The following is a 144,179-nucleotide window of genomic DNA, read 5'->3' as shown; positions in this document are numbered from 1 at the left end:
GGTAACTATATCTTAATTCATCGCAACAGCGCTATATAGCACTTCAACCACAATTTCAATATGTCAATAATGATACAGTATTCTATAAAAACACAGTCATTATTACAAATATTTGGGTTTTAAAACTGTCAAATACTAATAACAAAAAAACAAAAAAACATTCCATTATTTTTTTAATTTTCAAGGTTACCGAAAATATCAACAAGGATATAAGTTATTTAGATCGAAGACGATCCTTTATTTAGTGGAAAAAGTCATCATTGAATTCCAGATAGAAATATCAGAAACTATAACGAATCGCAATGCTCTTTTGGATTATTTGAAAGTAAGATTCTATGACGGATTCAAGTAAGTAATTTCTCGTCCACTGGGCGAAAAGTCAAATTTCCAATACATTTGAAATCCCAAAAAATTCCTAAAAATGTCTGGAAATTCCAGATTTTTGGAACTTTATGAACATATGGAAATATCAAATTTTCCAAAATTGTAAACCTCATTGTGTGACATTTTCTAAATTTCCAAAATTTGAAATATCAAATTTCCTGGTCTTTTTTTATGTTTTAAAATTCATCTTTTTGGGGATTTCTTGAGGAATGGAAATATCAAATTTTCCAAAATTGGAAAGCTCATTGTGTGACATTTTCTAAATTTCCAAAATTTAAAATATCAAATTTCCAAAATTTAAAATATCAAATTTCCTGGTGTTTTTTGAATGTAAAAAGTTCATCTTTCGCTATATTTTTGGATCTTGCAAATATGACATTTAAAATCTTAAAAACTTGATAAGATCATTTTCACAATATCGTTAAAATTATGAAAAGGTCATATTTCGAAAGATTGAAACACACAAGAATGTCACATTTGCGAATTTCCCAAAATTTTAAAGGTCATATTTTGAAGGATTGAAACACAAAAAAGTAACATTCACGAAATTCCCAATATTTTGAAAGAAACGATTTTCCCGATTTCATACGGTCATTTTAAAAGAAATCAAGATCTCAAAAAAAATTTTTCTAGTGGGCACAAGCAGATGAGAACGAACAAAAAGCCTTTCTTTTAAGTCAACTTTCATTTTTCAAACAAGGATAAACATAAACTGTCGATCATAATTAATAAAAATATGTTATCAAAAATAAACTCATAAAGGATGGAAAATTTATTAAAAGCCAACTATTTTTGGGAAAGTCTCAGAATATGCTTATTCGAAGTTTCAAATCAAGCTCAAGTAAGGCTAGCGATATTTTGTACGAAATCCTGAAATTGATTTTTCAATATACTTTCCTCTATCTAGTGCACATAAATATTTTTGAACAAGAAAACTTCCAAAGTTGTACATAAATAAAAACGAAATAAAGCAAACAAAAGAAATGTAAGTTTCAAAAAATCATGAAGATGGAGGTAATATTATGTTATAATAAAGTTAGCCCCCTGGTTTAGTTAGAAAAAAATCTTACAAATATACAAAAAAATAAGTTTTCGTTTTTAGTTTCTAAAAATATATAACATAAGAATATTAAGAGCCCAAGATGTGCAAAATCAAATTCCTGCAAAGATTTGTTCCCTTTAGATATCATTTTATCTTAATGTTCTTGGCGCACAGCCCATTCAGTATCCTTTGGAAGTTCATTAGGTTTACCTCTTCCGCTGATGAGGCCAACTTTACGTTTCACCATCTGTCTCTTTGAATTGGCAGACATGTTATCCCTGGTAAACTCATCCACCGTTCAAAAATTGTATCACAAGACACAGATCTCCATCTCAAAGGTCGAACGCTGAAAGTGCCATCCGGCTCGTCTTCCTCTGATGACATGAAGTCCATCACCATTACTGTTGTTGCCTTCTTTTTGTGGGAATCTTTAAATGGTCCACGAGCCAAGGCTTCCTTGCGTTTGTTCAACTTCTGAATAAACAAGAAAAATTTGATGGTGATAATTTGCTTGACATTTATCAGATTTCTATTTGTATCCTTGAAATAGAATGCAAAATCAAAAACTACTACTAGTACCAAAATCAGAGATAACAGTATGATTTCATGATTTCATAATGTATTAATAAATCTGTGTATGGTGTTGTTTTGGTAAATACAAACAGGAATTGTGTTTAATAGCTAAAAGTACAATAGTAAATAAGATTTGATACCCCTGGATAACCTTAAAAATGATATTGTTGATATAATTTATTGAATAGCACGAATCATTGAAACTTACTGAGGTCTTTCTCCCGTTCAATTTTGCTGCATTCCGATTTTCATCGTTTCTCTTGGAAGCGTAGTATTTTACCGAATTGTAGTATGTTGAGATAGCAGCTGATAGAAAAAGAAAAGACAATTCATTGTTACTTAACAAAATAAATCTAATTTCAAAATCACTTCACATCAATAATAGGATCATTTGATTAGTTGTTTAGTAAAACGATTGTAGATATATAGTAGTGGTTTGAGTTTGTGACACTCTGACTCTCTCGTGGGATACTCTGAAATATATGCTGATGACAGCTTGAAAGCTCCAAAGCTCATAAATTGACTTTTATACAGGTTTTTAACAGTAAACAAAAGTGTATTGATGATCTCCTGTTGTTTTTGTAAACAAAACGATTGTGAAGAAGTTTTCAAATCAGATTAACCTTTGCAAGATGAAATTTTGCAAAAATAGAATGCGGAAGATTGTAATGTAAATCCACCGTATATTTTTTTCAATTACATTGTCAATTGAGAAGCCAGTCAAAACTCTCCATTTGTGGCAAAATTTAATCTCACAAAATTTAATCTGATTAAAACAAATTCACAATTGGACGTCTTCATTTAAAATAGAAACACTCAATTTCATTCAAGAGACACTCTTTTCTTCTTACAGTTTTACTTTTCAGTTTCATTTAAAGCCTTTGACATTCAAAAAAGTAAATTATTTTCACTTTTTTAAATATGCTTTTGGGACAAAGTCACTTTTGCTTTTTGTTATGATCTATGACCCTTGGAACTCCTCCATAATGAATGTTCAGATTGATTTTTCGCACTGATGCATTTCTAAAAATATCACGCATACTCACCATTAGCTTCATCATCATTCAGTGAAGTATCAAGCCCAACCATATCTGATTTCAGTTCCTTAACTATGTCTTTGTTTGATCCACTAAGTACACTGAAAAAGGCATAGACAAAAGAGCAGGTATATATCTTGTATATTTTGAAAAAGGGATAACAAACAATAATACCTTACAAAGGGCTTTGTACTTTAAAGAAAATAAAATATGTTTATGATATTATTATAATTTTCTTCTCATAATTTAACAATGGAAAAACATCTAATAAATAAAGAAGATTGGCCATCCCTTTTCAAAGTAGCAATCATTTTAAAATGTTTCACATACCTTGCATTAAAATCAAATTCTTTTCCTTTCGTCTTCAAAGTGATATAGCAAGATTTCACATTTGCCTGAAAAAGAGTTAGTGTGATATAACTTAGTGCTATACCATCAGGTTGCCTAATCCTGACCACCCTTATCTAATCCTGACCCCCCTCTAAAACAAACAATGTACCCAAATTTTGGTTTAATAATCCTTTTTATACGACAGCATGGGGGAAAACAAAATGATCATTGTCTACCTGTATGACGTGTTTTGACCCTTTTTTGCTAATTCCATAAAATTACCAATATTTCTACTTTGTATCCATTCCTTTGGTTTGTTTATATATTACTTATAATGGATCGGCTCAGATTAGTCTTGTTTATGATTACGTAATCAAGTTTGTGGAGTAAAGACCAACATTTTCTGCACATTTGAGGGGGGTCAGGAACCTTAACAAGAGAAAGTGATCATAGACCAAAAACCAGAATTTGCCTCACATAGTAACCAATATCCAAAATAATATTTACTTACTTTAGTACATTTGCGGACTTCTACTTTTTTTTTCTTCCTCGACTGTTCCATTTCTTTCATTTTTTCCACTAGATCTTCTTTCATATTGGAAAATTTCTCTTCCATCTTTTCATACTTCCGTTCCAAGCTTTCGTACTTCTTTTCCATTGTGTCCATACGCAGGATTAGTTTAAACTGCTTGGTGCTCATCCGGTCTATGTCATAATCATTGAAGCCTGTGAAAACAAAACATAGTCATAGATTACTTACTCGCCTAGCATTTATTTAGATATTTTTTTACGAGGAAGATTTTGTAAAGGGGCAGCATCCAATAATCAGACCCATAAAAAGGCCTAAAATGGCCTGTACTGTAAGACCCAATAAATTAAATGTACTAGTTTTACCAACAAAACATCAAATTTGTAAAAACACAACGTGAAAAAGAGAAACTTTCACGCCAACGGGGGGCTTATTAGTTCACTTTGTTTACCAAAATACTTAAGTGCAATACACTTTTGAATCCTTAATTCAATGCCTGTTGTTACTCACATGCTATTCCTTGTGATGACCAAGATTGTGTTTCCGTATCCCCTGTGTGTCTAGGTACAATAGGCATTTCAGGAATGATAGGAGGAGCTAAAAATAAGAATTTTTAAAAGTTAAAATATTAAAAAAAGGAATACACAATAAGTTTTTAAATTTGGGAAAGGAACATTCAAAAATTATGTTTGTAATTATTTTTTTCAATCAATTTTAAGACCCCTACTCCTTTTTTGTTGGTGTTCATTTAAGAGAACCCCTGTCCTTTATAATTCTATGCCAAAAATTCTAGGTACCTCCCTTCCACTCACACTGAATTTTGTTTCTACCTAGTAAAGGAGAAATCAAAAATATGTTCCGTTCACGTCAGCCGATCGACCAACTTGGCAGACATAGATTCCTAGTCAGACAAGTCTGAATTTTTCATCAAGCGAGCAAATAATTATTAAAAACTATCCTTTGAAACCATTTTCCAGCCAAAAAAACTTGACTAAATTTACTACCCTTACCAACCGACTAAGAAGATTTTTGACTCAAGTAGAACATAATTCGATTGCTGCCAAACTACAGAAACCTTTCTAAAAAACTTTTCAAGTTTAAAAAAATATCTCACATTTGCATTGTTTTGAAGTTGGCGTACTTGCAGGATCTTTGTGTTTTTGCTGCTTCTTGTGCAGTGGGGTGGTGGAACCAGATAATAAGATAGATCGTTTTCTCTTCTTGTTTCTTATCTTGTTTCTTTGCCTTTGTGACATGGATACTCCATCTTCATCGTCGTGGCTGGTTGGATTGACTATATCATTATCATTATTACCAGAAAGTGAATTCTGCACTTGCCCGTTCTCAGAAGATGAATCATCACCAAATAAATCATCAACATCACTAGGCATCATTGTGTCAGTCCTACAAAAACGTAAAATTGAAAGATTTTAAGCACCAGAGCAGTTCAAAAGCATGTCACAATATTGTAATTATATGTAATATCTCTTCTTAAAAAGGATACCATGATTATAATAATAATCAGGTGGACCCTTTAAAAAGCAGAATTTAATGAAACTTATTTAAAAATAAAAAAATTGTTACTTGAAGTAATGTCTTTCCAAATAGAAAATTTCAGGTTATTATAATTATAGATCTTCACTTTACTACCAAAGCAAAGGGTCGAAAGTAAAAAGGACTTGAAACATGCAGTTCAAGCATTTTAATATGTTTCATCAGTCACAGGGAGAATGAGACCTAGTGTTTGAGGGGTTTGACTTTTGCCTGAAGGCAGGTTGACATGTTAAGCCTAAACTCATATGTAATAATACCATTTATCATTAAAATCAAAATCAAGTAAATAATACTCCCCGTTTTTCCAGCAAAACGCATTGAATTGATGTAGAGATTGATTCTGAAGTCCTTCAAATTCTTAATGCTGGCATAACAGGAATGGAATCTTCGAGTAATCTTTTTTTAATACAGAGCTAATTATAATGTTTCTTTGGGACAACCATAATCTTCTACCTGTACAGCCGCTGTACCCTGTTGTCAGCGGTTTTCATAATCATAAAAAGTGCGCCAATTTGTTGTGCATGGTACGTAAAATGACAGACTGGTCCACTATTTTATTTGAAAAAAAAAATACATTTCTAAAAAATACTAAGGACTTATTCTTCATTATTTATCTCTAAATATTGTTATTTTTGTAAAATATTATTAAAATTGTTTTGAATTTTAAAGTTTGTGTAAATACAAAATAATATAAGTAGTCTGGAAATTTGATGTTTCCGTCACCTACAAATTTACGCTATTTTCCCCGATCGAAAGCGCTGGCTGGAATAATACTTTGCATAAAGTTGATTTTATGTCCGCCGAACTACATAGCGTGTTTTCAAATTGGAGATAAGCATTAGGTAACCTATGCAAACCAGTTCCCAACCAGACGGTGAAAACTAGTTTCAATCAGCAATTCCGCCCCTTCAATTTTTTTCGTTCTTTCTAGTCCGTGGTAATTTTCCGGGGGTCAGGATTCGATTATCAGTTAGGGTCAGGGTTGCTAGTAACGGCTTGTCACTGTGCCGGGTGCATACTCGGCGCCTTTGGCCCCGCAGGGTTGCTAGTAACGGCTCGAATTTCAGTCAGGTTTAAAAAGGGGTACTTTTATCCATATTATAATAACATTACCCCCGTCTTTTGCCAGTTTGGTATAATATGTTATGAATTGCGTGGTTCTGCTGTGCGACGATAGCTCAAGCGGTAAGGCGTCGGGTTTGGAAACCATGGTTGCTTGCATTTGGTGGTTCGAACCGAGGTGTGGGAGTAAAGTTTCAGGATTAACAAAATAGCTTCAAATAGTCAAATTCAGAAAAAACTAAGTCCAGAAATCAGAAAAAACAGAGTCAGTGATAGGAAATAGAGAAAAAGAGGAGAAGGGCGGAATTGGTGATTGAAACTAGATCTTTCCCAACCAGACAGCGCCTGCAAATAATCACTGTAAAATTTAAGTATTATGGATCACTCTCCTGCTTCTTCTGTTCCTGATTTGCATTCCAGTTCTAATGAAACTTCAATCTCTTCTAGTGAGCAAAGGTATTGACATTTTTTTGCATACTTTAGCTAATATTTCAACTCCTATCCATCCTATATCTGTATATTATGAATCCTATCCTTTTTTTATTGTGTTCAGCAGGATTACAGATTATACTAATTTAGGATTTCTCAAAATTAACAGACAGTTACCCGGAATAAAAAAAAATAGGAGTGACAGAAATAAATAAGAAGGTCATTCCTACTACCTCTACCGTGAGATTGGGTAACTTGCATCCAGTGGAGGCTAACATGCATAATAGCCCTCAAATGAAAGACCTGGCTGGTCTTTAAAATACAACTATGCATGTTAGCCTCCACTGATGCAAGTTACCCAATCTCACGGTATATCACGGTGGTATGGCACAAGTATTTTCGAGAATAGAAAAATCTTTTGATATGGAAAATGTCAATTTAATTTGCTATATGTTGTACCAAAATTTTAGAAATTTATTTTTTTCTTTTTGTTTCAGGAATCGAAAATGTCCAAAATGTCATAATTCTTATGCTTCGCGTTACTTACAAAGACACATCAAAATTTGCAAGGGAAGGATTGACAAGGAACATGATCAATCACTTTTTTCTGAGGATGAAAACTCTGTAACTGATGAAAACGATACCAATCAAAATAATATATCAGCTACTGTTGACTTACAAGTTGATAACGACCAAACTGCAACAGAAAGCAGTCCAGAGTCCAGTATTCCAAATGATTTAAGTTCAGAAGAAAGATGTGATTTGGATGAAAGCTTGCTAGAAATGTCTAGAATAATTATGGAAGAGGAAGATGACTTTGCTCATGATCTTGATAGCTCTATAATACAGCTCGATTATAAAAAAACAGTTGGTATAGTTACATGGATTTGTTTATTCATATCTCTTTGGCAGTACTATTTTAACATAACTGACACAGCTATAGAAATATTGATAAAGTTCTTATATCATCTTTTCAAGATATTGGAAAACTGTTTCAATCTTGAAGGTGCCATCGCTGCTACGTTTCCTCCAAGTCTTTATCTCTTCAACAGATTGCATAAGAAAGATAAGAAAGATGGCTTCAAAACTTATGTGGTTTGCATAAAATGTTTTGCGTTATATGACTTGGATAAATGCAGCCGAAATTTAATGGGTGAACGTATTTCCAAACAGTGCACCAATGTAGCATATCCAAATCATACACAAAAAGCAAGAAGGGTCAAGTGTGGCCAAGACTTACTAGAAAAAGTAACTTATGGAAATATCACTAAGTTGATCCCCTATAAAACCTACTGCTACAAACCATTGAAGTTGAGTCTTCAGCGACTCTTTTCCAGAGCTGGTTTTCGTGAGCAGTGTTTATCATGGAAGACACGAGTGTCAGACCCAAACATCATGACTGATATATACGATGGGAAAGTATGGAAGGAATTTGAGAATAAGCATAACTTTTTCCAAGATGATGGAGTTCAATTGGGTTTTATGGTAAATTGTGATTGGTTTTGTCCCTACAAGTTTGTCAAAACATGCAGTGTTGGAGCAATTTATGCTGTAATTACAAACCTCCCCAGGAGCATCCGCTTTAAAAAGGAAAATGTTATCCTTATTGGTTTAATTCCAAACATGGAGCATGAACCCTCTACAAATAGTTTCTTGAAGCCCTTTGTAGATGAGATGCTGGAATCATGGAATGAAGGATTTATTATCAATGATATAGTGGTCAAATGTGCTGTAATGTGTGTTGGATGTGACATGCCAGCATCAAGAAAACTCTGTGGATTCTTGGGTAAGTTTTATTTCGTCAACCAATGATTATTTTCTTTCACTGCACTAGAAAAATCTTTTTGTCAGTTGAAATGAAGATTATTATTGTTATTATATGTGACATGCCTCTTTCAAGGGCTTGTGAATGGCATATTTTTTAAAGAATTAGATTAGATAAGAGTTTCTGCATAATAGTAAAATAGAAGGCCAGATAATTCTTATTTCTATGTTAGCAGGTTTATTCCAGGTAGTGTCACTTTTCTAGAAGACCTAATTTTACCAAATCCTGTCAGAAGGGACAAAATGCTATGCTAATTCACTGGACTCACTTTTGAAAACTAACATTTTGATTTAATTTTTAGGTAAGAATGCAAACAAAGCCTGCAACAAGTGTGAAAAAGTCTTCCCAGGTGACTTTTATTTTGACCATTGATCACTTTACAAACATTAAATATATTATGCCAAACTTACATCTCTGCAATCTTTTCAAGATAGATTTTTTAATGATTTTTTCATGAGCCCTATTGCTTTTTTGTACGGTATACTTAAATAGGAATTTTTATTTAATCATTCTCTTTTCACAGCTGAATATAGTGGGAATACATGAAACTTAAAGTACTGTGAAGCAAGTTCCACTCTTTTTCTTTATCATGGTATAACTGCTCCTTCATGTAAAGCACTCTCAAAGTTTTTAAGTTTAACTTAAAACTGATTGTAATCTTTTCAATGTATACGAATAATAAAATTAAGATTGTTTATACAAACTTGATGTTTGATTTTTGAATGAACTTCATCAGAGGATCTTGGAACTTGGATCATAGTTGAGGAAAAGAAAATCCTGTTTTATATCTATGGATACTATTAGGGGTCGATGAAACTTTTCCAGGAAATATTTTAATCAAAACAAAAGATGGACGTGGGAAATGTTGAACCTTTTTCAGGGATTTAAATTATACTATTTTGCTAAGAGACTCATCTTTGGTAAAATAAATTATGTCTAAAAGGTTCCTTCACTTCTGTTTAGACATCAAAAGGAATAGCCCAATGTTTAATCGTTTTTTTTTTCAGGCCCGTGCACAAATAAAGATTACAGTGGCTTTGAAATTGACCCAAGAAGTACTGACCCAAAGAAGAATTGGATAAAACGCACAAATGCAAGGCACAGAGCACAGATGAGGCATACCGAACAATCCCCGACTATTACCGAAAAGCGGCGTCGAGAGAGTTTATATGGGACACGATTTACGGTTTTTTCTGAGCTTCCCTATTTCGATGCCATTTCTATGACAATAATAGATCCAATGCACAATTTGTTTCTTGGTACTTCGAAAAAAATGATAGAAATTTGGAAGGAAAAAAATTACCTAAACAAAAATAATGTTATCAAAATACAAAAGGAAGTTGACAACTTTGTTTGTTCGAATGACGTTGGAAAGTTACCAAGTAAGATTGAAGATTTTAATTTCAATTCGTTTACCGCAGACGAGCTCAAAAACTGGACATTAATATTTTCTAATTTTTGTTTGATGGAAATATTGCCAAAAAAAGACTTCGAATGCTGGAAAATTTTTGTTGAAGCATCCTTGTTGTTGTGTAACCAGGCACTGCCTGTTGCTGACATAGACAAAATCAATTCTCTTTTGTTCAAATTTTGCAAGTCATTCGAATCAATATATGGTAAAAATCGTGTTACACCAAACATGCATATGCATTGTCATCTGGCAGACTGTATCGTTGATTTTGGTCCAGTGTATAGCTTTTGGTTGTTCAGTTTTGAAAGATACAATGGCATTTTAGGATCACAGCCTTCAAATAATAGAGGTATAGAAAGTCAGTTGATGAGGCGTTTTGATTCAAATTTAGATGCATTGTGTCTGCCTTACCCGGACGTATTAAGTGAACAATTTTTACCCATAATGACAAAATTTTTCCCCGAAAAAGATTCAAGAGGTTCCATACAGCATGGATCCGATATGTCCATTGAACGCATTCTTTTGACATCGAAAAATACCAATGTCAAATTGGTTGATTGGTCTTCTTCAATTAATGTTGTAGAAAAACGTAAGCTTGTTGTTCATCATCTTAGCGAATCGGAAATTCGACATCTTACTGCAATGTACAACCATATATACCCGGAACAAAATGTATACGTTCATAGAGCTTGTTGGAAAACAAGCGAAGTTGTGGTTGATAATGTGTGTTTTGGATCTGACACGTCTCGTACACTACGCTCTTCACATATTATGGCTTTTTGGTGTGGAAAAGACGGAAAAGTGTGTGATTTGATGGATGATACCCCTAGACCAGGAAAAATTCTTTATTTTATAAAACACGTTGCAAGTATTAATGGTCGCTTCAAGACCCACTTTCTTTCAAGAATCGATTGGTATTTGCCAACAAATAATGAATTGAAAAATAAGTATGGAGTACCTGTCATGTTATTTCGCGACTCTCTATTTGAATTGGGACATTCGGCTGCATTCATGCCAGTACAAAGAATTTTCTCTAAATTTGTATATACAAAAACAACCATTAATAGTGCAAACTATATTGTGGTTATTCCTCGGTATCGGCATTTAAATATTTAATTTTTTTATATATTTCATAGTGTGATACGGCAAGTTATAAGATTGAGATTAATCAAAACATTTCTATTTAAAAAAACTCAAACTATGCTTGAAAAATTCTCAATTTAAAGTCCCATTTTTAGCGTGTTTTCTAAATTTTTAAAAATGTGTTTAGACTTATATCTTGATGCATATTTAACCTTAAGTTTAAGAAGAACCCTTCAACCATTATTTATTTATCGAGGTTTTTAGTTTTGTGATATGTCTCTATAATTGTATGCAAAACTTGTTTATATACACATTTTTGTAGGACCTTATTTTGGTTTTCTTTTCTTTTTTTAATTTCGGTAATTTCGGAAAGGTTGAAAAATTCTTTGAGGCTTTCTTTTCAAAAACCATAAGAAGTGCTTTATGGACAACTCCAAAAAATAATTTTTTATTGTCTGACAAATTTTTGTTTTATTACCTTGTGTTGTGTGTGATCTTGTTTTCAAAAAATAGTCTACGTAAAGTCAATGTCTTCCTATGTGCTGGGTTAAAATAGCAACATAACCAATGTAATTTTTTAGTAGTTTCTAACCATTGGAAAGAGAGATGAATATTTTTTCCCTAGTTGTATAATTAGTTCTTTACTATTTCATATTGCATCACTTTATCTAGAAATGTTATGGTTTTTTAAATTACTCGTTTGTAAATTTTACATTTTAGGGTCATAGAATTCAAGAGGTTTAACACTCGATTGAGTTATTTTGTAAAGACAAGCATTTTGGAAAACTTTTTTTCAATGCTGGAAATTTCGGATCCTTAGACTTTTTAAAATCATGGAAAGTTTGTATTTTTTTCTCTTTAAAGATTTTGGAAAATTCATCTTTCAGCTCTTTTTCAATGTTGGAAATTTCAGATCTTTAAACATTTTAAGATGATGGAAAAGTTCGTTTTTTATTTTTAGAAATTTCGGAAAAGTCATCTTTCAGCTCTTTTTCAATGTTGGAAATTCCGGATCATTAGACTTTTTAAAATCATGGAAAGTTCATCTTTTTTCCCTTTAAAAATTTTGGAAAATTCATCTTTCAGGTCTTTTTCAATGTTGGAAATTTCAGATCTTAGGACATTTTAAAGCCATGGAAAGTTCGTATTTTTTCTCTTCAAAACTTTTGGAAAACTCATCTTTCAGCTCTTTTTCAATGCTGGAAATTTCAAATTTCCAAATCTCTGAAAAGATTACAAAATTTCAAATTTCAAATCTAGAAATATCGGTAAATATCAATTTTCTGAACTTTCAAAAAACTGAAAGCTCAGATTTTGAAATATTTGGAAACATGACTTTAAAAAAAAAAAAATCCAGGAAATATGAACTTTTCGAAATTTGGAATTGTAGGAAAGATGGCTTTTCACCCAGTGGTCAGTCTCAACTTTTCCGTCTTTCATGACATGACGACAACATCTTTCTCCTTAATAAGCTCTCTATCTAACTAACTCAAAACTAAATTATACTTAGACTTCGCGTTCCGAAGAAATAATTATTCTTTAGACTGGAATGGGTTTACCTTAAGACGAGAAATTTTCACGGGTACAAGTTTTCGCGAATTTCGCGAATTTTAGTCGATTTCGCAAAATTAAATACCCGCGAAATGTTTCTAGGAGTCGCATTCGCGAAAATTTATACCCGCGAAATGCAATTTTTTCATTTACTCTTAAACTTTTAGAAAGATTATCGCTTTTTCCAAGTTGCAGACAAAAAAAAGATTAATTTTTTTTCCGATTCGCGAAGATAAATACCCGCGAAATTTTCTGTTTGCATCCATTCGCGAAAATTAATACCCACAAAATGCAATTTTTTTTACCTCGCGAAAATAAATCTCCGCGAAAATTTCTCGCCTACTGGTGTTCAGTCACGTTCTTTGCATCCCGGTGTTGTTTGAAAATGTGGATTTTATGTGCCATAAAACTTTTTTTAAGCATATGCAGTGTCTCAGTTTACAAAATTTCCCAAATTACAAGACATATGCATATTGTGTCAATTTCACCATTAAAAGCCTAGCATTAGATCATTCGAGGCTAAAAAATCATTTTTCTAAGCTTGATGAAGCTCATGAAAATTTACACTATCATTTTACAAAAACTTTTACACTATCATTAAAGCAAAATTACATACATCAAAAGAGAACCTTAAATCTAACCAATGGATTTTACGAAACACGAAATGAAGAATATTATGCCAAATTGTTAAGTTATTTTCCTTGAAAGTCATCTTTTTTGCAAAAATTAGTGTGATTTTCAATGTGGCATCGCCCTTTTTTTTCAGATTATAAGCAGAATACTGTGCAAATAGGATCGGTTTAATTAAAACTTTACCTATTCTTTTTTAATTTTTAGATCATTCGTGCAAATTACCAGGATGTAAGGATGTTCTTGACGGAACATGAAGACATGCAGGACTGTCTGTTCAGTCAATAAAGCTCAAAGAGTTCTATTCAAAACAATTGGGGGACATGTTTTAACAGGTTTGTAGTATTTGATATATATCTACAATATTAATTTGTGTCGCTTCTCATTAGGGAGAAACATTTACCATAAAATGGCAAGTCTCAAAATATTCATTTCATTCTTTCATACAAAGGATGGGATAATGCACCTTTACTTCATTTTGTTTATGGCATTTTCGGTACTGCATTCCGTAACTCATACTATTTGTTTAATCAACGACACCTACATCCAACACACTTTGTACCAAGTTGCTAGTCAATGTCAAAGATAATTCTATTCTGTGTTTACATTAAATACTTAGCTGGCGAGTCTTGTTCTTTTGCCTTTCTTTGCTTTTCTTTTTTGCAGTGGCTCTAAAGTTAAGATAGCTTTTCATTTCATATTTTCAGAATTCAATTTACTTTATACACTTACACATAACTTTGTCATTCAAATTTATACTCAAATTTTCACTTCATAGACAAGTTTTATATTTCAGTTTGAACCTCGTTATAATGTATCGTTTATCAATAAATGAATACACTGCACAGTGTTATAAACACAGCTACCGCCTTACTGACTCCTTGTACGATCATCACTGACCCCACAAACATGCATACACATACGCAAACTCGAAGTCCCAGACTTGTTACTGGCATACTCAGTCACCTTTAGAAAACACAACAGAGCCGACCAGCAGCTTCCGAACAAATATCAGACAATACAAGAAAATACATAGCCTGGGAATCCAAGCGCTAAACTTTGTTCAGTCTAGTTTATGATACTTTTGCTGCTTGTTCAACGCTTGGCGCAGGTAACTCGCCTGCAGGGACGTTTTTTCCCTGCAATGCAGGTTCGAGCTGATTGGCCAGCTTCTGGCGTATTACTTAGCAGTACTTCCGCGCGCATTTTGATAATTTCGCTGCGTGTGCATAATTTATTGAAAAAGCTGAGTCTACAGAAAAAAGGATAACAAATGAATATGAAAACATAGATTTATTTAGAAACAAAATGGCTGTTGGCTTGATGTCTAAATACCTGTGGTGGCTGAAGTTTCGATGTGGTTTTTAGTAGTTTTGAAAGTCTTTAGAGCTTGTGAAAGAGTATTTATGGTAAGTTGATTATGTGTGTTTGCCTGAATTGAATTGAAATGAATTGAAAATATTTTCGCTGCAACACAGCAGGATAACCCTTACAAAAAGAAATAGATTTTTCTAATACAATGGGGAACCTATACTGAAAAATTGTTACAGAACTAAAGAAAAAATGAATAAACGATTATCATAATATTAATAGTGACAACAAAATAATGAATATAAGAAATATTTTTACTTTTATTTTATGACAATTTCTTTAAGTAGTTTTATCTATGAAGTTCTTCCTGTTACACCACCCACCCCCTCCCACCCTGGGAAAACACACTAAGTTCACGCACGCACGCACACACGCACACGCACACAGGTCTGAGGATGACTTAGTTTTGATTAAGTGTGCTTAAAATTCATTCGCTTAAAATTTTGAAAAACATTTATCTACCGCATAATGACTGAAATTACTGCTCAGGCGTCAAAAGAAAGATTTTTGAGAGTTGAATAGCGGGAAATTTATTCAACTAAGGGTACTTGGAGAGAAGATGGCAACATTCGATCAAATTTACAATAGAACCTCTGTCAAATCCTGACCTTCTTACCATCAACATATCTGAAGAAAACAGTCATATCCAAATGACTAGTAAGCCCCATGACTAAAACTAAAAGCATAAATTGAATGGTAATGATTCATGTAGTAATACACTTTGTTGATGGCAGAAAAGCCATCTTTAATGAACTTAATGATTGAGTTTTAATTATGTTTAATTTGTAATCCCGGGTGTATATAAGTTCTTTTGTTTAGTGTCTTTTCATTTCATTGCGTCTCGTGAGGCTTCTTTGTTTTGCATTGCGTCACATTCCCTTGCGTCTAGATAATTGCCCCTCATGGGAAATTAGATTGGGTTTATATTTTGTAACTATTTTGTTTGTAAACTAGTTCGACACAGAGAGAGTAAGAGAGCGTTTTTGTGTGTTGTGCTAGTAGAAGCAAAATACTGTCGTTTTTACAAGAACTTGAGAACTTGACTTTACATTTTTCGTTGTCTATTTTCTGTTTGGATTTCTAGTTTTCTACTTAAGTTCTTAATATTTCGACCAGTCATTAATAAAACCTTTTCACAGCCACAAAGGTAAAAATAATTGCTGATTTTTTTTTGAGACTTTTGTTCATTTTTGATTTTGATTTTTGATTTTTTCTAATCTCTCTCGTGTGTGTGTCGAACTCCTCTTGCGAGTGCTTGAGTGAATAACGGTAGGGTTTAGAACCCTCGTTGGATTTTTTTGCGCGCAACTTGTTCAGGTAACAAGAATTTTTTGAGGGAGAGGCTAATGACTTAATTCAGTGTTGTCTGTACTTAAGTGATGGTTATAATCATGCTAAGTCTCTATTGAAGAAAAAATACGGTGATCCCCACCGAATTATGACTTTTTTCAAAAAGGAACTAGATCGTTGGGAAGCTATTAAACCAGGAGACTCCTCTGCCTTTGGTAAATTTTATTCATTTTTACTTAAGTGTGGTTCCGTCATTGAGAAAAAACTTTGGAATAGTTTTGATACAGCTGATAATCTTTGCATAATAACCAGTAAACTTCCACTGCATTGTCGTGATAAATGGAATAGAAAGGTGATAAACATTCGAACTGAGTCTGATCGTGAGCCCTGTTTTAAGGATGTGCTTTTGTTCGTGGAAAATGAAATGATAGTTGCAAGTGATCCACTTTTCTCAAGGGAAGCTTTTAAAGATCGGTTTTATGATGATTCTAGAGTTGGTCGTAGTGATTTCAAACCAAAACGATTACACGATAGAAAGGATGGTACAAAGGGTTATAAGACGTTTCTTTGTTCGGCTTGTGACGTAGACCATGATATTGAAGTTTGTCCAATCTTTAAAGGGAAAACAATGGAGGAAAAGTTTCGATTTATATTGAAGGAAAAACTTTGTTTCGGATGTCTTGAAAAAGGTCATCTTGCTTCAAGTTGTAAAAATCGAAGAACTTGTCTGGTTTGTAATAAAAAGCATCCAACTATTACTCATGGAATGAGATTTCGTCATCCTCCACGTCTACTTCCTAAAGACTCGAAGAAAGACAGCTCTGAATTTAAAGAACCTGATGTCAGACCTTGTCCTAAAAAGCCTGAAGTTTCAAATCCACCTGTTAGTTGTATTTTGAATAAGGATTCTGAAAGAAACATTAGTATGTGTGTTGTTCCAGTTATATTACGTCATGAATTGTCTAAATCTGGCATAGTTACATTTGCTGTGCTTGACAATTGTTCACAAGCTTCTTTCATTTCTGAAGATATTTTATCAATGTTGTCGATACCAACTGAACGTACTGATTTGACTGTTGACACAATCACTTCCTGTAAGACTGAAGCTTGTCATGTTGTATCTGGACTGAAAGTGAAAGGATTGCATGCTGGTGATGGAAGTTGGACATCTCTACCAAAACTTTTTAGTAAATCTTACATTCCAGTTGATCAAAGTGAGATTCCTACATCTAAGTCTATTCAAGCTTGGCCCTATTTGAAATCTATAGAGCCTGAATTTCCAAACACTGCTTCTTTGAAAATAGGAATTTTGGTTGGAGGAAATTGTCCTAAAGCTATTGAGCCTGTGAAAACAATTGCTAGCCAAGATGATGGTCCCTTTGCTTACAAGACAAAGTTAGGCTGGTGTGTCGTAGGACCAATTTGTTCTCCTAGATCTAAGTCTGTAGCATGTTGTAGAATTTCGGTGAATTCTAATGGTAGATCCAATCATCTGTTGGTTGAAGAGCCAAGAGTTAAGGATTCTGGAATTGAGACTATTCTTAAGAACCTATTTTCTATTGAAACTGTGCCTGAAACTCGCATGTCTGATTTTGAGGTATTTTCACAAGATGATCTGCATCTCCTTGAAATAGTTGAGTCTTCAGAGTTCATTGATGGTCATTATCATGTTCCACTACCATTTAGAAATAAGAATCAGTTCTTCCCTGACAATTTTCCACAAGCTTTGAAAAGAATGGATTCGTTGAAAAGAAAATTCCAATCTTCTGCTCAGTTTCACTCTGATTATGTTAGTTTTATGAAGAATATCATCGAGAAAGGTTATGCTCAAGAGGTTACGTCATCATATCCTGAGGGTCAGAATTGGTACATTCCACATCATGGTGTATACCACCCTACGAAGAATAAAATTAGAGTTGTTTTTTATTGTTGTTCGTCATACAAAGGTTTCTGTATGAACAAAGAGCTTGTGCAAGGTCCTGATCTAGCTAACCATTTGATTGGAGTTTTGATGAGATTTCGCCAGGAACATGTTGCTTTCACAGCTGATATTGAATCCATGTTTTTCCAAATCAAAATTCCTGAAAGTCAACGTCGGTTTCATCAATTTTTGTGGTGGAGGGATGGTGACTATTCCAAGCCACCTGTCACTTATGAGATGAATGCTCATTTGCAAGGAAGTACTTCGTCACCAAGTTGTAGTAACTTTGCCTTGAAAAGAACAGCTTCTGCTGGTGAGATTGAATTTGGTTCTAAGGCTGCTGATACACTTAGAAAAAATTTCTATGTAGATGATTTACTCAAGTCTACTGATTCTGTTGAGTCTGCTAAGTCGCCTATATCTGACGTGTCAAGATTGTGTGATTCTGGAGGTTTCCATTTGACAAAGTTTTCATCAAATTGTCCAGAAGTATTGGAGCCTGTTCCAGTGATTAAAAGGAAAGATGAGAAGTGTTCCTCAGTTCAACGTGTTTTAGGTGTTTTATGGTCTTTGAAAAAAGACATCTTTCAGTTTGAAGCACCTGATAAAATCTTTGCAAAAACACGTCGTGGTATGCTTTCTGCTTTGAATTCGTTTTATGACCCATTAGGTCTTATCTCTCCGTTTATCTTGAAAGGTAGATTAATATTTCAAAGTGTTTGTCAACTTCCAATCGGTTGGGATGACCCTGTGCCGAAGGAATATCTTGTTCGATGGGAGAAATGGATTGAATCTTTATCTGATTTGAAATCTTTGAAAATTGATCGTTGTTTTAAACCTAAAGAATTTCGGTTGTAGAAATTAGTCTCCATCATTTTTCAGACGCTTGTGATTATGGCTACGGTGGTTGCCATTATCTTAGATTCATAAATTCTGACAATTCTGTCCATTGTTGTTTGATCATGGGTAAATCACGTGTTGTACCTGCAAAGAGTAATTATACTACTCCTCGTCTTGAATTGATTGCTGCTATTCTCTCGTCTCAGATTGCTAAATTCATTGCAAAAGAATTAGATTTTGAAATTGCTTACGAATTGTTTTGGTGTGATAATACCTGTACATTGGGTTACGTTCGAAATTCTAGTAAAAGGTTTAAGAAGTTTGTATCGAATAGAGTGTCGCTTATCACTAAATCATCTGATTCGTCTCAGTGGAAATACGTTGATTCTGTTGATAATCCAGCAGATCATGCATCTAGAGGCTTGAAAGTTAAATGAGATGATAAAAAGCTGTCTGAGTGGTTCAATGGTCCAAGTTTCTTATGGAAAAATCCTCTGAGAACTGAAGATTTTTCGTCTGATATTGTATCTGAAAATGATCCTGAATTAGTCAGTCCAAAAGCAACAAAGGTTTTGCTCGTAAAAAATGATTTTGTTGACATAATAAGTTACTTTGAGAAACATTTTTCTTGTTTTTTGAGGATGAAAAAAGTTATGTCCTTTATTCTTCTGTTCATTGAAAAGTGTCGAAAAAAGAATCGTAAACGTTATAGAAAAACAAGATCTACACCTGAATTTAAGTTTGACAGTCTTCTGTCAGTTGACGTTTTATCCAGAGCAACAACATGGATTTTTAAACTTCTTCAAGAAAAATATTTTTCTTCTTTGTCTGATTCTAAACTTGTTTCGTTGAATGCCTTTTGTGATAAGGTTGGTTTATTTCGTGTAGGTGGTCGTTTGAGGAGGTCTGTACTACGTGATTCTATCAAGTATCCTGTAATCATCCCTCAAGATTCAGAAGTTGCAAAGTCAATCGTCAGATTCTATCATGAGAAAGTTTTCCATTCTGGAAGGAATGCAACAATGAACGAGTCAAGTCTGTTATCTGGAAATGTTTTCTATGTCGTAAGCTAAGAGGTAAATTTGGTACTCAAATTATGGCAGATCTACCTATTGAACGAACTCTTGAAGCACCTCCATTCAGTTTTTGTGGTGTTGATTTGTTTGGTCCCTTCCTTGTAAAGGAACGTCGAGCGATGGTTAAGCGTTGGGGTGTGATGTATACGTGTTTGTCGAGTCGAAGTGTTCATCTTGAGTCTGTCTTTTCTATGGATACTGATTCATTTATTCTGTGTTTGAGACGTTTTATTTGTAGAAGAGGTTCTATCAGGATGATAAGAAGTGATAATGGTACGAATTTTGTTGGTTGTCAAAGTGAGTTGAAAGAATTGTTTCGGAGTCTTGATCATAGTAAAATCAAATCGTTTTTGAGAGATGAGTTCAATGCTGATTACATCGTTTGGAAAGGAATCCCCCATATTCGAGCCATTTTGGTGGTGTTTGGGAGCGTCAAATTCGTAGTGCTCGTAATGTTTTGAATGGTATTCTGTTGACACATAGCCAATCGTACAATGATGAGTCTTTCAGGACATTGCTGTGTGAGGTTGAATGTATTTTGAATTCTCGACCTTTGACTGTGGAGAATATCTCCGATCCTTTGAGTTTGAAGCCGATAACTCCAATGATGCTGTTGACTGGAAAGTCCAAGATTGTGTTACCACCACCTGGTGCCTTCAGTGATTCATCAGCTGGATATTCACGTAGACAATGGAAACGTGTTCAACATGCTGTCAACGAATTTTGGACTCGTTGGCAAAAGGAATTTTTAACAAAACTCCAAGAACGATGATGATGACTTCAAGATGCGCGAGCGAGGCGAGCAAAAACATTAAAATTAAAGCTCAGTAAGCTCAGTATTTACTGAAAATGACGTGTTTTAGTTTTTTTGACCGATAGATTTTATGTCTTGTTCTACACGTCTGAATTTACAGGTATCGATACCGGATTCGCAGGAAATATTTGCTGTACTGTATTACCGTTTTACCGTTAGATTTAAGTGTAAAACTCCGGTATCGGCAGATGGCTCCAGTCCCGTTTTCCCGTTAAATTTTCGTGCAAATCCCGAAAACCTGTTTCTAAAAAGGCGTAATCCCATTATCTCAGATACCCAAAATTATCAAGAAACCGTATTTAACTTACTCAAGCTCCGTAAATATCGTAGAAAAGTTCTTAAGATTGAGAGTTCTTATATCAGATAGCTACTAGGTAATGTAAACAAAGTTATCTTTGAAAGCAGCCAATGATAGCTTCATGAAAAAATTTTAATCGTTCTAGTTTTTTGTGTGTGATGATGATAGAAACATGCCCCCCCAAAAAAAAGACAATTGAATCCAATAGCAACTCCAATCAGATTCGAGCTTGACACGTGACTTCTATTCAGACCCTGTTTTTCGACATATGCCCCCCCATCGCCTTTTTGAACCATGCCCCCCCCCCAAAAAAAAAAAAAAAGACGTCTTCACCAAAAAAAAATTTTTCTCAAAATTTTTTAAAATAATTCAAAACTCTTGAAAAAAAGAACATTGCCCCCACACATATCCAAATAAAAAAATTCGAGGCTTGCCTGCACAAATTTTGTTGATTTTTACGCGAGACATGAGCAAATGACGTCACAGACTGTACTTCCTTATTAACAAATAACATTTTTAGTAATTATGTTACAAACTTGTTAAAATATTCTTCGCAATCATTCATTCCAATATATCATAATTACCACTCTATTCAGACCCTGCTTTTTCGACATAAGTATGCCCCAACATCGTCTTTTTGAACCATGCCCCCCTAATTACGTACAATATTTACGACATTGCTATATCAATGTTTTAATTATTTTCTAATTTATGTATTTTATGTGTGAACCGTATATGGAAAAACCATTGTAATTAAAAATTCAAAAATTTCTATAAAAACCGATAATTTTTCTAACAAAATCACTCAATGCCGAAAAAATAGAAGACCTGAATGGATTAAAACATTTTTCTGTAAATTCCAAGATATTTGAATTTGTTTTACGTTTTAAAGTTGAATGGCTTCGCAAAGTTCCACACCAACAACGTTTTCCGCCACATTTCACCAATTGATTGGAGGAGAGAATATTCTTGTGAGAAGAATAAGATGTATATTATGCAGAACTTTGGAAACAGACACATGTAAATGTTTAGCCATAAAACTCTTTAACCTTCAAGGTCAAGAAATAACACATAGTTGTCCTTTTGATTTTGGTCCGAGTGACAATCTTACTTCCGTTTGTGTAGATTGTCATTTGGATGTCGAACGATGATGATGCAATGTACTTGTAATGTAATTTTATGTAATATTTAGTCATTTGTGTAAAAAACCTGAGATATTTTGTAGTAATTATTGTTGTAAGTCTTTTTTAGCTTTTTTATAGCTATATATGTATTGTTTTATAATTGTAATCAGTCATATAATTAAAAGGAGTAATATGAATGAGTAAGAAAAACCCAAAGGGCTCAAACATACCACTTACATTTGAGAAACAGAAAGGGGAAAATGGACAATCAGAATGTAATTTTCGAAGCAGAATTCGACGGATTTGCTCAAAGATTCATGATGGAATTTTCTACCGAAAAATCGGGTTATCAATCTGGGGAATCTGCAAACCAATTTAACCAACTAATGAATGAGGCTTTTGGTACCATAAAAGATTCCGATAATAAGATCATCAAAAACCTGGTTAAACAACTGGATTTCCAATCGGTTTCTGACGAAGAGTCAGAAAGGGTTATACCCGCTTCAATGGAGAATATTGTAATCAGAGTTGGTAACCCAAAATGTAATATGAATTGGGGTCGCATCCTGTACTACTACAAGTTCGTGGAACAAATTATGAACGGACCTTTCCAGATTATGAGTGATCATTCCAAAGATGTTTTATTCCGAACCTCTACCAAATGTTTGGAAAAAATATTGGTCGAAAATCATGATTGGATTAACGCAAATGGTGGTTGGAAAAAACAGTTGACTAGTTTGATTGAGGCAAAGTCAAAAAGCAATTTTATTTCAGGACGAGCTTTTTTCAAGTGTTTATTGGGGGTGTAATTATAACGTCATTGTTTTATATTTGTAAAGATAAATTATTATGAAATAAATAAAGCTGAAATATCAAAATATAAATTAAAAAAAATACATATTTTTAAGTTTTTTAATTACATAGTTAAGGAATTTCTTATCCGAATAACAAAGATGATAATTAAGGATAATATAGGTTATTAATTTTTTATCTGACTTTTCGCCATCTATTTGCGTGATTTTCTTGAATGTTCAAAGAAAGCTGTTGTGATAGTTTCTTTTCGGGATGATATTCGAAATAGTTCTTAATCAGCTTAGCCAATGTGTACGTGTAAGGATCCTTGTCGTCAAGAGTCACATTGAGAGATTTGAAATAATCTCGGACACTTATAATTACATGTTCCTCTCCTGGGGTGCTTATCTTGTAATTATCTAAATAATAGGGGTCATCAACCATACCAGAATATTGTATATTATTAATAATTGGATCATCATAGCGGTGAATTAAATTACTGGGAAACAACTCTTGAATCAGCATTTTCGAAACACTTGTGATTGTTCTCGCCACTCTTTCATTATTGAAATCTGTTGATGTCATGGGTTTTTCCACTGTTTTTAGTCTTTTCCCTTCCCTTTTATAGAGTTTTTTGTATGTCCTTCTGTGGATTCCCTTTTTCATTCTAACCATTTCTAAATTCCTTTTGGGTTCAAATTCAGCAACGAGACCTGAGTGCTCAAAATAGTCACAGGCTTTTGCTTTAAGGTAATTATTCCTGTAATTTTTCGTAATTGTTGACCACTCTTTGACTGACAAGTCGTACTCGTCATGCACTTCGATAAGATCGGCTGATTTAACCAATTTATCCAATGCTACATAGTTTTCTACGAAGTTTACCACACCGTTGTCATTCGAAAGTAGAATGTTGTCACTCTCTTCTTTGTTTTTAAATTTATGCGATTCATAAGGTAATAATTTAATATAGTTAATTTCTAAATAAGATTTTAAAACGGTTTTCCAATCAGTGTTATACGAGGTATTTTTTGAATGTTTTGGTACAACGTTTTTAAAGAGATAGATGCGAAACGAATTACGTGATAACCACATTCGTCTGTACCAAAGTCTTGATGTATGCCATTATATCCAATGACCTTTGGGTAAAGACAACATTCACTACTCGAACTACGATCCCAAATCAAATTTGAAAGTTCCAAGACCGCTTTCCTCCGATCAAAATGTTGCCAAAATTGTTTTCTGTTCGTTCAAACTCGCTATCAGCGTTAACATAACCAAAAGTTCTCAATGTATTCACAATTCCATACGAATTGAATGTATAAAAAACGTTTCTTACATCAGATTCGAATGCTATTAGGAACCAATGTTCACCACTTTCTAAGTCTGACGTGGAAGTGTTCGCGATGAAAAAATAGAGCTTTCCTTGTTGTTTAAAATTTGTGCACCAATTTTTGACGTTTTCCTTGTTTTCAAAGAGCAAATTTGTTCCAGTGTCAAAGTGGGAAACACCCAAAAACGGTTTGTATTCTAACAACCAAGATTTATGATTCTCTTGTATCAAATCAATAACTCGTGACAGTTTAAAAAGATCCATTTTATTTGATTGATAAAAAATGGAAAGATTACAAGCATATATAGATGAAAATTTTAAAGAAAAAATTACAATTGTTCAACCATACTTTCTTGCCTCTTCAGTTTCATTTTTGGTTCTTCTTCAGTTTTTTCCTTTTCAGAGTTCTGGGTTCTTACATTGTTCTTGAGCATGTCAATGAAGGAACTTTCTCTTTTGAAACATTCCTGATGCCTCGCATTCTTTCTTGTTTCTTGGATATACTTTTTCACATGATTTGAGACTAGCATTACCAAAGTGGTCAAAAGAGTACCACCTATTTGTAATAGTAAGTCACATATTTCACCATCCACTTCATCTAGATTTTCTTTTGAAACCTTTTTGTTGTTTTCCTGGGCTTTTAATACGTACCAAGCCCCATGTTGATTTTCCATGATGATTCGATCACCTTCTTCAATGTATTCTTCAAATGATTCAATTGTTTTTTTTGTCATCTGATTTATCGAATAGACTTGGAATGATTTTAAAGTTTTTAGTTTTTCTTATTATCCTCATTACATTCATCTACATGGACGTCTTCGGTATAGTCACTTAACTCTTTGTACATGTCCATATGTGGAAGAATAGCAACAAAAGAACACTTCAAGTTTTGGAGCAACTCAAATAGAAACTGGATCGTGACTATAGGCATAGTGTTATTTTGATTAGGCTCATTTTTTGTTGACGATCAATAAAATCCTTGTATTTTGTATCCATTTCTTTGTTTCCCAGCGTGAAAACTTTACCACTGTCCTCTTCTTCATTTCATCTTTGGAATGAAAAACATCTTTGGAATGAAAAACGTGGAAGCTTCGGTTTTCACATTTTCCATTCAAATCATTGAGTTTATTGTTTTTTTGTGTATTCATCAAAAAATGTTTCTCATACTCTTCTCTACACATCTCTACGACCACGATGTCAGTGTCCTTAGATTCAATTATTTCATATTTTCTTTTTTGAAACAATCTTCTATTATTTGTTGATGCGAAGGAAGCTTTTTAAACACCTTTCTGAAGACATTGTTTTCTGGGTCGGCGTCCTTAACCAGTTCAGTCTTTTTCACTTCAAGTGCTCCCGTCAAGCTGTTGTAACTTGCGACTATTCCATCTTTCACGTAGTTATCTTTGAAGGTTGGGAGCTTGATGAGTGAAGCAAAAGGTCTGACATTTTTTATTCCTTTTAGTTAATTGGTCCTTCCACTTTGAAAACGTTTTATAGAATGAATGATTTACTAAAATTTTACCAGTTTAAAATGTGTAATAATTAAAAAAAACATTTATTCATGACGTAATCAACAATGAGTTCACTAACGCCGAACCAACGTTATGAGATTGCAATCTCAAACTACAAAATTCCCAATCGATTGGTTTGTCTGCTGTTCATTTCGGTTCCAATGTTTTACCTGGAAAAACTAGCTTTACCACGAGACAAATGAGACGTCTGAAGACCATCCTGACGCCAAATGAATTTCATCATTTCACTGGTCGCTTCCAGGGAAGAAAATTAAATTCGGAAGGTCTTCCAAAGCTGTTTGGACGCGGGTTGAAGAAAAAGAAAAAATCAACAAAAAGAGAAGGATAAAAACAAAAAGAAGAAAAACATAAAAAAGCAAAAAAAAGATTAATGCTTAATTTGTATTTTTTTATTGAGTAAAAAAATATACAATATGTTTAAAATGGAAGTAAAGTTGATAATTTCCTCCCAACACTGATCCGATGACTCCTCGCCCTTCAGCTTTCAAATAGGCTCTTATTATCTTCCGAGTGCCTTCCTCACCATACAACTTTTTCATTTTTGCTATAACTGTTTTAGCTTGACGTTTTACGGACGATTTTGTCACAGCTCCGCGTCCACCAAATCTTACTTTAATCATTCTGGCGACGGAATCCATCATTCTTGAGTTTGCGATTTGTTGAATTGTTTTATTTCCGGTTTTTCTTGCCAAAAACGAGCGCCCTTAAGTATGGACGGGGCGTTTTTAGCAGCAAATCTTGCCAACCTTTTAAAGCAATTCCTAAACCACGCCCTTGGGTTGGTGGGACCGTCTTCTTTTAACACTTGTCGTGTTGTAAATCCCACGACCTTTATGATAGGTCCTCGAACGTGTTCTTCTTTTACCTCTGCGAGAATTTTTCCATAAAGAGTTTTTAGGCATTGAGTTTCTTCTTCTCCCTTTTGTAGGCTGCCATTATTTTATTGGTTTTAAACCAGTCTACGTGTTCAATATTCCGTCGAGAATGAATGAGGTATTCAAGTGCGGGAGGATTTAAATCTTAAAAATATTTATTTCCTTTAAAAATATATATTACAAAAGATTTGATGAAATATCAACTTGAGAAAATTCATGTCCAAAGTTCCGTTGGTATTTTTCCCTTTGAACGTATTTACCGCGGTAGGCACTAGTCATGATCATAACGGATTGGTGTGCCTTATCTTATTCAATTTCATAAACTCGGTTTTACTTTCACCTTGATTGTCGTAAACCTCAGAAGTGGCACCGTTCAAGATACCGTAAGTGGGTTTTTGATCTGACATTGATTGGTGTTCGCGACCCAAAAACCACCTTTTCTGTTGACGATGGAGCATTTCCAAGTCCACTTCCTCATCGAAATCGATTGTAGATTGTAGAAGTTCCTTCTCTAATCCCCGTGTTTGCTTGTTCGGATCCCTGAAACTGCATTTTCTTAACAAACCTCAAGAAAGAGTTATCCATCCAACTGTCTCTGGATGATTTGTGATCATAGTTTGTTCGACTTTTGATCTGCCAACCAGTATAGATAGGTACATTGCTGGTGTTTGGTAATTCTAGGTTTTGGATTTCTGTAGAGTTAGCTTCGATAGTTCTGTGTGAATGGTTGTGAACCATGAATTGGGCAACCTCAACTGATTTTCCTCCTGCGAACAATTGGTTATATTTCTCAAAAGCGGAAGTGGTAAGTGTTGCCACTTCGTATCGAGCTTGGACTTTATTAGCTCCTATTTTTTCTAATTTAAACCGGTAGACGTTCGGGGCAGTACCATTAGCAAGTTCGGTATAATCTTCAAAAAATTCCTTGTGGTCTTCGTCGCGACCCAAAGTCATTTTTACGCGCATTCCGTGCCTGGATGGTAAAAGGGGAGTTTGGAAAATTGCATTCATGATAGATCCGTGCATGGTGTATTTTTTACCAACCTTCAACTCATCACCAAATTCTTTACACTTTTTGAGAAGACTTCCTTCGGGGAAAGAAATTTTTTTATCGACGGCTCTTGGCCTGTAAATCGAACTCGCTTTTCCGGGTATGTAATCATTGTGAGTGGTAGCGTCCTTTGTAAAATTGTGCTCATAGGTCCACTCTTTACAAATATGCATGTCACTTTCCAATTCTTTTTCCACGTATAATTTGTCATATTTTCTTTGAATGTCATAGGGACTTATGTGGGTGGTTTTGTCTTGTTTAATGTTGATGATTTTATTGTCCACAATCTCGCCGGGATGAATCAACGAACACTCAAGATTTCTATTCAAGAGGTCCATGATTGCACCAGGTTTTACAACCAATATGTCGTCGTCGGGAACCACAATCCAAGCATCCCCGTTTTTTTTTTTGTGCTGTAACCTTGAACGTGAAGCGAGCAGTGTTCAACAAGACGTATTTTTCTCCACCCAACAAATCGTAAACGATTTCATTGTTTGTGAGCTCGGTTGCTTTTGCCGTAGTTTCTCTGGTCTTAACATTTATGAAATCGTCACCTTCGGCGATTTTCCAAATCTGTGCAGAACTTGTGTCTTGTACGAAATCATTCAACACTTTGGCTATCTTTGCATTTTGAACGCTCGTGTTTATGGCGGTCTGAGTTATTTTTCTCTTCACGCCTGCCACCACGTTTTGATTAGACCCTAAGTTACTCATAGTTTTAATATCAATTTTTCAAACTCGTCTCATGTCTTTACTCATTCTTTTAGTTGAAAGAAATGATGGGACAAATAGAATTCAATGGTTTTTTAATTTTTTTTTATTACAAGTAAGTGAAATGTTAAACTACAAAATGTTTCTAGCACAAAAGGACAAACAAAAAATCATCTAAACCGTATTTCTCTCGGATCTTTCTGCTGGTAGTTTTTGTGAGATTTTTTGTGAATTTTTCTAGTGTATTCTTTTTCATCTTCTTCATCATTTTCTTCACTGTAAGAATTATCACTATCATAGTTTTCACTATCTTTGTCACTTTCATATTCACTACAAGATTCTTCATCACTACCACCGTCAACTTGATCATAATTTCTGCCCTCGTATTCGTCGCTATCATCATTGTCTTCTGGATTCTGATCTTTTGATTCGTAACGCCTTTCTTTAGGTCTGTTAGAAGTTCTTAGGCTGTGGCTTGACGGTTGAGCAAAAGATATTTTCTTTCCACTCTTTTGATGATTGTTCATACCATGATTAGGATTAGTGCTTATTACTTGGCGTATATCTTTATCATTCGAACGTCTATCGAATCGTATCTATCGATCGATATCTTTATCATTCGAATTCGTCTATCGAAATTCTATTTTTTCGATTCAAATTTTTTCAAATCTTGCTCTTCTTTCTCTTGCTCGTTCTGTTTACGTTTCTTTTTGGTTTTTAAATTTAAATTTGTTTTTAAATACTGCTCGTTTTACGTCTTGAGACTGCTGCGAAGCCTGAATGCGATTATGATTTGCTTTATCTTTACTGAGTTCGTTGATTGTCTTGTGATTGTTTTCGATGATCTCCAGAGCCTGACTTAACTGTTTCCTGGTTCTTTCAAACTCCAGTGAATGTTGACTCTTGAGCTTAACTATTTCGCTTTTCATGGCCTGGACCTGACCGGTAGAATAGTCTTGTTTGTTCAAATCGTCAAAACGTTGTCTCATTCGCGTTTTGTTTACGTTGAAACAAGACATTTCAAACCCGGGCCTACCATATGGATTGTAAGACATAATAGAAAAGTGCTCCTTGCGACCACCAACGCCTATATTATAAAGAAAATAAAGTATTTTGGTTTACCATGCTATTTTTATATCACAGTGGACAACTTGTTGGTGATATAAAATTTGACTTTAACACTAACACTTTCGGGAATGTATTTTCCAGGAAAAGAATCGTTGGCGCGTTGTCTGATTTTTATTGGCTGGAATTTACTGTTCACAAAGAAGAACTTATAGTTTTTTAAGTCATGAATTCTTCTGACGGTTATCGGAAAGCTCTTGAGAGCACCACTGTGATTATCGTTCGGATCTACCACTGACGTAAAAGTTTGAACGAAATGTTTTTTAGCCTTTTGGTCCAAATTAAGTACATTTTTTAAATTTATGATGCATAATACTTTCTTGGAAAAAGCACCATCAAAGTTTGTCTTTTCGTTTGCCTCAAAATCTAGGTCAGACAACACATAAACTACGTCGTCGTTTTCAAGATTTTCGATGGACAAAGACATGGAGATGTCTTCAACGTGTAATCGCATTTCAAAAGGCTTTTCGTCTGCCACAGGTGACGCGAAATAATCTTTGATGGATTTTGACAGGTTGCCGGAGATGCTTCTGAAGTTTACATTGAAAGCCTCGTTGCCCTTGTTGATTGACATCCACATGCGAAACAAGCGTTTGTAAAAGTCAGCATTTTCGTCCAAAGTTTCGCTCACGATGTTGGGAACTTCGTCTTTGCTGTCCAACCCATAGACACTTGTGAGTCTTCGCTCGGTTTTGTAAAGGTTGTGAATCGAAATCATCAAGTTGAGCTTCTTTAAATTTTTTGTCCCAGAAGCATTCAACTGTTCATTCTATGAAAATGGTTGTGGACTATTTAGAAAACACCTTTATTAACTCCGTATCCAGGTGACTCCTTTGGCTTGAAATTTTACTGCCATGTTGATCTTTCGTAGACGCGCTGAGAATTCGATATCAAGAAAATGTGGTGTTTCATTATCAAATCTATCAACAGTAAATTGAATGCTTTTATCGAAAGTGTTTAATTTTTGATGAATTCGATCGACGTCATTTGGTTTCACAAGGAGAAGCGTATCGTCTACATAGCGTCCGTAGAACTTAATCAATCCTTCATTTACAAGTGACACAACAATAGACTTTTCAAGTTCGGTCATGATAATATTGGCAAGAAGAGGACCCATCGAACTGCCCATACTTACACCGTCAGTCTGCTCGTAGAGTTGACCATTACAGGAGAAAACGGTTTTCGTGCAGGTGTCTTTAATTAGTTTTTTGAGAGTTGATCTTTTAAGGGTGGTAACTATCTCTTCATCTTTGTAAACCCGGTCGAGAATGATTTTTAAGGTGCGTTGAAGGGGGACGTTTGTAAAAAGCGATACGACATCAAACGATACTAGCACATAGCCTTGTTAAAAAAGTTCATTAGGTATGTTTCGAATCCTTGTTGTTGTTTCAAAAGAATCTTTCAAGGTAAATTCATTGATTGTCAATGGATTGAGAAGATTTGCAAGATACTTCCCAACATTGTAATGAGTCGATCCGGTCGTATCAATGATGGGTCGAAATTTTGGGATTCGTTGGTAAGTTTTGTGTGTTTTAGGTAATCCGTGTGCGCGGGCCGGTTTAGCGTGTTTTGGTCTCATGGTTTTGTAGTCATCATCAGAAAGTTCATCACGACCGTTGAGAGTTTTTAAATATCGCTGTATTGCTTTCAGACGTGTATAGGTAGGATCAGTATCAATCTTTTTGAATTTCTTGGAATCAGAAAATAAAGAGTCCATAGACTTTTCGTAGTCAGCTATGTCGATTAGGACAACTACATTACCTTTGTCTGTTTGAGGATTGCGACATTGCGACGTAGTTCTTTTACGATTTTGATAGATTTTAGATCAACTCTCAAAAAACTAATTAAAGACACCTGCACGAAAACCGTTTTCTCCTGTAATGGTCAACTCTACGAGCAGACTGACGGTGTAAGTATGGGCAGTTCGATGGGTCCTCTTCTTGCCAATATTATCATGACCGAACTTGAAAAGTCTATTGTTGTGCCACTTGTAAATGAAGGATTGATTAAGTTCTACGGACGCTATGTAGACGATACGCTTCTCCTTGTGAAACCAAATGACGTCGATCGAATTCATCAAAAATTAAACACTTTCGATAAAAGCATTCAATTTACTGTTGATAGATTTGATAATGAAACACCACATTTTCTTGATATCGAAATTTCTCCTGATGGTCTGTCTGTCTACCGAAAAGATACAAACACTGGACAGTATATCAATTTTCAAAGTCACACCCCATGGAGATACAAAACCTCATGGATACGGAGTATAATCACAACGGCAAATCGTTTATGTTCTGATAATAAACTTCCACACGAACTTACTCTAATTAAGATGTTCGCATCTTGGAATGGTTTCCCACAACACGTGTGCAAAAGTTTGATTTTCCGAACTCTCTCCAAAAACACTGTATCAAAGGAACCTGATACAGATCGTGAAACTGAAACCACCATTTGGATCAAGACCACCTATCATGGGACCCAATGTGAACAACTTCTTGACAGACTTGAAAAGAAGCTGAAAAGGTCAGTACAGCCCGACAAGAAAATAAAGTTTAAAGTGATATATTCTACAAACAAGTTATCATTTTTTACAAATATGAAAGATAAAACACCAAGTCTTTTAAAATCAAGTGTCGTCTACCACTTTACTTGTCCTGGGTGTAGTGCCGACTATATTGGTAAAACAGATAGAAATCTTCACGAGCGTTGTGTGGAGCATGCCACCTCTAATAAGAATAAGTCAAGTAATACTGCAATTTATGATCATCTGACCAATTGCCAAGAAATGCGTTACATGACCAATCTTCTACATCATGGACTTGGTGAATTGACAAATTCTGAAACGAGAGACTACTACCTAAACTGCGTAGAGAACAATACAAAGATCATTGATTCAGCCTCAAATTGGAACATTCTTCTTATAAAAGAAGCATTATACATTAAAAGAAAATCACCTATTTTGAACCACGGCCTCAAAGCCTCAAGAGATTTATATCTTTTTTCCTAGGTTTTGTCTAATTTTTGTCTCTTGAGTCGTTTCTATCGTCTTGCCTCCTATTCAGGCCTCTTTGTTTTAGCCTTTCTTTCTCCATTGGGATTTTGACTAATTATGTTCTCATGTCTTATATTTTTCTATTGTTTACTATTCACCACATTTTATTGATTAATTGTTTTATCCTCTAGTGAACATTTTCTAATTTTAATTGTTTTAATTAGCAAGATTTTTACATACAGGGTGTCCCTAATAAAAGTATCGAGTTTGAACATGCGATTGAGTAGAAAAGTTTGTGTGTGTTATCGCTAAAATATAATAACGTTCTCCATCACATAGGCTCATTACAAAAGGTAGTTACAACGTATAACTATGGAGAGCCGTTTGTAGAAAAATTCACACGATCATTTCTTCGATAAATATGTAACATTATCGCTCGGTAAATTCAATTTTCATTCTGTAAATTCAACATTATCATTCTGTAAATTCAATTATCATTCTATAAATTCGATTATCGTTCGGTAAATTCAATTTTCGTTCGGTAAATTCAATTTTCGTTCGGTAGATTCAATTTTCGTTCGGTAGATTCAATTTTCGTTCGGTAGATTCAATTTTCGTTCGGTAAATTCAATTTTCGTTCGGTAAATTCAATTTTCGTTCGGTAAATTCAATTTTGGTTCGGTAAATTCAATTTTCGTTCGGTAAATCGACTTTTTTCATTTTTTCACTAATTTGTTTTATTTTGAAATAGTCTGGTCTGGTCTGTGTCTGGTGTCTGGTGTCTGGTGTCTGGTGTCTGGTGTCTGGTGTCTGGTGTCTGTCTCTGGTCTGGTCTGTGGAATACCCATGGCTTGATCAGTCAAAGACCTGAGATCAGATCGTCATTGCTCTCTGCCCACCACGCTGAAATTCTAAATCAGGCGGTCGTAAAAATGGTAGATTTTAATCGGATAGCTAAATCGATAAAAAAATCGACGGCTAATCGATATAAATCAATCTTTCCCAAAAGTAGTGTCACCTGGTGGGATTCGAACCCATGTCGAATCTTCAAATTTTTAGAAAGTAAAAGAATAGGAATGTCACTGCGCCACCAAACATTGCGAACCTAACAAATTATTTTCTTATTAAAATAAGGGTTTGAAGATGACTAGGGCCCGACACTTGGAAACGAAACCGAAACAAAAGTAAACAAACCAGGAAAATGGTACCGAGCTCGAAAATTACTTTTTGATGAATATCGAGATTGCTCACGCGCGGAAAATTTCGTGCGCGTAAGCGCACAGGCGAGCGCAGCGTTTTGTTAGGGATAGGCACCAGAAGCCGTGTGCTCATCCCTAACATGCACCCAGACGGCGGTGCACCTTCCCGGTGGTGCACCCGTGTGTGTGGTCTTCTTGGGAGCAATGGCGATCATAACAGTTAGCCTAACTCGTCACTCGGACTTTTTTATATATACACCATATTTCACTTTATAAATTTGCTCAAATTACAGATGATGAAACGACCCGGTGGCCCAGTCGATAGGGCGTTGGTTTTCAAATCACTGACAAGAATACTTTGGTGGTTCGAATCCCACTATGGTCCAAAAATTTCAAAAAAATTTCTAAGTCCGTGAGCAATCTCGTTATTTATCACCATGTCGAAAATTAAAATCGAAAGTAGGAAAGTGAAAGTAAACAGACTGACAGACGTTAGCAGGATAAAAATGGATGGAGAAATCAAAGATTCCAGGAGCAAACGTTCATCCTATTATCATAAGCTACCAGCTGAAGCAAAAAGCAGGTATGATGCCAAGCTTCTTGCAATGCAGCTTGTGTATGATCCACTTGTGATTGGAAAAACGTACTACCCGTTGACTGACCATTTTGAGCAAATGGCCAAATTTGAGTTATGCTGATATATATATATGCATATCTCATTAACCACCCCAGCACATATAGCCATCAGCAGTTGAAGGCATACAAAGGACTTGATGGGTATAAATATGTAATTGCAAAAATTGTCAACAATGTCCTCGTCAAACCAATGAAACTTAAAGATGGAAACTACCATTTGGTCATGGCAAAGGTACGCCATGGTCAAAGTATGTTTAGCAAGACCCCAGCTCGGGCATGGGTGTATTTGAATCCTGATGGCGAGGTTTGTTATGCCCATTGTACTTGCATGGCTGGACTTGGTGAAGCATGCTCACATATTGCAGCAATCTTATTTTTGCTTTACATGTCCACAAATCATAGAGAGCGGATGTCATCTAACTCGTGCACATCACTAGAATGCCCTTGGCTGCCAGATTCTGCTGTCAAAGAAGTTGAGTGTCTACCAATATCAAAAATTGATTTCAGTGACCCTAAGAAACGAACTGAAAGTGATACTACTGCCACAAAAGTGAAAGAAAAAAACCCCTTTTCAAGTGTACCGAAGCCTACAAAAGATGAGCAAAATGCCTTTCTTTATATTGCTTGTTGGTAACAGTGCCGTTCTTTTGTCTTTCATTGGTTCCTGAATATAGTGATGACTATGTACCCTTTTCAGGTTGCTACAGAACATGGCAATAAATTTGAAAAGGATGCAAAAGATACCTTACTTGTATACTTAAGCTCACAGCATCAGAATTGTGTGATCAAGGATTGCGGATTTTATCGATCAAAAGACTATCCATTTCTGGGTGCTTCTCCAGATGGAATAATGGAGTGTTCTTGTTGTAGTGTTGGCTATGTAATTGAGGTAAAATGTCCCCATAAATGTACAAAATCTGATATGATAGACCTTTTTTTAAAGAGGCCACTCTGTTGAATAATTATGTACTCCAGCAGAAAAACAATGATACAGCCATGCATAATTACTGTACATGCATATTGTAATAATTAATGCATTGTTTATCTGCTGGAGTACATAATTATTCAACAGGGTAGCCTCTTTAAAAAAAGGTCTATTCACCTTGCAGCCACAGATAATGATTTTTGTATGGAAAAAGAGAAAGGAACTGAAAATAAATATAAGCTTAAACATGATCACCCCTATTATTATCAAGTACAGTTACAAATGTTAATCACAGGAATACCTAGAAGCTACTTTTATTGTTTACTCGCCCACTGTATCTCTGATTCAAGAAATTTTTTATAGATCCTGATTTTCTTAATGAGAAAGTACCCATCTCCAAACAGTTTTATGTGAATGTTATTTTGCCAGAATTAACCAGCAAATGGTATTCAAGGAAATCTACAAAAATTCCAGAATTTACAGTTGAAAACACTTCCTCAAGTGTTGAAAATTACTCAAAGATTGTTTGTGTTGTACATGTAATGGGGAAATGAATGAAGATGTAATTGTTTGTGGAGACAAATCATGTGTTGTTAAACTGTATCATTTAAAATGTGTTGGTTTGGAATCTGCCCCTAAAAAGAAGTGGTTTTGTCCCTATTGCAGTAAAAAGAAAACACGAAAATCTAAAACAAATTGAACTTTTATATTTTAACATACTCTTTACAATAGCATAACTACATAAATATTTTATATATAATTAAATAAATAAGTAATTAATAATAAATTATTCCGTATTCTTCAAGGAAAATTGATTCTAGTCTTTTTTCACATATTTTCTAAGGAAAATTGACCCAATATATTTTTGAGATTTATTTATGTATTTTATTTAGAAAATTTAGGTCTTAATTAAGTGATGAAATTATTCCGTATTCTTCAAGGAAAATTGACCCAATATATTTTTGAGATTTATTTATGTATTTTATGAAGAAAATTTAGGTCTAAGTGTTGAAAATATTCCGTATTCTTCAAGGAAAATTGATTTTAGTCTTTTTTCACGTATTTTCCAAGGGAAATTGACCCAATATATTTTTTAGATTTATTTATGTATTTTATGAAGAAAATTTAGGTCTTAAGTGTTTGAAATTATTCCGTATTCTTCAAGGAAAATTGATTTTAGTCTTTTTTCACGTATTTTCCAAGGGAAATTGACCCAATATATTTTTAGATTTATTTATGTATTTTATGAAGAAAATTTAGGTCTTAAGTGTTGAAATTATTCCGTATTCTTCAAGGAAAATTGATTTTAGTATTTTTTAACTTATTTTCCAAGAAGAAAAAAAAATTGACCCAATATACTTTGAGAGCTATTTGTGTATTTTATGAAGAAAATTTAGGTCTTAAGTGTTGAAATTATTCCGTATTCTTCAAGGAAAATTGATTTTAGTCTTTTTTCACGTATGTTCCAAGGGAAATTGACCCAATATATTTTTTGAGATTTATTTATGTATTTTATGAAGAAAATTTAGGTCTAAGTGTTAGAAATTATTCTGTATTCTTCAAGGAAAATTGATTTTAGTATTTAGGTATAAATGTTAGATATTATTCCGTATTCAAGGAAAATTGATTTTAGTCTTTTTTACGTTACGTATTTTCTAAGGAAAAAATTGACCCAATATACTGTTGAGAGCTATTTGTGTATTTTATGAGGAAAATTTAGGTCTTAAGTGTTGAAATTATTCCGTATTCTTCAAGGAAAATTGATTTTAGTCTTTATCACGTATGTTCCAAGGGAAATCGACCCAATATATTTTTGAGATTTATTTATGTATTTTATGAAGAAAATTTAGGTCTAAGTGTTAGAAATTATTCCGTATTCTTCAAGGAAAAATTGATTTTTTAGTATTAGGTCTAAGTGTTAGAAATTATTCCGTATTCTTCAAGGAAAATTGATTTTAGTCTTTTTTACGTTACGTTAAGTATTTTCCAAGGAAAAAATTGACCCAATATACTGTTGAGAGCTGTTGTGTATTTTATGAGGAAAATTTAGGTCTTAAGTGTTGAAATTATTCCGTATTCTTCAAGGAAAATTGATTTTAGTCTTTTTTCACATGTTTCAAGGGAAATCGACCCAATATTTTTGAGATTTATTTATGTATTTTATAAAGAAAATTTAGGTCTAAGTGTTAGAAATTATTCCGTATTCTTCAAGGAAAATTGATTTTAGTCTTTTTTACGTTACGTTACGACCCAATATATTTTTGAGATTTATTTATGTATTTTATGAAGAAAATTTAGGTCTAAGTGTTAGAGATTATTCCGTATTCTTCAAGGAAAATTGATTTTAGTCTTTTTTCACGTATTTTCCAAGGGAAATTGACCCAATTTTTTTCACACTGCTCTTATCATTTCTGGCGTGAAAAAATTTGTGTATTTTTCGTGGAACAATTATTATTTATTGATGAAGTATATCAATTATATTTATTTTAATAATACTGTTAATAGAGCTTTAATATCTTTGAAAATCAATTAAATGTATAATTTGTTATAACTGAAATTTAAATTATGAAGAATTAGAATGTTAAAAAACATTACAACCAATAAAATAACAAAAATCAATCTCAAACAAAGTTACCGAACTTTATTTTTTAAAGCAACCGTTTCTTGAAACACATATTAAAACAAGTCAACAATAACAGTTTTCAATCTTTTGGAATAATGCTAGGGCAGACATTGCACAATGCGCTGCACACAAGGACGATGTCTGTTATTTGACTGTAGTTATTCACATCATTCATAACAGTGTTGATGGCTAAAACCCTTTGCAAATAAGTATACTTATTTCTCAGTAGACCAATCACTCTTTCAACATGAATTCTCACCCTGGAAATTGATCTCGAGGTATCCACTTCTTTCATACTCAATTGTGATTTACCTTTTGTGAAAGCAGGGATGACAATTTCAGCACAGTAAAGGGCAGCTGATTCCTGTAACGTGAACCCTCTATCAGCAAGAACTACATCTCCTGGTTCAAGTTTGGATATCAATCCACTGTTTTCTGTTAGCTTCCTAGGCTCTGAAATAAAAGACACATCTCCTGGTTCAAGTTTGGATAGCAATCCACTGTTTTCTGTTAGATAAACATCTGAAACTCTTCCTCCCCAAGGCTCTGAAATAAAAGACACAGTCCCTTGTGGTGTTATTCCGATCAAAACTATGATGGTGTTGTGTTTCTTATATTGGGAATATGTTGATGCCCGAGCAACAATTTCGGAAGGCTTTTCAATGAATATTTCGAAGCAATCGATGATAACTGCGCACTTTCTGAATGATTCACGGAAACATGTCGGCATAGTTTTATACAGCTCATCTCGTTCAGGCCAACGAACCAAAAAACTCATGCGCCTACCCATTGTCCCAATCCAGCGCTTAAAAATTCTACTAACTGTAGATTGATGGACTCTAAATCTTAGGGGGGGCGTACGGGGTTTCTGATTTCCGAAATTCCGAGCATTTTTGACCTGATTTCCGATATTCCGCAAAAATATTTCGCTAATTCCGATACCGAATTTTTTTTGTAGATGATTTTCACTTAAAGAAAAACTTTGCTATTGCCGCGCATAAAATTAGGGAAGAAACTGTGGGAAATAATATTTTTGCCACATACAGTACAACTATTATACCAACCTCGTGTCCCGTGTATCTCAAGCGTTATTTTTTGTTACTAATGGACACTGGAGAATACCCTGGAACTCGCTACGTCATAAAATGATTTGACCAATGTCAATTGTCTTTATTCAATTGATATTGATTTGACGTNCCCATTTTTTAGAAATAGGGTTTTCAAGTTGGTATTGATACCAATTTAGGGGGTGGTGGTGTCTAATACTTTCAAATCTCGAAAAGTCAGGTTTTTGGGCCCTGGGTTGGTATCCTGGACCTTGACCCCCCCCTGAAAAGTGTGCATATAATGGGGGTAAGCAAAAACTGTTCCGACAAAAAACTGGCATGTAAAAAAGACAGTAAACCCAGAGTTCCAATAGTGCAGTTGAAGTGGGCAGGTAAGGGAATTCTGGCTTTATATTTTTGATTGAGCAAAAATTTTCAATTCTTCACTTTTGAAAACAATAATTGAGAAAAGAAATTTGGGATTCAGGACAATGTCAATGAAAAGAAAAACCTACCCATAGCCAGCAGCAACCATCAAACTTCACTCACCACCATCTTTCTGGCATTTGTCATTTCAGCTCTACTCTTCCTTGCATCATTGAAAAATCCATAAAATTTTTCAGAGAATCTGAGTGAAACGACAGCAGCCTACAGATAGAGTTCAGCGATTTCTCACCTCATGGTTGATCACCGGAATGATATTCTATCTTCGCTCGAATGCTGGGCGCTTTGGAAAGCAAATGAGCTGTGTTAAAGATTTTACCCGCGCGTTGCAGACTGTTTAGAAATTTGGGGCATGAGTTCTAGATTGCTTTGAACCTCGTGGTCCTTGATGTCGCTACCAATTTCAAAGTTATTCAGCAAGAAGTCCATAGAGAAGACTGGAGCCGAAGTTTATTGAGTCTAATGGGCCACGGACCCGTTTTCTTTTTTTATTGTAGTTTTGTAAAACGATGGCAAGCCATTGCGGCCATAATATCATAATTTTCTATTTTGCAAACAAAACAATCAAATAATAAAATATAAAATTAAAAATAAAATAAAAAAAATTAAAATCATCATTAAAAGAAAAAAAAAAGACGAGTGAAAAAAATTTTTTTTTTCTTTGAAACTGATGGGCCACCATACTATTGCCTTTAGTTTTGAAACTGAATGCCTTCGTATCTCTAAAAGTTATTCTCCATTATGTAAAATGATGAAAAAAATCAAAAATTGATCTCCTCTGTTGATGCTTTTTGACCAAAAAGTTATGTTTTTGAACGAATTTCTGCCTAATGGTCCAGGGGAATTTCAGGCTTAATTTAGGGAACCCAAAATTTGCGTACACATGAAATTTTTTGATTGAAATGTGTTCGTTAGGTCCTTAGGAGTGAAAAACCATCGAGTGACACTTTTCACACCTTGGGCATTTTCCATAATGGTGGAAATTTCAAAATGGCGGATTTTGTATTTTTTTGAAATTTTGATGTCTCTGAACATGGACATATTATATACCGTTGGAAAGGGTTTTTCATGCTGAACAACTTTTTTGCTTACAAAAAGTCATAAAATGTACTCAATGTGAGTAAAAGTACAAAAGGTGTTAAAATGATGTCATCATCACCACCAAAAATTTGACATTTGCTTCAAATTATTGAAAAGGATTTTTCATTACTCACGAAAAAGTCTAAAAATCTAATAAGTAATGTGCAATGTACGAGTAAACAGTGATAGAAGGTATCAAAATAAAGTCATCACTGTCCAAAGCATTTACATTTGCTCCATTATATTGATGAATGTCTATATACCATTGAAAAGTATTTTCATGCTGATGTTGGTGCACCATAAAAAAGCACTGATTCGACTGTAGCACGAAAAAGGTTGTGTTTAATCTTGCCATGAAGGTTAGATTCAGTAGTAATTACTTAATCATTTTGAGATTCTCACATTAACATGCCAGTGGAGGCTTTGTGACTGCCAAGGCAGTTGAATTTTTCTACATTTTACATTACAAGAGTATATCCATGTATCCGAAGTTCTTCGGCGTACAACTGAAACGTTTTTGGCGCATTGGCGTAAGGGTACTTACAAAGATTGTTTGATTTTCAGTTGGCGTAAAGTAATAATTCCAGCTCTGCGTGAATGACTCCATAATCCATCGATTTTTAGCTTCTGTTTGGCTAAATTTGCTTTCGCTCGCTTGCGCTCGCGTCAATTTATTAATTATGTTGGCGCATGCGCCTCTTTTCCCATCTTGCACCCTTATTGAAAAATTGAATGTTGGTACAAAAGAAATTTTGCTTGGCGTGAGGCTTGCTGCACGGAAAAATATCTTCGGCGCGGGATTTCATGGAATCCATACTGGAGTAGAACAGACCACTTTTTTCCAGCAGACTTTTTTCTTTAGTTTGCTAAGAACAGATCGCCATATCCAGCTGGAATGTGCCTTCAGAACAGATATTTTGAAGTCCCTCTTTCTGCTCTCTTCGCACTTCGCTTCGGTGGTGGATGCTTTCGATATCATCTAGTCATCATTACCACATGGTCATGATGAAATTTGGTTCAGAAAAAATTCAATCTCAATTTTGGCACTTAATGGGCCATTCCAGAAAATTTTTGTTACCCCCGCCCCGTCGGACGACGTGCATCTTTTAATTTTTTCTAGCCTCAGAAATAATTTTTTTTTTCCAGTGGTGGTCGGAAATTCTGATAAAAATCCATGTACTTTTGTAAAATGCATCGGAAATTCCACTCTTTTTTGCCTTTTTTAATTCAATTGCCTTGGAAATTCATACATTTTCTTCTCTCGCCTTGGAAATTTCGAATTTTGGTGAAAACTTTTGCCCTCGGAAATCCTGTGTCGTCCGCCCCCCTGTTACAGACAAATTCTGGAATGGCCCAATGTACTGTAACTGTAAATTTAGAATAAAAGTAGCATACCACATACTGATATTGTCAGAGTTGAGTGTTTAAAAAAAATAAAAAAATTTGTTGAGTGTAAAAGCGATATTTTTGCTCCATCTTGTTTACTGTTCTTTATGTCTAGAAGTTATTGTTTGAAGTCACATCACCTTGTGGGCGGGGACGCCCCCCTCCGCCAATTTGCATCCCTTCCATTCATTGTCGTCCCTGCCCTTGCGGCTCTTACGTCGAATTTTTAAGAATCCTGAAAATTTTTGCAGTCCTCAAATTTAATTGTCTGGGATTATTCCCGGGAGGACCCTATTCCCCCCCTGCCTCCTTGCCTTGTGCGTGACGTTTGAGAGACTTGAGGGTGTAAGCAGCTGTAAAAGGGTAAAATTTAAAAAATGCCTGGAGAAACAAACTAGGGTTGATGGATGCTGGGTAATGTGCGTGCGTGCCGGACCTCCGAACCCTTACTTAGAGAGACTGATTTTTTTCCTGAAAAGGTGACCTTAGAAAGACAAAATTGCCTTCTTAGTTAGACGAGAGACATTTTCATGAAAATTTCTTTGATTTTTTTCTATTTTTTGAATCGAGTTTGCGAAAAGACGACCCTTAGAGAGACGATTGTTTGCTTTTGTTGTTTTGACTTTGGAGAGTTAAAATCCCAACCCTTAAGGCACGCACCAGGCTAGGCACGCACATACCCAGTGTCCATTTTTGCCTCAGGTACGGGAAAAATAGACCCTTGTGTATGATTCACACATACCCTAGCGCGGGGGTCACTTAGAGCTTTTTGATAAACTGGATGGCGCTGATAACTTCACTGGACTCAGCACCATCAAAATCATCAGAAAGCAAAGTTCAGTCTCGGAGGTAGACTCTAGTCTACACATACCCCGACACCCATTATTGTGCCTGAGTACCCCCAGGGATTATTACAAATAAATAATGATATGTTGGCCGAGTAATACAATCTAAAAAAAGTCACACATTATTTTATTCTAGGACAATTGCACCCCTGGACTGTTAACTCTAGTACAATTACTCTTTCCTCGGAAGATAACTCAGGCAATTACAATTTCCCCAGCTAGAACAATAGCTCCCACTCAGACAGTTGCCTTCTGCCCAGAAAAGAATCAAAAACCTATACAGTGATCAAGTGACCCCAACAAAAAAATTCTACTGAATTGGGCTCTTCCAGAAAATGTTCGTACACCCCGGGTGGAGGATATATTGTCCGGGGTAGCAAAAATTCGGAGAGAGTTACATCGGATCACCCAAAGTACCTTCATGTTTTTATTTTATTTTCTTATCTCTGATCCTGTCTTTCTCTTTTCTGACTGTCTGAGTTTCTGAGACTTAGTTTCTCATTTCTGACTGAGTTTTCATACCTGTCAATCATTTGTCCATCAATTTCGACCAACCTATTATTCGCACCGAGTGGGATTCGAACCACCACCAAAGAAAGACCTTCAGATTCGAGGCCAGCGCTCTATCCATTAAGCCATCGCCGCACAGCAGAACCACGCAATTCATAACATATTACTTTTTTAACCTGACTGAAATTCGAGCCGTTACTAGCAACCCTGCGGGGCCCAAGGTGCCGAGTATGCACCCGGCACAGTGACAAGCCGTTACTAGCAACCCTGACCCTACCTAACTGTTAGTTAATCAATTCCAAACAACAAAACCCCCGGAAAGGTGACTATCAGCGATCCGTGGATAAAAAAATAAAAAAATGAAAAATAAAAAAATGAAGGTAACTTTGGGTGATCCGATATAACTCTCTCCCAAAAATTCGTCAAAATTTGCCTTGTCCGGGGGTAATTTTGCTCTGTCCGGGGGTAATTTCGAGTGTCCGTCGGGGGGGGGGGGGGGGGGGGGGGGTCAGCTGATGCTTGTCCGGGGGGTGAAATCCGTTGTCCGGGGGTGAAAAGTCATTTTGTCCGGGGGGAGGATACCTGTTCAATCCAGTGTGAAATTATTTTTCTCATAAGAAGAGAGTATTTTGACCTTGTAGAGAGTATAACTTTGGATACACAGTGATACAATAATTATAAATCATCTGAACCAGTATGAAGGTCTAAAATAGATTTAAAATCAACCAAAAGAAAATACAAAATGGTCTACTCGTAAGATTAATTTTCATTTCAATTAAATTATATTAGAAATCTATCAAAACAATAATAATGCACATCAATATAATACAAAAAGTATCTTCATTTCGAAGATACGAAAAACGACCGACCACAAATTGGTACTGGCGATTGTAAACAATGCTTTGAAGTTTCCCATTTACTGATTGGTTGCGATGTTAGATACCCTACAAAAGCTGGCTAAAAAATTCAAGACCAAAAAGATTACAAAAGCTACAAAAATTTCTGATCGAGACAAAAATTTACAAAATAATTCTGAAGTAACATCAAATCTAATAAAAGACTAATTTTTATAAAATTTATAGCATGGATTCACACTGATAACCAGAAAATTGGCTGAGAAATTCTATAACATTATGTACACAATATTCAAGCTGAGTTGATTTCTCTACTGCACCAGGAACTAATTCTGTTGCCAAAAACGATACGTGTTGTAAGCCTGCCAACGTGGGGATGTCTTTAAGACTGGTATACCATACGTCACTGAGAAGAAGCCTCAAAATCACCGCCTCGTACCATTTTAATCTCAACATAAGAAAGGGTACGACATTATTTTCCAAGTATCTCATTGATGACGTTCTTACTAGCCGTAATGAGCCGGTACCTCTGCATTAAATTCTTGGCTCTCATGTGGCGTGAATCGATTTCATCTGTATGGTTGATGGGAAACCAACCACGCGTGTCATCGCGTAACAACATCCCCTCTGCCCAACCTGCTCAAACAAGAAATTATACAAAACACTCTCGCTTAAATTCGAACTCCTATTATTTGAATCTTTTTATAATTCGAACTTGTTTCCAGTTCCCATCATGGACTAAACCCTCTTAAAACACTTTCTATAATTCAAATCTCTCTGTAATTCGAGCAAATAAGATTCCCCGATCTAGTTCGAATTAGCGAGTCAACTGTAATCATTTTACAATAATGCATCCTTAAATAGCTTCAAGTATCCGGAATTTGGAGGCTCGATCTCACAAAAATATACCAGGGAGTATAATTGACTCAAGAAATGCAATGTTTAGAACGAAAATCTTTGACCCTTGTATTATGGTGTGCATGCATTTAATTTACTGATAAAAAAATCTGATGACAAACTTACCGTCGGGCAATTTTCGTAAGACGCTGATGACGTCGCCTTCCATAAGGGTTAACTCGTCCGGTTGCTGAGCAACGTATTGATGTATAGCTTGTACTTGCGGACAATCTGAAAGAAAAAAAAATTGGATTTTCTGGACATTGTTCAATTTTTCCCAACATCATTTAAGAAAAACAAGGAACATCCTAATCTAAACTCTGAACAACTGTCCAAATTATGAAGGAAAGATAATATTTTCAAGACTTACCCCATTCTTCGTATATGGATTCGCCCTCAACGGTGGGCGTGTTGCTTTTGGGCGGACTTAACGCCTCCATCCAACGTGTCTTATCCGTTCTAAGGAAATGAAATAATTAGTAATATTAAGTCTTGATTTAATAAAATGTATGAGGGATTACTAAGTGGTTCCTCAAAACTAGCGTTAATGTTGAAATCAGAGGATTGAACCCAGGTCCCTTCGATAGATAATCTTCTATCGTCATAATTAATTATATCAATGTTGCCCAGTTGCACTTAAGAAAACATAAGAACACGTTAAGAACATTTTTAGGCTTAAAACTAAAAAAGGCTTCAAAAACTTTGGGCGCCATTATAAAAAAACAAAAACGTGTAATCAATTACAATCCGGTTATCCGGTTATATTCAAGCGAGTAAGAGAACGCAGAGGCGTAGCGACGAGTTTTCGTTTAGGAGGGGGCGAGATTGGAAAGTTTTGATCTTTTTTAGAAATTTTTGCTTAAAGGAGGCCTTAAAAAGGTTAAAGGTAGCCAGAAAAAGGTCACAAAATTTTACATTCTATTGGGAAAACTTTGACCTTTTTGATCAATTTTTATGTTCAGGCCACCATGCCCCCCCCCGGTGGATACGCCCCTGATAGATTGAAACGAACAAAAGAAACTTACTCAGTGGAGAGGAAGAAATGATAATCCACTGTTTTGCCATTGGCATTCTCCAATAAGATCAATGTGAAAGCATACTTCAAAGGATTGACATTCATCGTAGCCAGGGTACCCATCTTTGGTGGTTCAGGGTCAGGGATGTTTTTCATAATTTCACACCTCAGTGATGAACGTTGGCACACGTCAATAACCTACGAGAGTGAAGAAAAAGTTAAAACTTAGCAAACAGGTTGACATCCAATGCAGTTCTAGCGCGTAGAAACCGAACTTCAAGTAATTAAAGGTTTGGGTTAGAGAAAATACGGTCGACTCTCTCTAATTCGATATTTTCTTCTTCAGATTAGAGAAACATGCGAATTACAGGAAGTATTTAAAACCAGCTAAAGGGATCGACGATTTAGTTCAAATTATAGAAAAATTCGAATCATAGAAGTTTTAGCTAAACCGAGATTGTTACCTGAAACCCTTTGGGAGGCTAGAAAAATTCGACTTATGGGTTTCCCATTTCCCATCTCCCATCCTGTCGATTGCACAGAAGAAACACGAAAAAGGAAAGTTTAAGAGGAAAAGATCTGAAAAGTTTCTCAAAACATCATTCAATAAAACTTCTTTTGAAATTTCAAAACAGAGCCGGACATAAATTGAACCCGACAATTCTGTAATGAAATAAGTTCTGATAAATTAAGAATGTAAAAATCTTTCCTTCGAACTCTTATATTCTCTCAGCGGGATATCAAGTATGGAATGTACAAGGATAATCGAATTTGCCGGAAAATGAATTCAAATCCGCGATTACATAAATGGTTATACAGAGCATATTATTAACATCTTTTTTGCAAACCTTTCCGCCCTTTCCGTCCTCTTATTTCGAAACCAGAAGATTAGAATAATCTCTTACAATTCAACACACCAGATTAGTTGCAAGTTGCTCTAAGCAAGATAGTACGAAATTTTTTTTCAAGGTCAAATTTCAATTCTGCCAGACTACTCTCGGGTACCTGATAAGCGGGGGTATGGAATAAACGGGGTGGGTGGAAAAATTCTCAAAACTTATTAAGCTGGGGGGAGGGGGTGGAATAAAAATGCCCTGGTGAAAATTTTAGAAAAGGAGGCTAATAAAATACAGCAGGGAAAAAAGAGGGAACTTTCAAAAACATTTTCTTCAAAAATTAATGAGCAGGGGGGATGTCCTTGGTGAAAAAATTTCGAAAAATTAATTAGCGGGGGGACGTTTAGTAGGTACCCGAGAGTAAAAGCCAAAACCAAATAAAAAAAAATTCTTTTATCTTTAAAAAGCAAACCTTATATTTGTCTTCTCCTTTCATTTTGGTGACCAAAACAATATCAGTGAACAGGAAAATATAGATGGGTTTGAATTTGCCTTTGAAGATCTGTCGTAGTTGATTCTTGAATTGTGAAAAACGACCTTCTTCGTGTAAACACATCAAATCACCTTTCTTTACCAGCCATCGTGATGTTGAGATCAATGGGATGGGCTGAAAAGAGAAACATTTCAAATTATAAGAGGTGAAACTTCACAGGTTCCTTGAATTAGCGGATAATTGATTTTCGACAAGATCCCCTCCAACAGGAAAGACTGACAGATAAAGGCAAAAAAAAAACTTTTTAAACTTTTTGCAAGATTGATAGGTGAGAATGAAAGGAAGGATATTTTGAGAATGGGCTTTTCCAGAAATAAAATTGAATATCCGCTTGTCTGCTTGCGCTGTGATTGCTACTCCATCGTGGGTAGGACCCATTCCGATGCATCGGAGGGCCTATCTATCTATCAACCATTTTAACCCATAATTGGTATCATATGAGATCGGTCCTGTATTGTAGACCGATGCGGCCCTCTTCTTTAACCCTGCCCGAATAAAGACCAGTCTTCTTAATTGAAAATCAAAAACCTTTAATAATTTGAAGTTACGGGATGGGATTCAAAGCGAATTCTTGTTCGCATTACTATTATGTTATTCTTTAGAATCTCAATCGGCTAATATTCTCAGCGGTTCATTGAGAGATGTAAAAATACAGCATAAGGTCCGTGGAAAAAACAGAGGACTGTAGGACGTTATACATCTCGAAAATGAATTAAAAAGGTGGGAGGAGGTGAAAGGATTTTCTCTAGCATAATAAAAACGAAATTACGATGAATTATGATATCAACTGACGGATAGGATACGTATAACAAAACACACTAATCAACTCGTTAGGACCAAAATCACTTGGCCGTGAAGTCAATATTTTCCACTTCTTTTTTCTTTTTTAGAAAAACTATTTTATTCTTGTCTGCCCTTCATCCAGACCTCAAAATAATAATTGAATAATTGAATTGACAAAATGTAGCAGCATTGGGTTAACCTTTCTAGTCTCGCTTTAATACCCAATAATTTTTTAGGCCAATCTAATAAGGTTATGGAACATCGTTCCTACAAATCGGCGTTTTTTTATAGGAAATTCGTGTATTTAGGTTGTATTTTGATCCTAACCTAAGCAACACCGTAAATAAGTATTTTAGGATGATTTCTCCCGACAAGGTAAGAATGTCCATGCTGAAATGGAAAAACACTATTTGACATAGTCTAGCAAGCTAGACGACTAATTTATACATAGTAGAAATAAAGCAAAAAGTAATGAATGGAACAATTTTAGTCGTCTAGAAACCTTTGTGCAATAACTCCAAACAAAAGAAAAGTGTCAATATTGCAATTATAACTTTTTCCTGCTCAAAATAATTCTTGAGAAAAAAAATATGCGTGGATTTGTGTATTGAAAGTCTTTCATTTGAGTTGATTTCGTTTTGAGAGTTTGTTGTTGCTTGATAAATTGTTTTCTCGCTACGCAAGTTTCTGCGTAGCTAGCCCCTGTATCTATAAGGCTGGAACACCGGATTCTTCCAGTCGTTTATACGAGCTAAATCCCGTATCATTATTATTATTAGTATTGACATTATTAGTATTACACGCATTATAAACGACTCCAGTCTATATTTGACACTTGTCTCCCCTTAAAATTTTCATTTATAGACCATTTTGGACCACTGTGCAAAATTTCACGATTTTGTCACGATTTGCACAATTGTTATCCTAACTGACTACACTACAAGGAAAAAATAAGTGAAAAATTCCCTAGTTGCTAAACGAGGGTCAAAGCATTTCATTAGAGCTCGTGTTTTGTTTTATGAAGAAATATTTTCTCAGAAACGAATGTCAATATTGAAATTTCTTTTTCATAACATGCTATATGATATAATTCTTTGCCGACTCCACCGTGAACCGAGCTTAAGAATTGTGTTTTTTTCTTTAAAGTCACCTATATTTAGAAGATTTTAGTCCCTTATTCCCTTCTTCTCTTTCACTAATTATTCCGTGCAATGAAAATGATACAATCGCACTGTGAGAAGATAATTCATCATTCTCTAAATTATCACAACAAGGCCGCACGGGCTAAAGGTTAAATAGAACTTCAAGAAACTAGCCCCTGCTAGGGGTTGCTTTTATTTCATTTCACGTCTTTTTGTGGAAATTCGAGAGAAATAGATAAATTGAATTTCCCATAATAAAATAATATAAATAATAAGAAAATAAAAAAACTTCTCCGTAGGTGTTCACAAGACGGCATTAAAGCGTTGTTAATGTATTTGATGTGGAGGAGAGTCGTGAATAATTAACGACCGAACTACATAAAGACATAAAAACATCGCGTTCAATAAAATATAAGCGACTCGCTCGTTGTGTTGGCAAATGAAGAATCGCATATTCACTCGCAAGACATATTCAGTGAAAACATAATTGGGAAGGGAATCTCTCTCTCTCGTGTGTATGAAGTGATATCGAAAGAAGTGTCAAAGGGAAAAAGAATGGAAGAGCACAACTTATTAGAGACTCAACAAAAATTAGCCAATGAAATTGGTATCACTGTGGTCAAACTCAGAAGATGCAGCAAAACGGATGACTTAGGTAATTTTCAGTACAAACTAATGTTCAATTGATCATAAGAAGCTCTCACGTTGAGTTATGTAATGCCAGAAAGAGTGCACATTTTTTTATAAGTTGCTAAGGGTCAAGCCCTGAAAAAAATGGCTAAAAATTTAAGCAACTTGGCCTTAGCAACCTAGCCCTTAAAATGAGCATGAACCGGGAAAGCAACCGAAAATACCTAAAAAAAGAGGCATTCTTTTAGCAACTCCAGCCCTGAGCCGAAAATTGGGGTTGCTTATAAAAAGAAAAATGTGCATGTAGTTTTAATGTATAATGACTAGACTAAAATCCTTCGAATCTCGCTCTACCTTTCAAGATGTTCATCATAGAAATAAAATAGAAATTCAACAAAAAATCTACATAGTAAAGCATAGAAGGGCCTTCGAACGGCGTTAAGACAGATCAAACAGAATTTTTAGCAAGAGAGGAGTGCTAACTTCTCAAAATAAACGCAGTTCTTTTTTTATAAGAACCAGGAAAATTTGACGAGGCTCGGCTGTTCGTATTTTTTTGGAACTTTGTTCTCACCCTGTTCTTATTTTTATATCAAACAGAATGTTCTGTGGGCTTTATACCAAATTTCAACTTTCACAATTATATTGCTTAACATTGCTCAATAATTCCAGGCTAAGACTTTTTCTTAGATTGTTGTTATGAAGAGTGTAAGACCTAAGAAGTTATAGGGCGGCAAACATTACGTAAACAGAATTTCACTATTGTGTTGTTTTAGAGTTTACATTAGCACAAGACGAGAACGGTGTTTATGTCAAAGAAATCGAATTGAACACTGAAACCCAAAGAGAAGGTCTCTTGAAATCAGGTATAGAAGTTTATATTCTTTTAAGGCGAGGCCGATTTAATTTGTTGTTTTACGGGCCAAGCTACCCAAAAAAGAGGGTCGGTCGTTCGGCGAAAAAATCAAAATAAAAGTAGAATTTGACCTATGAAATTTACTACATCAGCTACTAAATCTAAAAAATAGAAAGAAACAAAAAGGTCGAATTCATGGATAAAATGAGAAATTGAAAATAAAATTCTCAAAACCTTGGAAAAACTACCAAAATTTGGGTCCTATATATAAGTCTATATAAATGTACTACCAAAATCAATTTTATTTTTATTTCGTTTTTTAGAAATTCAGGGTCGGTCGGGCCCGTAAAACAACTAATCAAATTGGTCTATAAAGAACCAACAATAATAAAGAAAAACGGTCTATTAATTTCCCTATGTTTAGTAGAAGAGTGTTATGAAATAAACTTTTTCCTAGAAGGGGGCACTGACCTTGGCGAGCGTCGTAGAGGGCGGGACATGAAAAATGGAACCCTTTGCGAAAAGGTACCCACCCAGTATCGTTTTTGCCTAGTTGCATCTACCTCGAATAAAGCAGTGAACAACCTCATTAACAGAAGACACCACTCATTTATGATCTCAAGAATACCTTTTTTCTCTGATTAGGAGACCGATTACTATGGGTGAACAGAAAACACGTGGAAAAATTTTCCATTGATGAGGTGCTACGAATCATCGACGCTTCACCGAATGGAAGTAACATCGTTATCACTAGGTGGAACGCTCAACAGAAGAAAATAGAGAAACAAGGTAAAAAACTCCTCTCTTACCCAAAACTCAAACCCAGTCCTTTAGTTAGCCTTTTTTATAATTCTGATAGCGCTCGCCAAATTGTATCATTTCTGCACCACCAAGATAAAAAAGTTGTGCAACTGGATGCAAGTGGCTCTGGTGGCCCAGAATTAAGTCAACAACTAGTTTGATATAAGTCAAACGTGACGTTTTTTCTAAAAAGGTCATGGAAGTCTGAAGGTTGGTCTAAAATGCAACATCAACGTAACGGAAATAGGCCGAGCTCCGGGAAGAGGTTATTTTCCATTCTCTATGTTCTCCAAGTAAGAGTTAAATAATCTTCCATCGAAGAAAAAATGGCAGACGTTATCCCAAGTTTTAGACCAGTTTTCCTTAAAAAACAATCCTTTCTCCTTCCAGACAAGAACATTGAGAGTGAGCAAGAAACACAAATGATCCCGAACCTCATCAATACCGAAGAACCGTACATGTTTGAAGTTACTTATCTCACCACATGATCAAGCACGCATGCGTAGTTGAATAAATGTTTACACTACTCCGACACAACTGTGGTTATTTGGTTGTCAACTACAACGTAGAAACGTTATTTTCCAACCCTCGATGTTCCTCACTGTAACGTGATTTAGACGTATGAACGTTTTTTGGAGGTAAATTTCCTAGCTAACCATCATAAGATTGAAGACTTAATCCAAAAATGGGCAGATATGGTGCGAAAGCTTGATCGGATTATTCATTGCTTTCGCTGACTCTACATAGACATTTCGTTCAAGAAAAGAAAATGACGGGATTGAAATGGAAAAGAGCATGTGTATGTACTATACATCAAGAATTGTAAATAGAGAATGTACAAAGAAAATACTTATCTTTACTTACTTAGAATATCTGAAAGACTGAAAGATCTGTATATAAAACCTATAATGATCCCCATATAAATAATACGAGTGCTGCGATAATAAAGCAGTGTAGGCAAAAAGAACAACAAAATATACCTTTGTTTTCCAGATCAGGTTCTTTTGGATGAAATACATTTCTTCAGTTCGAACCATTTGACGAGCTCCTTCGTTCGATTCTTTCACCACTGCGTTAAGAGCTTTCAATGCAGTATCTGTTTTCTCGAACTCTTCACTAGCTGGCGTACAGCGTCTACAGATCGCCTATAAATATGTGAAAATTGAGATTAAAGAATCTACATTTACATTCAGTCAGTCGTCTCTTCCCCACCTTCAAGGAGTAAGAAGTGCTCCGCAATAGAAAGTACTTTATTAACTTGTTTTGCTTGGTCCAGAGATTATGGTTTTTGAGCGTGAAGGCCGGTGTCCACTTTCGCACGAAGCGCGCGAAACTTTCGCACGTTATTTGCAACGTCATTGGTTGATTGAAAAAAGAAGCAATTCCATTGGTCAAAATTGACGTAGCGGCTGAAAAAAGTTGAACTTCCTTCAACTTTTTTTGTTGAACTTCCTTCAACTTTTTTTCTGTTCGCGCGAAACTTTTTTATGACGTAATCTTTTCTTCAGGCAAAAACGGTTAAGAAAAAATCTTTCGCGCGCTTCGCACAAAAGTGGACAACGGCCTTGAGGAAAAGAAGTGGTAAACTTACATCAACGAGTAATGGTAGCCTTGTGATCCTTTGCATTGGAAGAGTGAGGAAGGATTGCAAAGAGAGTCCTTGAGTGATCGGATCCTTCTCCAGTTCTGAAAGCTTGTTCACAAACGCCGGACTCGTATCACTGAAAAATAATCGTATATAATATAAATTCAGGGGTTTGAAAGATTCCAAAACAAACAAAGGTTTAAGAATTACGAAAGGCTTCTTTGTTTCAAAATTCATAGTAAATTTCATTTCAAGGTACAGTATCTTTAGCCTCAACGGCCTTGAAAAAAATTCGTCCTCTTTTGAGTTAAAGGAAAGAATGTAACTTACAGTAGATGTTGGAAAGTGCGATCTTGGAAAACTTGATTGGAACAATACTTGACATAACATGTTAGATGGTTCGATGCCTTGAAAAAGAAAACATTACGTCAATATTATAGCTGTCATAGATGCACCATGTCTCTGTCGTGTCACAATAGCGCTTGGTACACGCAAAGATTATCCTACTCTAAGAATGAATCTTATCTTGAAAAAGGACCCACAGCATCTTATTAGCGGGATTTTTCAACAAAATTAATATTTTTCTCTACGCGTGAGATAAGTATCAACAACTGGTCATTTGTCTTTATACCGTCGTATAAAGCAAGTTTAGCCTGAATCAAGCTAGTTTCTGCTAATTTTTCTAAAGTCTTATTAATGGTAGGGACAGGGGGGGACCGAGTCAGTGTACTGGCCCATAGGGTACTAACTTGATTTTTTGATTTTTTTTCCATTAGACCACCACCCTTTTTATAGTACACTGGTCTAACTTTCTTCCATGGCCGGGGCTTTGACATCATCCTTTTAGTACACTGTACTGACTTTCTTCCACGGCCGGGGCTTTGACATCATCCTTTTTAGTACACTGTACTGACTTTCTTCCACGGCCGGGGCTTTGACACCATCCTTTTTAGTACACTGTAGTGACTTTCTTCCACGGCCGGGGCTTTGACACCATCCTTTTTAGTACACTGTACTGACTTTTCTCCATGACCGGACGTTTGAAACCACCCTTTTAGTACACTGTATTAACTCAATTAAACCTAAAAAATACACCACCCCACAAGCTATGAGTCAGTACACAGACTTGGTACCCTTTTGGTAGGGAAGAAGAAGAACGGATAAAGATTGAAAAATTTTTTGAAATTGAAAACCAACTCACGTAATCAAGTAAAATATCACTGATTGAATCCATCAATATACTCGATTGTTGTCGTTTCCGTAAATCCTTCAAAAACCTAAAATCGAAAAAGAAAAACTAAAATTAATAACGCTGAGAGAGGATGAGTCAGCCAGATCCAAAAGAGCCTTGAATAGGAGCAAAAGCGTAGACTCTTGTCTAGACTCTCGGGGGGGGGGGGGGGGGGGGACAAAAAAGGATAGCAGATTTGTATGACACTGTAATTAAAAGAGGAGCGAGAGTGTGGGTTCATTGAAGGAATTATATTTGAATACCATTTTTCAGAACCGTTTTTGGTAGCACCTGTAGAAAAAGATTAGATGCGGGTTTGGGAAGGGAAGTAAATAAAATACGTTTGTGTAAAATATTGATAGGTCCACTATACAAGCTATCCTACCTCTCGCTGACTCCTTTGATAGCTGATAATCCAGAGAATAAGAAATGGTATTGTTGTCGATCAAGAAGTTGTGGTAGTTCATCACCTTCGTGTGAAGGGTGGTTGGGATTGGGTAATAAGTCTCTATTCAACATGAAATGTGAAATGAGAATGTCCAAACTCTTGAGGTATGATGCTTCTGATGTAATGACTTCAAACATCGCCTGGAGGAAATGAGAAATCGAACCGTTTAAAAGCTGTTTATGAGTTCGGAAGTATATGGCACCCAGTTGAAGCAACTTTTTAAAGATTTCTCCAACTCTGACTCTTCTAAGTCTCGATCTCAAGAGCGCTATTTTGAAAGAGAAATCATTTCACAGAAAGGGACATATAACGAGGATTCAAAGAGAATAAGTAGTAAACAAATTTCAGCGAGAGAGTTTTCTCGGGATGTGCCTCGAAGTATATTATGAGTGAAGACCAGGTGTTAAAAATAAGGTACCTCTTGTCTTTTACGATCGTCCGGACTTATGTTATCAAGAAAACCACTATTTCGGACAGAGGGTAGTTCCGACCACAAGATTCTCATGGTGCTTCCTTTATGCATGAGATCTTCAGTGAGTTGTTTGAGGTGGTTGATGGCCACTTCGTCGTCCTTCTTCTTGCTTTCTCGATGCGCAGCGTTGATGACCTCTTTGTTGTATACTTGGTATAAAGGTTCTGGAGGTAGAGAGATAGCCAGAAAATTGTTTGGAAAATTGTTTGGAAAAGTAAGTAATGAATGATACTTCGGTGAAATAATTTCTTCTTTTAATTTTTAAAAGGATTCTTTATATGATTTTCAAAGCAATTTCAGGTGAAATCTCAAACAAAGTTGCAGCACTTTTATGCTTCTGATGCTTAATCTATCTCACGCAATTATCACAGTTATGAGTAATCAAGACTTGTCTCGCCCTCATTTCGGAATATTATTAAAGAAGCCGTTATTTATACAAAGTCCTGATTATCCATGGTGCATTTCAGATCAGATACGGTTAAAAGATCCATAAAAAAGTTCTCTCATAAATCAACAAATTTTCTCGTAAGTGGCTTTTCAAAAAGGCAAAGCAACATCAAACAAAACAAAACAAACCATCCGAATAAATTTCTTCCCCATCCGAATTCCTTCCATAAAAACTGGGTGGTTTAACAGTAAGCGACGTCTCCGGATCACAATAAAGGTCGTCGTCCGCATCATCCATAGAGGACGTAAATTCGGAAGCCGGCATATATTCCAAAGGTTGTAACGCGTTACTCCCGCGCCGTAGACTAGCTAACCGACCTCCATTTTTCAAGTTCGTAAGAGCAGGTGGTTTAGCGAAAAAAGTTTCAGGATCATTATAATCTAAGCTATCATCTTCATCACTGGACGATGAATGTAAATTGTTCTCGGAATGATCTGGTTCTTGTGAAGTACTTTTTTTATGGATGGGTATTGCTGGTGGTATTCCACTGCTTTTCTTGTGATGGGGAATCACAGGTGGTATTTCACTGCTTTTCTTGTGATTGGGAATTTGAGGTGGCTCGCTGTCCGGGAAATCGTAAACATCATCATCGTCCGAAGAATCTGCTGCTAAAAACAAAATTCATTTATTTTAAGTCAACTAAAGATGAAATCATGGGCGGTTTTAGACCATGTCGAGCTTATCAGGAGAAGAGATTTTAATTGCAATTCCGACGTACTTGCTTTATTATCTTAAATCCGCCAGTGGAAAGGTTAATACAATACCAAAGGATAGCGAAGTCTTACATAACTTTACAATAGAGAGCTAAAACTCTGGTTATACGTCAAAAATATCACATCTAGCATGATACCTCCATATTGCTTTTCTTGGTCCAGTTGCTGACGATAATTATCACATCAAAATACAAATTTTTAAGACTCAGAGTTATAAAAATACAAAATTCATTCAAACAGTTGGATCTTTCACGGAATTTTTATCTAACTTACCATTTTGGTTTCTATGGGAGGGAGCCACCGGACATCGGGCGTCAAGGGGCGGCTCATCATAATCTTCGAGCGGAGAATCATAGTTGGAGTCACACCTCTGAAGTTGAGGTTTCGTATTTTTACTGTTCAAAAGAGCTGCTGTATTAAAGTCTATTTCTTCCGGATCTTGATATAAATCATCCATATCATCGTCCGTAGATTGACAAGTACTATAAGAAGGTTTTTGTTGTGCTGCTGAAGTAGAAGGGGGCTGGGTATGAAAACTAGCCTCGTCTGGATCCTGGTACGCACCATCATCCATATCATCAATAGAGGGCTGTTTAGTTGGTTTAGTTTTTTTATTGAAATTAAAAAGTCCTTTCTTTTTATTATTTTTTTTATTATCATTGTTGTTGTTGTTTTTTGGTGGTTTTGGTATTGGAGCTTTATGGAAATTCACACTTTCAGGATCTTGGTATAGTTCGTCGGGCGGTTCATCGTATATGTCGCTATCGCTATCGGAGTCTTTATTTTGTGTCGTGGAAAGATGTCGTGGTATCGGTGGTGGTGCTTGATTGAAATTGGCAGTTTCCGGATCTTGGTACAGATCGTCCGGTGGTAGATCATAATTATCGTCCGATGAATGTTGACTATCGTACGACACTTGGCCGTTTTGTTGTTGTTTCTTGGTTTCCATCGCCGACACGAAATCTGAAAGGAATATTAAAGTTGAGTTTGAAACACCCAGAATCAAGAATTTCCTGGATATGAGACTTAACGAGTCTACCATTCGAGCAAAAAGAATAAGATCATTTCAGAAATATTTATACTGATTAGTGCTTACTACCGGGTGTGCCAGAAATAAGTTACCCTCTTTGACTTGATATTGCAGGCAGTAGCAGAAATATTTTTCATAGATTATTTCGAAATCATTTAGTGGAAAACCTAACTTAAAATTTGGTGTATTTCTTTTTAATTTTACAATATTGGTTCAAAAGTTATGTTCAAAAACCTAAAACGTTAATTTTAAAACCCTTATTTCTGGCACACCCGGTACAAAGATGACGAAACCATAAAGATGAAACGAACGTAACAAACTAACATTCTTCGAACATTTTCTCCATCTTTATTTGACTCAAAACAAATCTCAAAACCAAAAAATAGTTCTGAATGACCAATGCTTGTTTTTTCTTACTGCTGACAAATACTTTAATACTTTAGAACTTTACAAGAAAGCATACTATGCAAGCTATTTTAACGTAGAATCATGACATCATCTTTACTAATAAAATAGAAACTGTATAATACAAAAAAAATACATACAATAAAACCCTCGCAGCATATTTTTAATTAAAATGACTTTTTACTATAAAAGCATCATGCTGACTTTAGATTTTGAAGACAAGATAAAACGTTATATTGGGATGTCGGATGGAGCAATCAGATTCACATGAAGAATCAATCATGCAAGGAAATGTGACTTATATCAACCTACACCTAATACAGTGTATCGAAAAGCCAGAATTTCCTCAATGGTTAATGCTTAGATTTTAGAGAATTTAAATGAACAAGAAGCCAAAGCCGCATGCAGGTCCAGCAGTAGCGTGGTAGGTGGCATGAAATTTAGGCAAAGTGGGGCAATTTTAGAAGATTTAGATTTTGGCGCCCCCTAACAAGAATAAGTATCTTTGTAAAAATTACGGGAGCGAAGCGAGCACGGAAATTTTGGGGTAATTTCTCTCTTTTTGGCCGAAAACTGCCATATGTAAGGTGTATAGGAGCAAAGGGGCGCCGAAATTAGTAATAAAAGGGGTCTTTCTGCGCACTTTGTATTTCGGCGCCCCCCCCCCCAAAAAAAAATCGGCCACTGGGAAGCCAAGTGTCAAGGGTCAACTACAGACCCCTATACTTGGAAAGAGGAATCTAGCAAAACCCTGGACAAAAACAAACAACAGACCTGCTTGGAAAGCGTCATAATGAGTAAACGAAGATAAAACAACGTCTGAATCTTCACAACTCAAAAAGTTTCTTCTTAAATATGCCATATTTTATACCTACTAATTCTTTCAATAAAGAATCTTCTGCACTGAAATACTAAAACTGAATACTACATCAGATTTTCTGCAAGAATTACACCACATTAATAGGTTAATAGACTATACGTAAGCGAGCAATTATCTACATGCCATTAAACACCAGTCTTGATATACTAACTGCATACTAAAGAGAGAATTTTCGACACATTGACGTTTCAAGCGACCATTCCATAAGAATTTTGTTCATTTTTTCTGTAAACACGGCAAATATTGACAGTGGTTTAGAAAAAGGCAATGTTTGCGTTTTAAATCCGCTTTATAGGATATATCTACAATAATGCTGAGCCAGCACTTTTGAATCCAACCGCAAGTTACTTACACCTCTCGGTACACATCTAACATCCCTGTCTCAACAATACACATCACTTTTGAACATTCATTAGGCCGTTGTACTCATAAGCGCTTGGATGACAGGGGAGATTGTTGCTACCTCTAAAACCTTGAATTTTCTTTAATCAGTACGATATTAGATATTAAAAAATATTACGTCTACGGATCCTTGTAAAACGCATAAGCATGATTTTGGTCTGACACGTCCTTGACAAAAAGTAAGAGACTAAGGTTTTAAAATGCGGTTGAGGCTAGTTGTACGCTCTATAATTGGACTATTCGATACACTCGATGATTCGATGATATCAAAAGTCACCGTCGACAAGAAACTTTCATATACGTCGCTCTACTATTTAATACACTCCCTTATTCGATGAAAATTCCATTCCCCTTAGAAAATCGAATTAGATAGCGTGAACTGTAGATCAAAACGATACCAACCTCTCATGGCGGCAGGATCAGCCTGTTCATAAGTGTTGTTTTGGTTCACCGATGAAGAAGGTGGTTGGAATTTACGTTGAAGGTTGAGTGATGGTTCGTATGGGTAGTCATAGCTTTCTTCGTCCGCTGGAAAAAAAGTAAAAGGAGATTTAGAAACGTAATCGTTTGGAATTGTTAAGACCGGTCTCCACTTTTTTTTTTTTGCACGAAACTTTTTTATGACGTAATCTTTTCTTCAGGCAAAAAAAGGTAAGAAAAAAGCTGTCGCCCATTTCGCGCGAAAGTGGAGACTGGCCTTTATGGAGAATAATCACAATCAGTTCATCCAGGTTTGCAATTTGTGACAATAAAAATAACATGAAAATATTCTTTTTTTAGAAAAAAGTTTGCCGCTTGATAAATAAAGTACTTGGGGACCACAGAGTTTCATTTGACAGGAAGGTTCAAATTCAAACATCCCTTTATAAGAATACTGCTGATAACTTACTCATGAAATTATTGCCTACTTAATAAGAAAGAGAATCAAAATTGATTAGTAGAAAGCATACGATAGCCATTATAGCATCATTAGTAAATATTAAAGTGTTTCATGCATGTAGTTAAAACATCATAAGTTCAATCATAAGATCTAAAACTAAAACTAAACTACTCTTTCATAAGTTGGACTTACTAACCATCATTAGCCGATTTCAACCTCTTTTTGTTTTGATAGGGCGGTGGTGGCGGAGGGCGGTCAGGCTTTTCAACATAGGGCGTTATTGGCGCCGACCGAGAGGAACGAGCACTTTTGTGACTGGTGTTGATGTCTGTGTGTATGTATGTGTATATGTAGGAAATGGAATGAGAAGATTAGTAAATGAGTTAAATTTAGTGAAATAAAGTGGTAAATATGGAGGCATTCTACAGTTGACTCTCGCTTACTCGAACTTCCATTATTCGAGTCTTTTTAGAAATCTAAGTAATTTTTGTAAAAGAAATCTTAAAAAAGCTTTCTAAACTTCGAATCTCTGTAATTCGAGCAAGTAGTTTTCATATTGGAGTTCAAATTAGTGAGATCTAACTGTATCAATAAATTAGCAATGAAATGTTAAAACTAAAAAATGATGAAGGAATATTAGTTGAAATACTAAGAAGGCATTCTGTAAGGTGATAATGAAAGTATGTCGTGTCAAAAAAATATTCAAAAATATTTTATCATATTTCACTATAGCCTTCTCAACATACCAAATTTTTCACCAGAAAATAATAGCGGTTTTGGAAGGCGTGTGTTGAGTGGGTTTACCCTTCAACTTTCAATACTAAATAATTTCTCTCAAGTGTCAAGTTGATCACAGTCCAATTATATTACGTGGGTTAGAGAGACATATGACGAGATTACCCCATGTAAAGATTTTGAAGAGTGATTCCGTTATATTTTCCCAAAAGCAAATAAATGTAGCAGTATTAAAGAAATATTATGATTTGATGCTTTTGATTAAATTCGTTTGTAAAAGATGAAAAAAGATTTTGACGGTTTCGACTGATTCAAGTAGTTTAAATCCGCACAAAGGTAAAACAACCCTGAAAACTTTTATTGCCAAAACAATGTTTATGTAACCTTGAATATCATAAAGCTAGGGGTACAGGATGAATTTCTGGGTTAAAACTTAAAGGAACTTACATGAAGAGTCCAGCTTCACATTCCGAGATACCGACGTCAAAACAGCACCACCAAGGATCATCTGTCCATCCAGTGTTTCTCGTCGACATTGGCTTCGATTACTACTGTTCGTGCTCACAATTTTATTATTGGAAGGGTCTATCGTATTATCTTCGTATGTTATCACCTTCGCTACACCACGTAATGGTTTCAAAGGAACCGGACTTGGTGACCTCGCTTCAGCTGTATTTTCAGTCTCTTGGCTAGGCCCAGTAGGAAGGGCAGCTTTGGGTGGCCCGACTACTTGTTTCCAAGATTTTTCTCTAGTTGGTGTATTATTAGTCGCTAGTTTTGTATTGTCTAAGTTGGTCGAAGAAAGAGTATTTGAAGGTCTATTAGGAGAATTTGCAGAACCTGGAGGCGATATATGACTTGGTTTGATAGGTATTACGGGCTTTTCACCACTAGTCCTTCGCGTTTTATTTGTTTTATCATTACTATTACTGTTGTTTGTCGCAATCGGGCGTGGCTTGGGCGAGGTTGGTTTTGGGGCGCCCGGCTTCGTTGGTACTAACGGTTTTCGTTGTGTAATTGGACTGGATGTACTTCGATTGACTGATTTCCGATCGATCATCGATTTATTTTCATTATTGTTATTGATCGAAACATTATAACTGACTTCTGTTGTTTGAGGGCGTTTCCTTGGTGCAGGGTTTGGTTTCTTGTGAGTGATATTGTTACTGTTAGAGTCGAGTTGTGAAGTATTGCTGGGCGATGAGAATTGTTTGATACGTGAAGCAATGCTGACCCCTCCTCCTTGATCTTGATCTGCCATTTTCTTGTTAATTCAATCAACTGGAAAAAAGTAATGAGAAAAATTATCAAATGAAAGTTTTGGGACAACCTTAGATACATATTTAGAGGCCTAGGTCATGTAAGACTAAGAGGGGCCTTAGGATCAACCATGACAACCTTTCTAGGACACAAACATGAATCTCATTCTGCAACCAAAATATATAACATACCATAACCATATGTAACAAACAAAATGAATAAAAAGGGAACATGCTATGGAAGGACTAAGTCAGTCAATCAAAATAAATACAGTCAGTTTTCCTCCTTAACTGAAAGCCTCAAGTCTGTCATCAATTCGTAATTAATTTTCTTTCCAATACTTTTTTAAAACATCCATGCATTTAATTAATTGACTTCATCATATCGGCTTTCAATTTATAATTAAATTAAATGATTTGCTGCTATTAGCTCTTTCACAAATCTCAAACCAATTATTTGTACACCTACACCAAAATAGAGTAAAAATCTCCCCTGACTGAAAAACTTAATCATTCAAAAATTGAACTTCTGAAGTTCCTATAAAATAATCGAACAGAAAGTATATGGGGAAGGAAAAGCTATAAAGATGCAACCAAACTAAAACGATTTACAATGCAATGAATATCAGTCCTTATTACACTTTTGATAAATCTAATCGAACCAACATCTTGACAAGCTTCATAAAAGTGACCCTTTGAAGACCAGTTTTCCAACGGTGCATTAGAAACACAGTTTCCCTCGTCTTTCTTTCATGTGAATCAATTTAGTATCAAAATCATATCATAAGAAGAGGCCTACAAAAATATAACCGCATTACACATCAAGAAATGTTTTACTTCAAACGTATTATGTATTCACCTTTCGTAATAAACACAAGAGCATTTTGAATTATCGCGAAATGCGTATAAGCGAGTACAACATTATCAAGTTACAACAAAATTCTACAGTCAGCAAACAACAACTTTAAAAGGGAAAGATTGATCAAAAGGTTGATCTGATACTTTGCCTTTTGTCATCTAAAGAACAAGATTATACTTTCAAAACAAACTAAGCTCTGTTTATCCAGTGTCTGTTCAAACAGGGAAATCTAAGTATCAGAGAACCGAATTTGAAGATATTTGACGTTCAATCGGGTTAAAATGTTGACGATTTTAAAAGTGAAAGTTCTTTTCTATACACATTATCGTCACGACTTAGTCATCAAAACAAACTGAAGTTTTTTGTGTTTGATATTGTGTGATTCAGATGACTGTTAAGTCAATCAGTATCAAAATTCTTTGGACAGTAGCCATCATGAATGACGAAAAACTATAATCAAATCTCCCAACAACAACTTTCGAATTTCTCAAGATTTTTCTTAAATCTCTCTTATCAAAGACCAGATTCCCCGTTAATTAAGCGTTGTGTTTGAGGAGAGTCAAGTGTACTTGGTTGCTTTTTTTTGCTCAGTATACCAATAACTCTATTTAAAACTTTCATGGTCTCGACATAAAAGTGAAAATACTTTACCTGTCTTTTAACTATCTTTAGTTGCTCGATTCAGATTTAAATTTTTGTCCGTCCTTCATTTTATCTCATCTGTAAAACAAAATAAATCAAAAAACGAATTAGAAGCTAGCTTCGTTGAGAAACATCAACCAAAACACACAAGCCTGCCAATTATAAACCATCAGCATTTTGATGAACAACGACACTGATAATAATTCGAATATTTTTGAAACTTGTGGCTAAAGAATGATAATTTACAACTTCCACTATGACATCCTTCCATATTCATTTATGCTTCATCAATATCCTTTTGTTGAAGAATGATTGATTGAAATCGAAGAATATTTTTGTATACTGATTATTCAAACAACTGTGATATAAAAAATCAATCTTTGATTAGCATACAGTAGCACCTCTCGAACTAAGCCTTGTAAAATCTCAATAATGAGAAATTTCATTCTCTAACACCATTTATTAAGAAACAATACAATGGTTATAGATCAATATTAATTGCCATGCATCACACTGAAAAAAAAACTGTCAATAATATTACAACCAGACCATCGACTTTGAAAGATAAGTTGCACTCTTCATCAGACATGAACTATCAGAGTTTCATTGATAAATGATCACAGAACGAGTTTTTTGCTTTACAAAGCTAATTTCAAAGCTTTCAATTTTATGATTAAAAACTTTTCTCTCTTATTAAAGAAGTGATTCCCTTGATGTTAGGTGCAAAAGAATTTTATCATTTCAACAAAAACAAAGCAACGACATCATGATGTAAAACAAATAAAACAACAAACTTTCTATGTATAACTTGTGAACAAAATCATAACATTCGTCACACATAAGAAAGTTTGATATTATAGAGAATCTTCACAAACTACAATCTAGAAGTCAAATGAGATTTAAGATGAATTTTCCATTGTATATACTTTATAAAATCATTATCAAAAAAAAAATAGATTGAATATAGAGTAAGGGAAAACAGTTTGAAATCGGTATTATATATCATTGTCCCAGTTAATCAATAGAAGATAATTAAATGTATATAAAAGACGGTAGATGAGTTTAATTGAAGGAACAGTGCTATTAAAAGCTGTAAGCACTTTTACACAGTATTAAATAAAGTTTTCAAAAAAGATCAACTAGAAAAAAATATAATAAATGCTATTTTAATGCAAATATTATACACATATAAGAACAAGCAAGCAAAAGAACATCTCAAGATTTTATCAAGGAATGTAAATTCTGCTAAACGTTCAGGTAACATTTCAAGCCAATTTGAAGAAAACTGTCAATTTGAGATAGATCAAAAGCTTATCCGAACAAACCCAATGAATCGAGATAGCGTCTAATTTTCATAAAGAAAACTCCATGAATGAAAGACATCATAAAAGGGACCACTTTGCCCATTTTTGTTCATTTTTAACCTACTTTAATGGGCTATGACTTTTGATCTAAGAAAGGTATAAAAAATCTAAAAATATATATGAAATCAGCGAAGTTCAAAGTTTCGAAATTAAAAATTATTGGACCAGTTGAAAGAATCTTTTTTTCATCATCTTCATTTTTCAACCTCATTTTCGAAATTTTTGAAAGATTTTGAAGTTTTAAAATCATACCTTTTCAATGAGGAATTACTTGTAGTTCTATCTTTTCTCCTTGAAAAGGATTTATATCAAAATGTGCAGACTGCTGATTTCTTTAGAACAGACTCTAAAATATATTTAAATCCAGAAATGTCATACGCACGACTAATACTTCCTAAATTGACCTGGAATATGGACTTAAAATCCTTCAATTTAAATACAATAGTGGAAATAGAAAGTAACAACACATATTTCTACTCTTAAGTTTTATTCACTCAAAAGTAGGATTTTACTGGAAATATTGTATTTTTTTCAGGGATTTCAATTTCCAAATCGCGGCTTCAGATGCATCTTTTCTGCTATACTGTTGGCGAGAGAGTCAGATAACATCTAGGGATGAGCTGGAGTTTTTATAAAATACTTCACTAATTGGTTGTTTGAAGTGATAGAGATGACGCATTCTTTAGAAAAAGTAACAAAATTGTTTTATTACTGGTTAACGACCAACCAAATCAAATAAGAGCTTGTAAAAACTCCAGCTTGTCCCAACATCTACGCACCCCTTCTCTTAACAAATCAAAATATGAGCACAGAAAACTGTTCTCTGCCTGCCTTGGGGACCTAAGCTGTCACTGAAGCCATCGCCATTATAAAAATCAGAAAAATTTTTATCACTACATTCCAGGCTAATTCCAAAATAGAAATATACACAAATCCAAGACCCAAATGATTTTGATTTCCCTTGAGTATTTCAAAAACATTACCACAGTCAAGAAATTTCAAAATTATAGCAGAAATTGATAAATTTATTTCGAAATTTCCATGTTAAAAAAAGTATATTACTTCAAGTTTCATGCTATACAGCAATCATCAGACATACAAATAAAAACATACTTTTGTACTTTTCTTTGGTCAAAATTTAAAACTCATTTTGTAGAAACTTGCCTTTAAAAACTGTCATTTTTTGACAAAAGAAGCTAAGAGATTTTTGAAGACACCATTGTGAATTTTTGAAAACATTTTGCTCAAAGACCTCCTTGTAGGTGAGTTTATTAGTTTAAAAGTTATGGAAATAAAAAATTGACCTTTAAAAAAGCATTTTGCTACCCAAAATCGGCTTATTTAGCTTATTTAGTGAGGACTATTAGCACATAAAAACGTAAGAATACTTCAGATGGTGATAAAAGCATGAAATTTAGCACAGATAATCCTTAGAGGGTCTTAAACTTAATTTTAAACAGTATAGTAACACCAAATTTTGTCATCTAGCCACATGCCAAATGATGTCATCAGGTGGCTGGGTAAAATATTATTTTTTGAGAGCATTCAAAATCTGATGGTCCCAGCGGAAAGTACATTAAATTCTGATGAAAATTGCTAGTATTGTTTCCTTTACTAATCAACATAACCAACAAGTACAAGGTAAATATAACCAGTCCCCTTCAGTCACATGTTTCCATCATCATCTGTTCTAAAACATCCCAACCCTCTATTCAATTTGATAGAAATAAACTTTTTTGGGTGGTCCTTGAATTTCTGCTGACGTCAGCAATTACGTCATTTTTCAAACAACGTTCCGCAATAACTTTTTTTGGCTTCATTTATAGATATGGGTTGTAATATTTTTCTAAATGAGCATGAAAAATGCTTTCCAACGGTATGTAACATGACATATTTGGAGAAAGAAAAACTCATTTTAGCCTGGGAACCTGTTCTGGTCTGTAAAATACACAAACAGGTGCCAATCTTTTGGGTCTGAGATTTAAATCCATTTTTGACCCCTAAACTTCAAGTGTGCAAAGTTTCATGCTTGTACGCCTTTGTGCACAATTTTTACACAATAAGACTGTACTACCTCTAAATAAACTCAATTTAACTTTGTCAATTAAAGGTTGTCTCATGGAATATACTAGCTTGCTACACGTTCATGACCTCCTTCTTGAGCTAACAAAAGCGTTATTCTGTGACATTATGGATCTAAAAATATTTATCATTTATCTATTTTAGTTTAAAATATCTAGATTCTTATTCTGTAGATATTTCATGTACCAGTATATTAAAACAATAGACTAGCTGTATTCTTTAAGCAGTATTTAAAACTGTAGCTAAATTAGCCCGGAAGCCTGGCAACGGAAACCTGTTTGCTGAATCCAATCTTCTGATTTTTATGATTGTGATGGCTTCAGCAATCGGTTTGGCGTCAGGATGAGAGACCTGGCACAGTTTCCTGTGTCCTTTTATTTTGATTGGCTTAGCTCAGACTCTCCCACTCGATATAATCAGTAACTTTTTCCAATCAATGACTATTTGACAACCAATTTTTTTGAATGGATATCCTTGATAATCAATAGGTAATTGAGCCTATTCTAAAGTCTTGAGTATTGATTGATCATCAATTGTTTTTTTTTTCATCTAATATTTTCGTCTATCTAATATTGGAGTCAATCAATATCCAATCCATCGATTCTGGCTTAGTTCAAGAAATCAAATATTTTATGCATAATAAAAAACTTTTGGGAATTCTTTATATCCTGTCAATACACAAAAAATGTTTTAGAGAAGAAGAGACAAACATTTTTTCAACAAAAAGTTAACAAAATACCTTTTGCTAGACGCGATGTCATGTCTCCAGCATCGAAACAATGAAATGGAAATATTTTCGGATGAGCTGGAGTTTTTACAAGCTGGGATGCGATTTTCTTTGTGTGTATTTTACGGAACAAGCACACCTGATATGTTATACCTCCAAAAAATTCTAGGTCCCGAGGTCCCGAGTTGAACTATATCACTAGAGTTGAGCTATATCACTATTATTTCCAAAAGATCTACAACCCCAGGTCCCGAGGTCCCGAAGTCCCGAGTTGAGCTATGTTCTCTTCATCCAATAAAACCCACACCCCCAGGTCCCGAGGTCCCGAAGTCCCGAGTTGAGCTATGTTCTCTTCATCCAATAAAACCCACACCCCCAGGTCCCGAGGTCCCGAGGTCCCGAGTTGAGCTATATCACTATTATTTCCAAAGGATCTACAAGCCCAGGTCCCGAGGTCCCGAAGTCCCGAGTTGAGCTATGTTCTCTTCATCCAATAAAACCCACACCCCCAGGTCCCGAGGTCCCGAGGTCCCGAGTTGAACTATATCACTATTATTTCCAAAAGATCTACAACCCCAGGTCCCGTGGTCCCGAAGTCCCGAGTTGAACTATATCACTATTATTTCCAAAAGATCTACAACCCCAGGTCCCGTGGTCCCGAGGTCCCGAGTTGAGCTATATCACTATTATTTCCAAAGGATCTACAACCCCAGGTCCCGAGGTCCCGAAGTCCCGAGTTGAGCTATGTTCTCTTCATCCAATAAAACCCACACCCCCAGGTCCCGAGGTCCCGAGTTGAAGAAATCAGCGAGTGCGCACGAAGCGGAAAATATAGTGAAGCGACGAAGCGACCTCGTGGTATACAGAAACAAAACCATGACTTTATATAAAACTATTGTTGTCCATTTTGTTAAGGATTAATCTAAATAAATTTAATATAAATGATCAAAATAAATTTAAAAAAATATTTTACTATTTATTTATAGTAATTGTTTGTTTTTACTTCTTTTGTTGAAGATAAAAACATTTCTGATTTGGTCAGTGTTTTATGCATCAGCATGGTCGAAAATCTCAAAATCTGAAATCGAAAAGCACACGCGAAAAAACTGGATTACTTCAAGGAAAACTTACTTAATCATTAAAATTTATTGGATTAAATTGACTACATTTTGGATAAAAACGTTGCTGGACTTGACCGAACATTGGACTTACTTTCTTTGGAATTTTGGATATTTGAATTGATTATATCACGTTGCTGGACTTGACCGAACATTGGACTTACTTTCTTTGGAATTTTGGATATTTGGATTGATTATATCACGTTGCTGGACTTGACCGAACATTGGACTTACTTTCTTTGGAATTTTGGATATTTGGATTGATTATATCACGTTGTTGGATTTGACTGAATTTTGACTCTCTTGGAATTTTCACTGTGCACTGCCCTGAAAACTTGACACACGTTGTTGCTGGACCGAAAACTTTGTATACCCCTTTCTTGAAATTTTGAAACTTAGATAGACACATTGCTGGACTTGACTGAACATTGGACTTACTCTCTTGGAATTTTTAAACTCAAACACGTTGCTGGACTTGACAGAACTTTGGACTTACTTTCTTGGAATTTTGACTGAATTTTGGATAATGGCTAGTTCTTCCTCCACTGCTGCTGTGGCATCTTCTTCAAAAGGGAGGAAAAGAGGGCTAGGTGCTTGCAGTAGCTGTTCAAAGGAATATGTCAATAGAAACAAGTGATACTTTTATGGACCTACCTGGTTATGCATTTAACACATTTATAATTGATATCTACGTGACGTGACCATTAAACAATCATTCAGAACACAAATAGTGACGATCTATTTAAATTAGTCGTTTGTTTCTTATAAAAAAAACGTTTAGAAACCAAAATTTCATGTTCTTGAAATATTCTTTCATATTCAAGACTTCGTGAGCAAAAAAAACATCATCTCATCAAAAAATTGAGTAATTCGGCTAAGAACATTGATGTATGCTTACTAATAGTGATTCTTATAGATAAACATGCGTTTTTTGAGCCAACAAAATTTTTTTGCAAAATTCTGCTTGAGCCATCTTTTACCTATGATGGTACCTTACTTTCATGCAAAAAATCAAAAAAAATTAATGATCCAATTTTTCACAAAGTCCAAAAAACCCGTTTTTTAGCCGTTTTTTGGCCCAAATTTGCCCAAAAATTTTTTTTTCGAAAGTCGGGCTCCGTCACATTTTGGGCACCACCATTTGGCACCTTTGTACCAAAAATCAAAAGATTCCTATGATTCAATCCTGAGAAAAGTTGGTAACAGACGAACGAACGGACGGACGAACGGACGGACGAACAAACACAGGTTAATTTATAGGACCTCCACCGGGGTAGGTCCAAAAAGCCCAAGCTTTGTGAATGTGGCTTTGAGCTAGGTGGTTCTTTTATTCCAAAAGCTAAAAAACTCATGTCCGGCCAGTGTAGAAATATGGAAAACAGAATCAACATCTTTTCGCTCTGTTAAATTAACACCAAATGATGATCGAAATTTTGTTTACATTGGTATTGATGATCAGATATGTTATGCCAAAAACTGTTTAGCCCTAAGATCTTCACTAAGAATTTCTGAACTTAGCAACACCTGTGACCCCCATGCGTTTTATAATTTTTTCATAGTTAAATTATCTATTCATAGATAACTGCGAAATCACTTTGTGTACATCTGCACCTGGTGATTCTTGCAAGACAAAAAGAAGAAAACATTTACATTGGAAATACCGTAGATGAAAGTGAAACACAAACAACATCATATGAAGAAGAACTCTGTAATTCCAACTGTGATGAGAAATTTAAACATATTTCTTCCACTGTCAATATTTTAATGACCCATTCCCTATATGATACCGCCAGATATTGTTCGTAAGAGCAGAACCTTTGCAATTTTGGATACAAAACAACGTCTTAGCTTCTTCCCCTCTGAAGAAGTTTGTTCCCTTTGCCATAGTCCACTCAGTGATTCCATGTTTCCACAAGGCTGCACCTCCGTCAATGGAAATGGAATTTTGATCACCAATATTGACCCTTTAGTCAAGGTTGATATCAAAATAAAGAAATGTTGCTCTGATAAATGCAAATCGATTCACACAGCTCAACTCTACAGTAAAGGTATATTTCAGAAGAAGCCATATTTATCTCAATGTGAATGTTTTCAACAGAAATCGATTTCACAGGCCTGCCTGTGCCACATTTGACCACATCTGAAATTATCTATACTTATTAAAATATTAAAGAAATTATCAATGTCAAGGTAGATGAAAAGTGATTCTGAAGGTGATAACATTGTTTAAAAAAGAAAAGGTCTTGTATTTTTATCTTTCATGGACATTTGGGGGTTTTTGGGGTTGTAGATACTTTGGAGAGTGTTTGCACAGTTCAGCTCGGGACTTCGGGACCACGGGACCTGGGGTTGTAGATACTTTGGAGAGTGTTTGCACAGTTCAGCTCGGGACTTCGGGACCACGGGACCTGGGGTTGTAGATACTTTGGAGAGTGTTTGCACAGTTTAGCTCGGGACTTCGGGACCACGGGACCTGGGGTTGTAGATACTTTGGAGAGTGTTTGCACAGTTCAACTCGGGAATTCGGGACCACGGGACCTGGGGTTGTAGATACTTTGGAGAGTGTTTGCACAGTTTAGCTCGGGACTTCGGGACTACGGGACCTGGGGTTGTAGATACTTTGGAGAGTGTTTGCACAGTTCAGCTCGTGACTTCGGGACCACGGGACCTGGGGTTGTAGATACTTTGGAGAGTGTTTGCACAGTTCAACTCGGGACTTTGGGACCACGGGACCTGGGGTTGTAGATACTTTGGAGAGTGTTTGCACAGTTCAGCTCGGGACTTCGGGACCCACGGGACCTGGGGTTGTTGTAGATACTTTGGAGAGTGTTTGCACAGTTCAGCTCGGGACTTCGGGACTACGGGACCTGGGGTTGTAGATACTTTGGAGAGTGTTTGCACAGTTCAGCTCGGAACTTCGGGACAACGGGACCTGGGGTTGTAGATACTTTGGAGAGTGTTGGCACAGTTCAACTCGGGACTTCGGGACCACGGGACCTGGGGTTGTAGATACTTTGGAGAGTGTTGTGATAGTTCAACTCGGGACTTCGGGACTACGGGACCTGGGGTTGTAGATACTTTGGAGAGTGTTTGCACAGTTTAGCTCGGGACTTCGGGACCACGGGACCTGGGGTTGTAGATACTTTGGAGAGTGTTTGCACAGTTCAGCTCGGGACTTCGGGACTACGGGACCTGGGGTTGTAGATACTTTGGAGAGTGTTTGCACAGTTCAGCTCGGGACTTCGGGATCACGGGACCTGGGGTTGTAGATACTTTGGAGAGTGTTGGCACAGTTCAACTCGGGACTTCGGGACCACGGGACCTTGGTTGGTTGTAGATACTTTGGAGAGTGTTGGCACAGTTCAACTCGGGACTTCGGGACCACGGGACCTGGGGTTGTAGATACTTTGGAGAGTGTTGGCACAGTTCAACTCGGGACTTCGGGACCACGGGACCTGGGGTTGTAGATACTTTGGAGAGTGTTGTGATAGTTCAACTCGGGACTTCGGGACTACGGGACCTGGGGTTGTAGATACTTTGGAGAGTGTTTGCACAGTTCAGCTCGGGACTTCGGGACCACGGGACCTGGGGTTGTAGATACTTTGGAGAGTGTTTGCACAGTTCAGCTCGGGACTTCGGGACCACGGGACCTGAGATTGTAGATACTTTGGAGAGTGTTTGGAACGCTTGAGGTATATATCTTTCATTTACTTCCTATCTGTTCTGTATTTTATAAATCAATTTTACTGTATACGATAGAAAAAAGTTCTATGCTCAAAGCATCTCTGATTTGTAAGTATCTTGTAAAAACTCCAGCTTGACCCAATATTTTGTACACACGTTTACTAATTATGCCTTAAAAATTTCTTGCTTGGCCAGATAAATCTAATTATAAATTGAGACATGCTTTGAATTTTCTTTTTTACAATACTTGTGATTGTGGTGCAAAAAAGACACTGAAAACGTAAAGACATTAATAAAATAAAAATTTTAGTTTCATCATTAATTATGCTGGAGTTTTTACTTATTCAATATGACATCCCGCCTAGCAAAAGGTCTATTGAGACACTTCATAACGTGTATGAGAAGGTGTTTGTAATCTAGCTTTCTCACCAACAGTATAGCAAAAAAGAATCATAGCCAGGTTAAGCGAAAACATAAAATTAATATACAGTACTTATCAATCTAGATTTTTAACCATGTACATAGTTTCACTTAACTAAAATACATTTCCTATCTTTATATTATATTTTATGTATTGTGGTTCTTTTTTTACTCAAAACAAGATTTAACATGACATTGCGTCCTTATAAAAGGTCTATCCAAGATTATGGCGGATGAAAATCAAAAAGGTCTAATCCCTGTCAGCTATCCTATTTTACGAATATTCAGACCTTGATAGACAAAAGACCTGGATAAACATGAAACATATACAGGACCTTTTCGAGCTGTGAGGCAGATTTCTACCTCAAAAAATTACAGTAGGAATTTAGCACTGTCCTAATTTACTAAAATTAAAACAAGTTTTGAAACTTGAGTTTGAGTAACAAATTTGATTGGCTGTGTTTTGAACTGTCATTATGATCTGGGATATTCAAACTCATACCCCAAACCATGCTATTCATTTTACCATTAGTATACAAACTAGCCGTCACCCGGCGTCGCACCCGCCAAGTAGAGTGTTGTTGAACACATCAAAAGCCCTTTGGATGGCAAGGGACGTGTCCAAATTCACAGCAAAAATTTCCACGTTTTAAACGCAAGTGGAAGAAAGTGTCCAAATTCACAGCAAAAATTTCCACGTTTTACACGCACAGCGGGAAGAAAATGTCCAAATTCACAGCCAAAAGTTTTTTCCACGTTTTAAACGCATGTGGAAGAAAATGTCTACCGATAATGATATATTGTATAATGTCGGTCGATTATCTTTGAATATTAAATCTAAACGTGCATTTTTTTAAAACGTGAAAAACCTTTTGGTTGTGAATTTGGACGTTTAGATTCTAAAAAGTGAGTCGGTCGGTTTAAAAAGTGAGCCGGTCGGTCTATAAAGTGAGTCGGTCGGTCTATAAAGTGAGACGGTCGGTTTAAAAAGTGAGTCGGTCGGTTTAAAAAGTGAGTCGGTCGGTTTAAAAAGTGAGTCGGTCGGTCTAATAAGTGAGTCGGTCGGTCTAATAAGTGAGTCGGTCGGTCTAAAAAGTGAGTCGGTCGGTCTAAAAAGTGACTCGGCCGGTCTAATAAGTGAGTCGGCCGGTCTAAAAAGTGAGTCGGCTGGTCTAAAAAGTGAGTCGGTCGGTCTAAAAAGTGAGTCGGTCGGTCTAAAAAGTGAGTCGGTCGGTCTAAAAAGTGAGTCGGTCGGTCTAAAAAGTGAGTCGGTCGGTCTACAAAGTGAGGCGGTCGGTCGGTCTACAAAGTGAGGCGGTCGGTCGGTCTACAAAGTGAGGCGGTTTAATTTTTCAAATATACCTAGCATGATCAAAGTTGATAAAATGTCCTGTTTTTTAAGAATAGAAGAGAAAGAGATTGCATCTCTCATGCCAAACCAAACGAAGCATCAAATCCAGGAAAGATTATATTTTATGTATTGTGGTTCTTTTTTTACTCAAAACAAGATTTAACATGACATTGCGTCCTTATAAAAGGTCTATCCAAGATTATGGCGGATGAAAATCAAAAAGGTCTAATCCCTGTCAGCTATCCTATTTTACGAATATTCAGACCTTGATAGACAAAAGACCTGGATAAACATGAAACATATACAGGACCTTTTCGAGCTGTGAGGCAGATTTCTACCTCAAAAAATTACAGAAGGAATTTAGCACTGTCCTAATTTACTAAAATTAAAACAAGTTTTGAAACTTGAGTTTGAGTAACAAATTTGATTGGCTGTTTTTTGAACTGTCATTATGATCTGGGATATTCAAACTCATACCCCAAACCATGCTATTCATTTCACCATTAGTATACAAAAGAAGAAATCATCATAGACATCACCTTTTCGCCTTTCTATCTACCATATTGAATGGTATGCAAAAAAGCATAGGGGCTGAATTGCTGTGGTGAGATTTCATAGGAAAATATGCAAAAAGATAATACTAATTATTTTATACATAAAATATAAAACTTACATGCATAATTGGCATTATATCAAAGTTTTTTTTAACCATATCATAAGACAGTCTGGGAAATCCTCTTAATTGCGCACTTAAATCCTGATGCCGTAAAGGAGCAAGTACACAGTTAAAATTTACAAGTTTACGCTAAATGGAAATAAATTGTAATGTCAAAAAATTCACTAAGTGATTTTCCCGAATCTATATAGGCTATAGTAAAGGATTTTTAGCAATTTTTTGAGGGGAAATTTTTTCAAGAGAAGAAAATTATTCTTTCAAATATCGTGTTATCAAGTGAAGATGTTGTCTCAACATGAGAAACCACCAATTGTTTTTTGTTTTTTTCAACTATTTTGTTTTTCGTGGTGTCTACTGTACAAGCCATGTGAGCTAAAAGGCGTGAAAAATATATCTGTAAGTCGCCCACTTGGTAAGTCTCTTTTAAATTTCAACCAATGAAGATGAAGGTTAATGACCAGCCCTAATTTTTGGTGCTAATAGCAATCATTGCCTTGGATGACAAGCAGTCGAATATAACACTATTTGTATCAATCATTGATTTCTTCTAATCTTTAGCAGGATTTTGATGCAAACGTTGTTTTTTCAAAGAATCCATTTGGATTGGATGAAATCGCTTCACCTTCATTTGCTGATTGAATCACAATTGCATTGCATTTGATCGGACAAAATAAAACAATTGATATTGCGGTGATTGGATGACAGAATTTTGCCATTGAACAAAATAAAAAGATTGTTATCTAAATATTTTCCAGGGGTTGATTTTTACATTGCATTTGATCGGACAAAATAAAACAATTGATATTGCCGTGATTGGATGACAGAATTTTGAAATCAGGCGGTTTTAAGTACTGAAAAAGCGTTTTTTAGCAATAAAACTATAGAAAAATCTAAACAAAAAATAATACTTTTTAGGTAAAAGTGTAATATTAAAGTATACATCTAATATGTGATTAGATTATATACCTAAATACATATAGATTTTCTTTCAAGAGCCAACCATGTACGGCAACAATCCGCTTCGCCTTAGCATGGATAAAGAAAACGAAGGTAAATAAATGTTAACCTAAATAACTACACTACTGAATACACTACGGTAATTACACCAAACTACCTTCAATATTAGCTTCAAATTATAAAACCGTTGAGGATGCAGTTACTAAAAAGCATGGCCCAATGTCGGGAGAGGTTATTGAAGAAGTCCATACCGGACCGGGCCGAAAACCTCATGGATCGACATGTATCTTCAACTGATGACCTCTTAAAACGGTTTTTTATCTTACCATTTAACTAAAATGATACTAGAGTTCCACCATAGACCTATAACCATACGTAATAAGTCTTTTAATCTATCTAAATCATAAGAAAATATATAAAATATATAAAAAAGTTAAGTGCTTATAAAATGTATATGCTAGCAGACGCTAGGCATGTTTAAAAGTAAACAAAGAGAGTGAATGAGAAAATATTACACTACTGTAAAAGATAGCAATACTTCAAGTGATGTTTTAAGCTTCTGCACTTCAAAGTTTGTTATAATCATGATTCTTTTAAATATAAGAAACCTGTGATTCTACTTGAAGAAACACTCAAGAGAATGATATAAATGAAGTCTTTCATTAACAAGAAGATATGATCACAAAAAATAAGTTTTCAGAAACAAAATCATACATCAAGGATATCTAGAAAAGACTTTATGGCCGGCGACTTTGAACTCATATTGGGCTTTGAGGTCGGCGAAAATCGCCGGTCGCCGGCCTCAAACAAACCCCCCTGCCAGCTAACTTAATTTTGAGTTGGGTAAATCCCCAAGATTGGCAAACAATCATTTTCCCTACTTGCTTTTCTCTTTGATCTTTTATTGGTTTCTTTTGTTGATCGCTTGTGTCATCGATGACTTGCGCATCATTTCTGGAACTGGAAACAGAGAGGTAATCCTGAGCTGATTCAACAATAAATGATTTTGAGTAAGATAGTCCAAGGCTTTCAAAATTCAACAAAGCAATCGGAAGTAAATAAAGTTTTTTTAATTGATAGACTAGTTACGCATGCAATTACATACTTAAGAAGTTAAGCGCATAATTAAGAGGATTTCCCAGACTGTTAGGTGCAAAGATAATTCTTATTTGGCTGATGGTAGATTATTCTCTTGGGAATAGCAAAATGACATCATATTTCAAACAAGTTTCGAAGTTTGAATGAAAATCACAATCGAACCAATCGAATGCGATGGAATCATTGCGATGAAATCATTGTGATTCAATTGTCAAAAGCAAACAAACAGTTAGTGGAAGTACTTCGATTTGTGAAGTGTCTTTACGCCACATGGAACAAAAGAAAATAGAAAAAGAACAAAAGAATTACCCATAGCCACTATTTCGCAACCATGGGGAATCACGATTTTACAAAAATGGGATTCCTCGTATCAAGTAAAGCATCTTCTGAAAATTTCATTCTTCCCCGTAAATGCGAAAGTCGAAAACGAAGAAGCTTTCATTTTCTGATCGTCTTTTAATCTGCCATGAAGTGTTATAAATCCTTATAGAAAGAAACATTCTCCTACGAAGAGGCTTCAAAAAAATTACGTAGAAAAAAGTTGTTAAAAAGTATGTCATTTTATCTTAACAATTTCGTAAACTACGTCACAACCACAAAGCGCTGACTTTTAGTTTTATGACTTGTTTTCACTCGTTTGGTTTCCGTAATGAAAAGAAAGTCGTTATTGTGAACTTTGAACATGCTTACAAATCGAGGTACTTTCACTAACTGGCAAATCTCAATCAAGCGGCTGATTTCTAGGTATTATTCGATTATGTTTGATTGCGTTCGGATTGCGTTCAATTATGATAATGTTCGCTAAGATTGATGGCAATTGAATCAGCCAACTCCTAGAGGCTTTACAGTTTTAGCCTTGGCTGTCTCATCTCAAATGCGCCATTAGAAAATCAGATTAAAGAGAATGCGTTAGTACTGCACAAAACAAGAGCGATAAATGCAATTGAATCCAGGGCTGCAAATAAATATTTTTAGTCAATCGGACATCATGTCCGACAGAAATGAAATCCTGTCGGTCAAACTCAAAATCCTGTCGGTCATTCAGTGTATATTTTTTTTAAAGTTACGGAGAAAGCGAGTAGGAAAAATAAAAGTTACCTTTAAACAGTTTGTTACTGTATATAACAGAGAAATTGATTCGATAAAAGTGATCTTAGAAACACCTTTGGAAGTTACGAAGAAAGCAAGTTGATAAAAGTTAACTTAAAAACACTCTTGAAAGTTATGAAGTAAGCGAATTGATAAAAGTGATCTTAGAAACACTCTTGAATGAAAGTTACAAAGAAAGCGAGTTGATAAAAGTTAACTTAGAAACACTCTTGAAAGTTATGAAGTAAGCAAGCCGATAAAAGTGATCTTAGAAACACTCTTGAAAGTTACGAAGAAAGCGAGTCGATAAAAGTGATCTTAGAAACAAAGAAGGTTACGAAGAAAGCAAGTTGACAAAAGTAATTTAGAAACACCCTTAAAAGAGTTACAAAGAAAGCGGGTTGATAAAAGTGATCTTAGAAACAAAGAAAGTAACGAAGAAAGCAAGTCGATAAAAGTTAACTTAGAAACACCCTGAAAGCTACAAAGGAAGCGAGTATTAAAAGAATAGGCTAAGTAAGAGACAGGGGTGTAAGAGATTTATTTTCAACTCTCAAGTTAATGGTTTATTCGTTTTTTCATTCGGACATCATGACCGACACAAAAGATTTTCAGTCGGTCAAATAGCTTTTTCAGTCGGACATTGACCGATGACCGACGCTTATTTGCAGCCCTGTGAATCAATAGAACGTAATCAAACATAATCGAATACAATCTCACTTAGCTAATCGAATGGCAAATCCTGGCTGATATTCAATTACGATTCGATTGCACAACTATTGAACAATTGAATGGCAACTATCGGCAGTTCCAGAAAAAAACTATTACTTCCCTGTGGGCGACAGGGTTTTTTGGAAATCCTGAGAAATTTGAAAAAGGTTTCGGAAAATCCAGGATTTTTCCTCATTATTTAGTATTATGTATCGAAAAATCTATAAAATTTGCTCTATTTTCTTACCAAGTATTGGAAAATCCAAGATTTTCCCATAAAAAATCTTGAATGTTACAGAAATCCTAAAGTTTTGCAAAAGTAAATTGTTATGGAAGATCCATGTCGTCCACAGGGGGGTAACGGACTATAACTTGACAATTGAGAGAATGGCCATTATTTGATCGATTGTACATTCGATTGTATTGTATTCGAAATTGATTCGGCATTCAATTCATTTGATTGACACCATCTGGATTGATCTAACTCCCTCATTTACAGTGGTTGTAAAATACTTGTTTTTACTTTAAGGTAACTTTCTAGAGCTTATTTTTCAGCCCAGGTATAGGTCCCAGGTAAAAAAATAGCTCCCTCAAAGATTTAAGTCCCCTCAAAGGTTTAAGTCCCCCCCAAATATTAAAAGCAGCCCCCAGGCCTATACCTACTGTAAAATATTTGTTGATTTAATATATTTTTTTTTGTCAACTAAACTGAGAGATTTGATACACTGAACCAATCATAGTGTCCTCCCCCCCCCCTTTATAAAACATCGATAGTTGGCAAATTTGGTGGGGGGAAGTGTGAAATCACTTCAACTTTATCTCAGCAACCAAGGTCAGTCCACATGATCCCATGTGATTAGATCATGATTGAAAAATTAACAAATTTTCGTTCTATTTTGTCTAGTATTCCTTTTGCAGCAAAATTTTACGTTTGTGTCAGGTTGAAATTTGAGAAATTTATATCGGTATATGGGGGGAACTGATATTTTCTGAATTTTCTGGGGGGAAAGCAAAAAAGAGGGGGGAAACTAAAAAACCGAAAGGTCATAGGGGGGAAAATAAGAGGGGGGAGATTTTAAAAAATCAAGAATTTGGTGGGGGGAACAAACCCTGGAGGACACTATGCCAATTGAACCAAAACATTAATTGATTGCTTCTTATACAAAACATAAGTTTTTAATACAAAATTGTTAACATTTTAAACACGAGCAATGGATTCAGAATAATAGAGGTAATTATTTTTACAACTCACCCTTTTTTATCACATTAATTGACATCTTGACATTTTAGTCATCTTGTTAGATATTTTGTTTAGAGAGTTCTTGCAATATATATAGTTTATTGTTCAACTTGGAGAGGGAATGTTTGGAAACATAGAATTTTTTTTCATAGCAGTTATTTGGGGGGTTGGATTCAGGCAGGGCTGTCGGATTTAGGACCACTCATCTTCTGGAGTTTTTTAACTTTATTCAGCTCGATGCTGAAGACGAAAACACTCAAAGTACCAGAGGAGCATGTTTGAAACTACTTTTTGTTCCCTCCTACAACACCATTACCTTTGGGAACAAATCTTTCTCTAAGTTTTGCATAACACATTGGAACAGCATGCAGCGATCTTATCCAAATATTACCCTGAGCTCATCTGATTTCAGTTTTGTTAAATCTCTTGCCCTTACTCACTGTCTTGGGAGATACTGAGCACACCCCTCCCTACCAAGAAAGGTTAGCAAACTTTCTTTTAATTTATTTTTCATTACATAACAAAATTCTTAAAAATATATAAATATTTTTTACTAATTTACAATGTGTTATAAACGCAATCTGTACTTAGGTGGCCGCATCTTTTTGATTAGCTAGACTATAAGGCGGTCTCCTTCCATATATTTTTTGTGCATATCATCACTTGTATCTTTTCTGTAGTGTTAAATGGTAAATAAATACTTACTTACTTACTCACGGTATAGATGTTTTTAGCGAATGCGACAGTCTTTTTAATAACTAATTAATCCACATATATAGAATACATTACTTTACCTCAGCCAATAAAAAAATGATGAATTATCTTAACTCTAGGTAACTGCTGTGGAATAATTAGTTATTCAAAAGACCGCTGCGTTCACCACCAAAACAACTATTTTTTTGCCATTCTCGAAATGTAACAGTTTTTAAAGATGTAAAAAGTCCTTTATTTTGTGGGGGTGAAAATGACTATAAATGCACAGTAGCGTTGTGGGTCGACAAAAATTTGGGAAAACTTGGTAGGCAATTTTAAAAGATTTTGATTTTGGTGCCTGCTATGATAAAATAAAAATGTCTTTTAAAATAACGTGAGCGAATCGAGCACAAAAATCTTGGGGTGTTTACTCTCTTTTTTGGCCAAAAACTGCCATATCTAGCTAGTAAAAATGTGGTGATATAGAGAAAAATAATAAAAGAAATAGTCAGCCCCCAGCTTTTCCATTGAAATTCCAGCCCTCAAAACGTACATATCAGCCCCCCCCCCAAACACCCCCAAATCAGGTCCCCCCCAAATGTTTGGCTGTATTTTAGCTCCCAGTTTTCATTTTTTTGGGTGTATAAACCCCCCCCCCATAAAAAAAGTCAGGGGGTTGACACTATGGACTTCTGCTGGTCTTTTTCTGGCTAGAAAAACGACGTGAAAAACGTGACAAGCAAAGGAATCTTGTGGAATCTTAAACTTTACAGACTTTATACAGACAGTGTGGAGATGGGAAATCTTATTGGACAAAACGACAGTATAGCCCTAGATCTTTGTAATGAGAAAATTTAATTTAGTCGCCCCAGAAATGAAGAGACAAGACAAGCTTACCTTTCTGGGACTTTGACTTTGCAGGTAGGATGTACAAAGTACAAAGAAGGACACGGTTACTTTTGATCTGGGCTGTATATGCTGCTAACTCCGCCTCCGCATCAGTAAAAATGTAAACATTAGACTTACCTGCGAAAGAAGTTCTTTAAGCTCGACACTGAGCGGAATAACCTTTCAACAATAAATCCTTTGAGAAATTACGCTTCGCATGCTATAATCGAGCTATGTTGGCTCATCATACTACAAAATATGATACTTTTCTTATTTTAGTTTGACCACTAGCTTTGTAGAGACAAAATCATAACATCAAAAATGGTAGCTCAAAAGTGGGCATATTGATATTTCACAAAATTTTATAAAATTTTCATTTCTTTTTTGCTGGAATTTGACATTATATTAGTTTCTTAGTTCTATATTTTAAGTATTCAGGCATTCTTCAGGAAGCAAATTAAAGAATACAAATATCCAACAGACGTTTTTTTGACCATGGTCATGGAGGTAGGAGGAGGAACCTTTTCCATCTTTTTTGTGAAATTTTGAGAACATTTTGGCAGTCTAAGGCGATGGGAATTTGATGTTCTGTTTACCGTCGACCACCCGCATGCTCTTGAGCCACCGCTCAAAAAAGTTCATTATTTCTTAAAAACTCATTATTTTCTTCTTTTCCTGTGCCAAGCTATCCAAAACACTCAAAGTGAATCAAAAATAATATCTTCGCTAACAAAATGTGCGCCTCGAGTAAGAAACATGGATCCAATAACGTCCGCGAATGGGGCGGGCATTTTTTTAAGCAGTAGGCGGCATCAAGGGCGTTTTAGAAATTCGCGTTTTAGACGCGTCTCGAACGAGTTTGAATTTTTGCGCATGTCATTTTGATTCCAAAAGTAAAAGCATCTCGATTTCACGTTGGAATTCAAATTCATTGGCATTGGAGATTAGAAGCACCAGGTAGGAATAATGAATAATGAATAATGAAATTTTGCCGCATCAAATATTTTTTGAAACGCGACGGTAAACAGAACATCAAATTCCCATCGCCTAAACTTAAACTCCTATATCAGGATTAGAAACTAGGCTAGTCTTACTTCTTTTATCTTTTCCTTTACAACAATACAATGCTGACTAGTTGACACAACACATGTGTATATGTACATTCAGGCCTGGCCATGAAATGGCGTGCGAAAGTACGCGCACGCGCTGGCACACGCGTAAAATTATTTACGGAACTTTTTTAAGCTTATAGATCAACACCCGATCTGCAATTTGTAGAGGAATTTCTCTGTAAACCACTGATTTTAGAAAAACTGTAGCTACCGAAAGTTAAAATGACGGGATGAAGTCGCAACATTTCGAAGGAAAAGGCAGCGCTGTCCAATGAAAAAAGAGGTTTTTATCAAACCTAGTTCAAAACTGTACTTTTAAAGTTGCGAATTTGCGCGCAAAGGTGAAAGCAATTGAAATCATATGCTTTCAGTGGAGTTTGTGGACGAAATCAGAAAGCAATTGGCTGAAAGGATTTCCGTCTCAATACTTGTTTTTACGACCCTGCCTATGCCCCGGACAGTCCGGGGCAAATGTCTGGGGTCTGAAAAAAATAACTTTTTCCCCGGACCTACGTCCGGGGCTCTAATTTTTGCGCCATAAATTTGCTTGAGATTTAAGGTTCAAATACAGGCCTCACACACGAAACACCAAAATCAGGACATTACAAGATCTTTTGGAAGACGGCGTTTGTCCACGGAAGAATATTTCAATGAATTAGAAAAAAGCCCGTGCGGTCAGCGATTCTATAAAAAGCGACCGCGCGGGCTGTCTGGGGCGTCCGGGGTAGTCTCTCAAAAACAAATAATACGGACCCCGGGCACGCATCAAAAAAACCCCGGACTGTCCGGGGCATAGGCAGGGTCGTTTGTTTTTTATCAGTATGCAGTTGGACCCCCCCACCCCCTTATCGGCCCAATGCTGATAAAAAATTCAAAAGTTATTTGTCGAAGATCCCTAATAAATAATGAATGTGTAACTTTCCGCGCAAGTGACGTCAAACGCCCCATCGGTATACTACTAATTTGTTTTCTTCGTTCCAGACACTCTTGTGTGTTCCACTATACGGATTTTTTTCATATTTCGATTTAAAAGCCTACCAGTCTAAACTTAAACTCCTATATCAGGATTAGAAACTAGGCTAGTCTTACCTCTTTTATCTTTTCCTTTACAACAATACAATGCTGACAAGTTGACACAACACATGTGTACATGTACATTGACAAGTAATCCCTGAGAGAAGTTTATATCGAAATCTGCAACAAAAACGAAAGTGGTCTCTTCTACTGATTGCTACATAGCGCTCCTTGACAGCTGTTTATCAAATTTCCACCAATGAGGTTGCCGCATTTCAAACGGCCCTTCTTTTTGGCACCCGTGGCCTCTCAGTGCCTTGCACGATGGGCGGCTGTAAAATCCCACCCTTCATATATTTGTTTCAATCCGTGATCCGTGGCTCAGGTTTTTTCTCATCTTCGATTTACTGAAGAAAGCGGGAATTTGACGCGAGAGTTAGATTATGAACAAAGTGCCGTAAAAAATCATTGAATAAAATAAGAACTTAAAATCTTTATTTTGAAGAATAGGTGCAAAAAAGTGAAACATATAAAAGTTTCATTTTTCATTGCTTTAATCGAAATGGGGGATTTGGAAAATTTTATATGTTTAGTTTTTTGCACAAACCCCTGTTACTATGAACGAGCACTCCTTTGCTAAGATGTTGGCTTGAAATCGAAAATGAAACCACTCAAAAGGAAAGTAAAATCGGCCTGTACTCGAAATCCTGTAATCTTAATATACAAGTTTAAGTCTATACTGCCTACTCGATGTGAAAGAGAAATCGTGTATTTTTTAATACGCCGTTCATTAACTTAAATCAAATGACTTTGGAGGTTCGGTGAAATGGTGGCCGAATTGCCATCCCATGTTTTGTCAGATAGTCCCAAGTTAGAGCAGTTGAAGGTATATACCTTCCAATATCTTTTATGATTTGGAAGAAAAAAGGTTGACAGTCTGGGATGGAAATCCTTTTAATTGCGCGCTTAACTTCCGAGATTTAAGCGTGCAATTACACAGCTATCAAAATTGTAGCATTTTTTAAGGGTATATACAATTACATGCTTATCACTATTGTAGAATTTTTTAAGGGTATATACAATTACATGCTTATCACTATTTGAATGCCGGTGCTAAACATGTAATTGCATCCTTAACTAGTCCATCATTTAAAAAAAATTAATTTGCTTCCGATCGCTTCGTTGAAATCGGAAAGCCTTGGACTATCTTACTCAAAATTTATCATAGAAAACGATCATGTTAAAAACTTTTGACCGTTTGATCATGTATTCACCCGATTTTGAAAAATCTGAACCCTCTAATCTGCTCAAGTAGGGAGCTCAATATAATTTGTTTACGTTCTTTCGTGGCAAAGTCAAAGATAGGGCGGACTGGGCAAAATTATAGGCTAATTTGGGTTGAAAGTGAATTCAGATAATATGAAACACCTCCTTTTCACATCCCAGTAGGATTTTTTCAGCCAGTTGGGGTAAAAAATCAGGCTGAAACTTGATGGGGATTGATATTCCCATATTATTTTATGGCTGGGAATTTGAATTCCATTGCTTTCAAGTCAGATAACTCAGTGGGGATAGAAAAGATAGCACAAGATTTTGCAGTGATTATTTCCATCGGGAGAAAAATTGAAGTATCATTTTCCACTGAGACAATATATTAGCCAATTTTTTCATTCAGAGGGGGTCCCACTAGCTGGGTCTGTAAGAACGGGATGTTTTAAAAGACCTTTTCAGAGTTATTTTGCCGATTTTGATTTTCTGTAATTTGCACATAATATTATTCAAGCAAAAATGTTTTTCAATACAAATTTGGTTCAATAGGTTGGTTTTCAAGTTGTTTTTTTCATAAACTAACTTTTTCATTCCGACCTAATGAGCCTTGCTGATTAGTTGTTTTCCCTCTACAGAAAAAAGTTGAATTTAAACAAATACTTTTATGAAAAAATGGCTTCAACAAGAAGGTGAGTAACTTCAGGAAAAATTTATCACTCATTAGTTTTATTACACAAACAGATAAAGTAATTTTTTAACTAAGTTCTGATTTTAGTTCAGCATTCCTTAGAGTGTGATGCTCATTGGTGGGGGATGCTAAGAATAAATACTTTTTATTCAAATTCAATGTGTCTCTTGTTTTCTAAACTTGCAGATGGTTTCATCAAAATATTGGTGGACTGGAAGCTGAGAAGTTGTTGCTTGCTTGTGGACGGGATGGCAGCTTCTTATGTAGACCAAGCACCAACAAAGTTGACTACACATTATCTGTAAGGTGAGGATATCCTATCATCACTGCGAAGACTAGGTGCAAATTCTTTTACTTGGGTCAAGCTAATATTTTCTAAATATAACATTAATATCATCAAGTCTCATCATAATCTTTCATCAAGTTAAAACTGCTTTCATATACATAGGTAAGGGACAGTTACTTTGACCAACTTACTTTGTTTTTATTTCATCTAGTATTCATTTTTTCCCTACAATTTTCAGGAAGAATGGTGCAGTCACTCATATTAAAGTCTTAAACAGAGGTGATAATTTTGACTTGGGCTTTGGTGGTGATCCTTTCCCAACGTTGTCAAGTTTGGTGACATATTACATGGAGAATGAGTTAAGAGAGAAGAGTGGAGAGTTGATTGAACTTCTCTATCCTATGAATTGTAAAGATCCAACAACCAGAAGGTTTCCTTTTTAATAATATTCTACACTTTACATTAATTTCCAGCTTTTTTTCGTTGTTTTGTTCGACCTCATAATATAAAAATCGTTTGATGAGAAAGTGAAATATTTGAAGGATTATATGAGATATCCCCATCAAGAAAGTGATAGATTTTGATGAGATAAATGATAAATGATAAATGAAATCATATTTTTCTTATTCTTGTCTACAGATGGTTCCATGGTCACATTTCTGGTACAGATTCTGAAAGGCTGATGTTAGATAAAGGAAAAAGTGGCAGCTTCATGGTTCGAGAAAGTGTCACTAATCCGGGAAATTTTGTTGTAACTGCAAGGTGACTAAATATTATTCTTTTTTGGACCTACCTCCGGGTGCCCCGGTGGAGGTTCTATAAATTAACCCATGTCCGTTCGTCCGTTCGTTCGTTCGTCCGTCTGTTACCAGCTTTTCTCAGGATTGGCTCATTGGCTGATTTTTTGCACAATGATGCAAAATGGCAATGCCCAGAACGTGACGGAGCCCGATTTTTGAGAAAAAATTTATTTGGGCAAATTTGGGCCAAAAAGCACCTAAAAATAGGGTTTTTTTGACTTTGTGCAAAATCCTGTCATTACTTTTTTCTGATTTTTTGTACAAAGATGGAGGGCAAGATTCTCTAAAGAATGGCTGAAGTGGTTTTTCCCGGAAAATTCTTATTCGCCTTAAAAAACGGATTTTCGTATTTTGGGGGAAATTCCCTTTAACCAAATAAGAAAATATAGCTTTTAACAATGTTGACTCATTATTTTTTTCTGATTTTTTGCACAATGATGCGAAATGGCAATGCCTAAAATGTGTTGGAGCCCAATTTTCGAAAAAAGATATATTTGGGCAAATTTGGGCCAAAAACTGCCTAAAAATAGGGTTTTTTGGACTTTGTGCAAAATCCTGTCATTCTCTTTTTTCTGATTTTTTGTACAAAGATGGAGGGCAAGATTCTCTAAAGAATGGCTGAAGTGGTTTTTCCCGGGAAATTCTTATTCGCCTTAAAAGACGGATTTTCGTATTTTGGGGAAATTCCCTTTAACCAAATAAGAAAATATAGCTTTTCTCAATGTTGACTCATAATTTTTTTCTGATTTTTTGCACAATGATGCAAAATGGCAATGCTCAAAATGTGACGGAGCCAGATTTTTAAGGAAAATTATTTTGGGCAGATTTGGGCCAAAAACAGCTTAAAAGGTTTTTTGAGCCTGAATGGTTTAAGTGATTTTCGTATTTGGGGAAATTCCTTTTTACCATTTTACATTATTCAACACACAAGCTTTATTTTTCCATTCTGAATTTTTGTACAATTATTGTCACTTTTTTCTTATTTTCATCTGATGTTAATCATTAGGTAGGTCCATTCAGCATGTTGCTTGTTCAAGCTATTTTTCATACTCTTTGATTTGATTTTCTCTTATTTGTTATTGTTGCTTACAATCAAAAGCCAGTAGTTCATTAGTGCTTCTAATACATTCTAATGGAAGATTTCAAAGCAAATTTTTCTCTTCAGAACTGAGGATATCATAAAGCACGTCATGATTCGTAACATTGATGGTTCTTTTGACTTCGGCGGTGGCACAAAGTTTGGTACTTTGACCGAACTGGTGGATCATTACAGAGAAAATCCAATGGTCGAGAAAAATGGTGGAACCGTATTGCATCTCAAACATGTATGTTTTGATCCATATTATTTCAAACCACAGCTAATTTTTCTAGCATGAATTGTCAAATTTTAAACGCAATTTCTTCATTGCTTGGAGAGGATGTTTTCCAAGGGGGAAAACAAGAGAATATCTTTCCGAAATTCAGCTTTGGAAATTTTGTGATGCATGTTTACCATTTTTCCTTTTAGCCCATGAATTCTACAAAATTTACGGCAGCTTCAATTAAAGACAGAGTAACAGAACTTCAAAAAGAAAGTGAGATTTGCTCAGGGAAAGACGGATTCTGGGAAGAATTTGAGGTAATGATACATATCTTAAAGGGAAGAGAGAAATTTTCTCTCTCGCTGTTTCTCTCTCTTGCAGTAATTTTTATTTTCTGATTTGAAGTCAGTTTCTATGGTTCGTACAAAATTGTGTAAGAGTTTGTGTCCATCATGTCATATTTGCGAACTTTCTCTTCTCTATCGAAGATCCTGCTAAAATGGATCTAAGATTATATTATAACCAAGTTTGAATTTCGGGTTTTTGAGATTCCAGTTTGGCCGTTTTTACCGAAATGTTTTTTGGACCTACCCCGGTGGGATTGAGGTCCTATAAATTAACCTGCGTGTTCGTTCATTCGTCCGTTCGTTCGTCTGTTACCAACTTTTCTCAGGATTGAATCATAGGAATCTTTTGATTTTTGGTACAAAGGTGCAAAATGGTGGTGGCCAAAATGTGACGGAGCCCGATTTACGAGAAAAAATTCTTTTGGACAAATTTGGGCCAAAAAACGGCTAAAAAACAGGTTTTTTGAACTTTGTCAAAAATTGGATCATTAATTTTTTCTGATTTTTTGCATGAAAGTAGGGTACCATCATAGGTAAAAGATTTTGTTGGCGCAAAAAACGCATTTTTATCTATAAGAATCACTATTAATAAGCATACATCAATGTTCTTAGTCAAATTACTCAATTTTGTTATAAGATAGATGTTTTTTTTGCTCATGAGGGCTTACTTTTGAAGAATATGTGTTTAGACATGAAATTTTGGTTGCTGGGCGTGTTTTTATAGAAAAACTGGCCAAATTCGACATTTTTTTTATAAGAACATTATAAATTACTTAGGTATTAGCTTTTCTCGAGATTGGCTCTTTCATTCTTTATGATTTTTTGCACAAAGATGCATAACTATAAACCCTCAAATGTGACTCAGTCACACGTTTTTTGAAAAAAAAGTTTTGAGGTAAATTTCAGCTAAAAAACGACTAAAAAAGGGTTTTTTGGACTTTGTGAAATATTGGATCATTGTTTTTTTCTGACTTTTTGCATGAAAGTAGGTAAAAGATGGCTCAAGCAGATTTTTGTAAAAAAAGAATATCTCAGCTCAAAAAACATAATAAATAAGCATACATCAATGTTCTTAAAATTACTGAATTTTTTTATGAGATATGTTTTTTTTGCTCACGAAGTCTTGAATATGAAAGAATATTTCAAGAGCAGGAAATTTTGGTTCCTAAACGTTTTTTTATAAGAAACAAACGACTAATTTTAATAGATCGTCACTATTTGTGTTCTGAATGATTGTTTAATGGTCACACTCACGTAGATATCAATTATATATGTGTTAAATGCATAACCAGGTAGGTCCATAAAAGTATCACTTGTTTCTTCTTACAGCAATTACAACAACAAGAATATAAACACAAATACACCAAGAAGGTCGGTTTGACGTCATATAACAAACATAAAAATGTCTTCAGGAACATCGTACCTTGTAAGTAACCTACACTTATCAGTGAAAAACCAACCCTGTAGCCTTGGAAGTTATACGACGAAAGTTGGTTAATTAGACGAAAGTTTTGTTAATTAGACAAAATCGACCTATGCTTGAGTATTTTTGTCACGATTCATACAAATATCTTCTCACCTGCATTGGACTGTACTAAAAATTTTGGACTAACCATTGCCCACTCTTTGAAAAGTTTTTTCAAAAATTTGACTCACATGATGCGATGTCTCACATCGAGTAGTGGAACCATTATAGCGATACTCACTTTTTTTTAACTCCGATCAGATTTAAATTATCTGCAGTTGTGATTGTCCAGAGTTTCTGAAAAGGAACCCTCTGTCTAGTGTAGACTAGATTCTAAATGACTTAGGTTAGGACTTCGAGTTTGTTGAAATCTCCTGACTTAAAAGGATAGATACATAAAACTTGCTAAAGTAGTTCGTTTATGGCACTAGATCCTAGATTTATTGATCTTTTGAAGCAGCTAGTAATTTATCAAGTAACTTTTTTCATCGTTTTTGTAGTTGATCACACGAGGGTGGTTTTGACAGATGGTGACCCTGATGATCCGAAACAAGACTACATCAATGCTTCTTATATCGACGTGAGTATCGCTCATCGTTCTAATTATTTTCAAGTGATTTGTGAGAAAGTCGCTAAGAGAAGTCTTAAAAATCTTTTCGTCATATTTTTTCTCGTTCTTTTGAAAATATTTGAATTCCTCAAGGGAAATAACCTTGATAAGAAGTGCTCTCGGTAGATTTTGAGAAAACTTGAAAAAATTTTATATTAAATTTAAGTCGTTGTATTATCTTGTTGGTACTATATATGGGACTTCGCCAAAATTAGCTGTCCTAAAACAAAGTTACACTTGCGCTTACACTATGATGACAATAAAATTACAATTGCAATTGCTATTTTCAATCACACGTCAATTCTATGTTTTCATCTTTCAGGGTGAGTTTTCTCACGAATACATTGCAACCCAAGCGTGTTTAGAGGAAACGATAGTCGACTTTTGGCGGATGGTATACAGCGAAAATACGCATGTTATTTTGATGGGAATGAAATTGATCGAGAAAGGAAAAGTATGGCTGATTTGTTGTTGAGCATTTTTACGCCTTGAAGAGTCTTGAGGTCAGGGGTCAAGCTGGAGTTTTTACAAGTTCTTTGATGACTCTGTTGGTCGTTAAATGTTGAGACAGACGATTTTATTACTTTTTCTAAAGAACGCGTCATCCCTATTGTTTGAAAATAACCAATCAGTTAAGCATCTTGTAAAAACTCCAAGGCATCTCGAGAACAGAAGTAGCTAAAAAACAGCTCTTTCACATGCGCATTTGAAGGAGGCATCCTCATTAATTATAAACATCTGTTAACAATTGTACCCTCGGTTTCAATCCAAAAGCAAAATACGATTTAGCAAAGTTCAATATTCGGTCAATTCGGTATAAGTTAGAAAGAAGTTCATTAAACATCATCTTCCTTGTAGAAAAGATGTGCTCAATACTGGCCAGATTGTGACCACTCCATGAAAGTTGGTCAATTCGATATCGCTTGTAATAAAGAAACGGAGACCCAAGAATTTGTCCTCAGAGAGTTCGAACTCAGAAATAATGACGAGGTAAATGAGCGTAAAGCTTTAGCATGTATAACCACTTTTAGAGACAAGATGTTGTAAATGATACGTATGGGTGTAAGTCTAGTAACTCGCGAAGCTTCATTTAAGAATCTCACAAAAACACTTCTGCTTCTGAAACCTCAGCCAGGGTCTCATAGTCATAGTATAATCCTTTATCAGCCTAGGGTAGCCCTGGCTCAGAGTCCCAAGCCACCTAAATATTCATGCTTTCAAAATTTTCACTAAAGCTCTTCATTAAGGAGTGCTTTTCGGATTTTAGACTTTAGACCATGTTTCGGAGCAAAAAAAAACGTTGCAGTCCCGTTATCCAATGAAAATAATGGAGCGAAACCATTTCGATATGTTTTGCTCTGTAACGTCTTCTTTTTTGACGTTTTCAATTTTGACGTTCACGCAGCTTTCGAAGACCCCTATCAGTAATTTGCGTTTCCCTCTCACTTTTCTTTTGTCAGCCTGAGAAGGGAACGCGGACGGTGTATCACTATCAATTCATTGCATGGCCAGAACATGGTCTACCAGAGAACGTCGGCTCCATCCTTGGTATTCTGCACGATATCAATCTCAAACAAAAGGATTATGATTATCCAATCGTTGTCCAGTGCAGGTGCGTATTCTTTTGTTGAAGTCTATTAGGGGAAAAAGAAGAATGAGCAAAGACCTTTCCATCCTTTTCGGTTTGATATTCGAGGGGCGAGAATTTTTATTCAAATTTGAAGAAATTTTGTTTTATAGAGAAGATTTTAAATCATTCTTGTTATTTCGATAAAAAAATCAAACAGAACATCCTCAATTCAGACATATACGAGTTTTCAAGAATTTTTTGCATGCCACCACCTCGATTTTGAGAAGTGGTATTTCATCCATGGACTAAAAATCTTTTGGAACATTTTGAAATAGTGGCCACCCTATTTTGGTCTTCTAGGGACCTTTTTTTTCTCAAAAATACAAAATTTCGCAACATAATCATTTGTCATTGTCATTTGAATCCTTCAATTGAACAAGTTTGAGCCCTACTTGTTGAATTCTCCACTCCACGTTACTAAAAGTCATGATGTCTGAAATTTTAGTATTGACCCCTATTATAATAATGCTTTGATGTTTGTTTACAATTTCTTTTGTTTATTTTAGCAATGGCATCGGAAGGACTGCAACATTCATCATTATCGATATGCTTTTGAAAATCGTCCAACGAAAAAGTAAGTTACAAAAACATTTTTACTATCATTATTACCCGAAGCTCAAAAATCCCTCAAAGTTACTTTTGACCGAATCTTTTTATTATCTTTTTATCTTTTTACATTAACGTACAAATCAATTAGGCTGAAATCTCTTTTTTATTAAGATGATCTTGTAGGCAAAACTCAGTATTGATTCCTATCGCGCCTTGTTTTTATTGCTTTTATTATGACTACAAGTCGAGGAAAACAACCCTAACTGTTGCTGATTGTTGGTAACAAACTTTCCTTTTCTTTCCAGCGCTAGATTGTGAGATAGACGTTCAAAAGACGGTACAACATGTACGTACACAACGAGCTAACATGGTGCAATTAGAGGTATCTTTCATTTGTAGTTTTCTCTAGCTTGTTCGTCTGATGATTCTTTTCGCTATTCTTTCCATTCGAAAACTGATATTTTAGAACCTTGATGAGCTATTCTGACACCGATGGTTCCCTTTATGGATTTAACTTTTACTATCCGATTTGTACTAAACAATTATAGAAAATTAAGCAATTTTTAACAAATGTGTCTTTACGTGCAGGGTCAATACACTTTCATTTACCTTGCATTGGCTCATTACATCGAAATGGAAAATTTCAATCCTCACGTCACATCACCACCCAAACCAAACGTACCTACCCAACCGGTAAGCTCTTTTGGAGAGCATTTCTCTACCTTAAGGGAACTAATTTTAGCGGGAACTAATTTTCGTGGTCAAAAAAAATTCTAAAAAATCGGAACAGCGAAAATTAATTTGGGATTAAGCTATTTTGCCCTATTTTGGACACATTTCTTTCATTTTCCTAAATGAAAAATGATGAAAATGGCTAATTTTGTAATTAGCATTTTCTCATTTCCGTGGTTTTGCCAAAAAACCGCGAAAAAAGCGAAAATTAGTTCCCTCTGGGTACTATGTCTTCCTTTGACGTAAAAGGCGACAGAAAGTCAACGGAAATGATCCTTGCTTGGAAATTTTGAAAGAAGTTATTTCATTGATATCATGAGAAGGCATCGCATTGACTTTGCTGTGATGAACTTTAAGTTAGACAATGCTGAAATCCTCTTGAATTGTCTAAATTAGAGATAAGGTGTATAAGTTTTTGTAAAGTAATAATTCTTTTTAATTCGAAACTCCACTCCTCAAACATTTGCGAGCTAAGCGATAGTCAGCTTGAAAAGTCTTATAAGGGTCCCTTGCATTATGAAGAACGGATGAGAAAAAGTCTTTGATATTTAAACCTGTAAATCAGAATGAACGAAATTACATCTTAGAAAACAACAAATTTGTAATTTGGTCATTTTGATGTTGGCATCTTGTTGAATTGTAATGCGGCCGTGACAAACCTTTTTAAACACCATTTCCTTTCCTTTAGGTTGCACCTGCTATTCCAGAGCGACCACCTCCTCGTAATAAAAATTTAACATCAAACAAAAACAATATTCCACACAGGTAATTCTATGAAATTGTTTGTCTTTTGAATGTCTCAATCTATGTAGGTAGCTTTTTGGACCTTCCTCCGGGTGCCCCGGTGGAGGTTCTATAAATTAACCCATGTCCGTCCGTCCGTTCGTCCGTCCGTCCGTCTGTTACCAGCTTTTCTCAGGATTGGCTCATTAGTTTTTTCTGATTTTTTGCACAATGATGCAAAATGGCAATGCCCAGAACGTGACGGAGCCCGATTTTTGAGAAAAAATTTATTTGGGCAAATTTGGGCCAAAAACTACCTAAAAATAGGGTTTTTTGGACTTTGTGCAAAATCCTCTCATTACTTTTTTCTGATTTTTTGTACCAAGATGGAGGGCAAGATTCTCTAAAGAATGGCTGAAGTGGTTTTTCCCGGAAAATTCTTATTCGCCTTAAAAAACGGATTTTCGTATTTTGGGGGAAATTCCCTTTAACCAAATAAGAAAATATAGCTTTTCTCAAAGTTGACTCATTATTTTTTTCTGATTTTTTGCACAATGATGCAAAATGGCAATGCCTAAAATGTGACGGAACCCGATTTTCGAAAAAAAATATATTTGGGCAAATTTGGGCCAAAAACTACCTAAAAATAGGGTTTTTTGGACTTTGTGCAAAATCCTGTCATTACTTTTTTCTGATTTTTTGTACAAAGATAGAGGGCAAGATTCTTTAAAGAATGGCTGAAGTCTTTTTTCCTGGAAAATTCTTATTCGCCTTAAAAGACGGATTTTCGTATTTTAGGGAAATTCCCTTTAACCAAATAAGAAAATATAGCTCTTCTCAATGTTGACTCATAGTCATAATTTTTTTCTGATTTTTTGCACAATGATGCAAAATGACAATGCCCAAAATGTGACGTAGCCAGATTTTTAAGGAAAATTTTTTTGGGCAAATTTGGGATAAAAACAGCTTAAAAGGTTTTTTGGGTCTGAATGGTTTAAGTGATTTTCGTATTTGGGGACATTCCTTTTTACCATTTTACATTATTCAACACACAAGCTTTATTTTTCCATTCTGAATTTTTGTACAATTATTGTCACTTTTTTCTTATTTTCATCTGATGTTAATCATTAGGTAGGTCCATTCAGCATGTTGCTTGTTTCTTTTCTTTTTTTCATGTCATTTCTCGTTTCTCATCAAGCTATTTCTACATGCTGTTCACGCCCTTCTACTTTTATAGACCACCTCCCGCTATTCCATCCAACAATCAGCACCATCCAAACAACTATCAAAAGACGCCCAACGGGGGCGGTCCTGATATCCCTCCAACGCCGCCACCAAGGAACCCTTCCAAACCGAACGGTCCACCAAGTTTGCTGGGAATGAGACTTGTACAAGATGTAAGGAGCTCTTCTTTGTCTAACTACCCGGTCCAGTAACGTTTGGACATTTCAATATTAAGTTTTATAAACTATGACGTGTTAAAATGGTAGCCGGAGCTATAAAATTATTACTAAACAGCTCCATTACTTAGTTTCCATTTGTCAGAAGAAATCGTTCTTTTTTAATTAAAGTTCTTTGTCTTTTATAGCTACCAGAATCGCCAGCTCCAGGGACCCCTCCCGCTCGGCCGCCACCAAGAGGAATGAAACCATGATGTTGAGAATCAGAGTTACATGATTTTACGTTCAGGGTTTGTGATTCGAAAATCATCTTTTCCAATCAGTGAGAAGAAAGGTAACGCTCTGTTTGGCAGATTACTCTCGTGTTTGACCTCCCTTTTGATGGCTTGCAATTACCGGTCATGAATACTTTTAAATGCATTGATGCTTTCCATGCTGGATTTGATTTAATATTAAATAACCATGGATTTAAACCAAAGACTCGACATTTAAAATCGATGATCCAATCGATTTACATCGATGGACCGTCAGACATTATACAGCACGTTAAATGTTTTCATTAAAATCGAATTAAATGTTTTCTTTCTTTGAAATCAAAATTAATGTCTTCTAATTTTTTGGAAATAATTGTTTTTACTTGAAATTTCTTCGATATAATTTTTGTACATGATGTTGTTATTTTGTTACTTGACAACACCCCTGTCTCGTTGATTCAGTGAATTGAATGGGTTTTCCCTGGCTTTTTAAGGCTAATTGTTTTAGTAAAAAAATCCACTCAAACAATGAGTATCTGAAACAGGGGTGTTTCAAAAATATTGATTATTTTTTTATGATTTTTGCAATTTTCTTATCCGAAACTAATTTTTCACAATCATGATAAAACAAGTCATTACTTCGAATTCTCTCCTTCACTTCTCTCGATTTACTTTAAAGATATTTTCCGTTGAGTTTAAAGCCCGAATAGCTAGAGAGGAATCTTTAACCTTTTTCAATATTTGTGGCGCATTCAGGATAACGGATTGAATTTAGCGCTCATATTGTTTTACGCGGCAGTTTTTCAAAATCCGGTGATAGATTTATCTTTCAATCCGGCTTATGTCGGAAAACCAAGGCAAGCTGGCTGCGCATTTTGAAAATAATTGGCCTCGTTTTCGATGCAAGAGATTCCTCTCTAGCCCTTTGGGATTTAAACTCAATGGAGGAAAGAGGAATCATGTATCCCTTCAAGTTTTTTTATTGTTTCAAGGATAGATCGTCATTTTATTTGGTTTACTTTTTTTGGGACTAGATGGAGTTTTTACAAGCTCTTATTTGAATTGGTTGATGGTTAACCAGTAATAAAACAATGTTGTTACGTTTTCTAAAGAACGCGTCATTTTTATTACTTCTAATGACCAATTATTAAAGTATCTTATAAAAACTCCATCTCATCTGTTTACTATAGGTAGATAATATCGATATGAAATTAATTTTCGTTTTTATGCATTTGTAATATAAAGTTTTACCATCCGAAATTTTCTCCTTTTTTGTGCTAAATTTCTTATTATTTTTTTGGATAAAATTGTATTTTTATTACCTTTGAGAATTGTAAATACACTAGAATAGTTTACACAGGAATATCCGTAGTCTGTTGTTTTTTATGGAAACATTTGTTATGTGCAGGATGCTTGATTGTCACGTTGAGCTAAATATGCTAAGTATGTAAAATCCCTCAAAAGCGACTCAAGGTGAACTCTTCAAAAGTAAAATGACCGGAAATGGGTTTGTAATGTGTCCTTAAAATTTCCGCTCTAAGAATAGATGGTATTTAGTTCATAAAGTGAGTTCCAAGGAATAAATAGAAATATACTGTTAAAGCGTTAAAAACTTCCATTACAAATATATATTGCATGCATTATGAAGGCCAATAATCATATAGAATCTACAAGATTTTACTCACAATGGACTAAAAAAATAATTAAAATACTAGCTACAATGAAATTTGCGTTCTAAATGACAAAAAAATACAAAATTTTAGAAAAATGTTATTTATACAATGATTACTACCTGTTTAGCATTAAAACAGATCAAGGCGTTAATAAATCAGACTTTCAAGAGTCAAAAAGTTTGCTCAAAACGCTTTTCCTTTTTTCTTTCCTACGTAAAGATTTTCGCGTTCCAAGTATTTGAAGGAAAATCATTGGTTGTTCATTTGATCGGTGATTCTGCCAAAGAGAGGTTTTTCTTTGATGCAATAATAAGCTCTTTGTTGATGTTGAAAGCCTTGTGATTCGTACTCAATCTCTAAATGAATGTCAATATTTCCTTCCAATCTTTCGATGTTTGAAATCCGCACAATCTTATCCTCTAAACGGATGCCTTTCTCTTTTCGTTCGGGAGATATGGTTTCCACGTTTGCACCTCCGATGCGTTCGGGAAGAAAGAAAACCACACTTGGTGAATCACAAGGCGTCTTTTCAATGACTTTGCTTTGGATCAAGAGACAATTTGAGAATTCGGGCGTGAAAATCAACTGCACGATCACGTGATCATTTTCAAGCGCAACCACTGGTGAATAAGGAGCAACATGAGCTTGTTGCCATGCCACCACGTTATCTGTAATCTTGTTAGAGCGCTGGATCTCATCCGTCAAACGGAGATCATTGACAACAGTAGAATGGCGATAAACGACTTGTGTGCGACCTGTTGCTGGATCAACAATTTGATCTTCATGAATTCCTTTTGATACCAAAAACATGACGTCATCAATTTTAACATTTTTGGACATGTTTTCGAGAAGGTGAAGAGCGAAGTATCCATTCCTCATTTGAGGCGACTCCAAGACGCGACCTCGAGCGCAACAACCATAACCGATCGTTACATTTTTTCGTTGTAAGGCTGTCCGGTTTGATTTATTAAGGATGGGGTCGTTCCGACAGAGTTCCGGTTGCGTTCGGCATGAATCAACCAACAAGACGGACAACTTTGGGTTCTTCTCGGTTAGTGGGGCGATAACTTCAGTCAGGGAAAGGTTTTCTTCTGGACGGTATTTAGCGGTGGCATCGAGTGCCATCATGTAACTCTCGCCGTCAATCTCAAACCCGTGACCAGCAAAATAGAACAAAGCATATGTCCCTGAATTTAACAGTCCACAAAAAAATTTCACAGCATTCCTCATGTCCTTTAAGTTTAGATTAATTAGCGACACAACCTTAAAATTTAAACTTCGAAGTTCAGCTGAGATGTCGTGAGCATCATTGACAGGATGAACTAAATGCCCTAATGCGTCACTGTAAACGTAATCCTGGTTACCTATAACCAGAGCAATTTTCTCGGTTGGTGCGCTTGGCGGTTGAATGGAAAAGCCGTGCTCAGTGTTGATATCTTCAGGTCCTCTGATGCCACTTTGAGGTGTCTTTTTCTCAGGTGACTGAGGGCAGCTTGGAGGTAAAGGCGCCTTCTTAACAGTAACTTGTGCTTTTATAGAACGAGTGGATGTAAATTTATTGGACGCTTCAAAATAGTAGAAACCCTCTTTATCTTGCGTCATGGATTCGATTCTCAAATGTCGACTACATTCTCCGACCAGTGGCTGGTCTTCAAAATACCATTGGAGGGTTGGAGACGGGTCGCCAACAGCGTCGGCAAGAAGTTCAAGCGGTTGGTTAAAATAACAGACGGCTGAACGTGGATGCATGGTAATGACTGGTGTATTAAAAATACTATTACTTTGGTGGACGAAGGTTGGCATTTCAGCCACCTCTACTTTACACCATGCTGAATAAATATAATCAAACTCGTTGACCACTCGGCACGTGTAGAAACCACCATTTTGCATCGAGGCTTTCTCGATAAACAAAGCTCTTTTATCACATCCTCGTAATTCCGTATTCCCTTTAAACCATTGGTATTTGAAAGGTGCTCGGCCACTTACTTCGACTGATAACTCAAAACTGTCATCAGCGGCACATGACAGCGACTCGGGTTGTCGGTCAATGGTGGGGGCCAGTTCTCTTAAAGCTTGATCACCACGCTCAAGGAAACTTATGAGTTCTCCTGAATCACCAACTTGATTTAACCATTGAATCAGCTGTCCCACAGTTTTTTTCTTACGACCAAGGTCCTCCAGTAAAGCCAACGTTGGACTTCCCCGTGGCTTGAGAATTGCCATATGGAAACGCAAGATAGTGAGGTCTGTTAGCACATAAAAACGTAAGAATACTTCAGATGGTGATTAAAGCATGAAATTTGGCACAAATGATCCTTAGAGGGTCTAAATCTTGATTTTAAACAGTAACACCAAATTTTGCCACCTGGCCACCTGTCAGATGACGTCATCAGGTGGCTTAGCAAAAATTTATTTTTTTGAAAATATTTAAAATCTGATGGTATCAGCGGAAAGAGCATGAAATGCTGATGAAAATCAAGGTATAAAACATGCCTTCAAAATCTTCCTATCAAAAGTTATGAAGGTTTAAAGTTTTGTGATGACGTCATCATAAGCCTTTCCAGGCAAAACCTAAAATCCCGTAATAACGGAACTAGTTGACCAAATTTAGTGTTTTATACATGAATCCATGTCAAAATTCGAAGTTCCATCTGATGCTTGGGTCTAAACAACATAGGAAGGCTTAAAACATCCAAAAAAATTAGTTGGTTGTACACTGTGTTCCTGAAGGGAGAACGCTGCGTTGATTTGCCTTGTAAAGCTCAAAATCTAAGTTTTAGTATTCTGTAGGATTTAAAGCTTTTAATTCAATTTGAACATCAGAATCGGAAAAAGCAATGAATTTTGATATGATTTCATGTATAAAACATGAAATTTGGTCAATTTGTACCAAAATTACGAGGTTTTTAAGTTTTGCCTGGAAAGGCTAATGATGACGTCATCAAAAAACTTTCAACCTCCATAACTTTTGATAGGAAGATTTTCAAGGCATGTTTTATACCTCAATTTTCATCAGCATTTCATGCTCTTTCCGCTGGAACCATCAGATTATGAATATTTTCAAAAAAAATAATTTCTTGCCCAGCCACCTCATGACGTCATCTGGCAGGTGGCCAGGTGGCAAAATTTGGTGTTACTGTTTAAAATTAAGTTTTAGACCCTCTAAGGATCATCTGTGCCAAATTTCATGCTTTAATCACCATCTGAAGTATTTTTGTGCTAACAGACCTCACTAAGACTGCTTTTTCATCGTAAAGATTCTTCGGCATTTTACTAATCAAGGTTTTCCAGTTCGGTTTCTCAAGAGAATCGAACTTCTCAGCAATTTTCCAACAGATTGGATTTGATAAATCTTTGATGTAGCCATCTACCGGTGCCATGTTTGACCAAGGATGAAAAAGCGTTTTTGTTGTAATTTTCTATAGTTCTCTAAAAGCAAATAAGGAAGATGTGATTAGTCTAGAGCAAAAAAACATTAATGATGAGCCGAAGATTTTCAAAGTTGTGGCAAATTTCAACAATACAAGAATCCTCCCTTGGAGAAGAAAATAAAAGTGCAAGAATCCTATATTCATCTACCTTTGAAAGGTATTGGATCTGAATAGTAAAGGTCTCCTTGATAACACATAACACATCAAAGGTGCCAAAAAACATTTGGCCAAATATTCCTCTTGACGACTCAGAGAGTTACACAATTATAATAGTCAAGATATATTTTGCTTAGTTTTTCGCAGGCTTTGCAACAGTTCTACTTCATTGTCTAAAGTGAATAGATCGGTAATAGAAATCTGTCAGATTTATAACATTAAAGTTTAACATCAATCAAACCTTTAACTTATGCAATTTTTGACGACAATAAAAACAAATTAATTTCTGTAAGCTGGAAAACCAAAAATTGATATAAACTTTCACAACAACAGATACAGATAACAGATAAAACAATAACTGTAAAAAAACGAAAGTAGTCCTGTTAGTTGCTTTATGTATAAACCTCCCGACAACAAAAACTGCATACGTAAGCATCATTATGTCACAACAAGAATAGTCATGTTTTGTGCTGACCTACATCGAAGGGAAGAGATTTGTTTTGTAAAATTGCATACATCAGCATTTTCCGACTCAGCCTCTTACAGCAAATCAACAATAAGGTGCTGACCACAGCAATAACAGTAATAATTCTTTCGTTGAATATTCTTCTAGAATGTTTTCAGTGTGCTATGCATCAAAACCTTTAGAGGTTTGAAACTACCAGCGATAACTCTTATAATTACTACTATAAGAGGGAGAAAGATAAACACAACCTCATTCTTAGAAGCCCCTTTCAAGTATTACCATAGCAACAAGAGGGTGATTTTCTCATACAACAACCCGTTCACCTAATACTCATAACTCAAAATATGGAAATTAACGTTATTTAACTTAATAGTCTATGGAAAAACCAAACATACTTGACATGAACTTCTCTCGATTACTGATGACGTGATTCGAGTGGTCACTTATCACAGTTACGAAAAAAAAGTTACACCCCAAGTACTAAAATGAGTTTTGTGGGAGTTTTCATATGCGGTGAAAAGAGGAAATTAAAATTCAATACATGATTATCTCAGGCCCAGAATGCAGGCCCGGTGGAACAACCGTAAAAGTGGAGGGGCTAAAGACTTAAAATGAAATAGAATTCGCCAGGAATTGAAGCCTCTTCGCTTCCACCGGGCCTGGAATGCTAACTAACATAAGATAAGTTAATATCCTACCCCTCGTTGAAAGAGAAAGTCTTTGATAGTTGAAATACAAAGAAAAGTCTTAGAGAAAATTGAGAAATGAAGATAAGATACCTAGCTTTAAATAGCTTCATCTTAAAATTTCTACCTCGTCATCAAGGAAATTTAACATTTCTGTTCTCACATTACATATTAAAGTTCATTGATTGAACAGATAATTTAATACACAAAGTTTTGTCAACCTGCTTCACACAAACTCTGATCAAGCTGTAAAACTCTCGTATGCCGTCAAGACATTCATCGGATCAATTAAAAATCGTTGCACAGTAAAATCGAATTAACCCTTCTTTATAAAGGGCAAAATAATCGATACAGGTTTCCCCTTTAAATAACATCACAAGCATTTTCCATATTAAGCAAAAGAGATGAAAGAGGAAAATTAAAACAACACCATGATGTGACAGAGGGGAAAAATGGATTTATCGTCATAGCAATTGTTACTTTGGTATCTCGTTAAAACGCATTAAGTAAGAAAGGTCAATTCTATGACATGCTTAGCGTTCGTAAGAGAAAACCAAAGATCAACGGTTCTTACAAAACAGAAGAGAACTGTTCTTAGCATTTTGCATCGTTTAAAAACTTTCCAGCGACTTAAAATTTGGGCTGTAGAACTGATAAAACTTTAACATTCCCCGAGAAACACCCCTGGCGCACGTTCACAGTAACTCTGCTGCAAACTCGATCATTTGTAGAAAGGACAGACATAGATTAAAGATTTTCAAATCAATTTCCATGAAACTGTCGACAAAATATCTGGTAAATATCATCACAATTATTAACTTCCCTTTATACTTTCAAGCAATACATTTCAAGATATTCCAACCACACTTCATAATTTGCTTCAGCCAGCATTTTAATTGGTGATAGAGAGAAAAAAACACAGAAAGCTCTTAAGAGAGTTTCGATCATGTAATAGCATAATATGTAATCATTAATATGTTGAATGTGACTCGTATCTACTACACTCCTACGCATAACATGTAATCCAATAGCAACACACTCCTACGGAAAGATGCAACTCAAACAAAACTGACTAAACTGTAGTGGGTCTTGAGTGGCTTCATCCATTACACATTGAGATAGGTTTGAACAAATTTGGATAAATGTAACTTGCCTCTCCCATAGACACCATATACATCATTCTGCATCATGTTATACTTTATACATTTGACGTAAATCTATACCTAGGGCATTCGAATAGCAAATCTCGTCACATTTAAAATCCCCACTATAAGGTATGCATGAATTCATAAATATAGATATTGGAGATAATTCATATCATTGATTTTCGGTTGTATGTGAGTGGGAATACCCTTCTCTGTAATAAACGTTCATTGATTTTACAACTTGCAGCGAAGGAAGAATACCTCATTGAACGAAACCGAAAGTGAAACTTCTCGCTTGATGCAAGAAATATCCATCGGAGCATGGTTCAGCCACGAGTTCAAAGACGGTAGTTTTGCTTTTCATAAATAACCTGACAAGATACAATATATTACCATGACACGGCTGAATGAATGAACGAATGAATGAATGAATGAATGAATGAAGAACAAACGAATGGATGGATCAAAAAGCTGCCGTTGAAATAATCATACATCCAAATCAAGTTGTAAAAGTTAAAACGTTGAAAATGTTTCTGATCATCCTGACCCCGTTTTAACATATGTGAAAGGTTAGCTTATCATTGAACACTAGATGACGTTCATTGGCAGACGTCAGGCTGAGTCTCTTCAAACTTACACGTTCAACACCAGGCTATCTATATATGCTTCAAATCATACGAATCAATAAATTCCGTGTGTTTTGCCAAATAACAAGAAAAAGAAAGGTTTTCAACGATTGAGATTTAGATTTTAAGTTTAAGGTACTTTTACTTGTAACGATATTATAAAAGGGGTTCGCGCTACAAAGAGAGGACAGACTTCAAGGAGCTGAATGAAGGAGGAAACGACGCTGTAAATGCAACCACACTTCAACCATCCACTCTATTTCGGAAAATATTGAAAAAGGAATGAAGAAATTCATAGGTTGCCAAAATTAGTATTTTCTGTGGTTTTAAAGAATCTTTCCATGACCCTTTTTGAGAATTTTTGAACCGTAGACGTGGCGTTTTCACTTTTGATTTTCTGCTACAGAAAGTGGACGAGGGCTTGTTTTTAAAAGTTCACCCATGAATTCTTTTTAAATCGATAGAAAGTAAACTTGTAGTGAAAGAGTGAAGAATTTGGGTCACTTCTAACTTTTGAATCATCTTCTGATAAAAAACTATGGGTGTCTGGACCTGGGGGGGGGGGGGGGTACTAGGGTTGGTGAATGAGGGGTATGTGCGGACGAGACCTCCGAAAACCGACCCTTAGAGAGACTTTTTGAAATTTCTTTTTCGATTTTTGAAAAAAGTTATACCCTTAGAGAGACTTTATTACAATTTTTTCTCTGGAAATCAAAAAATTTCCTAAAAATCCTGAATTTTCCGACCCTCAGAGAGACTAATTTAAAACTTTCTGATTTTTCCGACCCTTAGAGAGACTTTGAAAGGTGAAAAAACCGACCATTACCGTCCGCACATACCCAGTATCCATTTTTGCCTAAGTACCCCCCCCCCCTGGGTGTCTGGATTGACTCAGGCGTTTCATTCCGCCAAAAGGTCATGTAGTTTTTTTACTTGCATAATTTTGAAGGCCATAAAAAATCATTAACGTGGTTTATTTTCCATAATTTGAAAATGACAAACCAATTTCACGGATTTCGAAATTTTCTAAAGTCAAAAAATATTTACAAAAAATGAATTCAATCAGAATCCCTAAACAAGAGGAAAGCGAAATTTTCTAGAGGCTATTTGCAAGGTTCTTTTCCTCTAATTGGATCTTTTAAATCCTTTGATTAGGAAACGAAAAAGGCTGAATAAACAAAAAACCTTGTATAGGTTCATTATAATTTGTGTATTTTCACCGATAAAGTGAATCGTGGTGAGATAATGAACTTAGGAAATGCTCTCCCAATGAAAGTCTCCGTCCTGGCCCTTCGTATTTCATTCTTTATTATTCTATTTTAATTTTCAAACTGTTGTGATTTTTTTGCTGAAAATACCCCGAATATAATTGAATTAGAAAAATTTGCGAAAATGAAGAAGAATAGAGAAAGATTTCAGGTTGATTACTTTTTATTTTCGATTTTCCCATCCTTTTGGCAACGAGAATTATTATGCGATGCTTTTTTTTTGAACAGAATATTCGTTTGAACAGAAGACAAAATCAAAAGAGGAAGAATTAATAAGGAAAAAGAACTGGGAGAACAAAACAACAGCAGTAGAATCTTAATTTGATTTTTTGCGCTTTTTTACCATTCTTATTCAATTTGATATAAAGAAAATCGAGGAAATGAATAAAACAGTTCACAGTTCGCAAAAAGAGGTTCAGCCCTAAAGTAGGTGGGAGTACACAGTAGAGATAGGAGTGATTTATTTTCTCGATATTTGTGTCAACAGCTGAACGATTTCGAGTAAATCTCTGCGTTTATTTTTGTGCTGGACGTGAAAATGAAGAGCCTTCTGGTCATCGCGCTGTTTGCTTTTTGTTATGCAAAAGTAGAAGAAAAACACAAGCAAGGTGAGAAGACATTCAAACCCATATCTCGTTACCATGTCCTATGACGTTTTGTCAACATTCAGAAATCTTTCTTTAAAAGAATACTGTTAGTTTCCGCACACAAATTTTAAGACCTTGAAAATGTATGAAGCCTTGGAGCTCGTTTGCATGACTTTCCCGTGTGGAGCGTTTTGAAATTCGTTGGTACGGTTTTCAATCTAAATCCTCATATTGTAAGCCAGAGTTGCCTTCATGTAAATGGAGAGAATGTTTAATTCTGGGTGGTGTAGTGGCATATTTGGTGCGTGTTATAATAAATGTCAAAAGATTACGACCACACTGATTCGGAAATTAAAACTTAACCTAAGACGGCAACTCGAAACAGCCTGAATCTCAGAATGTATATACGAAATCTTTTCAAATAAGTATTTTTCAACTTTTTTAGTCCACCATAAACAGCCAGTCGAAGCTAACGTTAAGAAATCACCTCCCGTCCAAGAGCGATTCGGTAAAGAAGAACAGAACAGCCCATTAGAGGGAAGATTCGGAAAAGAATCGGCTACCAAACCTGAGGAAGAGGCTGCTTCACATGTTCTCGCCGTTCGATCACCAAATGATAAAGAATTACCGGCCGAATACCTAGCACATTCACATAAGAAAGAGAGCATTCCGATGAAATACAGTGGATCATCAGAGGAAGGGGATGCTGAATTACCACATTCAATGCTGGTTGGAGATGACAAACTACCTCACTCAATGATCAATGGAGACGAGAAGTTACCGCAGTCTATGCTTTATGCCCGAGAAAATGAAGATTTACCTCTCTTCCGTAAAGATTTACCGCTCTTCAAGAAAGACCTGCCGCTCTTCAAGAAAGATCTTCCGCTGTTCCGCAAAGACCTCCCTTTGTTCCACAAAGACCTACCCCTCTTCAAAAAAGATCTTCCACTTTTTAGAAAAGATTTGCCACTTTTCCGAAAAGACTTGCCGTTGTTCCGTAAAGACCTGCCTTTATTCAAGAAGGATTTACCATTGTTCCGCAAAGATCTCCCGCTCTTCAAAAAAGATCTACCACTCTTCAGGAAAGATTTACCACTCTTCAAGAAAGAAATCGAAGAGTTACCACTTTTCAGAAAAGAAAGCTCAGAACTTCCTCTTTTCAGAAAAGAAAATGAAGATTTGCCACTATTCCGAAAAGATTCCGAGTTGCCATTGTTCCGGAAGGAAAATTCAGAGCTTCCTCTTTTCAGAAAGGAAGCTTCCGAGCTACCACTATTCCGAAGAGAATTACCGCTGTTCCGCAAAGAATCAAGACTACCGCTTTTTCGGAAATCACTGGTCAAACGATTCAAAGCATTGCCTTTGTTTAAGAGGTCCGAACGCCTTCCCTATTTCAAGAAAGACTTGCCATGGAAGCTGGCACACCACGAGTAAACAACAATTTCTAAAATCACCAACGAATTGCTGGTCAATTATTATCACTATTAATATACATTCGAGATGAACATTGGTTTATAAGGGGGAGAACTAATGGAGGTATACTTCCCATGAAGTAAAAACCGAAATAGAAGGACTATATGTTATGTAAATATTACTTAACAACAATCTTCAAAAACTGATGACAAAGATTTAAAGGCAAAAGTTTTCGTTGTTTATACCAATAGAATTTGTAAGTAAATTTTATTAAGTTTATTGGAAATAAAGATTCGATTCAAAGAAAAAGGACGGTCGAACTTTTATTGTAAAAAAATGTTCTGTTAAACTAAAACTTTTTTTTTCAGGCTCTCAAAGAGTGCCCAAACCAAAAATATGTAAGTTTGCGTCCTCCATGCAAGGACGAATTTGAAAAATTGGACTAACTTTGGAAATTTTGACTAAAACATTGAAATATAAGGGTCGTAAAAACCTCATAAACGTTGCCATGGGTACAATCACTTACCTCTGCACTCTTTATGTTCATTCACAAACCAGACACTGTATACGCAGCTCTGTAACAACACATTTCGGATAACCATATGATTTTTCGTTTCATAACTTTAGATTTTGACACTAGAAAGAATAGGAAGTGTAACGAAGCGAAAAGTTTCGTAGTACAATTTGAGATTATCGGCATGCTAAGGTAGTCTCTTTAACTCAAACGACAAGAACAAGAAAATAATTTAGAATAGGTAGACATTAGCGAGAATTCCTTTATCAATATAAAATTTAGCAGTGGGCTATAGAGACTTTTTTTATCAAAATTAAGTTTGCATAATTTTTTTTGGTCCGTTGAGACCCAAATAACACAAATCTGAGATATTTTTTGAATTTTTCAATTTTTGACGGTTCTCCGGCCTTTTTTATGCCCGAAATGGGCCAATTTCGGGCATTTTTGCCCTGGATAAAAAACCTAAAACCTGTTCTGTTGGTGCTACCACCCTCAAATTGGGCTTAAAATGTTCCTTGGAAAAAACTAGGATTATAATGTATCAATTATATACCTCTACCATATACATAGACTTCAAATAATTAGGTATTTAGGCCAAAATTGACCGAAACCATGAAAAAACAGGGTTTTGCCCGGGAAAAAAATCTAAAATCTGTTCTGTTGCTGCTACAAGCCTCAAATCAGGCTTAAAATATTCCTTGGAAAAAAGTAGGATTGAAATGTAACAATTATATACCTCTACCATAAATATAAAATTTAAAAATTCAGGTATTTAGGCCAAAATTGACCGAAAACAGGGAAAAACGGGATTTGCTTGGGAATAAAAGCTAAAATCTGTTCTGTTGCTGCTACAAGCCTCAAATCAGGCTTAAAATATTCCTTGGAAAAAACTAGGATTATAATGTAACAATTATATACCTCTACCATATACATAGACTTCAAATAATTAGGTATTTAGGCCAAAATTGACCGAAACCATGAAAAAACAGGGTTTTGCCCGGGAAAAAATCTAAAATCTGTTCTGTTGCTGCTACAAGCCTCAAATCAGGCTTAAAATATTCCTTGGAAAAAAGTAGGATTGGAATGTAACAATTATATACCTCTACCATAAATATAAAATTTAAAAATTCAGGTATTTAGGCCAAAATTGACCGAAAACAGGGAAAAACGGGGTTTGCTTGGGAATAAAAGCTAAAATCTGTTCTGATGGTGCTATAAACCTCAACTTGCGCTCAAAATGTTCTTTGAAAAAAAGTAGGATGAGAAAGTAACAATTATATAACTCTACCATATATACAAAATTCAAAGAATTAGGTATTTAGGCCAAAACTGACCGAAATCGGGGAAAAACGGGGTTTTGCCTGGAAATAAAACCTAAAATCTATTTTGTTTGTGCTACAAACCTCAAATTAGGCTTAAAATGTTCTTTGGAAGAAAGTAGGATTGGAAAGTTACAATTATATCACTTGATCGGGGGGGGCCTTGATCATCTGAAAAAAATTGTGAAAAAGGGGAATTTGTATCATAGGGCAAAAATTGCTAGTCACAGGGATAGCTTCTTCTTAGTGAAAGATAGCTTTAAAAAGTACACAAGCCTTTAATTTTTCAAGTCTGACTTTTTGAAGCTATTGTATTGGATATATATATATATAAAAAAGAAGTTGTTGCATTGCTAAGACTGTAAGCTTATTTCCAATTTCATTTTTGAAATAAAAATAATACTTTTGAATCAAGTCTGGTAAATAATCATACTTTTTTTGCTTGGTTGTATTCATTATTTACAATAAAAATCATGAGCAAATCTTATATTGCATATAGAAGTAAATATTAAATTATAAAACAACCTACCATAGAATCTAATTATGTGATTTGAAATCTCAAACGATGTGTCAAAAAATGCAATGATGGACATTAGAAGAAAATCCACAGACCTGTCTTTGATAATGATTTTAAATTCGCTCGAGTAATATTCTAAGAACCACTTTATAAAAATGAAAGGCGAATGATTCAAATATTGCACTGTGCTTAACTTTAATATCAGGCTGCTATAAATCTCGATAAACACATATTTTTCCTAAACGCCATGTTTCAAAAGGCCTGGCTTGATGAATGCTGCCCGAAATAATTATTTTTTTAAAAAAATAGGAAAACAAAATTATACTTCTCTATAAAAATCAAAGGTGAAAATCAATTGTGTACAAAAATTAGGTTGGATATAAAATTTAGAATATAAAATTTAAATTGATTTAAAAAAGACAGAATAAAAATCGTTAAGAAATAGATGGTAGTATTTCTGGCGCAATATTTACACTAACGTTACGAAGCGGTAAATTTTTGTTGATAGTGTGAGCATGAAAGTGACTGGACAACTTTCTTGGAGTAGCATGATGTTTCTTTACCAGATCTTCGGTGCCGTGTTTATGGTATGAGGTACCATAGGTAGACTGGTAAGCAGGTTCATTTAGCTTCTTTCCTTCTGTCTCCCATTTTCGATCAAGTTTTTCTTTTAATCCAAACATTGTTGAAGGACCTAAAATAGTTCAAAGAAACTCAAAGTCAAATCACGTATTCAGATAAAACTCAATAATCACTAGCTCAATTTGAAAGGTGATCAATTTAACACCCTGTTGAATATTTGGGAAGGGACAAGACAATGAATGAATAAGATTCTTAAATGCATTGTATAGGGGTTATAAAGGCAGTCCTATCAATCAAGGAAGAAAGTATTACACTGCGGAGTTTTAAGTGAAAAAAGATAAAAAGGTATGACGAAGATAACTAAATAAGTAAGTAACAAAAAACAAAGGATTGGCATTTAATAGCCTGTAATCGAGTTTGATTGTCAAACCTTGTAGAGGATAATCAGTTCGTTCAGGTACCCATGCTGAGCTTTTGCTGTCCCATTCCCTCAATGTCGGTAGAGTTGATTCACGGACTTCTCTTTTGTTCATCAATGCATCATACCATGAAATGCAATTGTTAGAGTAACTTTTACCATGATGCGAGAAAATCAACTCTTTTGGTAACCCCTAAAGTTAAAAAATTTATAATTTTATCTGTTTGGTATAAATATTGAAATGGCTAAAACTTGCATGCATGTAGTTAAGACCTTAGAATAGATTATATTACTGAGAAATCAAAAGTTCTCAAACTCTTTTGTACTGATGAAAGAAACCCAGGCATCTAGTGATATAAAAAGATATCCTTACATCATTTCTATTGGAAGCTTCCCGTCGAACTTTCATATCAGGTACATAATTATCATATCTCTTGAAATCATGGCGATGTGTGCTGTTTCCAAAAGAAACGTTACCTCTTTGGAACTTAAATAAAAATCATAAATTATTATTACAGTATAAGAAAACTTTGAATACAAATCAACCAGTAGGTTCATCAATACTGATTTAAAAGTCTTCAAAAATCTAAGGACCATTAGACTAGAAGTTAATTGAATTGGTAAAACATGAAATATAAGGTCTTTCATTTAAAAAATGTTACACACCTTCCTCCTCTCTTCATTCCAATTCCCGATAAGAACATTAGTGTTGAATTTTTGTTCAATCCTCCAACCTGGTAACTTACTAGAGTCCATTATTTTCTAAATTAGTACACAAAAACAATTAGATCACAATATTTCAATAATCCAAAGTCACTTTTCATTTAAGAGGTGACTAGCCGACCAAAAACCAATCATACAATATTTGCTTTTGAGACCAGATCGTCTCTCACCTTCTCGAGGTGGGATACGGGATATACAGGGTCAGTAAAAACCGTATTGGTGGCGAGGCTTGCCGAGTCCCAATACGGTTTTTACTGATCCCTGTATATCCCGTATCCCACCTCGAGACGACCGTGCAACTGATTTATCCCGTTGAAGTCCCTTTGCGTGTGTTCCAAAAGCACGAAAAATTTTCAAAACTCTCCAAGCAGATACTTACAATAAAGAGCAAACTGTAAAAGCGGGATATGTGAAAGTGACATTTTATTGCATCGTAATTGAAAGTCTTCTCGGGTAACTTGATGCATGTCCCAGAATTGCATTAATTTTTCCGCCCCAGTTCCAGTCCCTAAACCATAACAAACTATACATTTTTGGAAGCGTCTTTGGATGTAGAATACCGTATTTGGTGTAACTTAAATTCTTTCTCAGTATAATTAGAGATATCTTAAGAAAACCTGATTATGACGTCATGACTGATGACGTCATAAATACAAAAAGTTGAATATCTCGAGAAATATAAATCAAAACTTTATGAAATTTGGACCAGTGATAAAGTACACTGAGATGTTTCAAAAAGTTTTGAAATTATTTCCCAAAATTAATAACGTCAGCAGAAATTGCAAGAATTCGAATTTTTGCGATAAAATGCTGACATCAACAAATTTTCAAACTTTTTGAAAAGAATTCTCCTCGTCTTGAGGAGTTCTATCATTGGTCCAAATTTCATAAAGCTTTGAGTATTAGTTCTTGAGATATTCAACTTTTTAAAATTATGACGTCATAAATAATGACGTCATAATCACGTTTTCTTTAAAAAACTCAAATTCTGCTGAGAAAGAATTTAAGTTACACCGAATACGGTATTTTACATCCAAATACGCTTCCAAAAATGTATAGTTTGTTATGGTTTAGGGACTGGAACTGGGGCGGAAAAATTAATGCATTTTTGGGACATGCATTAAGTTACCCGAGTTGCTCAATCCATATCAACCAGAGAAAAATCAAAATCAAAATAACTTAAATATTTTCTGCATCCTATTGACACCCGGGGGGGTACTAGGTTTGCGAGATGACGGGTATGTCCGAGCCGAAAATCGAAAATCGACCCTTTGAGAGACAAAATTTTGGTGATTTTGGGACCCTTTGAGAGACTTTTTCCTAAATTTTGATCCATTTTTTCCAAATTTTGGTTTGATTTTCACCAAATTTCGGTCAAAATTTTTGGAAATTGTGACCCTTTGAGAGAGAATTTTTTGATTTTCGTGATTTTGGGACCCTTTCAGAGACTAACTTTTGAATTTGTACACCTTTGAGAGACTTTTGAGGAATGAGAAAAGGTACCCTTATGGCTCGCACATACCCGACACCCATTTTGCCTAAGTACGGGGGGTACTGACACAAACATTCTCAATCACTGTTTTCCACTTGTTTTATTTTGTCTTTTCAAAACAAAACATTCGAATTTTGACCAAAACATTCGAAAGCGCATTCGTCAATATGCAATGTCTTCTTTTTTTTCTCAATCGAATGTGAGGAAGACAGATACGGTTTATATCCCACCTCCACGTGATGTCTTTCAACCAATGAAATCGCGAGAATCTTACTGATGCTGGATAAGATGCTTTTATTGAACAATGTATATTCATTATATCTTCAAATAATGTACCTCCAAAAATATTTTCATCCAAGAAGAAACGCAAGCCAAGAGACAGGCGGATTTTAATGCGAAAAAGAAAGAAATTGAGAAAAAAATCTCAAAATCTTAAAACTACAGAAAAACTTGTTGAAATTGAAGTGGTTCTTCGAAAATCCTTTGCTCAAGAGAGGGAACAGAAAGAAGCTCAAGCAACCACTTAAATCAAATCCAACCCAAAATTCTTTTACTCATACGCTAATCGTTTCTCGAAATCTCAACCAAAAGTTGGACCCTTAATCGATCCAGACAGTAACAAATTGACTAATGATCCCCTTTCGATGGCCAATATCCTAAAAAACCAATACAAGTCTGTCTTCACCCAACCTCTTCAAAACTACAACCTTCATCCACTTGAGTCACAAATACCAATACTTGAAGATATCAATCTGACTATCGAGGAATTTGTCAAAGAAATCAGTACACTGTCACCAGCTTCAGCACAATCAGGTCCACTGATTGTTTTCCAGCTATTCTTCTGCTAAAAACTAAAGACAACATTGCTCTACCACTTTCATTTATCTGGAGAAATATTCTTAACAAAGGAATCACTCCAAAACTTTTAAAAACTGGACATATATATATCCCCAGTTTACAAAAAAGGGAATCAAGGACTTGCTGAAAACTATAGACCCATTGCCCTCACATCCCACGTTTCAAAGGTCTTTGAAAAGATTGTACGAGCCAAGATACAAAATTATCTAGAAGAAAACAATCTGTAAACAATAATCAACATGGCTTTAGGAAAGGCCGCTCATGTCTTAGTCAATTGCTTCAACACACCGAAAGACTGATCCATTACCGAGAGAATGGAAACAACATTGACGTTATCTATTTAGACTTTAGTAAAGCTTTTGATAGAGTAGACCGCACCATTTTGTTACACAAGCTTCAGAAAAATGGCATAAACGGTAAACTCCTTGAATGGACCAGATCCTTTTTGACTCATCGAACAGAGAGAGTTTCAGTAAACTCAACCTTGTCCTCAGAAACAGATTTTATTTCAGGTGTGCCACAAGGATCTGTGCTGGGACCGTTATTGTTTTGAATCATGATTCAAGATATTGATGACAACATCCTTCACTCTATTTTGGCATCGTTTGCTGACGACACCCGTTTGATGAAAGAAATATCCAAACTGGAGCATGTTTATCATCTACAAAATGATCTAGACACTGGCTATAAGTGAGCAGAAGACAACAACATGCAGCTGAATGGTCTTTAAATTTGATCACCTTGCCTACGGGAAAAACGATGCTCTGAAGCAAAGTTCTCGCTATTTTTCTGACACAGCAACGTTGATCGAAAATATAGACGAAGTTAAAGACCTTGGAGTCACCCTAGACACTCAGTTGACTTATGAGAAACATATCCAAGAACAAATTAATAAAGTAAAAAATAAGTGCATGGATATACAGCACATTCAAATCAAGAAAAATTGAAACCATGTTAACTTCATGTTCTCAACTCTGTCTCCCTGGAAGCGTTGTCTTATCCAGCAACTGGAAGAAGTTCATCCCTCAGACATCTTAATTTTTGGGAAAAACTCAAATCAGTAAAACTGTATAGCCTTGAAAGACTAGAGAGTGGTATCAAATAATTTATACCTGGAACGTCATTTAAGGCAACGCCCCGAATTTTGATTATGAAAAAAGTAAAGGAGGCATTTCCTGCCATATAAATCAGAGATTGGGGAGAATTTGCAATCTAAAAAATGTCAATATTAAACACAAAAATATCTGGAGGGGAAGTCTTTTCCCAAGAAGAAGGCCCTCGATTATTCAACACCCTTCCCATATAGTCGAACGTGCGCACCGCACTGGGGGGCTCAACTTCAGATTTTCCAGTTATTAGAAGGCCCAATTGTAACATTTCAAATATTTAGTATTAGGTAGCAAATATACTTTGTCCGTTTTGGCTGAAATTTGGTACACTTGTTCCTTGGGTGAATACCTGGGGGTGTTTTTATCTTAATTTTTTCAACTCGTCCCCAGGCCCCAAAATCAAAATTTTCAAAAATGAAAAAAACACACCCCAGATATTCACCCAAGGAACAAGTGTGCCAAATTTCAGCCAAATCGGACCGTTTTTAAAGTCTCCAAGCTGCCAGCCTCGTTTTGGTGAAAACTCGTCCCCCCCAGCCCCAAAAATCAAAATTTTCAAAAAATGAAAAAAAACACCCCCAGATATTCACCCAAGGAACAAGTGTGGCCAAATTTCAGCCAAATCGGACCGTTTTTAAAGTCTCCAAGCTGCCAGCCTCGTTTTGGTGAAAAAACTCGTCCCCAGGCCCCAAAAATCAAAATTTTCAAAAAAATGAAAAAAACACCCCAGATATTCACCCAAGGAACAAGTGTGCCAAATTTCAGTCAAATCCGACCTTTTTGAAGTGTCCAGGCTGCCCCAAGTTTTAGCCTCGTTTTGGCGAAAAAACTCGTCCCAGGCCCCAAAAATCAAAAAATTTTCAAAAAAATGAAAAAAACACCCCCAGATATTCACCCAAGGAACAAGTGTGCCAAATTTCAGCCAAATCCGACCTTTTTTGAAGTGTCCAGGCTGCCCCAAAGTTTTAGCCTCGTTTTGGCGAAAAACTCGTCCCCAGGCCCCAAAAATCAAAGTTTTCAAAAAATGAAAAAAACACCCCCAGATATTCACCCAAGGAACAAGTGTGCCAAATTTCAGCCAAATCCGACCTTTTTTGAAGTGTCCAGCCTGCCCTAAAGTTTTCGGACGGACATACATACAGACATACATACATACATACATACATACATACATACAGACATTCTCAGATTATAGCTCAACTGAAGTTGAGAACCAATAAGAGATTTGACAAACTGTCCCAAAGAAGTATTCAAAAAACACTTAGACACCTTCCTCACAACTGTTCCGGATGAACCTCTGCTTGCCCCCACTATTTCAACGTTAATAGGCAATGCAAGCTGACTCCAACAGTCTCAAGGAAATGTCAAAACATCGGACTCAACGAGTTGGATGAGCTGTTTAAGCAGACGTTAAAAAGAGGTACAAAGAGAGGTAGACGTACTGTAGCTGTAAGGTCTGTTGATTAAATATTTTCTTGTCATTGTTTTTATGCTGGAGCCAGCCTAAATTTTTAATCATTCAACACACAAAATTTAATTGTGCAAAGGAGAAAGCTCCCTTCTTTTTGGCTTTGATAATTTTTTGGTTGTAGAGTAGCAAGCAATGAGACTCTGCTCTTCAAAAATTCAACTTTTATAACTTCCTTTTCTTCTTGTCAGGTACAAAATTTGTTAAAAAAAGGTCAAAAAATACAGACTGTTTGTTGTTTGTTAAAACTAAATCTTCTAATCTTGTTTAACTGACCAACTAAATTAAACAATTTTACAGAATAATGGAATTCTGACCCAGTCATTCCTGGCCATTCTGAGTAAGTTTTTCTACTTCAAAACTAGCGATTCTATCTATTCACAACCTTTTAACCAGTCTGGGGACACAAGCAGAACATGACATTGAAAGCACTCAGGACATTTTTTCTGAAAATTTTTTACCATTTAACCACCACTGTGGTGCTGTGGTGCCATGTTTTGTTTACCCTACATAATATTCGAATTTGTAGTTGTCAATGGTAACAGGCACATGGCACATGTGACTATTGCCTAGCCTCTGTTTTATGAAATAATATCCAGCCTAGTGACTCCAGAGCGCAAGAAGCAGATGGGAAATTTTCTGTTATCTGTCTGTCTGTCAAATTTGTTGTGGTGTATAAATTTTGAAAATTTGAATTATTTCCAGTCAGTTGAAGTGATCTGAAGTAATAGATTTACAACAGGTATGTATGTGGCTAGTAATATCTTATATTTTGCTGTTTGTAAACTGAAATCGATAGAATCCAACTTGTCACTGCACTTGCTGTCTGGCTGTGTGGGGTCAAACCAATTTGTGAACAATTGGAATTGAACTACTCCATAACCATACTCGAACTCTATCAATTGATAGACTTTTTCAAATTCAAAAACACTGTGTGGCCCAAAATAGTTTTGGCCATACTGCGGGTCCTGGTCCTGAACTTATCTTACAATTGAGAGTAGATCTTTTATTTTTCTATCTTTCATCTGGAGTTTCTGCTGATATTTTATCAGTTTATAGCTAGTAGGTACGGTGAAGGCTTCTTCATAAAGACGAAAGACATGTATCTATTTTTCGGATCCGGTATGCGGGAATAGTGTCAGGACCTGCAGGAGGACCCTGCCGACGCACCGGACTTAACGAACACCGGACACGCGAAAGTCCGGTGTAAAATGAGAATTTTTTTTACCACCGGACAATCTCTACACCGGACTTAAGGAAGTCGGATGTCCGGTGTTGAAGAAGGATATTTCTTTCCATCGGACAATCAAAACACCGGACATGACCAGTCCGGTGCGTATTAAGTTGAAGTTGGTTTGATATTCTACGTTTGACGTTTGATATTCGTTTGATATTCGTTTGATATTCTCAAATTTGCATTTTGAAGTTTTTGTGACTACTTTTGGAATTGGAAACTATTGGAAGCCAATAGAGTTTATTCTCAAGGGTGTGTGTGCAAAATTTCAGCGCTCTCCCTCGCAGCGTGCTCCCTCTAAAAATTTGTAACCGTTAAACTCATTTCGGCCGAAATGACAAGTTGGGCTCCTGTGGGGGAGAGCGGTTATCTTTGGAATTGGAAATTATTGGAAGCCAATAGAGTTTATTCTCAAGGGTGTGTGTGCAAAATTTCAGCGCTCTCCGTCGCAGCGTGCTCCCTCTAAAAATTTGTAACCGTCAAATCTCATTTCGGCCGAAATGACAAGTTGGGCTCCTGTGGGGGAGAGCGGTTATCTTTGGAATTGGAAACTATTGGAAGCCAATAGAGTTTATTCTCAAGGGTGTCTGTGCAAAATTTCAGCGCTCTCCCTCGCAGCGTGCTCCCTCTAAAAATTTGTAACCGTTAAACTCATTTGGGCCGAAATGACAAGTTGGGCTCCTGTGGGGGAGAGCAGTTATCTTTGGAATTGGAAACTATTGGAAGCCAATAGAGTTTATTCTCAAGGGTGTGTGTGCAAAATTTCAGCGCCCTCCGTCGCAGCGTGCTCCCTCTAAAAATTTGTAACCGTCAAACCTCATTTCGGCTGTAATGACAAGTTGGGCTCCTGTGGGGGAGAGCGGTTATCTTTGGAATTGGAAACTATTGGAAGCCAATAGAGTTTATTCTCAAGGGTGTGTGTGCAAAATTTCAGCGCTCTCCGCCGCAGCGTGCTCCCTCTAAAAATTTGTAACCTTCAAACCTCATTTCGGCCGAAATGACAAGTTGGGCTCCTGTGGGGGAGAGCGGTTATCTTTGGAATTGGAAACTATTGGAAGCCAATAGAGTTTATTCTCAAGGGTGTGTGTGCAAAATTTCAGCGCTCTCCGTCGCAGCGTGCTCCCTCTAAAAATTTGTAACCGTCAAACCTCATTTCGGCTGTAATGACAAGTTGGGCTCCTGTGGGGGAGAGCGGTTATCTTTGGAATTGGAAATTATTGGAAGCCAATAGAGTTTATTCTCAAGGGTGTGTGTGCAAAATTTCAGCGCTCTCCGTCGCAGCGTGCTCCCTCTAAAAATTTGTAACCGTCAAATCTCATTTCGGCCGAAATGACAAGTTGGGCTCCTGTGGGGGAGAGCGGTTATCTTTGGAATTGGAAACTATTGGAAGCCAATAGAGTTTATTCTCAAGGGTGTCTGTGCAAAATTTCAGCGCTCTCCCTCGCAGCGTGCTCCCTCTAAAAATTTGTAACCGTTAAACTCATTTCGGCCGAAATGACAAGTTGGGCTCCTGTGGGGAAGAGCGGTTATCTTTGGAATTGGAAACTATTGGAAGCCAATAGAGTTTATTCTCAAGGGTGTGTGTGCAAAATTTCAGCGCTCTCCGTCGCAGCGTGCTCCCTCTAAAAATTTGTAACCGTCAAACCTCATTTCGGCCGAAATGACAAGTTGGGCTCCTGTGGGGGAGAGCGGTTATCTTTGGAATTGGAAACTATTGGAAGCCAATAGAGTTTATTCTCAAGGGTGTCTGTGCAAAATTTCAGCGCTCTCCGTCGCAGCGTGCTCCCTCTAAAAATTTGTAACCGTCAAACCTCATTTCGGCCGAAATGACAAGTTGGGCTCCTGTGGGGGAGAGCACAATTAGAGGAGGTTTTTCGGACCCCGTTGAATGTCAATCAGTATGACAGTGAGCTCAAGATCTCAAATAAAGGAGGCATTCTCGCAAGTTGATTTCAACTATGTAATGTCTTTCAAGATGCGATGTGAAATTGGGCTCATACTGATGAGAAAAATGAACGGTACCAGCTTTGGAATACCTATGAGACATACTACTGCAGATTTCTATTTGGAGATTGTTTGTCCCGTCCTCCTTTGCCTTTTTTATAAAGGCACAAAGAAAATCAATTTATTGATTATTAAACACAAAAAGTGCCCATAGGGTATCGATTTATCTCAATAAAAGTAAGTTCAATTTTAAAATGTCTTCCATCTTTCTTTTTTTTCCCGAGCATTTCAATGGTACAATCACTTTTAATCACTTTTGTCGTGTGAGTCATGAACTTTCCCAGAATACATCAGGAGGCTTTTTAAAGACAAAGTTTACAGTTTTCTAAATCCTATTGTGAGTACTAGGTTTCCGAGATGTCCGAGCCAAACTTCGAAAGTGTTGTCCATTTTTTGACGGTTTTGCCGGTTTTGCCATCCTTGATTTTAGTTTACTTGATTGAGCCTTTGAGAGATTTTCGTAATTTTGGATCCTTTCAGACTCTGCTTTTTGCATTGTAATGATTTTTTCGAGGGTGTGAATATTTATTTAAATATTGAATCTCTAGCATTTCAAAATCTTTCCTTTAGATTAGTTTAGAACACATAACGAAAGTATAAACTTATTCTATCTCCTTTATCTTTATCCCTAGCTACTCTTGACGCAGCATGGGATGGTATTACAAGCTACTGCGAAAAAGAACACATTTATTCTTTGGCGATACCTTACAGCCCTTTATCAATAAACTTGGTCGACGATTTTTGTAGAAAAGCCCCAAAACAACTTCCACGTATTTTCCGTGTGGTAGATGAATCGATGGACATCGCCAGAGCCGAACAGATTATTGCCACAATTTCAGAAAAAAAATAGCCTAAACTTTGACTTTATTAAACTGATTTAGTAAAAAATTCTCTTTTTTTTCTTTATTACACTCATTTTGTGACATACGGGAAAATGTTGTAATTTACGGAAAATGTACGGTTCAAACTTATGCACTTTTAAAGTCTTTTAACGGCTGTTGGAAAGTTTTCTTCAGAACTGGCCGAATTTTAGAAGTAGCTAAAGAGCTATTCCAACATGATTTCTCTTCTCCCCTTTTATTTTTAGTTTGACTCGAATGTCAACTTTATGTTGTGTTGATGAAAATATGTATATTTTGATTTCAATGAAAAACTTTTTAAACGTTCATAATTAAACTTAAATATATATTTTACTTTAGTAAAACATAGAGACAAAAGATATGTGAATCTTATTTTTATTTTCAATATAAAAAGAACACTTTATAGACATTGTACATGCATTAATATATTTTAGTAAAACATTAGGAAGACAAAAGACATAAATGTTTTTTTTATATTAGATGTAAGAAAACAAAAAACTTTTTAAACATTGTTCATACATGGTTATATATTTAGGTAAAACATAGAAAGACGAAAAACATAAATGTTTTTTTATATACATTAGATATAAGAAAACAGAAAACTTTTTAAACATTGTACATACATAGTTATATATTTAGGTAAAACATAGAAAGACAAAAACATAAATGTTTTTTTTATATATATTAGATATAAGAAAACAGAAAACTTTTTAAACATTGTAAATAGATGGTATTATATTTAGGTAAAACATAGAAAGACAAAAGACAAATGTTTTTTTTATAAGCATACAAAAATCCGAAAACAGGCTCAGAGATGCTTAGGTCGAAAGCTTAATAAGGCTGAAAAATGCTTGAGGGGATGCATAAATTTAGGGAAATACTGAAAATCCGTAAAAATTCCAGCTAAAAAAAGCAAAAATGGGCTCTTCCAGAAAAAATCCGTTCATGGGGGGTGGAGGATGAATTGTCCAGGGGTATTGAAAAAATACCAAAAAATTGCAATGTCCAGGGGGTAAATTCCAATGTCCAGGGGTAATTTTTTGTGTCCACGGGGTTGATTTGATGTTTGTCCAGGGGTATAACCCGTGTCCAGGGGGTTAAAAATCAAAATGTCCAGGGGTAATTCATGAAAAAAATAATATATCCTCCACCCCCCATGAACGGATTTTTTCTGGAAGAGCCCAATCAGGAAAAAAACATTTTTCGTAGGCTCAAGTAATGCTTGCCATATGCTTAATTTTTCACCATATCTGAGCCTATATATGCTTATAAGTGCAATTCTTATAAAAAAAAACATGTATATTAGATATAAGAAAACAGAAAACTTTTTAAACATTGTACATACATAGCTATATATTTTAGTAAAACATAAAAAGACAAAAGATATGCAAATGTTGGAAGACGAAACAAAAATAACTAATGTCTTACCTAAAGGTCAAACAGATTTTTGCCGTTGAGCAAACTTTCTGATGTTAAAAGTCTATACAACCAGATACAACACAAAAATTTCTTCAAATTTTAAGATAAACTCCAAAAGGAACCCCTTGGTTGTGTTTCTAGTCACAGAGCCAAGCTAAAAGTTCATGCAGTCTACTAGAATTACACGCTTTTTATATATAACTATAAGAATATCAGGGTGAGATTTCGGAGTTAGAACAATAGGACTATTGTTTAGAACAATAGAAAAATAAAAATATTGCTCACCCTCAGCCAAAGTACACCATTCTTATAAAAAAGCGTCTATCGTAGCTGATTGTTATAGCTGATCTTACTGCTTGCCTTGAAATTGTATTACACATAACTTAGTCCTTAGCAAAAGCTTTTTTGGAAAAAGTTAAGCCTCCTGGCACTATTTCAGAGGGCAATTAAGAACTGAAGGGTGCATTAGTTGTATAATTTGATTAAATATTAGTCTTATTTTTCCTAATGTTACTACTAATTTACATAACAATGACTTCCAATAGTTTCCAAAGATAACTGCTCTCCCCCACAGGAGCCCAACTGTCATTTTGGCCAAAATGAGGTTTAACGGTTACAAATTTTTAGAGGGCGCACGCTGCGACGGAGAGCGCTAAAATTTTGCACACACACCCTTGAGAATAAAGTCTTTTGGCTTCCAATAGTTTCCAGTTCCAAAGATAACCGCTCTCCCCCACAGGAGCCCAACTGTCATTTCGGCCGAAATGAGGTTTAACGGTTACAAATTTTTAGAGTGAGCACGCTGCGACGGAGAGCGCTGAAATTTTGCACACACACCCTTGAGAATAAAAAACCTATTGGCTTCCAATAGTTTCCAATTCCAAAGATAACCGCTCTCCCCCACAGGAGCCCAACTTGTCATTTCGGCCGAAATGAGGTTTGACGGTTACAAATTTTTAGAGGGAGCACGCTGCGACGGAGAGCGCTGAAATTTTGCACACACACCCTTGAGAATAAACTCTATTGGCTTCCAATAGTTTCCAATTCCAAAGATAACCGCTCTCCCCCACAGGAGCCCAACTGTCATTACAGCCGAAATGAGGTTTGACGGTTACAAATTTTTAGAGGGAGCACGCTGCGACGAGAGCGCTGAAATTTTGCACACAGACACCCTTGAGAATAAACTCTATTGGCTTCCAATAGTTTCCAATTCCAAAGATAACCGCTCTCCCCCACAGGAGCCCAACTTGTCATTTCGGCCCAAATGGTTTGACGGTTACAAATTTTAGAGGGAGCACGCTGCGACGGAGAGCGCTGAAATTTTGCACACACACCCTGAGAATAAACTCTATTGGCTTCCAATAGTTTTCCAATTCCAAAGATAACCGCTCTTCCCCACAGGAGCCCAACTTGTCATTTCGGCCGAAATGAGGTTGACGGTTACAAATTTTTAGAGGGAGCACGCTGCGACGGAGAGCGCTGAAATTTTGCACACACACCCTTGAGAATAAACTCTATTGGCTTCTAATAGTTTCCAATTCCAAAGATAACCGCTCTCCCCCACAGGAGCCCCACTTGTCACTTCGGCCGAAATGAGGTTTGACGGTTACAAATTTTTAGAGGGAGCACGCTGCGATGGAGAGCGCTGAAATTTTGCACACACACCCTTGAGAATAAACTCTATTGGCTTCCAATAGTTTCCAGTTCCAAAGATAACCGCTCTCCCCCACAGGAGCCCAACTTGTCATTTCGGCCGAAATGAGGTTTGACGGTTACAAATTTTTAGAGGGAGCACGCTGCAACGGAGAGCGCTGAAATTTTGCACACACACCCTTGAGAATAAACTCTATTGGCTTCCAATAGTTTCCAATTCCAAAGATAACCGCTCTCCCCCACAGGAGCCCAACTTGTCATTTCGGCCGAAATGAGGTTTGACGGTTACAAATTTTAGAGGGAGCACGCTGCAACGGAGAGCGCTGAAATTTTGCACACACACCCTTGAGAATAAACTCTATTGGCTTCCAATAGTTTCCAAATCCAAAAGTAGTCACAAAAACTTCAAAACGCAAATTTGAGAATATCAAACGAATATCAAACGAATATCAAACGTCAAACGGAGAATATCAAACCAACTTCAACTTAATCCGGTGCGTCCGGTGTTTCTTAATTTTTTGTTTCGTAAATGTCCGGCGTCCAAAATTCCCTGTATGCAACACCGGACTGACACCGGACTTATTGCGTCCGGTGTAGCGAAAGGATACTTTTGCCACCGGACAAATACACCGGACAGTCCGGTGCGTCGGCAGGGTCCTCCTGCAGGCGACCTGGTAGGGTTGGGTATGGGTGTGGTTTGGGTGTGGTTACGTATCAGATTGGCTAGGAATTCGGTTATTATCAGTTAGGGTTAGGGTTGGAGCTCGAAACAAGCACTCTTTTGTGATTTTCTCTTAATACAGTCTGGTCTGCAGTTTGTACAATATAAATAGCCGTCAGAAGCGTTATCCTGGCATGAATCCGTGGCGCAGTGGATAAGGCAATGGGTTTCAATCAAAACATCGGAACTTTGCATTTAGTGGGTTCGAATCCCACCAGTGGCGATCTGTCGGTAAGTCATTCAGTAAGCTAGAAAACATAGAAAATAACTCACAAACAAAGAACCAGAAAGTCAGAAAAACTACGAACAAGAGACTGGAAAGTACGAAATAAGTCCAGATCTGTCTTTCCTCTTTGTGAAGAAGCCATGACCAGTAGGTACGTAGTAGGAAGTTGGTTGGTGGACGTCATGGGGTTAAACTTTGATTACGCATGGTATGGAGCGAGTGGAGTGTGACTCTTTTGGCAAACGCACATGCATGTGAATTTTATTTACAATCAGGTCCCAAAAATGAAATTCAGTTTTTTTTCTTCGGCTTTTTCTTTTAGCCACTATTCCACAACCTTGTCTAGCCTTTTTAGTTTTCCAGTCCAAATTTTATGCTTTTTTCCATTTTAAATTTTCAAAAATCCTTTTCAATTCAAATATTCCAACGCTTAAGCTTAAGCCGCACAATGGCATAGATGGCACTGATTGAAAAAGGATTATTCCTCTCTGACCACTAAGCAAAGAAAAATAGTTTCAACCTTTCTATGAATTTCAGCTGATAAAAAGGGTGTCGGAATTAGGGGACCCCCCTGTCGACATTAGACCAAGTTACGGTACTGAGAGGCTTCTGATTGGTTCATGAGTCAGTGGAAACCCCTAAAACGAGCAATCAAATTTTGAGCCATGAAATCTAGTTGGTTTACAGAGATGGCAGGTTCCCAAGCTTCCCCGATACATAGAACACAAATATCATACACAGATAGAGATAAATGGCAGGTTCCCAAGGTTCCGAAGGTTCCCAGATACATAGAACACGAATATTGTACACAGATAGTGATAAATGGCAGGTTCCGAAGGTTCCCAGATACATAGAACACGAATATCGTACACAGATAGTGATAAATGGCAGGTTCCAAAGGTTCCCAGATACATATAGAATACGAATATCCTACACAGATAGAGATAAATGGCAGGTTCCCAAGGTTCCGAAGGTTCCCAGATACCAGGGCTGCAAATAAATATTTTTAGTCAATCGGACATCATGTCCGACAGAAATGAAATCCTGTCGGTCAAACTCAAAATCCTGTCGGTCATTCAGTGTATATATTTTTTTAAAGTTACGGAGAAAGCGAGTAGAAAAAATAAAAGTTACCTTTGATTTGAACAGTTTGTTACGTATATAACAACAGATAAATTGATTCGATAAATGATCTTGAAACACTCTTGGAAGTTACGAGAAAGCAAAGTTGAAAAAAGTTACTTAGAAACACTTTAAAAGTTAAGAAGAAAGCGAGTNGGTGACGACACCATCGATCCTGACTCGACAATGGCGAACCAAATTTGGCAATGTATAATTATTATGAGCGGCCGAGAAAGTTTGTGTGACGCAAAAATTGCGCGATAAACGAAGCCCTAGAAGAACACCCACTGAAAATTGAAACCATGAATTTATTGAATAATTCACTAATGAAGTATCAAACTTTTTGTTTTTTGTAATTATTATAAATTCATAATTTTTAAATACTATTTTTTGAATTTCAAAGGACAATTAAAGTGAATTTAAGCTGATTGGGTGGATATTGGGCGGACGGGCGTTTTGCACGTTCCGAGATTGGAAATTAAATGAGAGTAAAAGACGGGGGCGTCTTAGTATGTAATATTAATTCATTATTCTTTTATTTTTATTTTTGGCGAATGAAAAATGAATTTTTGATTTTTGAATTAAGGAAATATAGTATAATATATTGTATTTGATTGTCAATGCCAAAAGATACTTACGAATAATCTGCTGTATTGCTTCGCTATTTACCCCTGGATTGTTTTAGTAGGCACTTCGGTCACGTAAATAAAAACACGTGTATATGTTGAAGCCGACTGTGGACTGACTGCAATTGCAATTACATAAATTATTGTGGAAGGGAACGCTTGAGACGAATGTTTGGGAAATCAAAAAGACAACTTATTGTGAGAATGTTGAGTTTTGTTTATATGGCTGTTTGTGACGCACTGTGTATACATGACCAGCAGAAAATAAAATAGTCCAGTCCAGTAACTTTTAGGGCCTCAAAAGATGCTTTTCCAAACACGATTTTAGAGATTATAATTTTTAAGTTTAAAATCGTGAGCAAAAGTAACTTGCACAAATCTCGGCACAAATAAGTCCAATTTCTTTCTCGCTCACTTCGCTCGCATGGAGGGTTGGGAAAATACAAAAGTTTTCTCCATTGAGGGCAACCAACATAATAAACCCGTATTGAATAGTATTGATTCACTAAGCCAGCTTATTTTCGGAAAATAGTGTCTAAAAGGGGCGTTTTTAGCCTAAACGAAAGCTAGAAAACTGAAAAATTTTCCGTCGGCGCAAACCATGGTTGCGCCTCCTGCTACCTCCTAAACAACAATTTCAATTCCTGCCAGCATGCATTAAGGATTATGGGTTAGTTTTGCTACAAAAATTTCGGGGATACATGCAGTCTACTTTATTAAGAGCTACAGACCTTTTTTGAAGTAAGAGTAAAAAGTCGGTGTCGGTGAAGAGGATAAATTTTGTTAGTTTATCGGTTTTTGGAAGTCCCGTACGCCCCCCCCATATATGCATTGAAAATAACATCTTTTGCTACAAATTGTTTGACAAGAGAGAAACTTTTCCCTTTTTCATCGTGAGAATGCCACATAAAGATAGTAATTTACCATCAATCATCTTTTACAGTTCTATATATTCAGAGCTCCTACGCATTGCTAGCCCTTACGAATTGTTTTGCAATTCAAATACATTCCAAGGACAATCCTTTTGCAATTCAAAATCTGAATGTATTTGAAATATTTTGGAAATAAAAGAAGAACAATCCAAATGTGATTCACAATCTGAAATGCTTTTGAATTGTATTTTTGATTTTCAAAAATTTTTTATAATGTATTTCAATGTATTTCAAATACCATCCAGAATGGATGGTATTTGAAATGTCCAGGAAAACAAAAATAGCAACATTCGATAATTCAAATGTAATCCAGTACTGAGCATGCCCAGGCTTGTCAGAAAATCGAACTCCAAAATCAAAACAAACCACTTCAAGATTTTTCAGAGTCAAGGAAGGTTTACTTGAAAGACGGAAAGCTTTACAAATTATATTTTTAATGTGAAATACTCTAGAATGTATTATGAGGTTGTTGATTGTGGCTTTTTTGAAAACTGGTTATTACATTATATATTTTCATATAGTTCCCGCCCTGGCAATAATGTATGTAAGTTGTTGATTTTTTATGACTTTTGTACCTGTTCTAAATTTGCATCAATATATTTGGTTTTAAAGGAAAAGATAGCAAAGAGGGGTCCGAGTTTTTAGCCATTTATTTTGCGATCTATAAACAGAGATCAGAGAAGCTGCTTGTATACTTTTTAAATAAAATCTTACGTTTTGTAGGATAGGAGTCCATGTTCTGGAAGTCTTGATTGAGTTTCCACTAAGCAACCTCATTCTTGTTCTTGAATGCTTTGAATTAAAAGGAGGTAACAGGTTTGTTAAATTTCATATGAGTATAAAATAATCTTTCTTGATAATGAAATTTATTTTCGTAATAAGCATTGCAAAGTTTCTGAATCTTCTGGTGTTTTCAAATTCTGCCATCTTGTCCAATTTTAATTGCATTGCCCACAATGCATGATTTAGATTGCATTTGAAATGTGAAATGTGCAATGGAATGACTTCTATGTTTCAAATACAATTCAAATTAGATATTTCAAAAACATTTCACAGATTGCTTTTGAAATGTGTTTTCGAAATGCTTTTGAATTGCTAACTATTTTCTTGTAAATTCACAATTCAAATACAATTCATATTATACAATTCAAAAGCAGTTCATGGATTGCTTTTGAAATGTCATTATGAAGTGCATTTGAAGTGCTAACTATATTCTTAGAAATTCATAATTCAAATACAATCCAAATTATACAATCCAAAAGCAGTTCATGAACTGCTTTTGAATTAACTGCGAAATGTATATGAAATATTATTTGAATTGTAACTGAACCTTCTTTGAAATACATTTGAATTGTACAATTCAAATACAATTCACATTCGTAGGGGAGATGCACTCTAGCCTGGGAATCCAAGCGTTAAACTTTTTTCACAGTCTAGTTTATGATATTTTTGCTGCTGGTTTAACGCTTGGCGCAGGTAACTCGCCTGCAGGGAGATTTTGGCGTATTACTTAGCAGTACCTTGGCGCGCATTTTGATAATTTCGATGGGCGCGCATAATTTATGGAAAAAGCTGACTCTGCAGAAAAAAGGAAATCAAATGAAAATGAAAACATAGATTCATTTCGAAACAAAATGGCTGTTGGCTGGAAGTCTAAATACATGTGGCTGATGTTTTGATGTGGTTTTCAGTAGTTTTGAAAGTCTTTGGAGCTTGTGAAAGAGTTTTTATGGTAAGTTGATTATGTGTGTTTGCCTGGGTTTCCAAAGTTCAACAAGTCTGTCAACAAGGGTTCACACACAGACTGTTTATAACATTCTGTATCAGACTAATCTACCTGCACCAAGCTCTATAATTTTAGAACTTTGTGAGGTGAGGTATTTTTTGTTTTTTCTAAAATTATGAGCTTGGAATCCCAGGCTAGATGCACTCTTCTCTTTGAAGATGTTCTGCCCAGAATTTCAGAACTTTTCAAGCGCATGCTCAATCAGGGAGCTGAAAGATCTTTCTTGCGAAAACAAATTGGAAAGTGTTTTGATAGATTTCCAGAGACTTTTATGAAATTCGTAGAATCTTTAAATGGTTTTTTAGCGCAACTGCATTTTTGAAAAATTGAAACTATTTTTTAATATTATGTATTGTATGTTAGTTTTCTCAGTCATTTTCTTTTTCGTTCTTTCCCGTGTAGACGGCTGCACAGACAGGTGTCGAACCGGGTTCTGGGCCTACTTTTTGAAAACTTGTGTTTTGTCGTTTGTCTTGTTCTTGTCTGTTGTTTACCCTTTTTTGTTTCTTTGTATTTGTGTGGGAGTTTTTGTTTATTTTTCTATGTTTGTTAGTTTGTTTGGACTGCAGGTCGGTTCAGGTTTATGGAATCTGGGGGAGGCTGAGTGTTGGACGTCCTTAAAACTATTTAAAGCCGCTGCAACTGTCGCAAGTTGGGGACTCCAGATTGCATTGGTTGGGTTTTTGAGTGGTTTTTGGTGTTTGTGTTTTTTTCTGCTTGGCTTTTTAAACTTCATGTCTATTGGTTTGTTGGTTCTATTTCGCATAATATTCTCATTTCTTGACAGAATGTTTGATTTATATATTTAGAAAAATTCAAAACAATGGAAAAAAAAACGTATAATTATAAAAATATTAGTGCCTATTTATGTTTCATCTTTATTTTATTTAGTATTTTCAACACTTTCTCTCCTTGAGGTCAGATCTCTGATCTTCAGCATATATATATATGGTGGCAATCTAAAATATGTTCCGTTCTCGTCGCCCGACCGAGCGACTCAGTCGGACAAGTCGTAAAAATGTCGGAAAAAGTTTTTGATAGCTAAGCTTTGAATCATCATTCGCTAAGAGTTTTTGTTACTTAATTTCACGTTCACGCACCAATTTTGCTTTTACATCTTTGGTTAAACGATTGTGACCTTATTGGGCTAAATTTAACCTTTTTATGCATTATGGTCTCTTTTAAACAGATTGACCTATTCTTATACCAAACATATATACCAATATATAAAGTTTTTTGCTACTTTTGTGACCTTATTCTCGATATCGTCGACTTTTTAAGGTCTCTTTTACAGCTATTTGAGCTTTCATAAAGCAATATTTTAGGTCTGCCGCGCGAAAATTACTTGCTTGTTACGGGAGGCAAATGCAAAATTAAGCATTTCCCCCAATAATTTCTTCCTCGCAGACCCGTAAGATGTCTTTTATATTGAAAATTAATTTAAAATCGAGGTTTGGGCCAATCATGGTCTGAGAAGCCGTAGACTTCAACACAGGCTTCAGAGAGGTGGTGCTGTGGTGCAACTAGAGAAGGCGAATTCAAAAGTTTAACCCCCCTATCGGAAGAAATAAAATAAATGGAAATAAGAACGCGAGCGAATCGAGCGCAAAAATTTTTCGACAATTTTCGCTCTCCTTTGTTATTGAAAAACGGCCCTAATACGCTATTGTTAGCCAAGTATGCCTTGTTTGGTCACACAATTTTTGATTTTATTTAACACTGACCATTTGTTGGGAAAAATATGCATCATGATGTTAACTATTTTTTAATCGTTCGATGCTGCACAAGATATTTTTAGAACTACCTACTTTTACTAATTATTGAAGGAGTAAATACCGCCTTTACTGTCTCTGCAGTATCAGTGTATTGTATTGTAGTAGCAATATAAGTGAATACGGATAGACGACCATATCATTTTAATGCTGACGGAGAAAATTTTATCTAGACTCATTCGATTCGTTGGATGCAGTATTTGCATTACAAAAGTTGTCATTAAAAAAATGCGCCCGCAGAAAAAAAACGAAAATATTTGTTTAGATATCGTAAAGTTTTGCTTATTTTGAATAACCTCACCATGACAATAAGTCAATAGGACATCCAAGATTGTGCGAGCGAAGCGAGTAAGAAAATTTTACTGGTTAAAATAGCGGAATAGACTTTTCTGCATGAAACTCATGAAGAAACTAAAAGGTTAATACCGAAATACCGTTTTTTATTGATAAAAATATCGAAATACCGACAAAAAAACAGGCAATTTACCGATACCGGTAGAAAATGAAATACCGTAATCCCGTCGTTTTTTTCTCGTAATACCGATTTACCGGGGGTAAAAAGGCTCAATACCGTCGTACCGTAAAAGTGAACCCCCCCCCAAGGAATAGTATTGATATATAAATAACTCAAACTGATAAAAACGAAAAAAAAGTTAAGAATATTTTTGTTAATTATGTATATTTACGATTTTTTTGGTATTTTTCAATTTTTTAATCATTCCGAAACAGAGGGTAATTTAGCAAAAAGTTAAAGAGAATTTAAATAGTGGTATGTGAAAGAAAAACCTAATCCAAATGAAGATAGAAGAAAAGTAATAATGGAGAAACAATGAATTACAAAAAACTTTTTTGATAAACACACTTCCGTACAATCATTTACACAAGTTCATCAAAATACATACAAAATGGGGACAAATACAAAAGCTAACACATCAAATACATAAAAAAACATACAAACACCAAACAAAACCCGAAGTCCCAGACTTGTGACTGGCATAGTCACTTTCCACGTGTTTAAGGGCCCACACTCAGTCGCCTTCAGGAAACATAACAGGAAAAAAGAAACTGACCTAACGCTGGCAAAACATTGATTGTTGTCAAGGAAGCCTTTCTCCCATAAGCAAAAGAGATCTTCGAGGGAACAGGTGTTAATATTACATCTAAAGGTAAAAGACACCTAGTGGCAGCATTAGGACATTCTTCTTTTAGAAGAACCTTCATGCAAGAAAAAGTTGATGAGTGGGTTAAGGAAATCAGGGTGCTAAGTGCAATAGGCAAAACTGAGCCTCAAGCAGCATATGCTGCCTTTGTAGCGGGCTACAAGCATAAAATCTGTTATGCCATGCGCACCATCCCAGATATCCATGAACAGCTACAATAGCTTGACCACATTATAACCACTGAATTCATCCCTGCTATTACGAATGGGATCACCTGCTCTATCAACTTGGGAAAACTGATGGCCCTGCCACCAGAGCTTGGTGGCCTGGGCATCCCAATCTTTGCTGAAATGGCAGCAGGGGAATATGAAAATTCCCAAAAGCTCCTCAACCAACTAGCTAATAAATAACATCATCAAACAGCAAATCCCTTTGGATGATGAAGGTGAGGTGAAAAAGGTCAAGTACAGCTTAAAGTCAGCAAAGTGAAAAGCCCAGAATGAAGCCATATCAAGCTTAAGAGATCAAATGCCACCAAACCTTCTCAAGCTAAATGACCTTGCGTGTATCAAGGGGGCTTCTAGTTGGCTAACACTTCTTCCAATTGTTGACAAAGGCTACGACCTTAACAAGGAGCTTTTATGGGATCTCATCCGTATTCGTTATGGGTACCAACTGAAACGACTACCAACATTTTGTGAATGTGGCAGTTCGATTTGCAGCATGCCCTATCTTGCAAAAAGGGGGATTTGTGTCACTACGACACAAGGAACTCCGAAACACCATTGCACTGATGCTTAAAACCATCTGTAAAGACGTAGGTAGTAATCGAACCAGCCCGTGTCGTGGTGGGAAAATTTCTCTGGGGTGGCCAAGGCAAATATGGCGCCATTTTTAAAGATTTTTTGTTTTTGGCGCCCCTCTCTATACGCTCATTATGAATACAAAAAGGTGTGCGCGAGCGAAGCGAGCCAGAAAATTTTTAGTTTTTGAGGTGATGAGGGGCGCCATTTTTGTTTTTTCATTTGTCAGTCTTTCGATATGGGCGTCTGAAACATCCTTCTTGGCGTCCCTCATTTTTGGGCGCCCCTTCTCAAAAGGGCTCCGCTGGGGGGCCTGGCCCCCCTGGCCCCCTGCCACCACGTCACTGGAACCAGCCCTCCATCCTCTGACTGGTGAAGACCTCCACGGAGTCAGAGCCATCACTGGAGATGAGGCACGCTTCGACATTCACGCCAGAGGTTTCTGGCAGACAGGTCAATCTGCATTCTTCGCCATTTGGGTTTTTAACCCACTTGCAAAACGACATGTCTCACAGGACCTCAAAAAGTGCTTTGAATCCAACGAACGGGAAAAGAAACGAGCATACAATCAACGTGTTTTGGAGATCGAACATGGCTCGTTCACACCTCTGGTCTTCTCCGCAACCGGCGGCATGGGACGTGAAGCATGAATGTACAAAATTTTTTCACGATAGGCGGAAATGATGGCGAGTAAACAAGATAAATCGTTCAGTGAAAAGATTACGTGGATGAGGCAAAAGATATCCATAGGACTATGTGAAGCTGTAGGTATCTGCCTACACGGGAGCAGATCAGTTTTCAGTAAAAAAGACTTGAACATTAATGAGGATATTACAACAACTCGGTTGAGTTAGGGCATGTCTAGATTTTTAAAAATCACAAATCCCGAATCCGCGACCAATAGCACCCATTCTCATGGATTCACTTAAGGATTTTTAGATGACCTATACCTTAAAGTTTCAGGATCCGGTGTTACGTAATTAAATATTAACCTAAAAATTAATTATTAAAGAAAATGTGAATTGTGACGTCATCAAATTATGACGTCATAAATCGTAAATTAGCTCTAACTCTATAAGTACATGTCAAATCTTTGTCAAATTTGGACCAAAGACGCATCTTAATGGTGCCAAACTTTTCAATGAAAAAATTTTTTTGAAAATTTTGATGACATCAGCAAAAAATCGAAAAATGCAATTTTTTGCTGACGTCATCAAATTTTTCCAAATTTTTTTTTTCAAAAAGTTACATTTCAGTTAGATGCATCTTTGGTCCAAATTTGGGATAGATTTGACACGTATTTTTTATATTATAGCGATTATACGATTCATGACGTCACCAAATTCGATCAAATTATGACGTCATGATTACAATTTCTTTAATAATTAATTTTTAGGTTAATATTTAATTACGTAACAACCGGGCCCTGAAACCTTAAGGTATAGAGCCACTTTAGAGCCCTAAGTGGATCTCTGAATCTGGCTGCTATTGGTAGCGAAAACTTAGGGTAAACCGTTAGGTTTTTGAGACTTGCCCTAAGTCATTCGAGAAGCCTCTTAACGACCAACATTAACATTTGAAAAAAGAAAAACATATATATTATTATCAGATTTAACTTTTGTGTTTTATCTTCAGTTTTTTTACTTTCAGATATTAGGAACACAGGAGTTCTTATATTCACATATTTTCTTTTTAACTGCATTTGATTTGAAAATTTTTATCCTGTAAATTTGTATATAAATAGGCTTATTTCACCAGTCAACTGTGGTTCTGGATAATATATCTTATCTTCACTTGAAAAGATACTGACCAGCAGCTTCCAAATAAATGACAAACAACAAACAGACACTACAACGAAATACAGTACAAAAGGGCAATAAGAACATTCCCACAGACATGAAACAGTCCGGAAACCTCGAAAAACATTTGACAACTTGCTTCTTCAAGAAAATCGAAAATCGCTGAACCGCGAAATTAAATTCCCGCGAAAAAAAATAATTTGACCAACCGCGAAATTAAATTCCCGCGAAAATTTCTTCCCTTAAGGTATTTAATTGTTTTGTAGTTTCTCCAACATATTGTAGGTTACATTTGCAAGAAAGAAGATATATAAGATTTTGAGAATGACAGGAAATGGTTTGATTGGAATGATTTATTATTTGATAAGTTTTTTTAGTCACATTAGACATGAAAGAAGAATTTATTGAAAGGTTAGGGCAAGTCATGCATCTAAGCCTGTGAGACTGTGCACGACCGGATGGCTGATCTGGTATATGTATAATGGATGATGAGGTCTCATTTACACTTGACTCTGATCGTTGTGAATGTGTTAATTCAGAATTTTGTGATCCTTTCCATTATAACACATTATAACTGATGATTTGAGAATTGTAAAAAATTCTAAACTACGTAAACTTTTAACAAAAGGCCCCAACTACCGTGAACCAAAACGTGTAAATTTTAAAAGAGCTTTAGAAAATATCATTACTAGTTTAGATGAATGCATTGATACTTTAGAGCAAAAAATTCAATTCAAAGCTAGGGCATTTAAATTTTGGAGGGACACAATTATTTTGACGGTTGAAAAGAAAACGAAAATACATGACACTAAACCTATTCTAAAGGATCCAGAAGTGCTGGCATATCTTGAAACCTTACAGAAAAGATTTGTCATTGTCACAATCGACAAAGCATCTAAGAACTTTGCTTTGATTTGTAAAAAGTATTATGTTTCTAGATTACTTTGAGAAATCTCTGGAAATAGCACTTATCAGTCTTCTAATCTAGATTTGAACACCATTATAGAAAATAGCGAAAACTTGTGTAAAACATTTGGACTATCATTATCTGACATTATCATTATCCCGGTCGTTGTAAAACATGGAATAGCTCCATGGAGTACTCCAATGGAGTACCAAGTACTCTAAAAATATTGCAGACCAGATTTTTGATCGCCGCGAGAGGAAAATAAAGACCTGTATAATTTTGTATTTGCTCTAAAACCACTCTGTAGCAAGAATGCGGCTTTCATGTTGGTCTGTATTTATATCCTTTCATGTCATCTGCATCACATTGAGTATGAAATTCTCATATCAAAGAAATGGGTTGGTGGACTCCATTTATTGTGATTGTCTTATTATTTTGTTAATTGAAGTGTATTTTGTCAATAAAATGACAATGAATAATTTGATGCTCTAAAACCCCTCTGTAACATCTCTCATAGACTGTCCCCAACTGCCATTTCATATCCAGTCATACTACCTGCATCATATTGGGTATGATAAAAATTCCTTTTGGCAATGGGTTGATAAGCTATGAATTCTTAACCTGAGATCAGATTGTGATTGTTTTCTGCACACCTCGCTGAAGCTCTAAAGGGATGTGTGAAAGCACGCAATCTCGAAATCGTAAGGACCGCGTTCATCTGAAAGGACTAGGAACGACAACAAAGTTGCGTGATTGTGTTTATGAATAGGGACGCCATATCAGTTTTCAACTTTCCAGCGCACAACAAGATTCTTGTTGTAGAATTTTCCGCGGGAGGACTATTTTCCTCAGATGTATAATTTTCAAGCGCCTTCAGAGGTTTGCCGTGCGTGTCAGAAAATTACAAACAGCTGATATCGGGTTATGTATTCTATGATTGTCACAATACTTTCTTTAAAAAAGTCAATCTGTTGACAAAAGGACAAAAGAAAAATATTGCTTAAGAAAGCTCTAGTGTCCTACTGGTGTTACATAAATAATATAACACATAATGATATATACAATTACACTGATATTATATGTATTATTATAAAGTGTTTAATATCAGAGCTATTCTGCAAGCTAAATCTGGTCTGTTACTTTAATGGGATAAATTTTTTCGGGGATTAATTTCGCAGATTTGGGTGTCATCCGCGAAAATAAGTCCCATTGGAAATTTGAAAAAGGTCCATCCGCGAAAATTAGTTTCCGCAAAAAAATTGAATTTTTTTTGCAATCCGCGAAATTTCTATTTTTATCATTTTTTGTCTTTTTTCTACATGAGGGCACGCAACCCTCGAAAAAGGTCAAATCCTTGATATGCTTGTTAGGTTGTTAGCAAAAAATCGTTTTCCTCAAAATTTTCTTCATTTATTTACAAACTTGGAAGAGGTATTGGAAAAATTTTTATCTAAAGTGATCGCTTATTGTTAAAAGCTTTTCAATGCAAGAGGGTAATGCAACTGGCTTGAAATTTTCCTGGAAAAATTTTATTTAAATGTTTTGACTCCTTTTCAAAGATTTTAATTTGTACCCCAATCCGCAAAATTAAATCCCTGAGAAAAATCAGGAAATCCCTCATCCGCAAAAATTAATCCCCGCGAAAGCTTAAAATTTCGCGGATGAGCTCAACCGCGAAATTTAATTCCCGCGAAAATTTATCCCATTAAAGTAATTGTATAATCAACAAAGATTTTTAAGCAGAGAGCGTGCGCTATATGAGCTTTAATGCCAGAAATGATGGTAGCCATTTTTTCACAAACAAAAACTTGAGAAATTCTTTTGATTGCTATAAATTGGAAGTTTACAGCTGGTGGAAAAGGTTGATTATCAAATTTGTGATATTCATCGCTCTGACAGGTATTTTAGGGGGTACTCCATTAGGTACTCCATGGAGCTAATCCATGTTTTACAACGACCCTAAGAATTCTATTGGTTGTCGCTTCATCATTGCTTCCAAATCATGTAGTACCAAACTGCTGTCTTGTGGTGTCTCTATGGTCCTCAAAGTCCTATTCAAACATGTTGAGCAATTCCGTCATAAATCTCGTTTCTTTTCTCGTTTCAATAAGTTCTGGGTTGTACAAAATTCTTCCCCTGTTATTGGACATCTTAACATAATCAATGCCAATAAAAAAGCAAAACGAATTTCAACATTCGATTTTGCAACACTGTAAACAACCCTTCCACACGATCTTCTCATTGAAATTTTAACGAAAATTATTAACTTTGTGCTTGATTTAGGTTGTTGAAATAAACTTGGTTTTTCAAATACTTCAGGATACTGGACTACAAAAGGGAAGGATGATAGGTTCTTTACCCGTTCTTTACTAGTTCTTCACTGTCTGAATGTGTGTCCTTTCTGATAAAAAATTGCTTCTTCAAAGTTGGCAATTCTATTCTTAAACAGTGCATTGGAATTCCCATGGGAATAGATCCTGCTCCTTTTTGGGCAAATCTGTTTTTGTACCATTTTGAATCTGAGTATGTCAAAGGTCTCATTTCTGCTAGTTCGCCTAGTGCCTATAACTTCCACTCTGTAGGTAGATTTATTGATGATTTGTGCCGTACTACGAACCATATATAGTTTCATAATTGCTACAAACAGATTTACCCTAAAGAATTAGATCTCAAAGTTGAGCACCATGGAAACCATGCATCGTTTTTAGATTTAGATATCACCGTTGAAAACAATATTTTTAGATATAAACTTTTTGATAAGAGAGATGCCTTTCCCTTCTTCATTGTAAGGATGCCACATGCCGACAGTAACATCCCATCGTGCATTTTTTATGGATCTGTCTTTTCAGAAATTTTACGGATAGCACGTAGCACACTCATGTTTGAAGATCTGACTCCTAGAGTCACTGAGCTTTTCATTCGAATGCGAAACCAGGGTGCTTCAAACGCTTTCTTGAAGAAGCAAGTTGTCAAATGTTTTTCCAGGTTTCCTGACTGTTTTATGAAGTATGGGAAAACCGTCGAAGAATTTTTACATATTTTCAAATTGTGAAATTGTTTCTTGTGTATTGTATGTGTTTTTTTTTTTTTTTTTTTTTTTTTTGTCTAAAGAATTAGCATTAGCATCGGAGGTAACCATTTCCTACTTTTCTTTGCCCTGTGCAGTCCTCCCGTCGCGGCACGCCGAACCGGGTTCTCGGCCAACTTACGATTCTATTCTTTTCAGTTTTTGTGGGATTTTTTCTATTTTTATGTAAGATTGTGTTTGTTACAAATGTTTGTTTCACCTGTAGTGTACTAGGGATAGTTGGTACAGTGTGTCTTTCTGCCCTTTTGTACTGTATTTTGTTGTAGTGTCTGTTTGTTGTCTGTTATTTATTTGGAAGCTGCTGGCTAGTTCCTTTTTGGACCTACCCCGGTGGAGGTCCTATAAATTAACCTCTGTTCGTCCGTCCGTCCGTTCGTTCGTTCGTTCGTTCGTTACCAACTTTTCTCGAGATTGGCTCATTAGTTTTTTCTGATTTTTTGCACAAAGATGTGTAACTATAAACTCTCGAATGTGACGGAGCCCGATTTTCGAAAAAAAAATTTTTTGGGCAAATTTGGGCCAAAAAACGGCTAAAAAATGGGTTTTTTGGACTTTGTGAAAAATTGGATCATTAATTTTTTCTGATTTTTTGCATGAAAGTAGGGTACCATCATAGGTAAAAGATGGCTCAAGCAGATTTTCGCCAAAAAATTTTGTTGGCTCAAAAACGCATGTTTATCTATAAGAATCACTTTTAATAAGCATACATCAATGTTCTTAGTCAAATTACTATTTTTTTTATGAGATATATGTTTTTTTGCTCATGAGGGCTTACTTTTGAAGAATATGTGTGTTTAGACAGGAAATTTTGGTTGTTTGGCGTGTTTTTATGGAAAAACTGGCCAAAATTCGATATTTTTTTATAAGCACATTATCAATTACTTAGGTATTAGCTTTTCTCGAGATTGGCTCTTTCATTCTTTATGATTTTTTGCACAAAGATGCATAGCTATAAACCCTCGAATGTGACTGAGCCCGATTTTCGAAAAAAAATGTCTTTGGGCAAATTTGGGCCAAAAAACAGCTAAAAAACGGGTTTTTTGGACTTTGTGAAAAATTGGAATATTAATTTTTTTAAATCTTTTGCATGAAAGTAGGGTACCATCATAAGTAAAAGATGGCTCAAGCAGGATTTTGCAAAAAAAAATTGTTGGCTCAAAAAAACGCATGTTTATCTATAAGAATCACTATTAATAAGCATACATCAATGTTCTTAGTCAAATTACTCAATTTTTTTTATGAGATAGATGTTTTTTTTGCGGTCATGAGGGCTTACTTTTGAAGGATATGTGTGTTTAGACATGAAATTTTGGTTGCTTGGCGTGTTTTTATAGAAAAACTGGCCAAATACGATATTTTTTTATAAGCACATTATCAATTACTTAGGTATTAGCTTTTCTCGAGATTGGCTCTTTCATTCTTTATGATTTTTTGCACAAAGATGCATAACTATAAACCCTCAAATGTGACGGAGCCCGATTTTTGAAAAAAATTTTGGGGGTAAATTTCAGCTAAAAAACGGCTTTTTTGCATGAAAGTAGGTAAAAGATGGCTCAAGCAGAATTTTATAAAAAAAGAATTTTTCAGCTGAAAAAACGCATCTTTATCTATAAGAATCACTATTAATAAGCATACATTAATGTTCTTAGTCAAATTACTCAATTTTTTGACGAGATGGATGTTTTTTTTTGCTCACAAAGTCTTGAATATGAAAGAGTATTTCAAGAGCATGAAATCTTGGTTTCTAAAAGTTTTTTTTATAAGAAACAAACGACTAATTTTAATAGAACGTCAATATTCGTGTTCTGAATGATTGTTTAATGGTCACGTCACGTAGATATCAATTATAAATATGTTAAATGCACAACCAGGTAGGTCCATAAAAGTATCACTTGTTATACTATGTTTTCCGAAGGCGACTGAGTGTGGGCCCTTAAACACGTGGAAAGTCACTATGCCAGTCACAAGTCTGGGACTTCGGGTTTTGTTTTGTTTATGTATCTTCTTTTTTTTTTTTTTTTTTTTTTTTTAATTTATTTGATGTGTTTGTTTGCTTTTGTATTTGTCCCCATTTTGTATGTATTTTGATGAACTTAAGGAAGTGTGTTTATCATAAAAGTTTTTTTTTTTGCAATTCATTGTTTCTCCACTATTACTTTTCTTCTATCTTTATTTGGATTAGGTTTTTCTTTCACATACCACTATTTAAATTCCCTTTAACTTTTTGCTAAATTACCCTCTGTTTCGGAATGATTAAAAAATAAAAAATACCAAAAAAATCGTAAATACACACAATTAACAAAAATATTCTTAACTTTTTTCGTTTTTATCAGTTTGCGTTATTTATATATCAATACTTTTCTTTTTCTAAAATGACAGATATTACATATCTTCACTATATATATATGTTATATATAACCTGAGATATACTCTTGTACAGAGTAGCCCCTCTTTGGATCAGAAAATTTATCGAGAATGCAATGAGAGGGGTTATGAGGCTTTAGCACAACTTTAAATAAAAATTGGATTTATGGCTATTTAAAAATTGCATTTATGGCTATTTATACCAGTAGCAGTATGCATTTTCTGTCATCCAGGGCCCCCATCCAAACAAAAACATTGAAAAGCTGCTGGATCGAAGAAATTTTTCTTTGTTTTGATGTGCATATTTTCAGCGGGAACTTGTTGAATGGTTTTGTTCGAATCTAACAAAATTTTCAAACAAAAACATTCAAAATTATAGCACGAAGGTAGCCGGAAATAGTCAACCTGGTCCCCGTGTATCCCAGGCTTTATTTACGTTACTGATTGGCCTAAAAAGGCTTGTCTCGTAAAATATTTCTTGTATTGCACTCAAAGTTATTATTATTATTATTATACAGTATACAAGTTCACAGGCCTGAGGTGGGCCTCTACGAACCGGTTTGATTACAATTCTATTTGTTAAATATCTAAGTTTGTGTCTTTTCCACGCTTCATTAAGGTTTTCTTTAAACAAGTGAATGGAGGTCCACTCTACGACAAATCGTGGCAATGCATTCCATGTAGGGATTGTTCTATAGTAGAATGACTTTGTTTGCGCTCCTCGAAGACCATCAGCAGCAAAGTTTGGAACGAATTCGTGATCGTGAAATCTGGCTGGACGAGTTCTTTTAACTAGCTTGTCCCGAGTTGTTTTTGGATCATAAAAATGGATATGCTTATACATTTTGGGCCAATGGGCCAAAAGTCTTCCAAACTCAAGAGATGGAAGCTTGAGTCTTTGTAAACGCTCCTCATAGTGGAGATTACGATACTGCGGAATCATACTACCTTCAATCAGATTAACGCTGCAGCGTAATTTCGGCTGCCATACTGATTGTGCATATTCTAGATGCGGTCTGACAAAGGTCGTATACAATGTGCAAAATGCCGAAGGACTGAGGTCACTAAAGCTTCTTTGGATGACTCCTAAGATAGAATTCGCTTTATTGACTTGTCTAGAGATATGTTCCTCAAAAGATAATTCAGAGTCAATCAAGATGCCTAGGTTATTTTCTTCAAAAACATGGTCAAGTTCGTTACCTCCAAGTTGGTATCTGTGTGCATGCTTAATATTGGCAACTTTACCTATAGTCAAGACAAGACATGGCATTTGTCAGGATGAAACTTTAGTAACCAATCTCAGGACCACTTTTCCAATTCACAGATATCTTTTTGAACAACTAAAGAGTCTCTAATAGAATTGATTATTTTCACTATCTTCGTATCGTCGGCAAAGAGAAATGCATCGGAGACTACCTTTTCTGGCAAATCGTTTATGTAGATAACAAAGAGCAGAGGCCCAAGTACACTTCCTTGAGGAATTCCACTTATGACATGATCAGTAGTTGATTTAACTGAGTTAACCTTGACTAGTTGCTTGCGGTCTGATAAAAACGCTGTAATCCATTTTAACAGGTTTCCGCTGATCCCGTAACATTCTAGTTTCTTTATCAACCTCCTGTGAAGAACTGTATCAAACGCTTTCGCAAAATCAAAGTAGACACACTCAACTACTTTTCCTTCTGACATTGATTCGCAGCAAAGGTCGATATAATAGAGTAGTTGCGTAACTTTTGATCTTTTGCCAATGAAGCCATATTGCTTGTCTGAGAGAAGATTCTCTCGAACAAGGTGATCCATCATTACTTTACGTAATACTGACTCCATCATTTTGCATATTATCGATGTCAGGCTGACAGGTCTGTAGTTTATTGCTAGATTTTGTGCACACTTGTTTTTGTATATTGGTGTGACATGTGCCATCTTCCAGTCTTCGGGCAGAACGCTCTCTTCTAATGTCTGGTTCATAATGATCTTCAATGGTTCTGCTACAAAGTCAATCAGTTCTTTCAGCATTGACGGATGTAGCTCATCAGGTCCGAACGATTTATTTGCATTTAGCTGCTTGATCTGTTTTATTACTGTTTCTTGGGAAACTTCAAGAATGTCAATCATCGATTCTGTTTTCTTCTCAAATGGAGGTAGTTATGCAATAACTATTACTTATTGAGTCTTCATTGGTACTAGTAATCGTATGGTTTGGAGTGCAATTAACGATTAATCACGAGTAACAAAGGAGAAAATAGTAATTTGCACGAGTCCGAAGGACGAGTGCAAATTACGGTATTTTCTCCTTTGTTACGAGTGATTAATCGTTAATTGCACGACAAAACATACGATTCCGAGGTAATCGTCAGTAAATAATCATTAGTAAATCATAGTTTTGAAAAAGAATCTTTTTCTAACTTTTATATTTTTGTAAACATTCGAAAACCTCCTTTTTTCTTTTGTTTAAAAAGAAAACATTGCAGTGTAATTTTTGTTTTCAATTAAAAGAAGCTATTGTAACGTAAAATTTCTTTGTTCTTTTTTATATTGAAGAAAAAAATGTCTTTGTTTTTTATTATAAAGTAAAAAAAGAGAAAAGAATAAGGGGACAAAAGTGTCCCCCCGCCGAAGAGTGCAAAAAGTGGGTACACGGGGGTACACTTTTGTCCCCTTATTCTTTTCTTTCCCAAGTCCTGTGTCAGAGACTTTTTTTTTTACTATATAATAAAAAACAAAGACATTTTTTTTCTTCAATATAAAAAAGAACAAAGAAATTTTACGTTACAATAGCTTCTTTTAATTGAAAACAAAGAAAAATTACACTGCAATGATTTCTTTTTAAACAAAAGAAAAAAAGGAGGTTTTCGAATGTTTACAAAAATATAAAAGTTAGAAAAAGATTCTTTTTCAAAACGATTACTAGTACTAATCATCAGTAAAATCTCTTGGATCAATAATTAGAAATCGATTTCAGTAAAGTAAAAATTTTATTACCCTTTTGATGACGTCATTTAGGGCCAAAATGACGTCATCAACACAAGATTCGTTGTATTTTGAGTTTTGATCCGTTCGGTAATTGTTTGGGATTTGGGATTTTTGAAAAAAAAGTATGAGATTCTTTTGAGCAGCAGATAGATAGCCCCAACCTTCATGTCTAACATAACTGGTGGGCAGGTTTGGGGTGACTATAGAATCCCTTTCGCTTTGCGAATTTCACGAGACTCTGAAAAGCTCCAATGACCCAGGAGTCCCTTTAAGACAAATTTATAATTTGCTACTGTAGAAAAATTAAATGAGTTACATGGCTAAGAAAACAGGGAGAAGGGCGATTAGCATCAAAAGTCTCTTAAT

At 35.6% G+C, this 144,179-nt stretch overlaps 10 protein-coding genes across 13 annotated transcripts; 5 read left to right on the top strand and 5 right to left on the bottom strand.

Annotated features, from left to right (window-relative positions):
* Positions 1-1,666: 1,666 nt before the first annotated feature.
* On the bottom strand, positions 1,667-5,286 carry LOC136819790 (uncharacterized). The gene is made up of 7 exons (XM_067076031.1): positions 5,010-5,286; positions 4,406-4,492; positions 3,878-4,092; positions 3,367-3,431; positions 3,046-3,137; positions 2,208-2,305; positions 1,667-1,900 (listed from the first exon to the last, which is right to left on the bottom strand). The coding sequence occupies exons 1-7, from the start codon at positions 5,284-5,286 to the stop codon at positions 1,667-1,669; spliced, it is 1,068 nt and encodes a 355-aa protein (XP_066932132.1).
* Positions 5,287-16,249: 10,963 nt separating this feature from the next.
* On the top strand, positions 16,250-19,299 carry LOC136819829 (uncharacterized). Its single transcript, XM_067076070.1, has 2 exons — positions 16,250-18,719; positions 18,905-19,299. The coding sequence occupies exons 1-2, from the start codon at positions 16,250-16,252 to the stop codon at positions 19,297-19,299; spliced, it is 2,865 nt and encodes a 954-aa protein (XP_066932171.1).
* A 12,206-nt stretch (positions 19,300-31,505) lies between these two features.
* On the top strand, positions 31,506-32,600 carry LOC136819828 (uncharacterized). The gene has a single exon (XM_067076068.1). It carries the CDS (start codon positions 31,506-31,508, stop codon positions 32,598-32,600), a length of 1,095 nt encoding a protein of 364 aa, XP_066932169.1.
* A 5,447-nt stretch (positions 32,601-38,047) lies between these two features.
* LOC136819827 (uncharacterized) lies at positions 38,048-38,698 on the bottom strand. The gene has a single exon (XM_067076067.1). It carries the CDS (start codon positions 38,696-38,698, stop codon positions 38,048-38,050), a length of 651 nt encoding a protein of 216 aa, XP_066932168.1.
* Positions 38,699-44,027: 5,329 nt separating this feature from the next.
* Positions 44,028-81,864, bottom strand: LOC136819709 (ephexin-1-like). 3 transcript variants are annotated; one of them, XM_067075949.1, is made up of 18 exons: positions 81,743-81,853; positions 63,645-63,713; positions 61,323-62,156; positions 60,337-60,468; positions 59,663-59,788; positions 56,817-57,506; positions 55,959-56,438; positions 55,329-55,546; positions 54,848-55,050; positions 54,433-54,508; positions 53,562-53,638; positions 53,238-53,367; positions 52,627-52,791; positions 47,354-47,548; positions 46,056-46,243; positions 45,401-45,489; positions 45,157-45,261; positions 44,028-44,769 (listed from the first exon to the last, which is right to left on the bottom strand). In XM_067075949.1, exons 3-18 carry the CDS (start codon positions 62,134-62,136, stop codon positions 44,606-44,608), a joined length of 3,852 nt encoding a protein of 1,283 aa, XP_066932050.1. In that variant the 5' UTR covers positions 62,137-62,156; positions 63,645-63,713; positions 81,743-81,853; the 3' UTR covers positions 44,028-44,605. The 3 variants fall into 3 exon arrangements, with proteins under 3 accessions (XP_066932050.1, XP_066932051.1, XP_066932052.1); XM_067075950.1 differs by lacking the exon at positions 63,645-63,713 and having other exon boundaries at positions 55,959-56,435; positions 81,743-81,864; XM_067075951.1 differs by lacking the exons at positions 59,663-59,788; positions 60,337-60,468; positions 61,323-62,156; positions 63,645-63,713; positions 81,743-81,853 and adding an exon at positions 57,898-57,992.
* Positions 49,760-52,294, top strand: LOC136819713 (uncharacterized). Its single transcript, XM_067075959.1, has 4 exons — positions 49,760-50,014; positions 50,766-50,855; positions 51,491-51,634; positions 52,037-52,294. The coding sequence occupies exons 1-4, from the start codon at positions 49,915-49,917 to the stop codon at positions 52,132-52,134; spliced, it is 432 nt and encodes a 143-aa protein (XP_066932060.1). The 5' UTR covers positions 49,760-49,914; the 3' UTR covers positions 52,135-52,294.
* A 3,869-nt stretch (positions 81,865-85,733) lies between the features above and the next one.
* LOC136819670 (tyrosine-protein phosphatase non-receptor type 11-like) lies at positions 85,734-96,011 on the top strand. Of its 2 annotated transcripts, XM_067075914.1 has the most exons (17): positions 85,734-85,817; positions 86,003-86,122; positions 86,341-86,532; positions 86,742-86,864; positions 88,068-88,227; positions 88,410-88,520; positions 89,880-89,976; positions 90,516-90,595; positions 90,948-91,079; positions 91,484-91,615; positions 92,086-92,237; positions 92,762-92,829; positions 93,110-93,186; positions 93,393-93,497; positions 94,225-94,301; positions 95,497-95,656; positions 95,848-96,011. In XM_067075914.1, exons 1-17 carry the CDS (start codon positions 85,801-85,803, stop codon positions 95,911-95,913), a joined length of 1,869 nt encoding a protein of 622 aa, XP_066932015.1. In that variant the 5' UTR covers positions 85,734-85,800; the 3' UTR covers positions 95,914-96,011. The 2 variants fall into 2 exon arrangements, with proteins under 2 accessions (XP_066932015.1, XP_066932016.1); XM_067075915.1 differs by lacking the exon at positions 93,393-93,497.
* A 1,499-nt stretch (positions 96,012-97,510) lies between these two features.
* LOC136819826 (mucosa-associated lymphoid tissue lymphoma translocation protein 1-like) lies at positions 97,511-101,035 on the bottom strand. The gene is made up of 2 exons (XM_067076066.1): positions 100,774-101,035; positions 97,511-99,871 (listed from the first exon to the last, which is right to left on the bottom strand). Exons 1-2 carry the CDS (start codon positions 100,964-100,966, stop codon positions 97,836-97,838), a joined length of 2,229 nt encoding a protein of 742 aa, XP_066932167.1. The 5' UTR covers positions 100,967-101,035; the 3' UTR covers positions 97,511-97,835.
* Positions 101,036-105,760: 4,725 nt separating this feature from the next.
* On the top strand, positions 105,761-107,664 carry LOC136819755 (uncharacterized). The gene is made up of 2 exons (XM_067075999.1): positions 105,761-105,972; positions 106,397-107,664. The coding sequence occupies exons 1-2, from the start codon at positions 105,903-105,905 to the stop codon at positions 107,383-107,385; spliced, it is 1,059 nt and encodes a 352-aa protein (XP_066932100.1). The 5' UTR covers positions 105,761-105,902; the 3' UTR covers positions 107,386-107,664.
* A 1,930-nt stretch (positions 107,665-109,594) lies between these two features.
* Positions 109,595-111,521, bottom strand: LOC136819715 (cilia- and flagella-associated protein 107-like). Its single transcript, XM_067075961.1, has 4 exons — positions 111,381-111,521; positions 111,088-111,201; positions 110,727-110,907; positions 109,595-110,408 (listed from the first exon to the last, which is right to left on the bottom strand). The coding sequence occupies exons 1-4, from the start codon at positions 111,468-111,470 to the stop codon at positions 110,149-110,151; spliced, it is 645 nt and encodes a 214-aa protein (XP_066932062.1). The 5' UTR covers positions 111,471-111,521; the 3' UTR covers positions 109,595-110,148.
* Positions 111,522-144,179: the final 32,658 nt, after the last annotated feature.

Source organism: Clytia hemisphaerica, unplaced genomic scaffold, assembly GCF_902728285.1.
Source record: "Clytia hemisphaerica strain Z4C2 unplaced genomic scaffold, Clytia hemisphaerica genome assembly, whole genome shotgun sequence".
Classification (NCBI taxonomy): Eukaryota; Metazoa; Cnidaria; class Hydrozoa; order Leptothecata; family Clytiidae; genus Clytia; species Clytia hemisphaerica.
The sequence above is the reverse complement of the archived record's forward strand: the minus strand, read 5'-3'. Positions and strand labels throughout refer to the sequence as shown.

Bases quoted from the DNA above. Each gene is read 5' to 3' on its own strand.
- LOC136819790 (XM_067076031.1), bottom strand. From the start codon at position 5,286: ATGCCTAGTGATGTTGATGATTTATTTGGTGATGATTCATCTTCTGAG. The intron at 3,432-3,877 runs GTAAGTAAATAT...ACTCTTTTTCAG, and splicing joins AAGTCCGCAAATGTACTAAA to GCAAATGTGAAATCTTGCTA. The intron at 3,138-3,366 runs GTATGTGAAACA...TGCCTTTTTCAG, and splicing joins GAATTTGATTTTAATGCAAG to TGTACTTAGTGGATCAAACA.
- LOC136819829 (XM_067076070.1), top strand. From the start codon at position 16,250: ATGACTTTTTTCAAAAAGGAACTAGATCGTTGGGAAGCTATTAAACCA. The intron at 18,720-18,904 runs GTAGATTAATAT...ATCATTTTTCAG, and splicing joins CTCTCCGTTTATCTTGAAAG to ACGCTTGTGATTATGGCTAC.
- LOC136819828 (XM_067076068.1), top strand. From the start codon at position 31,506: ATGGGCAGTTCGATGGGTCCTCTTCTTGCCAATATTATCATGACCGAA.
- LOC136819827 (XM_067076067.1), bottom strand. From the start codon at position 38,698: ATGCCGACATGTTTCCGTGAATCATTCAGAAAGTGCGCAGTTATCATC.
- LOC136819713 (XM_067075959.1), top strand. From the start codon at position 49,915: ATGGAAGAGCACAACTTATTAGAGACTCAACAAAAATTAGCCAATGAA. The intron at 50,015-50,765 runs GTAATTTTCAGT...GTGTTGTTTTAG, and splicing joins CAGCAAAACGGATGACTTAG to AGTTTACATTAGCACAAGAC. The intron at 50,856-51,490 runs GTATAGAAGTTT...TTCTCTGATTAG, and splicing joins AGAAGGTCTCTTGAAATCAG to GAGACCGATTACTATGGGTG.
- LOC136819709 (XM_067075949.1), bottom strand. From the start codon at position 62,136: ATGGCAGATCAAGATCAAGGAGGAGGGGTCAGCATTGCTTCACGTATC. The intron at 54,509-54,847 runs GTAGGATAGCTT...TTTCGATTTTAG, and splicing joins ATCAAAGGAGTCAGCGAGAG to GTTTTTGAAGGATTTACGGA. The intron at 44,770-45,156 runs GTAAGTTTGTCA...TTGTTTGAGCAG, and splicing joins CTTACGAAAATTGCCCGACG to GTTGGGCAGAGGGGATGTTG.
- LOC136819670 (XM_067075914.1), top strand. The intron at 92,238-92,761 runs GTGCGTATTCTT...TGTTTATTTTAG, and splicing joins CCAATCGTTGTCCAGTGCAG to CAATGGCATCGGAAGGACTG. The intron at 93,187-93,392 runs GTATCTTTCATT...CTTTACGTGCAG, and splicing joins CTAACATGGTGCAATTAGAG to GGTCAATACACTTTCATTTA.
- LOC136819826 (XM_067076066.1), bottom strand. From the start codon at position 100,966: ATGGCACCGGTAGATGGCTACATCAAAGATTTATCAAATCCAATCTGT. The intron at 99,872-100,773 runs GAAATTTGGCAC...TCATGCTTTAAT, and splicing joins TCAGATGGTGATTAAAGCAT to CACCATCTGAAGTATTCTTA.
- LOC136819755 (XM_067075999.1), top strand. From the start codon at position 105,903: ATGAAGAGCCTTCTGGTCATCGCGCTGTTTGCTTTTTGTTATGCAAAA. The intron at 105,973-106,396 runs GTGAGAAGACAT...CAACTTTTTTAG, and splicing joins AGAAGAAAAACACAAGCAAG to TCCACCATAAACAGCCAGTC.
- LOC136819715 (XM_067075961.1), bottom strand. From the start codon at position 111,470: ATGGACTCTAGTAAGTTACCAGGTTGGAGGATTGAACAAAAATTCAAC. The intron at 110,908-111,087 runs GTAAGGATATCT...TTTTAACTTTAG, and splicing joins AAGCTTCCAATAGAAATGAT to GGGTTACCAAAAGAGTTGAT. The intron at 110,409-110,726 runs GTTTGACAATCA...GAACTATTTTAG, and splicing joins AACTGATTATCCTCTACAAG to GTCCTTCAACAATGTTTGGA.